We start from the raw sequence: 144,179 nt of genomic DNA on the forward strand, positions 1-144,179 counted from the left end.
CAGGATCACAAAGGCGGCGAGCCGCGCGAAGTTCGTGAGACGCGTGCACGCGCCCTTGACTTGTCCCGTGGCGAAACGCGAGATGAGCCGACGCCGCCGTCGCGACGATGACAGCTCTGGGCCTCGTCACACTTTCGCCGTTCGCTTCCTCGCGCGCTCCAGTGCTCAAGCGTCGGAAAGCGAAGGTCGCCCTGTTCTTTACACTGCCCCTGGCTTGTAGGACCGGGCAGTCTTTATTCAACTGAAATTTCGAATAAAAGATTATGCGCGGCTTCAAATGACAACGCCGCGAAGGCTGATTAAAGAGCGGAGCTAGTGGTCTCAGTTTTAGTTTGGCCATTGCCGAACCTTCCAGAACGAATACGAGGTAATGCGAGGCGAACATTCCAGAACGAACGCGAGGCTCGGCTTTTCCAGGATGGTAATCAGACGGTCCTCCTCTCCACATTCCCTGCTTCGCTCCCGCCTTTGCTCTCCTCCTTTCTACCCAGCGTCACCCTCTCCACGTCGCTTCCCTTTCTCTATGAGGCTGCTCAACTCTCTACACCCCTTTCAGCCACTTACCTTCACCCATGCTCTCCCTCTCGTCAGGCTTCGCTCTTGCAGCTGGGCTGTTAGAAAGTGCGGACGACGGATCCCCAGGGATATTACCTCGACCTTAAAGGGACACTAAAGAGATACGATGAACCGGTTTAGATCTGTAAATTGTGCTCTGAGAACTCTAATGTTGATTTCGTCATCATAGGCAGAGTGTCGAAACGGAACGAAAACCGAAAACGAAAAACGAAAAAAACGATATTTTTGACCGGAACGAAAACGTAACCGAAACGTTATTTATTATTTCGTTCCGGAGTGAAACCGAAATTTTTTCAATCGTTTTTCGGTTCACGAGAAAATTTCGCAATCCGGAACGACTGAGCTCATGCAATGTGAGCATATCTCAGGGTATAGTATTAGCGCGTACCTCAGACAGGAAATCCAAAGCAAAGATATGTTGAAATTGTGCGAACAACGAGAACAGTGGCAACCAGAGATGTTTATATTAACGCAAGTGGACTTTTGCGCGCCTGTCAAGCAGGCCAAAGTGGAGAGGGCATTGTCGGCGCTGAAGTTTGTTACAGCGAAAGCTGTTATGAGATCACAACAGCCGATTTTGGCTCCATAGTTGTCCGCGGCCGCCGGTGTACGTGACCGCTATCGCGTGGTATAAGAAAAAAATAAATGAGAAACAAATTTCTAGGATCCGGGCCCTCTGCGTGGCAGTCGGGTCTTCCACCATAGTGTCACGCTGGTGCTTATACCTCCATCGCAAAAATACTCTACACAGGCGTCATGTCGGCCAAGGAATCGCGTTAACATATGTAATATAGTGTGGCAGAAGAGTAAAATAACAACCAGTCATCACACAATGCTAATAGCGCAAAGAGTGTGTGGTCTAATGCTTCCCACCAGTGTTGCGGAGTTACCACTCCTGAATTGGAATGACTCCGGAATCATTCCACATTTTCGCGACCTCGGAACGGAATGGGGACAATGCTCGGAGGAATGGAATGGGAATGGAATTACGTCTTTTTCCGAAAATAGAGGACGTTTTCGTCCACGTGCTGTTTTTCAAGCTTCAAACGTTAGTAAGTCAGAGACTCGCAAGTTAACACTAAAGCAGTATTTTTAAAATGGCTTAGCTGATTACAAGCACGGTACATTTATAAGCAACGCGCCTACTACAAACGGAGGCATAAGTTAGTGTACAAACAAATGCATTATCCCAGCAGATACCGAAGGGAGAAACAAATTACCCCTGCGCGTTGGTTCCCATTGATACCCCCACCCGAAAGTGGCGAATATTCTATGCACAGCCTGATCTTTATTTCACGAGCAGTTTAGTACCTGACACACGTAAACAACCTTTGCGACAAGGAAGACATTGCATACCTGCGCACAGGCGAACACAGAAAGTTCTCCTCACCACATCCATGCTTGCGAGGCGCGCTTGACAAGCGTGAGTACGTACGGGCAGTGCGGCCCAGTGTTCCGCATTCGATTCAAAGACGCTTTTGTCAGCATCAAAATACGCTATGTCGTCATTTTAGCATTAACAGATTTAAGCTTAAACAATATTGAAACACCACCATTCGTTCAAACATGTTGACCACGCAAATACTATCGGTTGCGGGAGAACTGCCCCTATAGGAATTAGTAGGGTGGTTGTACTGCACGAGATATGTCACCAAGCTACTATTCCTTGACCTTGGCAACGTGTTTTGCGTACTTTTGCTGTTCTTAATGCATTTGATGACATAAGCTTTAGGGGGCGTTCATTCTTAACTCGATAAAATTATCAAGATGCCTTTCCTACGTTGAGGAATTACAGGAATGGAATCGGACTGCCAGGCCATTCCCTGAGTGCCAATGGGCTAAGTTTTTTTTTCATTCCGAGGAATTGAAAGGAATGGAATTGCGGCAAGTTCTAATTCCCCGGAATGGAATTGGAATCGAATGGAGGCGCCCATTCCGCAACACACCTTCCCACCCACTGCAAAGTGCTCAGCCATAATTCTTCATTATCAGCCACAGCACAAAGTGCAGATAATGCCTTACAGATGTGTAGTGGGTACCGCGATTCTCCGAAGAATGAAGAAAAATGGCATAGTGGGAACTTTGCTACTTCAGAAAAATTGCGACGATTTATTATGTAGTGGGTACGTTGCATGTTTACTTGTATTAGTGGCCCCAAGAGATAACAACGGGCTCTACAAAGTCCGCTCTTCTAGCTTTTGCTGTGACTTGCTGCGTGTTTCACGCAGGCCTGGCGACCTTTTTATCAGAACAGCGGTCTCGCACTTCAGGGAGTACACTCAATGACGTGCTGCTTCTGATTCTTGACTCAAAGAATTAAGCCAACTAAAAAAATCCATATTTGTCTTGTGAGAAAATAAATACTATGACTTTGAAATCAATACTGGTTTGTGCTAGTTGGTAGGAATACGTGGTACAGTTACTTCCGCTCCTCTGAAGAACGTGTTTTACCCTTGTCCCACTTTCTTAAAAGGAGGGCAAGCAACTACATCACAAGTCCAATGTTTGTTTTAATGATTGCCTCACCTTTTTTATACTTTCTTTTTTTATACAAAGAAAAAAAAAAACCGTTACGAACCGTTACGGAACGTTTTTTTTTTTTCGTTCCGGAACAGAAACGAAACGGAACTTTTTGCGGTGAAACGAAACTAAAACCGAAACGAAAAACATTTCGTTCCGACACCCTGATCATAGGTTTATTAATAGAGGAGAAAATCAAGTTCGAAGTTTCTGTTTTAATTGTCGCGCCGAAATCTCCCCGCGTGACGTCACAGATTTCAAAGTGTAGTTATCGTATTTTGGCGCCATTGGCTCAACAAAATTACCCCAAACTTGATACGTTAAGTCTATGGCCCCCTCAGAGGGCAATGTACTTTATTTTTACCGATTAGGAACTACGTAGTCCCTAGTAGGCGCCGTCAAAACATGTGACGTCACGGCGAATGGTGCGGAAACTTCAAGGTGGCGTCGCCACCCACATTTTGTTTTTGCGCGTTTTCTCGCTTACTAAGCGTCATCTCGCAGTAAGCGTGGTGCTTTTGGTATCGTGAAAGAGTACTTTACTAATATGAGAAAAATCGTTTTTGCTCTTTAGTGTCCCTTTAAACAGTTCCGCTGTTAATAAGAAAGTAATTATTACTGGAAGTTGAGTTGCCGGGGGCGGGGGGGGGGGGTGCAAAGCATGACAGTGCTTCAGGTGGATGTAGCCTGGACGACCCCAGAGAGAAGAAACGCGCACAAACACTAACAGATTTTTTTAAAAGCAAGAATGCGTACCAGGCCCGTAGCCAGGAATTTTTTTCGGGGGGGCGGGGGGGGGGGGCACTTGCTGAAAGTCTTGACTATTTGAGAAAAACGCCTATTTTCATTATTTATTTTCGGTAAAACACCATGTATCATAAAAATTCCGAAGGCGGGTGGGCCCCCCCTTCCCTGGCTACGGGCCTGGTACCAACTAAAGGTGAAGGAAAGAAGATGGCTTTTAAGGGCCCGTTTCTCTTTGTTAGACACAATATTAATGAGAACTAACAGACGATAATGCCAAGGAAAAGTATAAGAGATCTTATTTGTAATAATTGGGATATAAATGTGAAGAAAGTAAAGTGGACGAAAAGATAACCTTCGAATAACGCGTCCGATGCCTTCAGGTAGTATGCGAGGGATTATTGGTCAGCTGCCAGCTCGTATAAAGGTCACGTGCTACGTGACGCCAAAAGGCAGAAAAAGAGTGTTCCACACTTGCCGCCGTGGCTGCGATCGGCGCTGACTAACGCTCCTAGGTTTAAATGCACATATAAACCCTATATAAAGTGGACGTGGGGGATGACCGCCGCCGTAGCTCAGTGGTAGAGCATCGGACGCGTTATTCGAAGGTCGCAGGTTCGGACCCTGCCGGCGTCAAGTTATCTTTTCGTCCACTTTACTTTCTTCCCATTTATATCCCAATTATTACAAATAATATCTCCTATACTCTCCTTGGCATTATTGTTTGTTAGTTCTCGCTAATATTGCTACCAACTAAAGGTGAACTCTAATGGTTCGAGGTTGGCTGCACCCACTGTATAGCTGTAAATACAAAGAGAGAGAGAGAGAGAGAGAAAGACAATAAAATGAGAGAAAGGTAGGGTGGTCAACCAGAATTCTAGCATCCGGTTTGCTACCTTACACTAAGGGGAGGGGGAAAGAAAGATGGAAAGGAAAGCGGGGCGAAAAGCAGACGCGCCATAAAAAGAAAACAAACATAACTAAAAAGAAGAGGTAGAGCGGGAGCTCTATAGCCTATTCAATAGGACACTGGCACGCAAATAGTTCAGTAAGGCCTTAATTGATTGCTGGTGTGAAGGCAGGAAGGCGATGCGTTATAAATGAATTATGTGCGACGGAACTTTATCTCCGGTTAAGGTATATTGTTACTGCACTACAAAACACGCGGATATCCGGACTCGGCATCTTAACTGGATTACTTACGTTGTGATATCGTTGCGTATATCGTGTAAAACTATGCGCCGTCGGTACAGAGTATGCGCTGTATTCTTCTATAAGGCTCGCAGGTATACAAGTTCCTGTGCTCGGGTGCTCTTGCAATTCGACTCCATCGGAATGCGATCGCCGGGGCCAAAAAAGGAAACCGCTATCTCGTCATAAACACAGCCGTGCACGGTATACAGAGCGGCCATGTGACAGTGTTTTCCAGAACTAATACGTTTCTTGCGATGATTATACAGCGCAGAGTGCGCATGCGCTATAGAAGCAAGGCGCACGCCGGCTCGTCTGTAGCGATGCGCGACGTTTACATATATACATCACGGAGCGTACCTGCGGCGCAGAGAGATAAATGACGGGATTCCGCGCGGTAGGTGGAGACTGGAAAAGAAAAAAATAAAGATGGGCGAGAGCGCAGATGAGGCGGCGAACAACGCAATTACGGGTGTCGCTAGGCTAAGACGCTGATCGAGTGCTCTCCACGCCTTGAGCGGAGGATCAGAGAAAAACAAGGGAGCGCCGGAGAGAGCAGAGCGGGCCTCTGTTTCCGCAGGCATCCGGTCGACCGTAAAGCTGTCGGGAGATGACCTCAATACCTAAGGCACGACTCCGCTGCCAGGCTGACAAATGCAGCCGCCTACTATTTGCGAGAAACTTCCAGCATGCATGCGCACGCGTGACCACACACACACACACACACACCAGCAGCTGCAGCACTACTGCTGGTACTGGTGGTTCTGGCTGGCACAGTTCGTTCTGATCATTCAGCTGCTAAAGCTGGAGGGAACCGCCAAAGTTATGCTAAATACGAGCGACAAACGAGCCTGCAAAGACGGATTGTATCTTTAAACTACCTGAGTGCGGGATCTTTTTCGCCCTTTAACCTATGTTCCTTCACCAATGCAAACCAATGCGCATTAGCATTGGCGCAGCCAGAAGGAAAAAAGCGAGGTTGGGGGGTTCAAACCCATCCAGAATTTTTCAATCTTGCATTCGTATATATACACGCACACATACAAACACACGCACGAACAAACATGATGTATGGCTGAACCCCATCCCCTCCCCGGGTCCCTCCCCGGAAAAAAATTTTAAAAATTCTGGGTACGCCCCTACGCCTTGGTAATAATGACACCCCGAAAACTGGATAGCGGAGAGAAGTGCAATTTCGTGGAACTTCCAATATTCAAATTTTAGTCAATAATCCATTTTATATGCACCTACAGCGGTGGTACAGTGTTTACGGTGCTCTACTGCTGACCACAAAGACGCGGTTTCGATTCTGATTTCGAATGAGGCGAAATGTTAGAGATCCGTGTTCTTATATTCAGGTTAACGTTATATAAAGAACCCCGGGGGATCAAAAATTCTGGGGCCCTCCACTACGTCGCGTCTCATAATCATATCACAGTTTTTGTCCGTATGAATCCATTATCCTTAAGCCCCTTTCAACACAGAGGCGTTTGCGCTGATGTCGTAATGTATAACGTATTGGTATTATTCATTTTCAGTGGAAACACCGACTGTTTGTATATAAACTTTTCATCCGAAGTATTGATTTGCATTGTGCGTAAATTGAACAGAAAAGCAAGGCTTTTCGTGCAGCTAAGTGAACAACTTTCCGAGTTCTATTCTAGCAGAACCAGATTCCGTATACTATTCCAACTGAACGAGGTGCCTCCTTCTGATTGGTCATTCATTAGACTTCATCGTTGAAGTGAAGTCACCACGATTAGGACACGTGCCGCATAACGAACCAGGAAAGTCCTCACAACAGCGACCACTGCCTAAAAAAATCACAGCATATCCACGGGGTGAATGATGATGAGTGAGGCGAAGCTACGGAGGGAATCATCTGTAAACCGTGAAACTCTTCCGTGAAATGCGCCCAGTACATAATATAAAGAGTGTGAAACATCGTGTATATATTAAACATCAAACTTTTATTGTGCTGTTGGTTTACGTGGTCCCTTCATTGTCACTTGTGATCGGTGAAATGCAAGGAAGAAGTCCGCTCCCGAGCGAAAGAGCGCCAAGAGCGACCGCATTCCCCGCTCGCCCTGTGCGATTAAAGGCAAGGCTAGAGGGAAGACAGGACGCGCGTTCCACGACGCGAGGTCGGTAGCACACTATGGGTAGCATGCCCAACGAAAGCCAACGGAACGCGATCGTGCAAGTGCTCCGGCTTCGCATCGCCTCATGGTTCCATTTAGCGTCCCAAAACCAAACATATTGCTCAAGGTGTGCCTTGCGTTTTTCGTAGAAATAATTTCTTTATCATGTACATTAAGACGAAAAGTTGAAAGCTCACTAGAGTGTATCGCCCGCAAAGTATGTCTTTTAGTGTGATTTAACTCTCGTACGGCAGGGTCCTCGCGCCGTTGCCGGTCCACCTCGCCCGTTGACGATCGGGCGAGGTGGCTACATATAACTACTACACTTTAAGAAAAACATCTGGCGTTCTTTCGTTCTGCTTTTACAAAACATCTGGCGTCTTTCGTTGGTTTATTTCATCAATCAACGGCGTTTTGAACAAAATTTTTATTGTTTAATCACGCACAGGAGAAATCTCACCAGGCACTACCTTGGAGGTAAACAATGGCTGCTAATGGCAATGAGAGACAGAAGAAGTCGGCTTTTAGCTAACACTTACACTTCTACTTCTACTAACGTTTCCTACTGGAACATGCCAATGGCTGCTAATGGGGAATGAGAGACAGAAGAATTCGGCTTTTAGTTAACGCGCACGCTGCGAATTTTTTATTGTTCAACAACGCACAGGAGAAATCTCCCACCGGCACCACCTTGGAGGTCAAAGCGTAAGACTTGTTACTCACTACTACGACCACGACGAGGGACGAACGGGTGCCGCCTTAAGGAGCTTCGCCCCTAAAACGCCTGATACGCGATGATGTCACCTGGATGCATCGACTGCCCCTGAATTGCACAAACATGACCCTAGCTAACTGCGCAGTCAACCTATATACAGACAAACAGAAAGCAACGTGTACATACATGGTGGAGTTGATTCACGGTTGAAGAGTATACATGAAAATCAATTATTGGTCAAAAGAGAAACACAGAACGACAAGAGCAAAAGTCTCTGTGAGAGAACGGTAAAGATGTCAGGGCAAGAGCCTTCTTCGCTGTACTTAACCCGCCACGGTGGTCTAGTTGTCATGATGCTCGACTGCTGACCCGAAGGTCGCGGGATCGAATCCTGGCCACGGCGGCCGCATTTAGATGGAGGCGAAAATGCTTGAGGCTCGTGTACTTAGATTTAGGTGCATGCACGAACCCTAGGTGGTCGAAGTTTCCTGAGGCCTCCACTATATACGGCGACCCTCATTATGGTATCGTGGTTTTGGGACGTAAAAGCCCAGCAATTATTATTATTCTTCGCCGTCCTGTCATAACCTGTGCCCAACTCTGCAAGTATAAACCAACTAGCCCAGCAATACATGGTGCCTGTTGATTTTCACGCTATACCCTCTTCAAGCCTCTCTTCGTACACCATCGAAATCTGAATGACAAATCAAACCACGCTTTAAATGAGCAGTCTCGTTGAATAATTCCAGCTCAGCGGGTGCCAGTCTTCCCGCTCTCGCCCAGTGTTCCTTCCCCCCAAATCCTGAAGGCGCACTCATGCGCGTTCATGACGTGGCGCCTCGCGGCGCGACGGCCGCATTTGATCAGACGCTGGCGCGGCTTCGAGCTGCAATTAGATGCATTCACCTTATCATCGTAGTCGCCATTAGAGTTGGCCGCACGCGGCGCACCCGGAATCGCAATTAGATCGAATAGAACCGAGGCAATTGATGAAGCGAGATCCGAGGCTTCCAAACGCGTGAGCGCATGCGTGGGGAGGGCGGTCGCCCTTCGTGTGTGCAGAGCTTGGAGGATGGAATCCGCGTGCCCGGAGCGACGACGGTCGTTCGCCTGTGTATTACGCGACGAAATGAAACCAACCGCACAGAGCTCGGCCGATTAGACGCTGTCGTTGCAGGGTGGACACGAAATTTGAACAACCGACGTTCGCGCGAGCGGACCCGACATTTGCGTCGTAATTTTCTGACCCATTCTGCGTCGAACTTGCACGCTAAAGGTGAACGAAGAAGGAGTAAGAAAAGGAAGTCTTTTGTGTTGGTTCGGCACATTCAGTGAAGCCATAGCGCTGAAAACACGGGGACCAAGGAAGAGTGCACGTCCTGTCCTCTTTCTTGGTCCCTGTGTTTTCAGCGCTCCATTGAATCTATAGAAAAACGTTTAAAGGAAAGACAACAGAGAGAGAAGGCAGGGATTTTTGACCAGAACTTAATATGATTGCGCGACTCACTGCCACAATGTAACGCGGGGGCTAAGGGCACCACAAGCTATCTCATTGCAGCTTTTGCCCTGGCCCCCGCCACTGCTCCAATGTTCGCGATGGAAACAAATAAAGAAATGAAATGCATCTTGGTGTACGGCTGGCTGCCCTGCACGGGGGAGGGCGAGGAAACGTTCAAGAAACGGGGAGAAGTAAGCCTATATACAGAGTGTTTCAGCTAACTTGTGCCAAGTATTTTCTTTTTTTTTTTTGCGCACTTAAAGAAAGGCTGTAAAAAAAATTCGGCAGATCCCACGTACCCTGGGAATCGATGTTATGCGAAGCCTACGCGGGATTGTGACTGTGGCATAATTTTTCATGTTGAGCGAAACGTTACGGAATGACGCTAGAGAAATGTGGAAGTGGTATAAACACACTCACATGCTGAAGAGTCGCATATGTTTTATATAACCAGTTGTTTACAGTTGCGTAACGATGCCAACAGCAACATGGGTGTTGCCATCACGAGACGCGGTAAGCTGATATGTAGTGCTTATATTCTTCAATACTGCATAGCGCGAATCCGAACAGCACAAAGAAGAAACACAAATGCACAGGACAGGCGTTTCTCGCAACTAAGCTTCATTCAGCAAAGTTCCCCTGGATGTACGCACAGCCGAGTGGCACACGCAGGCGCACTGCACGTGCGGTACAGTCACAGTTGCAGTTGTTACAGTTGCGCTACAGTAGTTATGCCTATACTTGTCCGTTATGACGGAGAACTCACGCACGTTTCACTAACCTGTATGTGTAGAAGGGGTTCTTGACAGTTCTTGAAAGAGGTTATCATCACCGTGATCAGTGAGCACCAGTAGCTGGACCGGACTTGTCGAATCCGTTCATGATCGCGGCTACGAGGTGTATAAGTGTAGTGAAGTGCAAGGTACAGTGCAGATGGTGGAAATCCTAGATGCCTCTTACGATGAAATGATCTATGAGGCCTTCTGTCCTGCACGTGGCAGCGAGGTTTTTTGATGGCCTGTCCACATCCAAGCCGTCTTTCACGCAGTATAAGAACCAGGCCTTGTTGGGTCTTGATAAGTCAATGTTGAAGCCACCGGTAACGATGAGAGGCCTGGTTCTCTCGGCAGATTTATTGTAGGAAGCATTGAGCCCGGTTCTTGCGTAATCGACTTGGTCCACGTGAACGAGTACATGGTAGTTGAGCGTCTTCAAGGGTTGTTCTGTCTTCAGCTTCCTCACTTTCCATGTGTCCGCCACGGTGGTGTAGCGGTTACGGTGCTCGGCTGCTGACCCGAAGGTCACGGGTTCGATCCCGGCCGCGGCGGTCGCATTGCGATGAATGCGGAATGCTAGATGCCCGTGTGCTGTGCGATCTCGGTGCACGCTAAAGAATACCAGATGGTCAAAATTAAGGCGCCAGCAATTTTATTATCACCACTTTCCTTGCGTGTCAGTGTGTGTGTTCGCGTTTACTGTGTTCGTTGAGACTCTGTCTCACCTGTGGCACATACCCGCATAACTTAAACTCTTGTATGCGGGTATGTGCCACACGTGACTGAGAGAAAGGGTTTGATGACGTACGCGGCAGGTATTTTGCGTTAATCATGTCATGACCAGTGAATCGCGTTCACCAAACACTTATCCCCCGCTACGCCAACTTTGGTATAATAGAAGTTATGGAGACGACCAGGAGAGCGCCCAGACGTAGGCGGCTAGATAGATAGATAGATAGATAGATACGTAGATAGAAACGCTCAAAGTGCCTGAGGTTCGCTAAGAAATGCTTCGCATTTAAAAAATGAAACATGGCAGTTATCTTAGCACAGATGAAGTAATCCGACGTTTCTGAGAAAGCGCTACAACTTTTGTATTGAAGATTTTTCGTTAGAGTTACCATTTTAAAAGTTAAGTAATCTTTGTTAATTACCCAGCATGGCGGATCGGAAAAAATATGACGTGCGGCATACGGCTCAGAGAAATACTGGGCCAATTCGACACGCGTAGTGCATGTTTGTTTTTTAATACATCGCGCAGGTTAGCTGAAACATCCTGTAGAGGCACAGCAGTGCATTGTTCAAAAATTGTTTGCAAGAGCCGTTTTAACGATAGTCAATATCTACAGCGCCGTATCGTGGTATTATTGTACTGTAAGGCATAAAAGGTGACCAGGATCTGTAAACATACGTGCGTGATTTCACGTAAGAACTGTCATTGTAAGGTCGACCTATCAGCGTACTCAGTTCTCGTTAAAACTGTTAGAAAATATCATTTGCGAATTAAGAACGCTAGCCTCCCGAGTCCCGACGCGCAGTCTATACTAGAGCTTCTTGCAGCGTTCACACTCTATTCACTTCTTTCTGTTCAGACTCCCTGTGCATCGCTTTACCGAGTACGTCGTACCCTAATCCAAGCCATCGATCGATACAAAGGAAAATTGTATTAAGTAAGGTATCCATGTGGCATAGCCGAGGTACAGCCCGGCATTAAGTTAGCTGCGTTTTTGTGCATATCGTACCAAAGCCACAACGTTACATATAAGAGACGTCGTACTGTCGGTTGCAAAGCGTACAGGGATTTGCGAAACATCTTTGCAAACCGCACATGGATTAGAGTGGAGAGGCTGCAGACACCGTTTCCTCACTCCTATTCTTATGTCCTTTCCAGGACGAACTGAACTATAGAGATCCGGTGGTCGCATCGCGTCGTGTTGGGTCAACAAGCAGCCCTTGTCTGTTGTGTTCCGGCTGCCCGTTCTTTCGTTCTTCTTCCTGCGACCGAGGAGGATGAGCCTCCTGGGTGCCGCCTCTTGCAACGTACGAGACAGAGCCAAAGTCCCGCGCCCAAAGCTGCGACAGCGAACCGCGTGCACAATGCTGCGCGAGTATTTTTAACCGAAGCTAACTGATTCACTCTCTCGTCGAAGAGTGCCAAGACGCCACGCGTGAAATCAGCCTGGTTACGGCGCCAAAGGGGGCCCCTTCGAGGTGGGGGTGAAACAACAGCGCGAAGGAAGGACACGCACGCAAAGGAAAGATAGTAAAAAGAAATAAAGGAGAAACAGAACTGCTTCTCGAGCAGCGGAAGGGGGTGGGGTGCGCGAACCCAACTCGAGAATCGCGTAAATATGCAAATGCACAGACCGAGTGAGAAAGCAGTTGGCGCGTGCCGCGCTGGTTGGAGGGCTGACTGTCGGCGAGACCGCTCGTGCTTGTCTTCGGGAAATTTACGCCCGCCTCACCACCCTGCACCCCTACTTCCCGCCCCACCGGCCTTTTCGATAATTTAGGCCTACACCGCAGTGCAGTGCAGTGCTGCGGAGGCTGCAGTTGGCGACCGATCAGCGGCGATGGAGAAAGCAGCAGGGACAGAGAGCTCCCAGACGAAGTGAGGCGGCCACACAGATGTCGGGTGCACAAGCAAGATATATGCTTGCGAGATGGACTTTTTGCGTGTCAGACATACTATAACACTCCCCGCTACTTACTTTTCCTTTTTTTCTTCTTTGTGATCTTTTATTTCTTTCTTCCTTTTTTTCCTCTTCTTTTTTTTTTTTTTTTTTTTTTTTTGCGCGCCTGCATCTGAATAGGGCCGTATAACTCAGAATGGGGTCGTGTAATAGAGCTCCTTGTCAATTTAGAGAATTTTCGGTTTCCTGAATACTTGCACCTAAACCAGCGTTATTAGATTCCACCCAATGGAATACTTTGGGCCAGCGCATGCCTAGACTTGATATGCAGGCCCGGACTAGACGGGAGGTCTCGGGAGATATATTAATCCTGACGTGATCACGGTGGCGACCACGACAGAGCAATGGCCACACTTCTCTCTTGATTTGAACGGCGGCTGCTCTATAGACTCTCTTACTCTCGCGCCTGCATTTAGAGCAAGCACACATAACTCTTGACTCCTGTTGTCACCTGTAGTCGCGTCTAGCACAGCGACTGCGGGTTTGGTTACCTCACAGCTGATGACGAGCGAACACTGGCGGCAAACATGCGTTAAACACAGGCCGTACGCTATCGTGGTCGGTTGTTCCACCTGAGTGGTGTCAGCTAGCGCTGCGTTTTCGTGGTCCACTTTCGTAGCCAGAGAGGGGGAGGGGGTGTAGCGTTTTGGAGGATTCAAGCCCCCCCACTAAAATTTTTCAATTTTGCATAGTAGGCCGACCTCTCTGCCTTCTAATAAATTCGCTCTATCTTATCTGCATAGTAGTGGCAAACTGGGAAGGAAGCGGGGGTAGTGGAGCCCGACGAAGATTTCTGGCTACGCCCATGGTTCTAACGCGCAGTGTAACCAACAAGACCTCGTTTCAGTCTTGCTGCGTTCCACCTGACTCGAAGCGACTGGCTACAGATGGCTGCCCCCTATACAGGCGACGAAAATTCTGTTCTATAGCGTGATATAGTGAAATGCGCGGCCGTTAAACACCCAGCTTCGTCAAACAGGCGGCACAACGCTGCATGCTCTCAGCAAGACGGCGAAGATGCGAACGCTATATAAAGCTCGCGGCCCAACGGCGTTTGCTGCTGCTGCTGCCACAGCACCGTTTCACGCACGTCATTCAGAGAGCGGCCGCAGTTGGCACGGATAGTGCGATGAGCGGAGCGGGATGCTTGATCCGCATAGGAGCGGCAGTGGTTGCCGAAACAGTGACGTCAGCAGTCAGGCCAAGCAAAGTTGTTACAGCCAGGATTTCCTAACCAGCTTATCCCCTTCCTTTATTCCTGGCGCGATTGAATTTAGGCATGTAAAGGAGGAGGAGGAGGATAGGAATGGAGGTCAAATATACGCGCGTCCAGTTTGCTACCCTACACTGGGGGAAAGGAATTATGGGAAGAAAGGAAAGAAGAAGGAGGAAGATGCTACCAAGGTGCAATGTGTGTGCCGCCCGTTTCATGGCCGATCCCCCGCGGTGGGTTGCGCCAGGTTGCTAAGGAACAACCAACCAACCAACTGTTCATTACATGCCCACAATCGATCACTACCCCGGTCAATTTTAAAAGCAGTAGCAATATTGGCCCGCGTTGCTTTGCTGACCTGTGACGCTTATATATATATGGACATGGTCCGAGGATCTTCTCCTCTGGAGACGGTATATTGTCAAGTTGGTTCGACGCAGTGCGAAGAACACTGCGCTCGGTCACAAAGCGATCATAAAAACAGAGTATGCATTCTATCGTCACTGTTGCACGAGTCACATCTGGAAGTGTCTGAAATTCCTATGCGAAATGAGTATGCTTTCGTGAAAGCCACTCCTGACCACAGGAGACAAAGCAAACTTGCGTCACGGCGGGATAAGTGCTATGGAGATTGCATCATAATTCCTCGACAGATCGAGCTGGCGACAGTTCCAGACACTGGTGTCACTCAACCAAGTTTTCCACGTTGTGTCAGAAAACGAGTGAAGGCCCCTTGCAGCGTCTGTTCTCGACAAGGTGCATTGGAACTGTCTGGGCGTCCTCGTGGGCGGACCAGGCGGCATCATCAGCGAGGTCGTTACCAACGATGCCACAATGTCCCGGCAGCGATTGAAACATGCCGTCATCTCCCTTTGACACAGCTTGATGAAGCACTTCTCTTGTTTCCTTCACTAAATGTTCGTACGCCCTGCGGCGTAACGCTGATTACAGGATCGGAAAGGATGCCTTATAGAGTCGCACAAAATTAAATAAGTAAACCCCATCCTGCTTTGTGCGCAGTTGTCGCCGACATTATTTTATTTTTCCTGTTTGAGGAGCGTTGTTATAAGATATGTAAATGTCTGTACATACAAAACCCTGCTTCGTGCAGAAAGGGCAGCGATATAGCGTACTGAAACGGGCTGGTCGGTACATTGTTGAGCTTGACGAAAACAGCGCTAAATACGGAGCGATGACGGTAAGAGACAAATACGGCGCCACGATTGTCTTCTGTCGTCACCGACCCTTTTTTAGAGCTGTTTCATTGAAGCTCAGTAATATGCAGAAATATTTTGTGGCAAGTCGATCCTCCGTGCCGAAACCAACGGGTCACTTTGGAGGCAGTGCGGAACAGATCCATACACTACAAGAATTCCAGGATATCTTTTTCCTCGAGTGAAGGCGCTCATTATAGATACGCCTCTGGCGAATTCTGACAACTCGTATAAAATAGATGACGTCAGCGCCCACATGAGTGCATAGATGCAAAGGAATACAGGTTTTTCAGAAAATGCGGTTCTTCAAGGTGGCTCCCGATTGCGTCCCTGCTGCCATAGCTATACTCCGAAACATCTGTCCATGAGACCTGTCTCCTGCGACATATCACCAACATTATTATGCGACACAGCATAAAATCAACCTGAACCAACTATTCCGGTTTATTGCGCTGCTGACAAAAGCGCAGGTTGACAGCGAGTCAGCTGCAGCGCATATCCTGCCTCATAGAAGTAAGACATACAGACGAAAAACAAAGTATTGATCATATATCATCGTACTACATGTGCACGTTATTCGCGATTCCGTGCATACGTCTTATACGAAATCAGAATAGTCACATTTCGGCTAGCTAATCCGCTTATATGAAATGTCACGCAGCAGAGATCTTGCGCGATTACGAAACAATGACCATGTAGCAATAGGAGAAACTGAACCCGGGATTGTTGCATGGTGATGATATACGTTTATTGCCCAAGGACCAATGACGGCCAAAGAGCGCCAGCGGCTGCTAGACAGGACTTATGTCTCGATATTGAATTGATGAACGTTGGCTATAGTAAATACACAAGCCATAGCAGGTACACTGGCTTTAGCCAGCTGGAGCCACCAGACAACGCTCCAACACATCGCTGGATGGCGGCGCTATTGGAAACATTTGGGCTCTTTCCATTGAACTGGTATTGCTGTTGGCAAAGAAAAAAAACGAGGACAACGCTGCCCCTACGTTTGCTTTTCTTTGCAGCCTCGTCGCAAGGTGTGAAAAATCTGGCGCGGCCCCCCGCCCTGCTTTTTAGACGAAAGAGGCGCCAGAAGTACCGACCCCGACAGAGCTGACGAAGAACGATCCCCGTCAATGGCTCTCAACTTGGCTCCAGGTTCGACTCCAGTGGGGTATGCACAGCTGTCGCCGCGGACGCGCGCGCGACTACACGCACGCGCACCCACACAAACACCGGCGTCGTCGAAAGGGACGGTGAGCGCGGAGACTACTGGGTCGCGTCTTCAAAAATAACGAGGTGTCGAGAGACGCGCCGTCACCGGCGCGCACGTGTGTCGTTGTGTAACGGGGTCGCCAAGGGGAGAACGACTCATTCCGGCGTCTTTCGATCCATGTTTAGTGCGGCCAAAAGAACTCGGCATAATCGACACTGGAACTTGTATATACGTATACTATGTTAGACTGACTGAGCGAAGGACGATTTCTCTGCAGCAGTTATTTCGCAATAACCACGCCGATTTTCGACAGGCATACTTTTACGGGGATATGCGCTGCTGCATTGACCGCCTTTGTCAAAGTTTGGTTGTTGCACCAACTAGCAACGTTATGGAAAAAGAAAGACAGGAAAAAGGCATCATTTGTGCGGTTGGGTCTGTACTTATAGTCGCCTCTCTGCTTGATAAAGATAACCTGGTACCGAATTCTCTGAAACGTATTACGCTTTGTTAGGTGAGAAATTGTCTAACAGCGAACGTCGCTGGAGCAACGAAGCAGACCTGACTGACAAAGCTGACTAACGAAGCAGACCTTGCTCTGTCGAAGCCTTCTCGTCGAAACGTCGGCTCCCGTGACAGTCCTTGTCCGGTGATTTCTCATCACTTCACGCCTCCATCTTTCCTTGAAGTCCTGTCTTCTTTGGATTTCTTACGCTTTGTAAGAGAATATAAACCTGATGTTGCGCATATCATTAGCTAAGCATGTCCGCCAATGGCAGTGAGCACATGCGAACGAAGAGCTACGTGAGTACGACCCCTGATGAGCTCGCAGAGGTGGTGGGCATCGTTAGTCGTCTCACGACGCAAATGTCGAACCGAACTCCAGTACTTTCTAATGAGTAATGATTTCCCAATAAGTAAACTATAGGATTCATCGGCTTCAGCGACAAAACCATCGAGCACCTCCTCTGTCGTTGTTCTCGCAACGGCTTCCAGAGACAGTCTTCCTCACCACAGTCGGTCACTTTCTGAGCAGATGACGTTCCAGTACTCAACTACAGTCTACACAATAAAAAGCGGTGAAGGCTCAGCTCAAGTCTCTCTGGTCAAGAGACGTACTTGAATGACTGACACTACCACGTTATTCCTTTGTGTTTGTATACACGGTTTTCTGTTTCACTCTTTGTGCGGAGCTTTTCTTCTGTATTTTTCCGTCTCCCCTTGCCACTTCTCCAATGCAAGGTATAGCAAAGTGCTGCTTGCTACCTTGTTATCATCCAGTTAACCTCCACGAGCTTTGTATCTCATTTATCTTTCGCGCTATCTTTCTATATCTTCGGCTTTTTCATTCTTTTTCATGGTGACGGTTTGTTGAAGTCTTCGAGCGTTTCCTCATTTTTCTTTTTCTTTTTTTTACTTCACTATACGTATGGCGTATCATTTCAGACAGGCTGCAGAGCTTGTCTCGAGGACAGCTGGCCACCTGCTATACAAAATCGGGCTCAAGTTGCGCACAGGTAGCAATGGCGACTATTACGGCTGGCCTGTGCCAACACAGTAAGCGGGCAGGCGCTGCACGGCCGATGCTGCGACAGAGCCAAGTGTCCCACGTGGACTGACGAAGGGCGGCCCTGAGGGGCAACGCTTGCGCACCACAGGAACAGGCCCCTTGCTCTGTACACCCCCGGGGCGGGCCTAAAGACACGGGGCCAACGAGGTCGCGCGACGCGCTCCAAGCAGCCTGCCAGACGTGACAGCTCGGCCTGGCATCGCGCGACAGCTGCGGCGAACACCGTCCGCGCAAGAAGAAGACAGAGGTCCGGAGAAATTCGCGGTGAACCACCGGAACGGCACAGACGCCGGTTAAAACCGTGCAGCGAAGTGCAAGCTGCGAGTGGCAAATGTGTAGGTATAACAACGGCACTCGATTGAGCCGCGACACTTGGATCGCGACGTCGGATATCGTGCTTTGTTTAAGCGAGTTTTGCGTAGTGGATTGTGGCAGTTGTAATCGCTCTGCCCTCGGACGGACTAACGCCAGTGCTACTTATTTCAACGCTGCACGCTCTTTTTGCGGCAGCTTCTTATCGAGAATAGTCGAGCTCGGGGTTCGGCGGAGCGTTTTTTGGACGGCGTTCAGCGCCAAGAGAGGAAGTGGGAGAGAGAGACGGCTCGGCAGGCATATGCGAGGAGAAGAGGGGGCACACGCCAGCGCGATACTGTTACGCTTATTTCTGAAACTCGGCGGTGGTGCCAGCGGAAGGAGGAGCCACGCTGCGGACATAACGACGACGCTCGAAAGACACAAAGCCTCGCGTCTGTGTCTTCTTCTTCTTCGAGGGCCAGTGGTGGCACGGTGCCCTCTCCGACCGCCAGGGGAGGGGACCGATGTGTGCGCGGGGAATCGCGCAGGCAAGGCTGTCAGCGATGGAATGCAGCTTCTCTCTCGCTCGGAGGCACCTTTCCAGGGACGCAGGGGTATTATAGGGGTATGCCTCTCTGTCATGGCGCTGGTTGCCAATCTTAATTGGACTCAGAGCGAGTGTTCCTCTCTCCCATCGTGTGTCAACATCTGTCCCCTTCAAAGGTTGTCCCCAGTGTCCGTCACACGGACCCACTCGAGAAACCCACTTCTCTTCAAAACTGCGATCCAACTGGTTCCCACGTACGACTGCTCTCAGCCGGGACCAAGGAGGTTTTAAAGAAAAGTTGCTGGAGTGGAAGATCACGCAACGCTTTACCGGCAAAAGTGAAGCCAGCGCTTGCCCCCATTTTATCTCGGAAACATGCTCCAAAGGGTGGTGCCCGCTTAGAGATCAAGTGGTTTTGCTCACTTGATGTAAACGCTAGGTTAATTATAAAATAATAGATCGTTGTTCCCCACGAAAGTAACACATCGAAATGAGTATTGATGACTCGATCACCAATAAAATTTTCGGAGACCTTGAGGTTTCTTGAAGAAGCCAGCAACGCAAAGACACACATCCAGCAGTATCTGTTCAGAAAAACCTGCCATATTAAACTCGTAGGGCGTGGGAAAAAACGCTCCCTCTTGCTTCGCTGAAAGCTAACGTTTCATCTTGCCCCTTATGGGCTTCACCCTATGGGCAAAATTTCCACTCCAGCGATTATTTTTAAACCTCCTTGGCCGGGACTGTATTACTTACTTCTTTCTTTTCTTTTTCCTGGGTGATGTGCGGTGTGGTACAGTGTCATACTGTGGTGATTTGCTTCCAAGTATTCTTGCATTCTTTATTATTTTGTTTTTGGCTTTTTCGACACGACATCGGTCATTCCCTGTTCACAAAGGAAAAAAACGAGCGGAAAACACAGGACACAGCGAAAAGAAGTCGACAGGACATGCCGGCACTTACAACTTACCAGTTAAGGACTGCATTAACGTCAGATTGAAGAAGGGAGACGTCGTTAGGTCCAGTTATTTCACGAAAAATTACGCAATCATCTGCAAACAGATGAGGAGACAAAAGATGGCAAATCGTTAATATAGATTAGAAAAAAAAGTGGACCAAGGACGGAGCCTTGCGGTACTGCAGGACATTCTTTGGAATTAGTTCTATTAGCTGAGACAAATTGAGAGCGGTTAGCAACGAAACTTTCAAGCCAGGTTACAAGGCAGGGGTCAAGTTTAAGTAGTCGTAATTTAAAAATGAGCAGTTTGTGGCACACCTTGTCAAAAGCTTTAGAAAAATCTAGAAAAATGCATTCGACCAAAGACCTGTTGTCAAGAATGGTGTTTAGTTTATGTATGAAGAGCGTTGAGTTTCGCAGGAGTATGACTTGCGAAATCCATGCTGCGATTGTGTGAAAGATGAATGTGACTCTAAAAAGTTAGCTATAGGCGAGAAGCCAGAATGTGTTCTAATATTTTACAGGGTATACTAGTGAGCGAAATAGGTCTGTAGCTTAAAGGAGAATGCTTATTACCTGATTTATGGATTGGAACATACCTTCCCGACATTCCACTCCGATGGGAGAACACCGTCGTTAAGAGACTGTTGAAAAATTTTAGTTAGGAACATGGATGAATAGCAAACAGTGCTTTAGAGAAACTTGACATTTATCGGATCACTACCCGGTGCCGAGGATGGTTTTAGTGACTTGATAATGCTTGCGACACCATCGTAACTGATAATGACGGGAAACATTTCATCGTGGTCATATGGTTGAATAAGGGGGGAGTGGCATGAAGGGGTAAAGAAAAAAGCTGAGCAAACATCATTTAGTACGTTGGAACATTGGTCGGTCAGTACGGCGTCACCGCTAAGATCGTTAAGTGCTATTACATCGTTGTCTTGAGGATTAATCACGCGCCAAATTTTTTTAGGGTTAGTCTTTAGCATGGAAGGTAAGGTGTTGCCTAGGAAACGACCTGTGGCGACTTTTAAGGCTTGCGCGTATTCATCAGAGCTCTGTTTGTAAGCTGACCAAAGAGCCCTGCTATTACTGAGTTTAGCCGAGTTGAACTAAAAGGGGGGGCTGCCCCCCCCCCCCTCAACGTGCGCACGGCTATGCCAAAAGCCGTCTTGCACGCAAAGAAGCACTTGAAGAAGAAATAAAACAGCACCGTTCAAAAGCGGGGCAAATTAAGATGGCGGCTGCGAGAGAACGCGCTCATCCTCTCATGACAGCTGTCGCAAGGCGCCAATGTGAGGCCTTGTTCTTGAGCGGCCTTTTCGAAAGCGGCGGAAATCAGGAAAGAATGGATGATCTTCCCACGCCGTCCTGTTCCAAGCTCATCGCGTGCACTGAATGCGCCAAGCAGCACCGCTTAACTGGCTTCATTGTGTTTAGTCACGTCACCAGGTTGACTGAGCTGTTGAATTTATAGCACGCTAGAGACAGCCCCGGCCTCGAGGTTTTAGATCTCACCGCTGCACCTGCAGCGCTTCCTTTCGAGAGCACACGTATATACTTGCAAAATAGACGAGGCAGAGGCGATTTATTTAAAGCGTATTTTGGTTTCGCAGAATTTGTCACAATAACCAAACCGTCGCGGGGGAAGCTTCACTCGTGCCCAGTGGATGTACAGTGATCGAGTGCCCACGTTAATTAAGCTTCTGTCATTTCTCGCTTGGAATGAATATTCACAAGGAAACGCTCATAGGCGGTGCTCGCTCTTGCTACGTTTCTTGGCATATTCCGCCAACATTAATATTATTTTTTTATTCTACAGCTACCTACTGCTTTATTCATTTGGCGATCTTAGCATTGAAAGTCTGGTCTCAGTCTTCCTATCTCTTCATTTCGGATGAAGTATTCTTGAATGGCACCACCTGCAACGCTCGGAAAACTTGCAGTTACATACCTAATACAGCTCGCATGGAACAAACGCGATCAGGGTGAAAACAGTTGCGCGAAAGAGTTGCGTGAAGGTTACGTGTCTATATAGGGGCGCTGCTGCGCACTCTTACGGTGTAGATTTAACAAGCCGCTGGTTTTATCCGGTTCCGCCGAGGCGCCGCAGTCGAAGGCAGTGGAAGTTGCCGGCTACTTGCGGCTGCCTACCGAAAATGGGGGACCGAAATACCCGACGGGTGCCAAGCATCCTGCGAAAAGAGTCGTCCGTGGACCCCGCGCAGGCGGCACACCTGCCGCGATCGTGCGCCCACTTTTGGTGCCCACAGTCGGCGGGGGCGACGAGGGTGCGCCAAGCATGCATCGCAGCGCGTAGCACGCGCGCAGGTCCGTGACAGCGCGCCGCGCGTCCCCGTGGGATGTTCATTCGGTCGCGCGGCAGCTTTCTCGGCGTTCCAGCGCAGCGTGCCATTGTGAGAGCACGTCGAGTGGAGGCGACTCTCGCTACTTTCGTCTTCTGCCGCTTTTGTGTCGTCTCGTCTCTCTGCGTCGCGTGGGTGCCACGCGCCGGCCCGCGGCCCGCGCTCCGCGTAGGAGTGAGTGCGTGGTGACTTCGAAGGATGAGCAATAGTGCGATGCCAGCATCGCCACGAGTGGGGGTCGGGCTTGCCCACACCGCAGCTGTTCAGACGCAACCATCTACAGTCTCCGATGACGTATACGGCTCTGCGCGAGCACCAACTCATTAGAGGAGCGGGGCCACCCCCGCGCACGCCGCTTCGGCAGCCGCTGTCTGCGCCACATCCGTTGCCCTGTTGTCGGCGGAATTAATTCGCTCGGAATAATTGCATTCGATCGGGATCGAACCGCAAGGTGGCAGCACATGGATCGACGGGACGTGGGAAAGTATTTCTTGTGGTAGAGTTCGCTGTTTAGCATCCAATACTTAAAGGAGGATATCAAGCGTGTGCTGTTATGTAACGATTTCTTTCGGTAAATTCTGCTCCTTTCCTGTCATCTACCGCTCACGGCCGGCCGACACCGATGATGACGTAGACGGTATACCACTTGGGTCACTGACCAAGAGCAATAATATAAATACATTTTATCTTTATAGAGTGACGGAATTCGAGTAAAACATTGAGGACTTCAAGAAGATCGATGTAAAACAAAATTGACTATATATAAAATATATCTTGAACGCTCAGTGAAATTTTATCCTAGGTTAATTATTGGTGTTTCAAATATGTTTATTGGCTGCCTAACGAGTGCGTTTCCGAGTCTCATATATTTGCCCGAATAAGTTGGGCTTCCTCGAGGAAGAAAGATATCGAGAAACAGAGGTCTCGGAGGCCATCGACGTTGCTCAGTGTTTGAGACGTCGCACAGTGGGGAGCGCAACTGAAGCGGAAGTTGTTTTTCTCGGCTCCCGCTCACCTCCTGCCGACGACTCGCTGCTATCTTATTGGAGTAATAAAGAATATTTCATGCCTACGCATGCTTCCAAATATGGCGGTTTCTTTTTTTTTTACTTTTTGTTCTTTTCGTTGCTTTCTTCTGGGTGGTGCACGTCGAGGTGCTAAAAATCCCGAAAGTAAGAAAAATAGCAGTAGTTGTAATTGGGTGCTGCGTGAAGCAGAATGCCTTCCGACACGCCTGGCTTGGCCCTCCGTGCTCGCATAGAGGCCGGTCGGCAGTGGCGAGCCCCATGCGGTGGGCCGCCACACTGCACGGAGGCGGCCGCGGCACGTGGTAATCATAGAGCAGGCCCCTTATCGAGAGCTTATCGCGGCTAGCGCCGTGCCATTACGAATGTGAGAAGCGGCATTCACGCACCCGTCCAAGTGCGTGCGAAGAGCTGCTGCGCCAACGCCGTGGTTATTGCGCGCAACGAAACAACGTCGCGCTCATCCGGCGCCGCGATTCCGACCAGAACATCGACGAGCTGCTTTTTCACGCGTTCGGTGACCGCGACGTTCTCCCGGTGAGCAAGACGTCGAGGGTTCGATTCCCGGCCGCGGCGGGAACACGTCGATGACGGGGACTATTAAAATGCATAGCGTTCGTTTATACTTAGATTGAGAAGAACATCTTCAGGGCCTACAGTTGATTCATATTAACAGTACTTTTCCCTATTTGGGCTAGTAGCTAATACTGCTACTTAGATAGTTAGGTGCATGCCGCGTTAGAGAACCACAGCAGCTCAAAATTGATCCTCCACTGCCCACTGATTGAGTCCTCTTAACAACGTCACACATTTCTCAACGTATGAAACATCGACGCGATACCGACTGATAATATAATAATTTTTTAATTGTTGGGGTTTTACGACCCAAAACCACGATATGATTATGAGAGATGTCGTAGTGGAGGGCTCCGTCAATTTCGACGACCTGAGGTAACGTGCACCTAAATGTATGCACACGGGCCTTAAACATTTTTGCCTCCACCGAACATGCGGCCACCGCGGCCGGGATTCGATCCCTGCAGCGGACGCGATACCGACGGTTACCTACCAATGAGACCTTTTTATTATTATTATTATTAGGTTTCAGTCAATATAGACCAAATATTTTCTTTTTCCTTTTTTTTTTTTGATGAATGCAAATGCTCTGCACAATTTGACGTGCTCGTCGAATGAACGCTCTCTGCGCGCTGCGCCAAAATGAAGGAGACATCAGGCGCAGGGGTCGTGAACCAAGAACTATGCAAGCGGGAATTTCCGAGTCGAGCCCTCCACACGTATACATATAGAGTGCAACTGCGAGGGCCGCGGCAATACTGTTGTTCTGTTGGTGCACACAACTGCGTTATGCCTGAGTCATCTCGACCTTTCGCGCCGTAGACTATAGCTGCCTGACCAGATGTTATGCCCAATCGGCGTTGACGGCTGCTGCATGGCGCTGCAATCGAGCTTCGTGCCGTAGCAATCACGCTCAATTAGGAAACACGTGTGGTCCGATCGCATTTGCATGCACCGCGAAACCACCGCGTCGACAGCGCGCAGTTATTTTTCCTGGCGGCTGGCGCGGCACCTCGGACGTGGTGAATATACATATTCCTGCTATACACGGGTACGAGCGAGCCTGCTCCTAAAGTTCACGTTTACTCCGCGTGACGCCTGCGCGGTTAAAAGGATGTTGCTCTCCGTGCTCAGCCACGGACGCGCTGGCTAACACTTCCTATTGGCTAATCTGAGGCATGCACAAAATGCCGAAATGCAAAAATACCCATGTACGCTTACATTTAGGTGCACATTCAGGAACTCGAAGTGGCAAAAAATAATACGGAGGAACCCGGCCGCTAAATCATACCTCATAATCACATCGTGGGTTTGGCACAACGGAACTTAATTCAATTTTCTAATTTTACTTAAGCTCACTAATTCCGAAAAACACCGGTACACGACCTCCCTAGAGTCCAAGATAAATTTTAAATGTCTAACTTGACACTAACTTAGCATAAAGCCTATCTTCACGTATTTGCAGAGGTTCTCTGAATGCAAGGGTATAACTTTTTCGTCAGCAGGCGCTGTAAGCCAACAACAGAAATAGAATAAATGCGGGCTATTGCGGAAAATCAAGTATACCTCAGCCGGCGCAGGACCAGATAAGCTCTCTCACAAAAGCGCGATTCGTAATCACACCGTGCTGAGCCACGATGCTGACGGCAGCATGCAACAGCCGCATGCTGATGGCGGCGGAATGGAAAACAGGATTGCATCGCGACGTCCGTTGAATAACCAATAATAATATGTGGGTCTTTACGTGCCAAAACCACGATACGATTATGAGGCACGTCGTTGTGGAGGGCGCCGGAAATTTTGGCCATCTGGCGTTCTTTAACGTGCACTGACGTCGCGCATTACACGGGCCTCTAGCATCTCACCTCCATCGAAATGAGACCGCCGCGACCGGGATCGAACCCGTGACCTTCGGGTCAGCAGCCGAGCACCGTAACCGTTGTACCACCGCGACGGACCACTGAATAACCAAAGGTGATAAAAATTATGTGTAGCCCTCCGCTACATGCAGCGTCTATGGTTGCACCTTGTGTGGTATCGACAAGTTATAAGCTCGATCAGTCAATAAATTGGTCACTCAGTCAGTCCATCAAGCAAGAGCATTCCCTGTACACAAATGCCTACTGGTCGTTCAGCCACTTCCGTGGAAAGGCAAACTTTGTTTACCAACGGCTCGTCGTCCGAGTCGTCGACGCCGGTGGAACTAAAGAGAAACATGCATCGTGTGTGTGTATATATATATATATATAGAGAGAGAGGAACGAATTTAACGCCATCACGTGATCAACCATCCTGCGGAGTGTGGAATCATCTCATTGTGCTATTGTCTTTCGTGTAGGGAACCATGTGACCTCGAGAGACCTTCGTGAGTCGCTCGCTTGTTGGAGGTCTTGTTTAGATTCAATCGACGGTGCCGGGATCTTGATAAGTAACACCGGGACGAGTCGTCGAAAGTCAGCCTTCTCTCATCTACGATGGCGCAAAAAGAATGTCATCGTGCAGCACTCGAAACGTATCGTTGCCGACTATGAACGTTGTTTAGAGACGGCACGTCCTTGTGACAGCAAGCGCCGTGCCAATTGCAAAGTCTGCGCCCTGCCTGATCGCAGTTATCGCGATATCGCAGTGCTGTGAATTTGATAAAGTTCTACAATGTTTATTTGAAGCACTCCAACGTTTAAGCTCGCCACACGACAGTGTGAATGACATGGTGTTTCCGCGTGGTCACTGGTCATTCAGGAAGGAGGTGTCACCATTACTTTTGAAGTTTTTAAACGCTAAAGACCTCGCATGTGATTGGTGATGAGTGTCACTTATGTTGGGGCGTGGTGTCGTGATATGGGAGCCCGGCACAACACCGTACGTTAGATAGCTCATAGATCACCGGCATGTGCGTTGTTGCGTCGCGCTGCGTGCGCCGTCTTGGTAGCCTGCCCGCCCTTCGTTTTTTTTCTTTTCTTTTTTTTTTTGATGGACATATTTTCAACGTTACCTGAAAGGCGGAAACCTGCAAATCTCGCAAGGCTAGATCCGCCGGCAGCCTACAGCAGCCTCCTCCTTCTCCTCCTCAAAGCATTCAACATTACCCGATGAGACCACCGGGAGTTCAGGCGAACTAGTACGACCAAAATAAACAGTATACAATTTTCAAACATAGGAACGTCACCTGCTTCGAATTTAAAATAACAGTGACTAACAATCAGGGCATAAATCGAATACCAAATATGTGAGACCATAGCGATTATTATATGACACGCAGGATAACAAGCACTGCAACTTAATAGCTTTAGGGAGGTCATGTCTCACGAAATCCATCACGCGAAAAGAAAATGAGAAAGTTAACTAGCATATTCATTTACATGTTGAATTAGTTTGGATAAGGTAAGCGAGCATGATCAATTAGTTGAGAAACGTACCGAGTTCGACTGCGTAGTACAGTACGTTACCTAATGCAAGGATTATCTTTAATTCCAAGCGAAAAAGACTAGCCGACGCCAGAAAGCGGCGACAACTCTTCCATTTATTTTCAATTCCACACACACAAAGAAAACGTGCTTCCGTCTCGCTGAAAATATAGGCACTATAGAAGTCACATGTTTACATGACACGAATTACATAGAAATGTACTGTACCGGCCAGCCCATAACCTCTGCGTTCACCTAGAGATTATTATCTCTCTACTTCAAATCTGAAATGGAATTAACGATGTTATTTGCTTACAGACAAAATAATCTGTTAGTGTGAATGTCGACGAAGCTTGGAACGTGTCTGCACGTACGAACGACATTAAAGCTGGCTTACCCGCAGTAAAACTCATTGTGCGGAGAAGCCCGCTTTTCGCAGATAATCTACTTTTACGGGCGATTGCAAGTATTTATGCACGCATGTGGCCAAGTTAACATGGTAATGCCTGAAATAATTATTTACTAGCTAGATAAGCCTAAGTTCACTAGCTAAAATGAAGCGACAGATGTGTTGCTGGAAAGAGGCATTTGCACTACAACTTCGGGCACTGTTGGAGCTTGGTGGAACTAAATATATCTTAGGAAAATATCGTATAATCCTTACGGCTTAATACCAGGATAGCCGCCTACGTAAGCGTATCAAGTGCAGCAAATGTACATGCAGTGTGTTCCCTTTCTCTCGTGCTCGAACGTTCTGGAATCTAGCGAACGGCTTCGCACGGCACAGTCACGTCAGAACGGTGTTACAGTACATGTGTTTAAGTGGAGCGCCCCGGCTCATGGCAAACCTTTTCGACCGACGCCCCATTCTAGAACGTCTGTTTGTACGATCGAGCAGAAGAATTGAGAAAGATACGGCGCGAAAAAGATTTCGCGTTCACGTCTTTCCAAAAGCTGCGATATACGCGCTCTTTTGCATTGTACAAAGAAACCCTTCGCGTTCAAAGCAGAAAAGAGTAAAAAAAAAATGGAGAGAGAAGAATTATTTGAGGTCGCGGCATCAGGTCGGCATGCATGGGCGCTCGAATCCATATAGCGGCAAAAAGGTTGTTCACGTGAGGGGCGCGACAGACACTGTATAGAGACCCCGCTGGTTGCCTTTTTCCCCCTTTTTTTTTTTACGGGTTCTGCCGCTGGATCCTTAACCTTCCATCAAGCCACATTTCTCGCTTTATACACGCGCTACTCACGGTTTGGCTCACACGAGCCGCCCTGCCACTGACTCTTTTTTTTTTTCTATTACGTATACCATGCGAGTGGAGGATCGCTCCGAGTGGCGCACAGAATTCCACGGTCTGTTTGCGAACGCGCCTGGCAGAACGGAGGTGAAAAAGAAGAGAAAGAGTTGCAGACTGAGAAGGAAGAGAGCGGAGGCGATTCCCGGACCAAGGATCCTCGTTCGCTGGTTGAGTTCCTAGCGGAAAAGAAAAAAAAAATTGTGTGTGCGTAGCGGGTGTACTCGCCATATAGCATGGCAGCTAAGCAAACACTCGGGAGTCTGAAAGGGCACGAGAGACATAAATGGCGGCGGCTAGATGAAGAAAATAGAAGAAAACTTAGAAGGCAGAGGGACGGAGGGGGGTAGCGTCAATATCTCGATCTCAGTCACGCCTTTCGTGCGCACGCGCTGGCCCCGTAAGAATGCGGTGGTCCAATATGCGGGTAAACAGGCTGTTTCTTCACCGCCTCGCTGTGGTTCTTCTTCTTCTGTTCGACGCTTTGAGGGGTACGGCACACGGATCGGTATCGACCGAGTCCAAAGCGATGCTCCGCGTAACGGAGCTGCGTGAGGAGTGCATCGACTACGCTCAGCCGTATGGAGCAGCGCTCGTACACATACAGGCAACGTCCGTTACCTCGAAGGATGCGACTGAATATGAGACTCTGGAAACGTATCTTCTCTTGCTCTTCTTCGTATTATACTTATCTGCGAGACCAGGCGTTGAAGCGCTCGCGAACGCTCGAAACGATGAGCAAAATGACAAGCTGCGAATGGAGCCGCGCTCACGCGAGCAGCTCGGCGGCCAGGTTCGTTCAACGACGGCGTTGCACGGTAATGACGTTTCCGGTCCTCTAGCGCTTTTCCTGGTTCCCCTGGCGTCCGCCCTTGGTCGTGGGCCGTCACACACAAGCCCGCCCTCCGCAATATACAAACACGCGCGCACACGTCCATAAGGCCCGACAAGCCGTACTATATGCTCCTTTGGAGATACGCCTGCTCGTTTTTTCGAGCAGTAAACAAACAGGCGGCGGTGCAGAGAGGAGGTTCCGGCAACGACCTCTGTGAGTAGCCGCTGCGCTCGGCACGTTCAGATTCCTCGATAGACGACTGCGCTATAGTAAGCTGTTCCTCAGTCCATCGATGGGGGAAAGGGTGCGGGATCCTTTTTGCGGGTTCAGATGGATGAATGAAATCTTAAAACGAACAGGATGACAGGAGGACGTAGTGTGGGTCATAAGCGTGCGCACGGAGGTGGGGGGACGCCAGTTCTTCAACACACCTTTAGTCAGTCGTACCTTTCACGTCATTCTTTAATGCGCAGAGTTATGGCTACGCATGTTGCTGGGCTAGCTGGGCAGTGGCAGTACCACCTATGTATGTATACGAGGCGACAAGCTTCGCGTGTCGCCTGGTATACATACATTCAGACATAAATGCGCGCCCTTGCTTTGGCTTGCAATGATCCCCTGATTCCACTAACAAATGAACATTTTCATAGCACACGTGCGAAAGTGATAGCAAGTGTCACCCCTCCTTCCTCCTCCTCTTTTTGGCCCCTTGACCATTCCTTTTTTTTTCCTATTCTTTGACGCGTGTGAAAAGTTCGAAAAGTCCTATAGAAGAAGCGTTTCCTGGTTGCCAGCTCGCCACTTGGCCTTCTATATATATTGCATGTCTCAGTTTTCTTCATATATTATACGCGGGATGACAGTCCCTCGTCGTTTACGGAGTACCGCGAGCTTGTTTAACCTCTGTGACCACGTCAATGGAGGACCTTACAGCAATAAAAACTATAAAACAGGGGCTCAGCATTTTAGCCGCTACGCCAATCTCAAGCAGGCGGGTTCGATTAACGGCCACAGCGGCCGCATTTCGATGGCGACGAAAAAAAGCACTTGTGCAAATATATTCATTAAAGAGCCCCGAGTGGTCATAGTTAATCCCGATCTTACAATTATACGGTGTGTTTCGTAATCATGTGGTGATTTTAGTACGTAAAATCCCGTAATCTTAAAGGGGAGCGACGTTGGTCTAGTTGGTGATGCAGTTGATTGTTTTTGTTGTTGTCGATCTTGTTTTCATAGTTATCCATTTATGTAAGCATATGTTACCCTGTGTATTCCCCCCTGCAATAATGCCTTCGGGACGCTGCAGGTACTTTAAATAAATAAAATAAATAAATAATATTATACGACAAGAACAGAGTGAGAACTACACTACCAGAATTTCATTTGTTTATTACGTGTACAAGAGCATTGACTAATTCTGTTGACTGTCTTAGTTCTTTTGTTCCCCATCTCAGTGTCGCGTCCACGTCTAAGCTACCACGACGGTCACACACGTAATGGGAGCCGTCCACACCATATATAGGAACAAAAAAGCCGTATAATGTAGGCCTCTTGGGGCATGCCTGTTCTCACGCTCAATTTCTTTGCCTCTCTGTGCATAATGTGTGCGTTTATGTACCCGCCTATGTGAGAGCGCATACATTTTGTGTGTGTGTGTGGGGGGGGGGGGGGGGGGGGGGGTTCGCGCGCGCTTGGCTAGGATGCGGTTAATTCCCCGTTGGCGACGAGGCCTCATCTGAAATCCTGTCTTGCCTGGCAGGCACGCGGTGAGGATTGACTGCGAGGCGGCAGAAGAGAAGCGCCAAAAGGGGGCGCACGGCAGCGACACGCGAACGACGACGCACGGGCCCACACGCGGCGCGGAATTCCGGGTCCTGACGTCAGTGACAAAGAAGCCGGCGGCGGCGGCCTCTCCCCCGCGAAATCGCTGCAGCCGCAGTGGGACGGACCGTCATGAATATGCAACGCTGCCGCCGCTAGCAAGCAACCTGCGCACAGCAGCCGAAGAAGAATGCACACCCATACAGGGGCACGCACGAGCAGCATGCGAGAGGCTTTTAATTTAAAAATACCTAGTGGCGCACTCTAAGCCGCAGCCCGGACAAGCTTCCTCCGTACCCTCCCTGATAGATGTCATGGCCTCGCCGAAGTGCTGCGGTTGGCGCTTCTCGCAGCTGGTGCCTGTGTTTGTTTCACAAGCTCTCGGGTGCAGTTGAAAACAGGGGTACTATAGTTCACTGTGACGGGGGTACCAGCGAATACGCAAGGGCACGCACACGGGCAAAAGGCGTTAGCCACGGACGAACGCTGGTCTACCAACTATGTTTTATCGAACTTACACCGCCGCACAAAACATCCCACGCATGCGTATCCTCATTTCCTCCCATCACGCATGAATTTACTCACCTTGTACCTACTCGCTTATCTTTCCCATTTATACAATGCGAAAGGCTTCCAAGATTTCCCGCTCGTATCTAGCCTTTCCCCTCCCTAAGATAGTCACACGATCGAACAACGGCGTATTTTATCTGATACACTCGAAAAAAGCCACTAAAACGTGGATATAGGAAAAATTGAGTTTCAGAAAGTAGAGACAGTGACAACTTACGCTTAATATCGAAAAAAAAAAAAAACGCCTCCTCCCAAGTCCGTACAGAACGCGCAAAGTACCCTATAACAAACAAACCACTGAGCTATTCTTATCGATGCAAGTCACCGCTCTTCTAAAAATTCACCCTCTTTCTTGGTCAAAAACAGCCCCGCCACGGTGGCCTAGTGGTTATGGCGCTCAAGTGCCGACCCGAAGGTCGCGGGATCGACTCGCCGGCCGCGGCGGCTGCATTTTCGATGGAGGCGAAAATGTTTGAGGCCCGTGTACTTAGATTTGGGTGCACGTTAAAAAACCCCAGGTGGTCGAAATTTCCGGAGCCCTCCACTACGGCGTCCCTCGTAATCATATCGTGGTTCTGGGACGTTAAACCCCAGATATTATTATTATTGGTCAAAAACACAGATTATAGAATATATAGGTTGCTAGCGGCAGGCTACCGTTGATCGCTGCTGTGGCTGAATCTTCGTTTACTAAGCGTCTAAAATTGCGGTGTTCGGGACCAAATGAAAAAGAAGCTGGGGTTATCTGTACGTACACGTACGTATTTCAAACCGGTTCAAAAAAGGTTGCTGCCAAAAATGATATCAAATTTATGTGTTCTGCACATTGCAAACTTCCAAGTCTGTGTAGGAGGGCTTCGCAGCACGATACCCAAAGGAAAGCATGCGGTATCAAACATGTCAAGAAATAATGCGCGTGCGACACGTGTTGTGCACATTGTTCCGCCTATAGTCGTGATGCGCAATATATTGGACAATCTGGTCGATGCATTAATGTTCGTTTGCGGGACCATGACCCTCTGTTACTGGTGGTGACAAGCTTCCGCTACATTGTACCCGCCACGGTGGTCTAGTGGTTATGGTGCTCGACTGCTGGCCCCGAAGGTCGCGGGATTGAATCCCGGCCGCATATGCGTGTTAAAGAACCCCAGGTTGAGGCTGAGTGAACTTTATTTAGGTCCGGAGAAGACGCAGGGAAGACCCAGATGGTCGAAATTTCGAGAGCCCTCCACTACGGCGTTCCTCAGAATCATATCGTGGTTTTGGGACGTTAAACCCCACCAATTATCCGCTACATTGCAAGCAGTGCGGTTGCACTCGAAGTGTATCAGCTAAAGTGGTTGCTTGGGCGTGTTGGCACGACATATTGGAGGAAACAGCGCGAAAGACCAGGCAGAGAAAGACGTGGTTTTGTATGTGTCTGTTTTCCCTCCAAGAAGTGTATCAATTGTAGGTAAGGCTAAGGCGCAGCGTGGAAGAGAATTGATAGAGGAGTATACCACATTTGGAAACATGGCCCTGAAAAATGTGTAAGAGCTCCTTTTGTGTTTCTGACCAAGAAAGAGTGTGGATTTCTGGAGCAGTGGTGACTTACATCGATAAGAACAGCGCAATGGTTTATTAGGGTACTTCTGCGCGTGCCCTGTAGGGACTTGGGAGGAGGCGTTTTTTCGACATTAAACGCCAGTTGTCTCTGCCTCTCAGCTTTTCCTATTTTTAGTGGCTTTCTCCGAGTGTACCTAGACACCAACTTGCCCAACAAGCAGCTCTCTTGCATTTTATCTGCATTTCTTGTAACTGCTGCAATGAACCGCCAAAGTGCTTCCCGTCCTCGCTTAAAGGACCCCTGACACCGAATTTGGAAACTCGAGGTCCGTGTGTTGTTTGATAATCCTGCATGCGGGGGCACTTCTGGCCGATTATGAGTGACGAGCATTGTCTTTAAGATATTTTATTTGGTTTTAAAGTAAGCCTGAGTGCTCATCTGAATTTTGAGCTCCTATCATCATTACCACTAGTATGACGTAGACGTAGGCCCCTTGTGACGTTGCAGAGGTAAAGCAAGTATTGTCGACGTCACAGACAGAAATATGCGCGGTGCACTGTGGAAGCATAGAGCTGCGAAGCATGTTTGCTCTTTGCTCCTCCCACCTTCTCCTTCTTCGGTACGGATGTGCCTATGTATCGTCTATTAGCACACCTGCCGTCTGACCGATGTACACTTCTACACATGCCTACGGAATACAGTAAGCGACTCCCGCGGCAGTCGCATTTCGATGGAAGCAAAGTGATATATGCATGTGTGCTTTGATTTAGGTGCACGTTAAAAGACCCCAGGTGGTCGAAACTTCTGGCGTCCTCCACTACGGCGTCTCTCGTAATCATATCGCGGTTTTTGTTACGTATACGCCAGCAATTATTAACTAGCTCAACTTTCTGTCGTTCAAGGTTCGATACATCTTACATGCTTGCCGCCTTCGTCACCTCGCGCATGCGACACTCCGTATAGGACATAGCCTCTTTGTTCTTTTATCGCACTCTTATGAAAAGTCGATAAAGACATAATGAAGATCGCATCTTTCAGCATAGTGTATAGGTCATGCAAATAGGAACCAAAGTTTAACGACACCGTCATATCAGGTGAAATCCACAGGAACGTCGTAATCTGCGACATAACAAAGGCCGAAAAATCCTAGCGCAACCGACACGTTACAAAAGAGCGGTACAAATATACAATGTGTCGCTTTTGACGTATGACGTGTACCATGCGGGTCCCTTCTAATCGTTGGGATCGTATCTTATCAGTGAAATTGGAAGCAAGCGCATTAGTAAAACGCCTGTGTACGCTCCTGGCGATGCAGAGGGGGGAACCTCCGTTTGCCGAGCTGGGCCCCTGGGGTTGACCATAAATCGCGCGGCACAGCGCCTTCGGGGGCAGCAGCCAGCCCTTGGCCGTGATCCTTGCCACGAGAGTGTGGCGCACACGAACGCGGCGACCGGTTTCCCAAAGGTCATGTTTGATGGCGTTAACATTCTTCTGGCTTCATGGGTTCCTCTGCGCCGCGAAACGCATTCCTTCCGCGAAGACGCGCTGCTCGAGGAAAGGACGATGCTGCGACCACCGCGGTTCGTAGTCGCGTTTACGTACGCAGGTGGTCGCGCGTTTTCTTTCTTTTTCGTCGCGGACTAGCATGCCCTAGCCTACAACTATTATTTATATATATTCGGCAACTGAGAGTTCGAATGGACGTCGCCGTCACCATGTTAGAAACATGACGGATAGGGCTAATATAGCTGGTGTCTCTCCATGTTGCTTGTGCAACAACGCAAATTCAGCACCGTGGATGCGACAATGTGCGATTCCCGTCGTTTGACCTCGCTGCAGTAGTTGTGGTGGATGGTGGTTTGAAGATACATCATAAGAAAGCGCGGCAAAGAGTCGTTGGGGGGAGGGGAAAGGGGAGATAGAGGAAAGGAGAGGCCATCTACTCGAGAAATGAGTTCGCACAACACCGAGTGCCAGGCCGGGGTACTTCTCTCCGTCATTCAAAAAGCCAGTGGGTGCCCGGAGGCACTGGGAAACGAACCCAGTGCCTCCCACATAGAGATAGGAAGGGGGGGGGGGGGGGGGGGCTGGTGAAACAGGGCTGCGCTCGCACGCCCCTCCCCCCTACCGCCCACCCGGACTTGTCCATAGAAAAACAAAGTCCACTCCAGCTAACCGGGTGCATTTTGTTCCGAACACGCAGTGTACGGCCGGAATGGACCTTGCGTAATGGAACCATGCGTACATATTCCTCCAAATACTGATCGCGACGACGACTGATTAATTTTTGCGCCGCCATCAATGTACAATCCACACAGCACCACTCCCGCCCAACTACTATAGGCGATGCCGTCCGAGTAGTATACGCAACCTTTATCTGAACATTTATGTTGCCATTAACTGCGCAACCCGATGCAGGTGCATAATTGGCCACTAATCGAACTGGAGCGAGTGCCAAACGTCGCGATATTCTGCTTCCACGTGATCACTTTTTGTGTCATGTTCTTCCTGGTGTCATGATATATACACCTTATGGGGGACGAAACCGAAAGTTACTCGTTGAAAAGTTATAATAGTTTATTATTTAGGGTGCTCTGAGGCTATCCAGTATTTTCTTTCTATCGTGAACCAGGAGTTAATCGTGACTAGCACATTATTTAACGACAAGCAATATTCGAAAATGCCATTACTAGGTACCACCTTTAGAGCAACGTACGTGTACCAGACAAAACAGTGTTCCAACGGAACACCGCGCGAAAGGCTTTATCCTGCGCAAATAAGGCTGGTAGGCCTATGAGCGTCGACAGAGACGCCACATGCTCTCTATTCATCTATCCCTCTTCTCTCCTCTCTACGCCCCCTACTCAATTCTTCCTGTCTTTGAGTACCGCGCGCATGTAGTAACTATAACGATATTCCAAAGTGCTCGACAAACGCCAGCAACGGATTCCGTCGCCACTGACCTGGCCCATTGCGAGTCTCATCTCGCCCCTGTGCCGTCTCGGCTGGGAAGGAACCAGGAAGGGCTCTTAATGACTTCATCAAGGCAGCCGTCCTTACGCAATGCATGTGACCAAATGAAGGACAGCCGTCGCTTATCCCTGCTGCTCTCCCGCGGCAATCGCGCGTGCCGTAAATACCGTCATTTCGAACGCCAATATAAGGATGGAGGCGAATACGTTGTAGTCGTGCTTATAGGTGTTTCCATCTGATGGCCGCCTCGGGCTGTCCAAGCTCCTGACGAGCGGAGTTGTGCCCGAGCAGCACCCGACGAGCATGCGCTTAGTGACGCTGCCACAGATAATGCAGTGGCGACGCCAGTCGAGCTACAATGTTCCATATAGTTTAGCTGGGTGGACGCCGCCAACTTGATAACGCGCTGGGCTGTTGCAGCAATGCGAATGATTGGCGGATCGTTCGACAGCTACAGAACAATAAATACGGGCAAAACCATGCTTGATACAAATGAGGCACGACATGGTGGGGGACTCGGGAATAATGTTGACCGGATGGGGTTCTTTAACGTGCACCACTATGGCCTAGCTCATGGTGATACCGTGATCGTGGCACGTAGCTCCATAGTTGAATTTTTCAGTAGCGCGGACGCGCAAGAAAAAAAAAAACGCGAAGTAAGAAAAAAAGAACGTCGATCGCTTCCATCACGATTGGCGTGGATAGTGTGGAGTGCAACCCAAGTAAAGTTTGACAGACGACCACTGGTGAATGAAATTTACTTAAAAGTTACTTCCATCAAAACATACATTTTCTTTTAGTTCGAAGGTTTATCATGCGTGCGCCGAGCCCGCCCAGAAGGTCGTGGTACAGGTCTTGGTTGTGGGCGTGGCCCACTTGATCGCGACCACTGCAAGATCAACGCTGGGTGAATGTCGCAAACGCCCTTCTTCGCCTGGACTGGGTTCCATTTCACATTCAAGGCGGAAGGGCTGTTCGCATACATCCAACGCCCTCCAACACGGGTCATCGTGCAGCACCAGCCTCCTCAATAGATTCATATAGGCAAAGCATGTATGTACGAACTGCGTCTGTTGACGAGCATCGAAAAATAGTCATAAATAAGTATGACGCTTGCATAATTATTTAAAAAATCAGTTACAACCTTCAGAGCCGCAAGTGATGCTACGTGGGGAAAAAATGCGGGCAAAGCCTTGTCGCGCTCACTGCTGAATGAAACAAGGCGATCGAAGGCGACGTCGCAACCAGCGCATGAATGCCGCCTCCAAGCGACGAGAACAGCATGCCGCATGGGTGTAGCCGAACGACCGAGGGTGCTGCGGGTCTTTTGTCGGCGGGACCCTGTTCATTAGCGGCTAATCGAAGACCTGACCGCGTCGGGTCCTCGTGTCGCATGACGCAGCCGTCGGCTGGCGTTATTTTCGACGCATGTGCCGAGGAAAGGCCCGACCCGCGAGAGACGACGAGTCATGCGTGCCGCCGCCAGGGCCGAAAAGGGCGAGGAGGGGGTGAGGATCACCCTCTCCCGTCCAGGGACCTCCCCTTGTGCGCGAAAATGGACCTTCCCCCAACGCGCCTGCGCGCTGAGTTCCTTGGAAGGTCAATCGACGAGTTTGGCTAGTAGATTAAGCACGAGGCAGAAAGGCTGGAGGCTCGTCGTCGGCGCAGGATCGCCCTTCTTTCGCAGCAGCACTCTTCGAGCAGCAGCGACCACAGAGCGCAATGGGTGAAAACTCGAACAACAACACGCAGAGCATTGCCGACTACCTCGCGCAGCTGCTGAAGGACAAGAAGCAACTGGCAGCTTTTCCCAACGTTTTCATCCACTTGGAGAGACTGCTGGACGAAGGTGAGTTTGCGCCGTCGCTGGGCTGCTACAGCCGCTGTCTTGGTGCAGTCCGTCTTAGGCCTAAACATCGAGCACGGCGAAAACATCGGAGTGCTTCCACCTGCTCCTTCGCTCAGGAGACCTGAAGGTGCCGTCAACGAGTTCTTCGATTTCGTGTGGAGATGGTCTCTGCTGCTATGTGTGTGGTGGAATCCGTTCCGCCCCTTATCATTTCGGAGGCAATGTTTTTGGTTGACTCTGCGTATCGGTGCTGCTTCGTGGTCTTTGTGCCGGCGACGCGTAGTCGTGACCGTGTGTGGTTTCATTTTGCCTGGCTAAACGGCGACAGCGTCAAAATGAAGCGCATTCCGACGCTTGTAAGCCTACTGACAAGTGACGCCATGTTGGATTTCTCTCCTGCATCGCAGTGTGCCCGCCGGGCGCATCCTGGAATTTTTCGGATGCCTTTGTGGATTTTCGCCATTTCTCGGGATAATTAGGTAAGAGGGAAGTTGTGCGCTGCTTGCGAAGCCGTTGTTCAGCCCGGAAACATCTTCGATAGCACCAGTAACGCCGACATACCCAGCAGGTGAATGGTTGTGACGAAAGTCATCCGCGGTGCACCTGTTCAGTCGGGACTTGCGATTCCGTTCTTCCAAGCCACTCTAAATTCAGTGGCTCAGCGGTACCTCGTTTCCTAAAAATGGGGTGCAAGCTTCACTCCATTTTTTTGTCGAAATTTAGACTAGCTTTGGTCTGAAGTTTACTAGCTTCCATATCAAGTTTCCAACCTGCCGGCGTGTTAACGTCATGTCCGCTTTATGTCAAAGGTGCTTTCGTTTTGAAGCCGAACTGCGTGGAAATCATGTTGTCTGTCCGGCGGTGCTATTATCTATACCGACCTTCACACACCTCCTGTGTCATATCACCCGCCGCTCTGCGTCTAGGCGTCGGGTATCCCGATTAAAAGTTCCAAACATTCGGAAACGGAAGCCATTCTTTATTGTTTACCGCCAAGGTCGACGCGCACGCAGTGAAATGTGCAGCTGACATGCGCGCGCCTGCTTTTTCAAGCATGACCGAGTAGCGCTTGTTCGTCAGCTTGCATCGCAGGTGCAGCTTCGAATGCCTGCGCTCATCTCCGCTGCTGCGGACTGCTTGTTCATTGCGCCCGTTCTTTTTCCTTACGTAAATCAGCATGACGGGTTTCGCCGCCTCGCGATGGTTAACTCGACCGGCAATTTTAGCGCACGCGTTTTTTCCAAACCAGCTTGTCCACGTTGTCTTGGCGTACGCTTTAGCTGTGTAAATACCACAATGCTGTCAGATTAGTCTGTCAAAATAAAGACTGTGGCAGTTGATATAGCCCTATCATTGTTTCCTGTTGGATTGGTGTAACGGGATCAGAGCGATGACATCCTCGGTTGTGTGTGAACAGTTTATATGGAAGGAGCTGGCCACTAGCCTAAGCTGTAGATTTATCGGTCGCTTGTCTGCTTGCTTTATCACTTCTCGCGCGTCAGTTTGACGTCAGAGCCCTCAAGTCACGCGTATGCGCTGTACGCTTTGTAATACCTACGCAAGTCTAGCAGCCTGGCTTGAACCTGCGAGCAGTCGTGCTACGCCGGGAGGCTGTTCCCCAAATTGTTTTACCGTGCCTATCTGCCTTACCACACGTATAAAAGCCTGGCATGAAGCGATAGTGCTTTCGATTCTGCACATGCGAAGTCGCACGTGCTGCAAAAGTGCCTTCAGAACTTTTGTGCTTGTAATTTTTTAATGTTGGGACATGCTTGTCACCTCTGCGAAAATCTTGTCGGCGGGGTAGCAATGACTGCTAATCGGCGACCCGCCGACGTAGCCTAGCGGCTACGGCGTTGATCTGCTAAGCTCGAGGTCATGGGTTCGATTCCCGGCCACAATTCGGCGAAGGCTGAGCAGCAGAAACGCTCATGTAGATTTAGATACGCGGTGAACGTTCACGAACCGCAGGGGGTCAAAATTGATTGGGTTTCATGAAAGGACTTCTTTTTTTTTAATCTGGGTGTGTGCATTTATTTTCTTGAAAACGTGTTCACCGCTGGATTCCTGAGCGTACACAGTAGTTTAATCAAGGCACCTGTATTCAATGCAGAAATCAGCAAGGTCCGGTCATCCCTGTTTCAAATCAATGGCATGAAAAAAGAGCCCCTGGTACTTCCTGATGGGATAGGACCGCCTGTTAGTCGGTCTGAAAAAGTCTATGTACCTGTCAAGGAGCATCCAGATGTGAGTCATCACTTTTTATTCCAAATTCTGCTTTGGTATATGTAAATTTTGATAGTATTCGTTACATTCATTGCTTGTCAAAAGTAAAACTAGTGCTTCATTGTGTGTTTGTCAATAATTTGCGTTAGAGCAACAAACTTGCTTCACAGGTAATGCGTGGGAGCTGAAATAATTTGCAGCAAACTTTTCATGCAATTTCATGGTGTATTTGATGTTTACAGCAGGCATTGGTTATTTCAAGAAAATTAGTAAAATATAATTTGCAGTGTTATCACCTTTTGTATGTGTGCAGGCGCACATGAAATCTCGGTTAGTTGTTGAGCGAAGCATCAGTTCTGATTAGATAACATCGAGTGCCCTGTGAAGTGGGTGTACTCTTGTGCACAAGTGGCAGCTACTTGTGTTTGCAAGGTCACGTGTCCCAAAAGTGGTTACATATCTTTTCTGGCTTTGCCATTTAACTATGTATTGGATTTCCTATATTCATGTTTTCAAAGCCTGGTAGTTCGTTTCTCAACTGAAATTACAAAGTTTGAATACATTAGATGGGCTGTTGCCTCTATTAAGCTTTATGGAGTTTCAGATGTTGAGACGTCTGCTATAGAAGCCTGTGCTTGGCAGTAAATAGCTTTAGGATTGGAACTGCACGGATCCTGAGATAAAATTTGAGGCATCTTACTCTTCTACAATGCCCCCCCAAAAAGGCATTACTTTGAGAACAGGCACAAAAGAGTACAGGTGGTGATCAAAATTTAAAACTCCCACACCAGCTTACTGTGATTGCATTTGTGTGGGTGTAGGTGAAGTGTTGCATCTCAAGATAGTATTCTAAAAGACCCTAAGATTGATTTTGACAAGTTTCAGTAGCTTTTACATATCAACATGAACATGCATATTTAATGAAGTTCCAGTGGCATTTTCATATATATGTCCTTTGTGTAAATATGTATAAAGGGAGCTTCGGCCATCATTCCTCCTGTACGAATTGCATTATTACTGAAACTTGCCAAAATAGTTTTGAAAGACCGTTCGTAAGTCTAAACTGATTTAACGCTTCACTTTAGAGGCTTTGGATGGTCAGTATTAATTCAGAGCTGTTGTAGCCATCTGTGCAGCATTGAGACGTCAGATCGTATCCATTATTACTACAACTTAATTGTTCACTATGCTTCTTTACTGTTTAAATAGTGTTGCACAAACAGGTTGTAGAGCCTGACATCATTTGAATGCCTGTATTGCCTTGCAGTACAATTTTGTTGGGAGAATCTTGGGTCCCCGTGGTATGACAGCAAAGCAGCTTGAACAAGAGACTGGCTGCAAGATTATGGTTCGGGGCAAAGGCTCCATGCGGGACAAGAAAAAGGTAATTTGGCTGTCTTTGTGTGCTCGTACCTGGATAAAAGGGGGCCGGGTTTTTCTGAAAAGCAATATTTTCAGCACCAGTCAACCATCGTAGCATAGATTCACAAACTTGTGCCGAACACAAGACAGGGAAAAGCTTTCAGAGTGTGATACACTTTGCTATGTGCTTTCAGCAAACTTGTATATATTTTATATCTGTTTCTCCAAAACAGAAAGTCGGGGAAAATTTTAACTTGAGTGTGAGATTTTGTCACTTGTTGCTGAATACAGAAGCAAAATGTGGAAGGTAGCATTTGCTTATCACTGTTCAGACTACACACAAATTCTTTTCCAGCTTTATGACCTTTAAACATGCATTAGGTCACTTGGTCAAACATGAGGCAGCAAACAAGATCAAATGTGCAGTGTAACTTGTTAGAATGTGGACTTAGCAAGAGTCGAAGATTGCACACAGGACTCGTTTTTAGTATGAATCTGGCTAATTTGAATAATTTGAATGAAAATACATTTCGTATACGTCATCTATGCACATTTTTTACATGGCTTGATTTGTCAACAAAGTTAAAAAAGTGATAAACAGGTAGCCGTCAATTACTGTACATTCCTTATTGTGCTGTTGGGGATGGCTTTTGATTCATATTTGCCTTTGTGTCCAGATTTGTATTGAACTACGTGAAAAGTGGCAATGTGGAAAGATATGCAGGTGAAACATTCATAACCTTTAGCGTACAGTTCGGAGACCCGAAAGAACTGCTGCAGATATTCTTGCATGCAGCTCTGAAAAGCTGCTTCTCAGCTTTTTCTCCCAGCCTCCCTCATCATCTTGATGAAAAATGAAGGACCTGTTATTATTATTATTCTCAATACTCCGAAATCTTAGATGAAATGACATCTGAACACAAAAACATTCGAACACACTAAGTGTATTTAGATGCCTGGGAGGTTTGAACGCACAAACACATAGATACAAGCACAAATGCTTGAATACAAGACACCATTTGTTCGTATTACAACCTTAAAGCTTGTGTTATTAGACGCGAGTGTATTTTACAAGGTTGCTGTCTCTGATAGAGGTGCGCTCCTTTCGATTGGTGATTCTCAGCTTTGAAAATGCCCTTTGAACGTTGAAAATGCTCTTTTAAAATCGGGAGTTTATCTGATAAATCCGAATTGCCAAACTTCTACCGCCAAGTGTTTATCAGATTTTTTTGGATTTATCCGAAAACACTGAGCCCTAATTATAGTGTTGCTGTTCAAGTGTTCACACACATCATCCTCTTACAATGGCTGTACCACAGGTTTTATCACCTATTATTTACGCATACTAGTATTTAAGCTTGACTGGTTATCTTTGCATCTCACATCTGTCTTAAATCTTATCATTGATGTCAAACTGCCAAACATTAACTTTGGCTTCTTCCAGCAGCTAACCTCTTGTGTGGTGTTCTTTCATGCTTTCATGTACAGGGCTGAAGTGAGTACTCTGCATTCATCCCACTCCTAGGCTTTCCTTGCAACGTATTGCTCACTCAGTAACAATGCCTGCGGTTGCACATTTTGCATGGCTTAATCTGGGGGAAGGCTGGAAGTGCTGTTGCAGTTTGCTGTATAACATGGCTCTGGGTTCTCTTGCATTCAACTTTGATTACACTTTAAGAAACACCTGTGGACTGCATGCCTTCCACTTGCGCTGCATGTGCGTAACATGACTGATTGCAAGCGTGCTGCCTTTTTAACTGTTTCGCACAACTAACTTGCCAAGAACTTTATTATACACGGTGCTGGAGAATTGGCACTGCTTGTCATATTAACACACCCCGTTGAAGAACATTTTACTGCAATGAGCCGTTAAGTTTAGAAAAAACTGCATTTTTCTGTCGGCACATGTGTAACATAATGCCAGGCTAATTTCACCAGATTTGAATGTTCATGAGCAAACATGGGTACAAATATGACTAGGGATGGAGACAAACATCTGAAGATCGAAGCTGGCAGTGTGTGCCACAGCTGCTGAAGCGTGAAGCTGATGAGATGTCAGCGTGTACTGAAACTGTTGCAGAATTAAAGGTACAAAAAGTTGAACTGTTTCCCAAGTGAAGCCTGTGCAAAAGCAGCACAAATGCAAGAGCATCAAAGGTAACCTCAAGCTAACTGCTCATCGCAGTAAATGACGGCAATTAGTTGGTTCTTTTGGTGTGCTTTGAACACCTCTTTTGCATGGGATAATACAATGATTGTAATGTCTGTGAGTAGGGTTTTTACTGGATTGAGTACAACTTTACTAATTGCACTAAACAAACTATAGATTGAATACTTCTTCCATAGCAGCTAAATAATGGTGAATATTCAAATTGGTTTGTGGTAGTAGCCTAGCCTAATAGTAGTGTTTACCAGATATCTGTTGGGACCAAGAATATTGTCTCTGCAAGCACCCTGAGATTTTCTCACACACATTTTCCTTTTTTACATAACACATCAAGATGGTGTTCAATGACAATGAATGCATGGGTGCCTGCGATCAGTAATAAGGAATTTGCATCCCACTAAGCTTCCTAACACAGTAACAGCTGGGGAGTACTTCATGAGGTGCTGTACTTTAGCACCAGGCTCACGAAGTTCATGTGGAGGGTTTCAGGACATACCATCTTTGGGGTCCCTTTTACCCGAAAAATATTCAGTCATTGTAGTCCTAAATATGCATGCTTTTTGGTGGTGTTTCTGTGAAAGACTGGAATTTGGTGTAGGTGTGGTTCAGGATCCACTATAATAATGAGGAAATATCAGCAAGGGGTGCATTGTAGTTGTTGAAGCAGCATTGTAGAACACATCAAACAGGCAAGGACGGTCTAGCTGTAGTAACACAGTAGAACCTCACTCATGCGTTTTTGAAGAAAAAAAAAACACTAGAGGAAAAACGTTCTACCAGGAAAATGTACAACCTGGATTCGCCAAAATATTGCGCACTTTTGCTTGATTACAGTATTGCAAATGTTGGCACCAGGAGATTGTACAAAATAGGAACATATTGAAGAGGTTTTGCTATATATATTTGTCAGTTTAACTAATTCCTGTATCACTGGGTCAGCTTTGGTAAAAGTGAGCCAGGGGTAGCACCCTAGTATGCATAGGGAACCAACAGCTGTTGATGTTTGGTTCATTTTCGACACTGTTAATACTCCCCTAGGAGGACATGAACAGAGGCAAGCCGAACTGGGAGCACCTCAATGACGATCTTCACGTGCTCATCACTTGCGAGGACTCAAGCAACAGGGCAGAGGTCAAACTGCAGAAGGCAGTGGACGAAGTTCGCAAGCTACTTGTGCCAGTTGTGAGTTTAGTCCGTCTTTGCAGCAGCATGTGTTGTGTTGTGTGGCAAGTGCAGATTGGTGAATTGTGGGCCTTCCCTTTTGGCAGACCGAAGGTGAAGACGAATTGAAGAAGAGGCAGCTCATGGAACTTGCCATCATAAATGGCACCTACAGGGATAGCAGCACCAAAGGAGCGGGTGAGTGACTACTTGTAGAGGCTTGAAGAACTGTAGATAACGGTGTCTATGTTGACTCATGCTGTTGGCATCTTATTACATAATTTGCTTGCTTAAAACCAGTTGTTCAAATACTGGCACCACTATGCTTTTAATTTTGTCAACCTGCCTTTTTTATATAATTGCTGTTTAATCTGATTTAGAACTGTCTAAAACATATTGTGGTTATGATGGAAATAAAGAGGTTGTGTTTGATATTGGTAAGATATTGGTAGTGGTTCAATTAGTCATTGAAGTTTCGAATGTAGGTTCTTATTGTGAAACTTGTTGCAAATACCGTATTCACTCGAATGTAACGCGAGATTTTTTCCAGGTTTTTGCTACCTAAATTCGACACTCGCGTTATAATCGAATACCAAAACTAAGTTTTTTTCTTCCTGGACCCAATGAAAAGTCACCCCTCGCGGTATAATCGTGGTCGCGTTACAATAGAGTAAATACGGTACATGATCAGTAACATACGCAAGTTGTGAATACTCTGTGGTATTCGTTTAATGTTATCGTACTCTTCAATATGTAACCTGTATTACAACATAAATTTTTTGTATGCAATACGATGTAAAGTCTGTTGATGCAAATACTGTGGATTTTTGGCAACAGGGAACACTTGCTGTGGCAGCCGTACTAATAGTGGCCCTTGCTATCAAGTGGTGTGGAGTATTGCCTTTTATGCACATCACTTAATACTGGTTGTCATCAAATGGTCCCTGTTTTCAGTATCTATCTCATCACTGTAATTTCACATTTCAACCCAAATTAAAAATAGACACGGTTTTACACTCCCGTGACATTTTCACACATCAAAATTTGGTGCATCAACCTCCTGAATGCAGGTTGTGATCAGATGCCAACATTTTTCAGTGCACCTTATTGCCATTTATCGCCACGCATTCTTGCAATCGCTTGCAAGGTTTAACTCACAGGTGTTGGTTGTTTTCTCATTTCAAGCATAAAACCTGACTCTGCCTGTTTTCCCATTGGTATGTCATATTTAAATTTACATTGGGTTGGCACAAAGCTGGATAGAGGAAATTTCATACAACAGTACACCAGAGTACTTGGAGGTTAACAAGGATGAAACCATATAAAATCTGATATGTCAAGTCACTAATGGAACATACATCATGTAGCACCCAGGCCTGACATTAGACAACAAGACAGTTGCTAATTTAGTGTGTGTGCCTCTGTGTCTAGTGCTTGTCATGCATACATCGAAATACAGCTCAGCCAAAACGCTCTACTTGGTTCAGTTGTTCCGATCAGTTTGCATGAGCCTGGCTCACATCTGCATGCATGCAATGCTTGTAAAGCATCGCACTTCATTTATATAGTACCTGCATTTTACATTTCTCGCTGAGCAGAGCACATCCATGTTGCAATATTTTTAATGCCAGTGCAGCCATGTTTTGTGTTATGGTGTTATTGTAAGACGACTCCTTATTGTCGCAACCTTTAGTTGTGGCCTATCTACATCTCTAAACTGTATGTAGCTACGCTATCATGAGGTCCTCTTTTGGTAAGGCATTGACTGCCTAAGGTGGAGACACTTCATTGCCTGGTCTCAAATCCTTATTTGCCTAAATGTGCATGTTTCTGAAGATGTAAAACTTTCTATGACTAAATGCCACTGACTAGTTCAGGAAGGAAGGATGTGGGAAACTGACCTTGTAAATTCGTACATTCAGGCTCACTCAATCCAGATTACGCTAGAAGTTGAGACACTTTTTTACCTCGCTCTCATTTTCTAGCAATTGACAGTGTAGTCTCACTTTGTAAAGCGGAAGTGAAGTTTAGGTTTAGTGTGTTTATAGTGAAGCCCATGCCCACATTCGTACAAGCGTCCTGTTTGAAAAGGGACAGCATGCTTTAGCTTCAGCCTGTCTTGGTGTGTCTGACTGCTTGCATTTTCCTCCACCTGTCACATGCGGCTGCCATTTTTGTAGTGTGCCCTGTGTAACATGGAAGGTGCCTTTCTCACCCAGGTTTCACTTTTGAGAACAGCCCGTTTGCTAAAGCCTCATTCACTCTTGCAGGTAAATGCTCAGCAACCTCGGGTACGTTCTGTGCCTTACATTTGATTGTTTTTCTTTTGTCTTCTCTTCCTTGCACACAGCGCCCACAGCCATGGGACTGGCCTTGTCAGCTGCCGACGCACAACGGTTGATGGCAGCTGCCCCTCCACCACCTGTGGCACTGGCTTCTCCTCTGCGCGCCCCATCCACACCACTCGGAGCGCCCCTGATTTTATCCCCGCGTGGTCTGCCCGTGGGCCCCCCTAGTGCCCTGCTGAATGGCTCGGGCCCACCACCACCCCTCATAGCCCCAACAGAAGCGGGCCTGCTTTATGCGGCGTATCCCGACTATCACCAATATGCTGCGCTCACGTCCCCTCTGCTCACCGAGTATGCTCCCGACCACTCCCCAGCCGGTGGGTTGTTTGGACGATGAGTGTTCCCTCCCCCTCGTGCCTTCCTCTTTCTCTTTTCTGGTCCCAAACTTCCACTAGCTCGCATGCTGATGACAAGGCCAAGCCTTGCTCTCCTTTGTTCAGGTGCGTCCTAGCAGTGCCTTTTGCCTGCTGGTGCGTCGCCTTGAACAGTTGCAACATGCAGAAGGTCACTCAAATATGGTTTCAGTCCAACTCTGTTGAAACTTTGTTTATTGCTTCTGCTGTTTGTCTTATTTTACTATTGTCTTTTCGACATGTTTGAGTTTGTCAAAATTAAAAGTGAAAAACACAGTTGACTTCAGGATTCCAACAGTCATGTGGCGGTTCATTGTGTGTACAGGGCGCTACTTCATTGAATGACAAATTATGCTGTAGTGTAAACATTTTGTTCACATATGCCCCGATGCACATAAAATTGGCTTGTTCAGTGCTTGTTGGAAGATTTTTTTTTAGATGCCAGTCATAAATTGCAAAAGTACTCTTAGCATGACACACCACCTTCCAACAGGCTTTTTCCATACTGTGGCTGTCCGATAATTTAGCCTCACAGCTGCATTCAATGCAAGTGGTTTTTAACTATGGGATAGTTGCTTAGATGGCAGCATTTTTCTCCCAAGGTGCTTTTCCCTTTGAGCCTCATATCGGATAAGTGGCGAAATGCCACTCTAAATGCAATGTGGAAATACACCGAGGTGTGACATTTCCAGAAAGCCATTCCATATTTTGTCGGGCAAAGCCTTGTTCAGGTGTTCAGAGGCTTAAAGAAGTGCAGCTTTGCATGTGGTGTAGATTTCAGGGATGGACATTCCAGCATGCCTCTTTCTTAAGCTAATTTCACCACACATATGGGGGCATTTCAAAGACTCGTTTGATTCTCCCCTGCATCCAGCTTCAAACCAATGTCATTTGTGGAACTTTTGGTGTATGTGTGGGCAGCGTGTAAATATTGTTTTTACAGTGCAGGGACCAGGAACAACTGTTTCAGTTTCCTTTTGCTGCCTTTGCTCTTTTTTTCTTTGTCCTTCTTTATGAATGCATTGCTTTGCCTTCTGTTTTTGAACAGCTTCTGTATTCGAAATCATTGTGCAAGGTTTTCTGTCTTCCTCCTTGTTTATTGAGCATTTTTTTCACTCTACCTAGTGAGGAATTTCGTTTTCCTGTGCATGCATGGGTTTGTAGATACTATACATATGTGCGTGTTTCGTCAATGTACATACAATGAGATTCGCAATTTTGTTGCATAGACAAGCATTTATGTACATACATGTGCATGTGCTCAGGGGGTTTCAGACTTATATTTTGTTGTTTCTTTGTTCTCTAATTTATTCAGTTCCACTTCTTTTTCTTTGTTTTTGCTTTGCTTCTTATTGTTGTACCTGCGTTGCAGTGTCTGTCTGTGTATGCCTTTGAGAAAAGACGTTTGCCATTGAGTTTTTGCGCCCGATTGCTATACATGTTTCCACATGTAGTGGTTGCATAGGTTTGCTTACAAGTTGTTTCGATATACCTCAAGCTTGACGAAAAGCTTCCGTAATGTGTCGGCACTGCTCTTGGCAGAGGCTCGCTTAGTTTTGGCTCGCTCTCATTACTTGTGGCATTCCCTGTGTGCCGCGTGTGGTGTCCCTCAGGGGCTTTGGAAATTGGCAAATGGGAGAGGGTCTCAGCTGCATGGCCGGGGCTCGTTGGCCTCAAATGTGTGTGTCGTGCTGGTGCGTGCAGTTGTTCTAGTCAAGTTCAAAAACCCTTGAGCATACCCGGGTGGTGGTGAGACTCGCCTATATGCAGCTGGAACAGCTCTCTTGCAATTCTACACAGAAGGCACAACAAGCACGCACAGAGTTTGAGCGTAGCTAGCACACATGCAAGTCCACTGTTCTCTGCGTGTAGCAGTCGTAGCTAATGGTCTTTTTATTATTATTATTGCAGCACATAGATACATGTCTTGTAAAACAGAAACGTCTCTGGCCACTATTTCCCACTTAACATTTTCTGTCTGCTTCGTCACCCTCAAATGTTCAGATGCGCTTATCTCAACAAGCCGGTGTGTCTAGAACTATCTAGGCAGTGTTTGTTCTCTGAGGAATGGTTCCTGGGTGGCATGCTGTGTGGGATATGCATGACAAATTGATTTGGGGGCCACATACTGTGTGTGTTTTAACTCTGCCCGATTTCCTGACTGCCACTTCTTAGGTGCCGCAGCAAAACAACGCCGTCATTTGGCGATTCGCGAACACCCCTACCAGCGGATTGGGTCCCTATAATGAGGGCCTAACCCCAAGGTTGGTGAAATTGCTATCGTTTGCCTTTTTCCCCTCGCACCTTTTTTTTCTCTCAAGGCCAAACTTTTGCTACTGTTTCATTATAGCCGCACAACCTCTACTGTGCACACTATGTAGGTCCACATTTGAGAGAAATCAACAGCCTTTTACCTTGCATTCAACTGCAGCTGTACATTTAATTGCTGTCAGGCGCTGTCATCAAATTGCACATGCAGTCAATCGCAGCAAGTTTCAACATTTTTTGTTGAACCGTTGCTGGCTACTTCATCTTGGCCAAGTATAGTTTGTTGCCAACATCGTTCTTTGTGCTTTTGCATATTTTTTGTTTGGAATGATCATGGTTGTCTCTAGGAGTGAGCCTTGACGGTGAAGTGCCATTTTAGGAATTGTGGTGGCGACAGTAAACTTGACTCTTTTGTATGCCTGTTTTTTTTATAGATATATATACATATATCTATATATAAATATATATATGCTGTATACACACACATGCATAGCTTTGTCCCTGGCCCCTTCCCTTTTCAGTTCAAAATGGACATGCTAAAAGCACACACATTGCTCAACCTGCTGCTGCTCTTGACGTGTACTTGCTCAAGGCAACCTGTGAACTTTTCTTTTTCCAAACTGGTGTTGAGCAGTGTGTCCTTTTTGTTTTGATGGATGATTTGTACATATGGTTCGTTAAGATATTATTTATATTATATTATACATATTATATATATTTGAAGAATGGAATAAAATAGACTTCAAAGCCTGCATAGAAAGCTTGTTGACTTTTTTTTTTCTGCGCCCACTCATAAAAAAGAAAACCAATTCTTTTTTCAGACATCTCGTTTTCCCTATCTAGTTTGCGTGCACTGCTTTTACTGACTCTACAGTTGCAAGGGGCTCACAAAAGCATTTTCACTCTGATTGCCAGAGGCATAGCTTTGTGCAGGCGTGTCTTCTGCTGCACAGGAGAAATTGGGCACTAACTTGTGCTGTTGCATATGTTTCGCACCTCTGTCTGGCTTGTTGCAATAAGTACTAATGCACTAGCACTGGATCAACCACTCTTTTATGTGATAATCTTCTCTCAGAGGAAGCCACCTTTGCCCCTCTGTCTCACTTGCGGTGCTTCATTTTTTTAATACCTTTCACCCTCTCTCGCTTACGTGTGCCAATATTTGGGGGCCTGTAGATACAGCTGTGACAGTGCCCCTCAATCGTGTGTGCTTGCTTACATTGTGCGTCACGGTCACAGATGGTTTTGTTTTAGCATAGTAGTCTCTCACTAATTGTTCATTTAGACAGAATTCAGGTCTCTCATATTTTAAATGTTTGAAAGAAAAATGCCGCACTGCTTAGGTGTAACATTTAGCTATTTGCTATGTGGTCAGGCAGAACTGAAAATGTCTGTACTTTCAGTTCAGTTGGAGTACTGCACTCCTGAGGCATTTATATTTCTCATTGTTCTAGTATAAATCTCAAAAATGGTTAGGCAACTGCAAATGGATTTAACATGAAGAAAAACTTTGGCTAAGCCATATAGCACTGATCCACTGATTTGGGCAACTTTAGTAAACGCCAGCACACTTTCATTGTTCTTGGCACGCTTGGCATTCTGAAAGTTCTAATGTTATAGGTCAGCATCAGCTTGCAAAAGGTCATGTAGCATTTCTTAACCGTTCAGACAAGTTTGTAACAAGAGCTTGGTAGTAGTAATAAGCCCCACCCCATCTGCTGACCTGAGAACTGATGAACCTGTGTGCGTGTGGTTTGTTTCTTCGAAATTATTTAATTTATGCTGTACAAGAACTACTACTAACAGTCTTTTCTTTCCTTTTTTTTTTCTTCTCTCTCTTTCTCTGCCTTTTTTTTTTTTTTTCTGTTAACCCAGACTCCATCCACCACAATCTTCCGTCCGCCAAACGAAGACCACTAACCCCCCACCCACTGACACCCCTTGGAAAAGCTCGGCTGTGCTCGGACTAACGGCGGCTGCGGTGGTAAACCGACGTCCGACTACCTTCTGTTGATGACGCTTCTTGGCACGTTGTCTGTATTTTGCCCCTTCTGCCAGTTTGTTGGCTTTATTCTTACCATAATCTGACAAGTGTTGTAACCAGCGTTATAGGTGCAATTGTGCTGCCCGTGGCCAACACCCATGTGGACAGACATTACTTGTGATTACTCCTTGGCACGTAATTATGAATACACACAAAGTGCACTGGCAGCCTCACGTGTGTAATGGAACAGCTTTAATCTTGCTAGCCTGGCAAGGTTTGGTCACTAATAGCGTGCACAACCGACGGGTGCTTTTAAAGGATTGCCATGAGCATGGCTCAAGCATTGCTGTTGCAGTAGCACCAGTTTCTGTTATTGGCTGAAGCAGCCATTTTTTTGCAAGTATGAAGTCTAATGCACATTGTGTATTGCGACCTTCGTTTTGTACAAGGCACGCTGGAGCTACTGGCACAAATTTATATTAACGACAAGGTGTTTGATGCTATAAATGCCAGCGCAATGACATTTCTTTCAGGACTTGTGCTCCAAAACGAGGTACATTGAGTTCTATAAATTGTTAGGGTGGGGATTGGGTAGTGGTCAAACTTTTGAACTGTGAAGTCCTGGCTTCAAACCATCCACTTGAGCAGCTTTCATTTCTTAAGCATGCCTGAATAGACGGCTACTATACTGTCACGTCTTTTGGTTTGGGTAGCTGGTCTACACACCACAATACTCTGCTCTTTTTCCTGTTATGAGTGATGGACCATGTTACTTCTGGGTGACACATTGGCTGTCTCAAGAAAATTTTCACACAAGTTCAAATCTTCCACACACACACACACACAGTGCCTTAAGGTTTTTTTGACAGTTGTAGTCTGCTCATCAGTGTTGCACATGAAGTTTGGAGAGTACATCTATTCATCCCTAGAAGAGTACTGGAGGAAAAAGTGCGTTTTTGTGTGGGTGCTGTCTTGCTTCATCAGTGGGCGGAAGCAAAAGAAGTTTGTTCAGAATGTGTTTTCAGCCTAGGGATTTCTGTAGTTATGTTCTGTTTTTGGCTGCTTATTGCTTAAGACTTGAGCAAGGCAGAAAGGTAGGTGTGCCATCGTTGACCCGACATGTGAGAAGCATTCAAACTCTTGTGCAATAGCTCATTAACATCCACAATTCCTGAAGAATCTCAGTGCCTTAATGGTTGACTTCCACAGATTTTTTATCATGTTCGGCACTCCACTGTTTAGCACACCTGCCTTAAGGTTGGTCACAAGTTATTGTGTAGTTGTTCCATTTTGCAGGTATCTGCTGGAAAGCTAGGGATAAGATTGCAATGAAGTTGTTTTTTTTTTTTTCATTTTCAATGTGTGTGAACTTTGTTGCGTAATCATTTCTCTTAGTATCAGTGTTTTGTTAGGGGCACAGTCTACTCATGTTTTTCATTCTGAGCCAGGAAGGCCCCACCCCCAAATATGCTCCCCTTGGTGTGCACTGGTCCAAGCTGGTACCTATGCATTCTTCACCATTCTACTTAAGTTATTTCTGTACATAATGTGCTGATTTTAATTTTCACCTTTTGTTGTTTTTGTTGTTGTTCAACACCTCTCCTCCTGTGCACTTCTCTGGCAGCTGTTCTCATATCTGAGGTGGTGACAGAGTGCCAAGAGGCGAGTTTATCTGAACAGCTGTGACTCTGAGGTTGTGACCAGGATGTGAAGTGCTGCTGTCAGCTTCCTTAAAGCACAGCTTGATGGCACGGCAGCTGAGCTTTTGTTCCACTCGTGTCCCTTGCAGCTATGACTTTCTGCAGAGTTTCTTTTTGGCAGCAGTTGACGGAGTGAAGTTGTGCAGCTAGCGTGCCTATTTTCATTTGTGCTGCTCTCGAGAAAAAAAAAAGTTCTACCTCTTAAGTCAGCTTTGGGAATACCTTTACATGTTCCCTTCTGCTCCTTGTGCTATAAAAGCAGTGGAATAGCCTCTGGAACTGCTTTGAACATGCTGGCATTCTTGCCAGAGCTGCACGTAATAGGGGGCGTAACCTGTATCATCTGCAACTGTAGAGAGGGCAAAGTGCCTGTCGCACAGCATTCGTCAGTGGCACAGATCTCTGCATTTTGCAGTGCAAGTTCAAAAAAACAGCTTCGCTAAGTGGCACTGCTCCTTTCATTAAGGCCATTTATGCAAATGTACATTTATGTCCTCGTTATTACCCAGCAGAACTACTTAATTGTACATCTTTGTTTCATTTCTTGGTGGCACGGGCATTGTCCAAGTATGTTTGAAATTGTAGTTTTTTTTTTTTTCTTCGCGCACTTCTTGCCTGTTCAAACATTATTCTCCTAAACTTGTGCTGTGCAATGACTTTTTTTTTAAGTGCTGCCGTGAGATAAGAATCTCATTTTAAAACAGGTCTGGACAACTTATTTTCCATTCTTGACATGTGACAAAGAGGTTAAAATGTGCCAAGTTTCATAAGTGGACCACCTTACAGTGCATTCAGTTTGCACATGCAAAATCTCTGCAAGTGCCAAAATAGCCTCACCATTCTATCACATGCCTAAGTTTGGTGGTACCACCGTAGACCTCTTCCCCCCCCCCCCCCATTCTTTCTTTTTTTCCCCACATTCTTTCGTATTCTTTAAACAGGCACTGGTGGTGCCTTTTGGCTAAATACTGAGCATTTATTCATTTGACATTATTTTGCCAATACTGTGTACTTAATACAAACACAAGGCTGTGAGTGAGAGTGCCTGCAGTCCAGGCCCAGTTGCATTGTCCTCGCACTTGGGTTTTCATTCTGCACCCGTTATTTTTATTTTCCTCCGCTTTCTTGCGGCACTGAGCACAACAGCTTCAAGAACAAGCATCCATACCTATCTGAAGGTTTTGTATGTTTTCATAATTGTGTACTTAATTTCATTGTCTCATAGCAATAAAACAAGAATTCTCATTTTTTTTCCCCTCTTTTGTGGCTCTTGAAATTTATTGAACGCTGTACGACTGGGCACGTATTGGGTAAAACTGCCTCCTGGAGTCGCAAGTCGTGATTGTGACATGAAATATAGCCACATGTCCAGGTTGTTAAGAGCAAATCTAAAGATTATAGAGCTGAGGTACACCGAAGAACAAAAGTATACGGACCACTGGAGCATGTGTCGAAATTGAGACTAAAAATTTAATGCATTACAATAATTTCAATAAAGAATAAGTATGGAACAAGCGCTGAAACCGCATAATTGACTATGACTTGCTCTTACGAACAATGCAAAGCTTGCAACCTGAGGAGTGATGTCGTTGGCATTTCATATATAGAACCAGCTTGGCAACAGATTTCAGTGTTGCAGCACCTATATGAGTAGGCATTGCACAGACCCCTCGGCACTTGTAGTGGTACTTTAATAAAACAGCTTCACTGGACATACACATATGCAGGGCCGGGATGGCAAGTCTGTTTTCTTTATTGACTGATGGGCCTGAAGTTTCTAAAGCAGATGTGAAAAATATGCAAGATGTACCACGTTAAGGCAACGAATAATAAACTATTCCATGATGGGTTCGTGTGATATATGGAGGTTTGCCTGTACATTACCACCGAAGCGAGAAATGCTTTAAACGACGTGGAGAGCTCTTACCACCATAGCAAAACTGGCTGATGGCTAACCATCGCCAAAACATTAAGCAAATGGCTGCTGCCAATTTGCACTGTCAGTCATATGTAGACCATGTTTAACAGTTCAGTAGGCTAACCGATGGACCACGGTATATAGTCTGGTGTCTGGCACACACTGGAGTTAAAGGTAACGATTGGGTGAACCGCCTGGCTACAGGAATGACCGGCCTAGCCGCAGCCCATGCTGCTTGAACAGACACCTCTCCGACACGGAGAGACGCGCTCGACACACAGAGACTGGGGAGGTGAACCAAAGCCTGAGCTTACCCCAAACTCGACAGGTTACAGGCGATGGACTGGTACAGAACACAAACACCTATCCACACTTACATTGACCTCACAAAATATTTCCCAAAAAACACAGCGACAAACGTCAATAGTGTGACTCCACCTCGACACTTGAACACATAACCTACCAGTGCACGTAGTGTCCCACAGACTCGGTTTCACTGCCAGTTAAGGACAGACTCGTCAGTTGGGGACACTTGACAAGGCCTGGCGAGCCGCAATTGCCTGTGGGGCTCTGGACGAAGACTCCATGCACAGTAACCAAGCAGCCTTATTCTACTGAAGTTGTTACTTCCTCTAACAAACAAATTGTATCAAAAGTTTCAGTGCGTCAACAAGCTGGCCGGAGTTTGAAGTAGAAATAATGGTACGTTGGCCATACATGGCTGATTTACTGCTGTTTCTGCAGCCCACAATAATGAATAAATATTGTAAATAGAATATAAATATTTCATGTAAGAAATATTTATATTCTTAGAAATAAACTACCGTAGCAATATGCTACCAACCCAAACATTCCAATTTGTTGCGAATCGTACCACAAGTGAACTTTAGCAGTTCAAGACCAAACGACAAATACCCTCCTGGCCGATCCTCCAGATGTGTGGTGTTGGATTAAGGATTGGTTGGAGCAAGTTTGGCTGTGTAACTTGAGCCAAGCATAGGGACCAACATTTGCTAACATATTCCAGAGTTGCCATCATCCTATGCCTTTCAAGGCCCGAAATAAATTCTATGAAGTCACCAATCAATCTGAAATCATGAATAAAGATCCACACTTTCCATTTTCTTACATTAAATGATAGTTAAATGATTTTCTTACAATAAATGAATTGAGTTAAATGATAGGCACTTAATCCTTGCACATCGCATATACATTTATTTGTATGTGGTCATTTTTACTGTGGTACTAAAAAGTCCTTAGCTGTACTGGCTCCAGAATCATGTAGCCATTCTGGAAGGAGCTGGATATATCTATCAAAAGTGCACTAGTGTCTAACCTTGTAATGTGTCTAGGAAAGTTCTAAGCCATAATTTAGTCACTTACATTCAAAAGCATATATAGATAGAACAACTGTGTTTGTACTAAAGTTGCTATTTGGGCCTGTTAGTAGGTATAGCATTGTGCATAAGGGACACGGAGAGAAGAAGGAATGATGAAAACATGCAATGCACAATGTGTTTTCATTCTCCGTGTCCATTGTGTGCACCGTTCTGCTTATTAATGTGTATGCACCTTAATTTTTCATGTTATTCATTAGGTCATGAATGAATGTCGTACAAGAAGCATTAGGCTAACTATATGCTGAAGGAGTCATGTGCACATTGGTGAACCCCGTTCTTGCCATTCATGACCAGTGATGGCAAATAAATTGAACAGACATTATAACTTTGGGTGAATTCAACCCCCTCCCACACATTCCTTTTGTATTCTCTTAACTTTCAGTGTTGCATGTATCAAAAATGACCTCTTCTGTAGATACATTTTTGACATTCTGCAAACAGCACCAATGGAAAAACAATATTTTTTTTTTAATTTCTCGTAATGCTTACAGCCAATAAATAAATTGTGCACTCACTTCAGTCAGTGATACAATTCCTTTTATTCTAGAATGCCAAGCTATCACCTGCCAGTAGATAGTTATTTACTCCATAATTAATTGTGGCTCATCAAAATACGTAAAAAGCAACATCCTACCACCTTCCTGCACTCAAGTGTCCAGCGCCTTGTAATAAATTGGGGACTTGATGCAACGCGTTTTTAGCTCTATCAGACATAATTGTCATTTTTTCATGACGACACCACCCTGCCTCATGAGCCAACGGCGCAGTTCGCAGAGTGCGCAAACTGAAATAAGGTCAGTCAGTCACCGGAGCCTGTGTTGGTTGGTCACTCGCTCTTGTACTTTTACATGCCGGAACCCAAACGTCACATTGGCGACGAGGACGGGATTTGGGGATTGCAGTTTAAAGCCAGTGAGCACATGGCATGGACAGTCTAACCAGGACAGTGAAGAAGTCTGATGAAATGTCAAAGAGGAAGGACTCCACATCGGGTATCGTCTGGTTTTTTAGACGTAACAACATCGGACTACTACAGCAGGATAAAAAAGGAGGGTTTGTCGTAATGCCATCGAAACATTTTTTGTATAAGAAGGCAGTGGCTACAGTTAAAAAAGAACTTCAAACCTGTGTCAGTGAGAGCTGCAAAGATAAAGGCGAAGGAGGTTTCTATGAGCTGGGAGATGGAATGCCATAAAACTGGCTCCCTTGGTCAAGAAAAACAAAGGTAAAGGCTTGAACAGGATTTTTACAGCAAAGACACACAATGAGTGTATCCCTTTCCGGTATAACTGTATCGCACCTAGATGCGAATAACCCATTTAAAACAAGACTCGGAATGTGTTACCAAGCACCAGGCCCGTAGCCAGGGGGAGGGGGGCACTTGCTGAAGGCCTCAACTATTTGTGAAAAACTCCTATTTTTATTATTTATTTTCGGTAAAACACCCCCTCCGATATTTCGAGGGGGGGGGGGGGGGGGGGGCTGGCCCCTAGGGTCACCCCCCCACCCCCGCGGTTACGCCAGTGAGTCAAAGGATAACAAATTTCGAAAACGGCGAAGCGGGCGATACCCACCCAATGTCTTTATCCAGCCTAAAAGAATCCATGCACGCACAAAATACAAGGAAGTTTTGACATCCATTAAAATACGTGAAGTAGTGCCTTGTGTCCCAAGGCGTCCCTCACAACACGAAAAAGAAAAAAAGAAAGCTGTTAGTGATATGGAGTTGAGGTTACGTTCTCGACTCCCGGCACGTTTGTTGGAATGTGCTCGCGCTACACAAGAAGTACTACAAATAGGATGCAAGGGTTTGGAAAAAAGTACACCAATTCCTACGTAGATTTCAAAGTTGGGTCGTCTGTTAGATACCGCTGTCATGTGGAAAGTCTACGTAGGTCAAACTGTGCCCACGCTTGCGTGAGCATGAGTCAGGGGCGTAAGGAGAAATTTTTTCTCGCGGGGGGGGGGGGGGGGGGGGACCCGTCTATCTCCAAAACGGTGAGATAAGGATAATTTATCGAGGATAGGCTGCACGTGATGTCGAACACAAAGTAAAAAAAAAAAAAAAGAAATGTTGATTGTGGTTTGCTGCGCGCGCGCAGTGGTCTATATTTCTAGGATGCATTCAGTTATCTTTGTGGAATAAAGGTTAGCTGCAAGTCTGCGCGCGTCTTACCTTGCCTCGTGTTTCTTTGTGGTCGTACATTTGCGCAGTTAAAAAATATTTGCTGGTTGTCTTGGCAATGAAGCTCGCCTCCGGGGGGCATGAAAACGGATACTTATTTTATTCTAACGTATCCAACAACGAACCGATTTTAAAAAGAGAGATATTTAGGTAAAACGCTCCCTGAATGGCACCGGACAGCTTCCAGTAATCAAATTCGCAATGGGGCCTTGTGAAGGGCCCCGCATGCTAAGAACAAAATAAAACCGGTAGTATCAATATTTACCAGTAGTCCAGAACTGGCTGCCGTTAGCAGGTCACGTGTAGTGAAGGTTTCTTCATGGCGTTCTTCGGGCAGGGTACGCGACTCCATGACTCCTTTCGAACTGCGCGCCACTTTATTGAGCATTGCTAGCAAGCCCAGGCCCCCTTAAAGCGTACTAATCACGCCCTACCAGATTTCCTGTGACATAATATGTATTGTCTTTCTGTGCAGTAGTGTTAGTTTCATTACAACTTAAGTGTCTCAAAAAAGAACAGGTAATTTACATAATTTTGCTTTGGGTATCATCATCATCATTGTGGCCACCGAATCGGTCGTAAATGGCGGCGTTCATCAATTGTCAAACTACTATAGTCAAACTTCGCTCTGGTATCACAATCAGTTCTCAGCCACTCTTTGCTGAGGAAAGCGTTTTTCCCAAACACCGATGAACAAATAACCGGGATCGCTTAGGGTGCAGCTGTAAACGGAGGGCAACAAAGTCCTCAGCCGAGGAGTCCTCGGTAAAGTCTCCTCAGCCGCGGCCGGCTCTTTACTTTCACTTTACGTGTAGTTTTCTGTGCACTTCAAAAGTGCGCCGCTTACGGCTTAATCATGTCGGATGCATGGAAGGATATGCAAGAGTTCAAATCGCGGCAGACAAGCCTGCGTGAGCGTCTTCAGCGTCGCAAGAAAGAGCGCCAAGAGATAGTACAGGCCATCTCAACGGAGCCTGTTGTAAGTGCCGGCGAGGACAGTAGCGGAGCGTTGAGCGCTGCAATAAACCAACCCGTAGGATCCCCGCAACCAGGCCACCAGACAACCGCTGCCCAGGGCCCCAGCACCGACTCTCCAGCCCCTCCCGATGTAGACGAAGTGAGTTTCTCGATTCTGTGGATGTGTTTTTACGTTTGGGCTGCCTGGTTCACGCCCTCTGTTTTCGGTGGAGTTGCAGCAGAAATAGCTGGAACCGAGAATCTTGTTGCCTCAACATTTATACTTCTGAAAAACGTCCGTTTTTGAGCGGGGTAGTGCGTAAAAATACAGAGGCATGGATCACGGTCACGGCACTGTACTATTAATTTTACATTCTTTTCCCTTTTTTACATGCTGAATTCGGACAAATACTCCAAACAGTCGCGTGAAAAAAAAAAAAAAAAAAAGTCACTGCAACAGATTGTCAAGCAACGCACATTTCGCCAGCTCATATGTTCATATTTAACTGCATTTTAATGTTCTCACATAATATTTGCCAATGTCTTTCAAGGAAAAGAGGAACATGCTAACGGGGATCAAGTAACAATTGTTCAACCAATCAGTATCTCGTCAAATTTGTTTTAGCATTCCTATCAAAAGGTGTTGTAAATATCCATGTTCATTAGTTGGTTTCTTTCTTGTGGTGCACCTATACAGGTGGAACGCCGTTTGCTGCGTTGTCTTCTTGATGTGGCACTGGACTTGCCGGCAGACTCCCGCAGACTGCAGAGCATCGTGAGCCGTTCACTAGGCCGGGATGTTGATCACAGTGCCCTTGAGGACTTATTGCACAAGCTGGCTGCACAAGAACTAATTGCACTCGGTGAAGACGTTACGGCTGAAGGGACCCCCTTCCTCCAAGTGACCTCAACTGAGCACACCCGTTTACAAGCATTTGTTGATGCACAGGTGATTGACAGAAAGAGAGGTTTCTTAATGAGCACTAAGGAGGTTTGCCTGGCAGCACACTTATAGTTTGTTTCTCCAGATGGGCATGGTGAAGAACAAAGTGATTTGCAAAGTGTGCGACATATGCAGAACACACACTAAACACTCAACAAACTAAAGTACTTCAATGAGACTAGTGCCTATAAGGAAGTTCAAAGGTGTCTTCTTTACTAAGATGCACAGGCAGTGCTTGTCCGGGGGCTGATAGCATTTCTTAGCTGAAAAAATGACTGTCTGGTGAATGTTCATTTGTGGACAGTAAGGCTTTTAAGCTACTTGAAAAAGTAAATACATATGTCTAGAATAGTTTTTAATTTTGTCTATTTCTCATTTTTACCTACCAGCCATTTTCATACGAGCGGTTTATATTAGAGCTCTTACAGTGAACACTGATAAGGGCAGTTTCGCAGCCTCTTTCGTTCAGGTGAAGGATGCCAGTGTGTAGCAACATGCTGTGTATCAATGAGCAGCATAACCTGCATCGGAGTCGGAAACTTTTTTCTTATCGCTGTAACTATCGATGACTAAAATAAATGCTACATTGTGTACACACCACACAGATGAACAACACCTTTACCGATTTCATGTTGGTGGTCAGCTAGTAGTTTGTACGGCTGCAGTGGTAAAAAGCAGCGAACAGTGCGCCCTGCATGGGCACCCCAGAGCAAACGTAAGACCAATATATTGGTGATGTTTCACTTCTGAGATAAGAACAGTCAACAAATAATAGACCCCTAGTCCTTTTCTAAGGGTGTGAGGACTCACTTAGCAGCTTCGTCATTTGATGTATCAACTGCCCATGTTGGCTGTACAAGAGAGTTTTTATGTGTGCACTTGTGGTGGCATTTAATTGAACGCACCCTGACACAAACCTTGGACTTGTAAGTGGCACAGTACTGTCCTGGGTATCGTGTTCAGTTTAAAGGGGTCATGAACCACTTTTCCAAGTAATGATCTAATGACCTCAGTATCGCAGTTTACTGCATCCCGAATCGATTGCTGCAAAAATTTCTTGAATCCATCAAGAATGAGCGGAGTTACGGGGGTTTGGCGCACGCTCTCAGCGCTTTCTCTCTTTTCTCGTGCCGACGAGTGCACTGGAAGCTAGACAGGGAGGGATGGCACGGGGGAAAGAAGTTACGTCAGCGCGCGTGATGAAACGCGATCGCTCTCTCGCTGTGATTCGTGTGCGCGAGTGCGGCTACCGTGTACTGAGGAGTGCGGCGCCGGCAAGTGGCGGCACCCCGTGGCAAGAAGCGCATCTGATCCGAACGCCGCTCTCGATTTACGTTGGCTATCAGCCAATAAGCATGCTATGTCTCTTGCGACGTAAACTGGCAGATCTGCGACGTCAACGTGCAGACGAGAGTGAGAACCGGCCTCTGTTTGAAAAGAGGGTGCCTGGGGAAACGGCAACTTCGTGCTCCGCTTGTGGCCTTTACGCAGCGCGCACGGCTGTAATATTTGGCAGAGCAGTTCATAGCTGTGTCAGCTTTCCACAGAATGTGTTTTTTCAACAAGCCCAAGGGGTGCTTCATGACCCCTTTAACTTAAGGGGGTCAGAATGTGTCGTGGCATGCGACCCGCTGAAGGACACTTTGTGGAACCATTGCCCATGCACGTTTGCAGAAACCAACTCGTTTCCGTCCACTCTCCTGCTCCTTCCTTCTTGATGACAACAGGGGGATGGTGACGAGACGCGGGAGAAGCGAGGACAGAAGCGTTCTGCGCCCGACCCAATCGAGTCACTGCTGTCACTTCCATCTGCACGGGAGAAAGAGACCAAGCAGTTGGGCGAGGAGATCCTGGAACTTCTGAGCAAACCAACTGCCAAGGAGCGTTCTCTTGTTGAACGTTTCCGCTCTCAAGGGGGTGCACAGGTATGTCCAGCACCACAATTTCTTCATTTCACTCACAACGCTTGAGCACGCAGAGCAGTTCAGCATTAGGGAGGAGAATACAGTGCAGCCTAAAGATGTGCTAAAATTTGCAACTGAATGAGCTGATGCACTTTCCTTGGCAGTATGCCATCATTTCATGAACAAAGATGTGGCACAAAAAACAAGGTATGTGTGAATACTCTCACTTAAATTTTATTCGAAAGATGCAAATATGTGCACAGTCGAACATCAGTTTAATGAACATAGAAATAGAATATAATGTACTAACTATACATTGTTGTGGTGACATCAGCATGCAACAAATGTGTGCCTGTATGGAATGTTGACTTTAACGAAGGTATTTTTGTGTTGGATGTAACTTCATTTATCATAATGTTTGACTACCGACGACAAACAAAAAGAATATAATTCTGCAGGATTGTACCTGTCATCGCAGTGGCACACTCCTGGATGTTTATCAGAGCACTGCCCGAGAAATTGCAAAACACGAGCTCAGTTAACACGTGTGTGCAGTTGTTGCCTTGCGCTTAGGTACGGGGAGGCTGCCTTCTCACTGGCAAAGTTCCCACAATATCTGAGAGATGGCTCGTATGTATAATCTTAATGTTGTCTAGTAGGACATGACATCGGTCTTTCTATTCTTTACATTTTTAGCGTAGCTTGAATGTTGCTAACACATCACTGTTTAGGGGAGTTCCAAAAAAGACAGACTTTCAGCAGAAGATGGGCATGATTAAAAAACTTTGAGCGCGCAAAAGGACGTAGGACCAGAAGAAACACAAACCCTTCTGGTCCTATGTCCTTTTGCGCGCACAAAGTTTTTTAATCATGTGTTACCAACTAGCCCACCTAGCCATTTTGTTAGAAGATGGGCGCTTGAAGGGATGAGAAATTGTGACACGAAGCAATGTGTCGTATCCACTGCAAGATGAAGGCAGTGGTGTCCGGTTACTCTTGTCTTAAGTCAAATCACCTCGAATCTGTTTTCTAATGTCATCACTCCATCTGATTCTCTGATGCCCTCAACTACGGCAATTCTGCTAAGCTGATACAAGTTACTTGCTCTATGCATTGCTTGACATTACCAGCTACACCTCCTTTTAATGTCAATTATGATATCACTTTTCCATGTTTGCTCTCTAATCTATGCTGTTGGCAGCATGATATTTACAACATTTTGAAAAGATAGAGGAAAATTCATGAATTGAAATGTTTGCATCCACCTGAATTTAGCACAAAGTCACAAGGAAACCTAAATCCTGCTCTTTTGGTTGTAATATGCCACTCTCTGGCCTTATGGTTACCTCATTCGATAGAGCAGCTGCCTTAGAAAGGTGGTAGTGTGCTGCAGTAGGGTACGGATTTGGGCTGGTTGGTGCATGACTTCAAGTAGAAAACAGCGCTACGAGACGGGACAAAGAAAGGGCACAAACACGGCGCTGACTATCAACCAAATGTGCTTTTATTCCACCGGTCCGCATATTTATACTCCACCATGACTAAAGAAAGCATAACAAAACACCAGAAAAAACCGGTCAGCCTGCGCAAAGGCAAGAAAGAAATTTTTTAACTCGACAGAAATTTTATTTTATCTCCTTCGGAAGCAGTGAAATCGAGGGGAGGCTAACACATGCCTCGCCGCCTTTACAAATGTGATACGCTTCAGAAACGAGACGCGCACGTTCGTCATAGTACTTTGATAGGAAACTCTTATCTTTAAAAGATGGCTGGCAGCCGCATTCATTGCAATGAATGGACAGTTGACTGTCTTTTGCTTGTTTAGAGACCTTGTTCGCGTGCTCGCGCAAGCGGTCATTAGCACACCGGCCAGTTTGACCAACATAGTAACGCCCGCAGGAAAGAGGAATCTTGTACACAACAGAATCGCAACATTCAACAAACTTTTGCCGGTGCTTCTTACTACATCTTTCCGTCTTGGTTTCTCTGTTTACCTGCTGACACAGGCTACCAAGTTTATTTTTGGCAGAGAATAACAACCTTACCCCAGCCCTACCGACCACCTTTTTAAGATTATGTGCCACCTGGTGCACATACGGGATGACTGCAACTGGTTGCTGGGGGTGTGTCAGTGATTGCACAGCTGCTGAGACCCTGTTCTTAAAGCTAGAAAGCAGGCTTTCAGCGATGCTGGTCAATACACTTTCTGGGAAACCTGCCAGCTTCAAACGTGCTAATTGACAAGAAAAACTCTCCTCAACCTGGTGGTCACCTGTTCTCAGCGACATCTTACTAGCCCGCTATGACCGTAATCTTGACAGCAAGCTTAGACAGACTAGCGTGGTAAAGGTGATGCGGTACGTGGATGACTTTTTAGTATTTTATTGCACTAACCCTCTTGACGTACAGCCTGCTGCTGGAATTTTCGACGTATTCCTCACGGAATTAAGTCCACTTGAGTTGACCACTGAGCATCCCTTAGACAATAGGCTACGCTTCTTGGACTTGGAACTCTTGTTCTCAAACGACCATGTTTGTTGGGGTTATGCGCCTAGGTCGCAGAAGAGCCTTCTCCCTTTTTCGTCCGCGCACTCGAAGATTGTGAAGCGCGGCATTGCCAGGGCCTGCATGAAGGCGGCGCTTGAGAGGTCCTGTGACCACCAGGTTGAGGAGAGTTTTTCTTGTCAATTAGCACGTTTGAAGCTGGCAGGTTTCCCGGAAACTGTATTCACCAGCATCGCTGAAAGCCTGCTTTCTAGCTTTAAGAACAGGGTCTCAGCAGCTGTGCAATCACTGACACACCCCCAGCAACCAGTTGCAGTCATCCCGTATGTGCACCAGGTGGCACATAATCTTAAAAAGGTGGTCAGTAGGGCTGGGGTAAGGTTGTTATTCTCTGCCAAAAATAAACTTGGTAGCCTGTGTCAGCAGGTAAACAGAGAAACCAAGACGGAAAGATGTAGTAAGAAGCACCGGCAAAAGTTTGTTGAATGTTGCGATTCTGTTGTGTACAAGATTCCTCTTTCCTGCGGGCGTTACTATGTTGGTCAAACTGGCCGGTGTGCTAATGACCGCTTGCGCGAGCACGCGAACAAGGTCTCTAAACAAGCAAAAGACAGTCAACTGTCCATTCATTGCAATGAATGCGGCTGCCAGCCATCTTTTAAAGATACGAGTTTCCTATCAAAGTACTATGACGAACGTGCGCGTCTCGTTTCTGAAGCGTATCACATTTGTAAAGGCGGCGAGGCATGTGTTAGCCTCCCCTCGATTTCACTGCTTCCGAAGGAGATAAAATTTCTGTCGAGTTAAAAAATTTTTTCTTGCCTTTGCGCAGGCTGACCGGTTTTTTCTGGTGTTTTGTTATGCTTTCTTTAGTCATGGTGGAGTATAAATATGCGGACCGGTGGAATAAAAGCACATTTGGTTGATAGTCAGCGCCGTGTTTGTGCCCTTTCTTTGTCCCGTCTTGTAGCGCTGTTTTCTACTTGAAGGTAGTGTGCTGTTTTCAAACCCTGCACCAGTGCAAACTTTTCCTTATACAAAGCTTTCCTTCATTTCAGTGGAGTGCATGTTGTTTTCTACTAGTACACTGCCTTGCAGCCATCACCTTGTGCTGGAAATTAAAGGATGAGACAACTGAGAACCCTGCTGGGCTAACTGCAGTTTATCCACAATTTACAGAACTAGCAGGTTATGAAAAATGTAGATGGCAGTAACAATACTGGTAATGAGATCTTGTGACATTTTCTTCAACAGCTTATTTAATATTTCTGTGTTACGTGGGTGTTCCCATCACAGTAGTACTATAAAGTACTAGAAACTGCATGTTGTCATATTGTTTCCAACGCTTTACACTGGCAGAAAACTAGCTTATGGTTAGTTACTGAAGTAAGCCTGCATCCTTTGTTTATGCAGCAGAGCACACTGTGAACGGTAATCACGTATACAGATAAGCTGAAGCTTTCAAATTCTAAGGCAGTCCATGACTGACTTCTTGTCTTTTCTGACCAGGTGCAAGAGTTTTGTCCACATGGCACCAAACAGGAGTGCAGCCGCAGCTCCAGCACCGGGACGGCCTGTAGCAAGCTACACTTCAACAAGATCATCCAGAAGCACACTGATGAGTCCCTGGGAGACTGTTCCTTCCTCAACACATGCTTTCACATGGACAGCTGTAAATATGTGCACTATGAGGTAAACATTATGCCTTGGCCTGCTTCTGTTTGACACAGTGAAGCGCTCCACTGTGTCAGCTTGTGTTTTCGTTCATCACCAGCACCCGTCTTATCCTCATTAGAAAAATGCATGGTGTAAGAAGGATGAATGGTTACCAACAAGTCCAGTTCGTCGCTCCTTTAAGAGATCTTTTTTTCTTTACAAAACAGTTCCCACTTTCCGACAGTAGATCATTACTGTTGTTTAACGAAGCACGGAGAAGAAAAAAGACGTGTTACTGTATTTTCTTGTTACTAGAGATGTCCTTCACGCAGTAGCCACCACGCTCTGGAAACATAATGTTTGACATTTTCTGCTTTTGTTCTAATAAAAATGATGCAACATGTTTTTTCATAATATCATTCTGCAGTCCTTTGAGAACATTTTGGGGGACTTTGAACAAAATTGAGATTGGGTTTTTTTTATTATAGATTTTTGAATCGAGGAGCACTTTTCTCTTTTTGGTGTTTCGAGCATGAAAATTTACTACTTTGAAAATTATTAGAGATATACAAATGCAGAGGTTCATTATTCACATAAAGGCCTATTCATACTGCAAATATGAACAAGCTAAGATGTTCACAGAAGTAGCCATAGCGTCCCAAATTTGACTGATTTTCAAAAACGCAGCGTTTTTTGTGAATTTTTAAAAATACATAATTTGCTCACAATTCCATGAAATCATAAGAGCTATTTCCTCTTTACTTCTACTTCTGCCAAAAAGAAAGATATTTGTAATATATAGCTTCAGTAGGTGCCAGCATGATTGCGAATTTACAAAAACGCACTCTTCGTAAAATGGTCGTCGTCAACCGGCGACACTTGTCGAATTTTCCTGTGATGAAAAAATTTTTTATTTGAAAACGAACTGCGATTTCGTGTTGTGCAGTCATATGTGCACAACATACAAAATTATCAGGAAAATCGGAAACATCAAATATACACCCTTTTTTGATCTTTCGTGGAATCGACCTAGAGAGGATTCCTAAGCATATTCTTATGAGATAGCAACATGAAAGAGTTTCTTTTCGCTAGGTTGATGAAGCACTCGCGGGGTGGTGTTTCATAGTTGTCTTATCAAGGAATGAGGCAATGCAGAGGCCGAATTGTATTTATTTACATGATTTGGTGCAACCAATGTGGTTGTCGACAACACTTTACAGGTGAAAGGAAAAGACGCTACTTCCTCAACCTCACCTCCTCTTTCAACTTCTGTGGAGGCCCAACTGATGTGGACGGATGTGGGTGCGCCCCCTTCGAGTCCGGGGTTCCTAGTCTGCCCCGTAGACGTCAATGTATAAGAACATCTGAAATTTCGGACGGTGTCCGATTTTTTGGACTTTCTGCCCAAACTGCAGGTCCAAAACGGCATTAATTGAAGCCCCCACCTCTGCCACTTCTATCATCTCGTAGGTTAGAACCAGCGCTTTCGTTAGTCGGTCCATTTGCGGCCGTAGCACAGTCCGAAAGGCGGCTTTGTCGCAATGCCAGAGTGTGATGGGGTGAAGCATATTGAATATCTAAAGGGGTCATTGTAACGGCGCAGTGCAGCAATGTCTTTACGGATAAGCACCAGAAGTGCACGGAGGTGTGATGGCGGTAGGTGGCAAACGCACCAGTACAGCTTAATCGCTGACAACCCTTATGATAAGCATCTTCAGCTAACTGTTAAAAGTGCGGAGAGCTGTGCTTGTTGGTTGTACATGATTAGAAAAAACAGCGCGAAAACCACAGGACACACAGGAAGGTAAGCACTGTGTGCGTTCCCTTCCTGTGTGTCCTGTGGTTTTCGCGCTGTCTTTTCTAATCAGCTGACTGCTCAGTAGTGCATGTGGCCTAGTGCAGTGGTATACGTATAACCTGAATGCACTGCGCTGCCGTTCATGCTGCCTCTTTATGCGAGACCGCTAAGTGTGCTGCACAGATGCATTTCCTTCACGAACTTAAGCAGCTTGCCATCGCCGCGCCCGTGTGCAGTCAGGAACGGGGTGGGCATCATGAACACTTTCATGGCAAATGCTTGCGCACGGTACAGCAAGAGCCCCAGCAGTGATGGCGTCAGCAAATGTTCTGTATCGGCGAAGATTCGCCGATGCGTGTGCGCATCATTTACATGCACTCACGCACCAGGGAAAGCTGGATGAGTTGTCCGCTCTTCCGTCACCACAATCTTTGTGTTCCGCGTCATCGTTTCCAAGCGCCCCATACGAGAGAGCCATAATCTACTCCGCGCTTTGCTGGTATCAATGGCACTCATCACAAGGTGCAAATTTGCAATTGGCGGTTGGCACATAGTTAAGTGCGGTTCGCGGCAAGTATCGAATGCATTTACGAGAGCCTGGGCGCCCACCAAAATGCCTGATAAGTGTACTGGGAGGCATTAAAGCTATTACAGACGTGGCTGTGGCGAGTTGACTTCTTGAGTGGAATAAAAAAGCATGAATTCGTTTTTTCAGACGATTTCACGGTCCCTAGAGAGTCAGAAAAATCAGACGTTGACTGTATTTATCTTACGGAAGTTCAAATACTTCGAATAGTCAATTCCTGTGCGAGTCGAATCAAGTAGCAAATAACATTCGACAAATATTCAGAAGCACATTCCTAATAATTTTTACATTTCTATATATTCAAACAGAAGTTCCTGAGCTAAAGATTCTTCTTAACAGTGCAGGCTCAGTTTTGCAAGAGCCACTGGAACTAGGAAGCACAGTAGGTCATGTCCTTTCTCCTTCAAAATGTCAAGTGTGTAGCGTTTCTCTTTCTTAGTTGCTTCAGCACATTGGTGCAATTAACTATATTTGCATATTTGCAATCACCCTTGTTTTACCTGTACATGCCATGGTGTTTTCTTGTACCCCCTTCTCCTGGGAATTTGTGCCCATGATCTCTTTCACTAAGCAGAGTAGTACACAGATGGCTATGCTACATGCTGGCAGAATTCACTGCTTTTCAACTTCCATCCTCTAATGCGCGCATTCATAATCCCTTCATCAAACTCTTGTGTTACAAGTAGCGCTTTTCCAACTGGCCTCACTTGCACCTTCTTTAACGAATGTATGCTGTTTGTGTTATTGCCTAGTGTACCAACAAGTGAATGGTGGTGATGGTTCAGGTGGATAGCAGTTCAGTGCCAGTGAGCCGACCTCCGGCGCCAGCTCCGTCGGGCAGCTCTTCCCCGCCAGCACTGCTGCGGGGCACGGGACCGACTGTGCTGCATCCTCCTCAGTGGATTCAGTGCGACTTGCGCTACTTCGACATGAGCATTCTGGGAAAGTTCTCGGTGGTGATGGCAGACCCACCCTGGGACATCCACATGGAACTCCCCTATGGCACCATGTCCGATGATGAGATGCGGCAGCTCAATGTTCCCAGGTAGCTGAATGCATTCCAACATACCGTACAACATTCAGGTTAGCAGTACACTCAAACCTCATTATAATAAGGTCACGTCTGTCACGAAAATAACTTCGTTATATCCGAGAATTCGTTATAAACGTCTATTTGTAACACTCTCTCTGACAAGACTATTCTTCATTTGCTTCGTTATAACCGATAATTCGTTATATCCGTGTTCGTTATATCGAGGTTTAAGTGTATCGTGTGTACCCTTAGCAAATACTCGCTGGTTTGAGCTTTGGTGCATGGACATCGGCAGGGGGGGCTAAAGGGGCACTTGCCTCAGCCCCTAAATCCACATCAACACTTCCCCCCTCCCCCCACCACGCAAAGCAACATGGGTTTGCACCCCCAATACAAAATCCTGCTGACGTCCATGCTTTGGTGTAGGGAAATTTTGTGGTTCAGTATGGTAAAATGTCATTTCATTAATTGCATATTTTTGCACCAATGAGTGATAGCGTTCGTATACAGTACGTATTGCAAGTTTCTGGAATATTAAAATGGTCATGTTCAGCCTTATGAATATCCTGCATAGTTGTGGCAAACATTTATTAATGCAGGGGTGGAACAGCTGCGCCATTGTGCGCCAAACTTGTTTACCTGCGCTGAACCACCCCTGTTGCACCAAACTCATTTATCAGTGCCATACTGTGTGCCGCAGCACCCGAATTTAGCTGCAAGGTGCGACAGCCATCAAGCCCTGTGCCCGAGAAAAAAAAGAGGACAGAGGTTTCACAAGTGTTGGGACCAAGCGCCATCCCTCTTTGTTTTTCATTCTTCATGTGTGCCTTGCAGGCGCCACCTATGAAGAACTGTTCGCAAATGTGTCAAGTTTACACAACATTATTGCACGGCACTTGATATTCTGTTGCAGCAAAAATATTCTCATAATGTGTCGCTTTATGTGTTTTATAGTAATTAACCTGAATTAAATTGTAATTAAATATCTGTTTACCTTGAAAACATTCATGATCCATTTTTGCATAAGTGGAATCAAATCTCAGTCTACAAATACAGCGCAAATTTGTTTTCGGTTATGTTCATTCGAAGCAAAGAAAAATAATACTTTTGCCATTGATAACTGAAAGCGGCAGGTTGAACGACTTGTCGAACGTGATAGTGCCTTCAGGAAAGTGATAATATGCAACAGTACACTGCAAAATGAAGTTAAATAATGACACATTTATTGCACAGGAGGGTCAATTCATCAAAACCTCAATGTATCTTGCTCTTACTTAGCCACCGGTTGACACAAACAGCAAAAACAAGTGATGTACACAATTGTGTACAAAGCGTCTCAAAGGGTTAAGCTCATTACACTGAAGTGTCTTTTGTATAAAAAAAAATAGATTTATTGCGTGGAATGGTCTTTTCTGTCCAATATTGCATAGTACTGCAATAACAAAATGCCAGAATTATTTTGCAGTTCTGGAGAAGCTTAACGTAGAAGAAAACTTCCAGGATATGAGCATATTTCTCCAGGCATTGTACTACCTAACACTACTTCAGCTACTGGGAGACGACCTATATAAAACAGAACGAAAAAGACAACATGAACGTGTGTATAGCTGCCTATTTTTTAACCTGAATGTGCAAGCGTTGACCACCGAGCCGATAAGTGCCGTATGACGGAGTGCGGTGGGGAAATGAACGAGAATATGTGCATGCGCACAGTGAACAGTCCGGTCGACCAGGCTGTTATGTGAAACGGACTTAACCCCACTTGCTTTTTTGTCCTATTTTTTGTTTGCACTGGCAGATATCTTTTTTGCCTCAGGAAAGTGCTGCATGAACCACAGGAAAAAGAAAAACAGATGCTGAGACGCACATAGTATAATCAGCGGGTGTATATCGCATCCCATCCATCTCACGCATGACCACGTGGCCTTTTTTTTTTATAACTTGATGGCAGCGTTCAGAAAAGAAAAAAGGATGACGGTAACAGTGCTTAAAGGAAGCGGGGGTGGTGTCCGGTTCCCGTAACCGGGCACTCACTACCCTTGCTTGTCAATTGCGTAGACATTACCACACTTGTCAATTGCTTAGACGAGTGTATTAAGTTCGCTGATGGCTCGTACTTGTAGCTCACACATACTAAACCTTTCAACATTTCAAACTACAACTAACATGTTCAAACACAGTTTTTTCCCCTCGACAATTGAACAGTGGGATTTTTTACCTGGGGATGTTCGTGCATTGCCATTTCGTGACATTTTGTCTTTACTTGACGTGTGATGCAAGATCCCCACTCCTGCAATAGCCCCAGCGGGGCTGCAGCATGTATAAATAAATAAACAATAAAATATTAATATGACATTTCAAGGTTTTGAAACTGCACAGATAGGATGGCCTGTACTGGCATGAGTAGGCTTTGTGACATCAGTCGTATAATATATCAGAATTGGAAACAGGTTGGCTCTTGAGTGAGAGCTTGTCTTTTATACGGCTAATGTCAGCTTGTTGAACTGCTCTCGGGGCATGATTGGAATTCTGTTGTATTGTGATCTCAAGGACTAGGCACATTTCTGAACTCCGGGCTTTAGCGCAGCTCGTGAAGTGAACCAGGTGAATGTGTTCGGAGAACTCAGTTTTCACCAACGGAATGCAAGCCACACCACAAGAGTTCTGTGTAGCGCTTGAAAGTGGCCGGTTGAATGTATGATTGGTATGGTGCTCTTTTGCACAGAACGGCTTCCCTTGCAATACACGTCTGTATTTTGTACGCTCTCACAAGCTCTGTTCGGGGCATGTGTGCAGCCTGACCGACGACGGCCTGATCTTCCTGTGGGTGACAGGGAGAGCCATGGAGCTAGGCCGGGAATGCTTGAAGCTCTGGGGCTACGAACGCTGTGACGAGCTCATCTGGGTGAAGACCAACCAGCTGCAGCGCATCATCCGCACCGGCCGCACCGGCCACTGGCTCAATCACGGCAAGGAACACTGCCTTGTGGGAGTGAAGGGGAACCCAAAGGCAAGCTCCTTTCTTGCTCCTCACTGCGGACCCAGAATAATTTGTATTCTTTTAAGTCTGGGACACTAAAAAGCCAAAGAGAATCTGGGCTTGGTGGTATCTGTTGACGGCTAATAAAAAGAACAATGGCGCACTGAAAACAAAGATGAAAGGAGATGTGTCTGTGTTATCTACACCTACTTTCATCTTTATTTTCAGTGTGCCGTTTCTGTGTTAGCCATGAGCATTAAAGAGCATTAAAAAGTAATACTTCGTACTGTTGGACCTTGGCATTGTGAACATGTTCGTAACAAATATTTGTGTATAATGAGATAAATCAGCAGTTTTTCTTGATGATATCAATGCGTAATGGGTAGTATATGTTCATAACACGTATTAGATGAAGCGAGGCTATTTTCCTGTTTTTGCAGTTTCAGTATACAATCACTTGGCTGGCTGAGAGGAGTCACTGAAGTACAAGATGTTACAGGGATGTCCTGTTTCAAACTCCTGCTTGGAAATTAATAATATAATATCTATGGGGAAGATTAACAAAAATTTTTTGTTGTTGACAACAAACTTTTCTCCACTAAATAAGTGCACTGCTTATGAAAAAATTCTTTAGCAGCCTTACTACAATATTTAGTGGTTCTCTTTAGTGTTCCTTTGAATATAGTACATATATTCTTACCCGATAGTGCAGCAGTTGTTCGCACTGTGGGGAAATTTCTTTGTACCTTTTTGGCTTCTCCAACTTCAAAGCATGGTGGGATCAGTGTAGGCATGCTTTTGATATAGTGTTACTATTTCAAGTAGCAGCAAAACTGCAATATTATTACAAAAATTAGCACGGCATTCCTTTTAAACATGGCTCTAAAAACCTGAACATTACCTTGAGACAGGTGCTAAAATGATAACCGATGTTGGGAAATATCAATATGTGGAATAGTCATATCGGCTTCCCGCTACACATTTTCAGGTATTTAATTAAATGTGCAGGATGTCTTAGCTTATGTACAGAGTTTAAAAAATCTGGAGGTGTCCTAATCCATGACTTGGGTATCTGGCAGTGGCACTCGCATATCGCCGTTTGTGTACCCTGCTGTGTTCCTTGGGTTAAGTTTGCGTTTCGTGTGCTGCCAAAGCAAATCTCGGAGGCCATGTAGAAAGAAGTGGTTGAGATCTGCTCCACCAGGTGCTGCAACGATCCCAGCTTCTCACATGAAAAGCATCTGCTCTTTCAATTAACTAATTTAATTAATTTTTCACCAATTATCCTGAAAGTTCATTGTCCCGTATCTCACAGGACCAGCAAACAATGTTGTCGTCCAAAATTTGTGATGGAGAGATAACTACGCACTTGTAAGATGTAAACATGGTGCCACAAGAATTTTGCGAATGCTGTAATAAGGAAGTTACACGGTACAGAACAACCTGCTTCGCCTGGTTTCGGTTTGTCGCTTGGCCTTCCCACCCTTCTTGGCAATGAAGAAGGGTAGGCGTAGCCCTTTGTCATAACCATGCCCACTTCGGCAACGTAACATTACGTCAGCGATTACGTCATCGGTGCACAGCCAACGACCGAGCAGGGCCTCCTCTACGTGTTGCTCATTTCAGAGCAGTGCAGTGAGAGGGGTGCGAGGCCCTGGTGAAGTAAACCCTTCCCCTAGTGGTAAAGTCACGAGACGCCCCTTAACCTCGGGGGCTTTCATTCTAGTGATACCAGTTGTCCCGTAGTCTCAGCTCTACAAAAGGCAGAGGGCAGCACAGGAAAATTAAAAACTTGGAGGACGCTTGCGCTTCACCTTCAAGAGTAAAATGTGATAGTAGCACAATCAGACCCTGTTTGCATCGCCTTCTCAATCACTAGCCTGGCTTCTAGTGAGGCAGAACTATCGATGGTACTATCGATAATATCGATAGCTGAGTCACTATCGAATTATCGATGGTAAAAAATACTGTCGATAGTGCTATCGATAGTAAATTTGATGGTACTATTGATAGTACAAAATCAACAGTGCGAACTCATTGCAGAATAAACTTGGTTCCCTGCGCGCATAGTACATACAAGAGCCGGAGGAGCAGGCTGAAGGGCAAGACAGTTGACATGCTTGTGTTCTTCACCTGAGTTCTTTGTTGGCGCATGATTATAAAGTGAAACCGTTCAGCTGTAGCAGAAAGGAAGCTGTTACATGTGGAACTGCGTGGCTTCAAATTTATATTGCATTTTATGATTTCAAAATTAGAAAAAAAAATTGCAAGAACTAAGTTTGTTAATTCTAAGGTGTAACTGGTTGCTTTTGAGTGTGAATTTGTTGATGGACATATTCCGTCATTTTCAGTGCGGAAGCAATTTCTCTAGCCAAAAATTGCTCATAAATTAAAGCTGATAGTAGGCTATCGCAAATATTTTGGCAATATGGCCGGCCAGCAACAACGTCATTATTCACATCACTATCGATAGTATTGTCACGTGGTTGCGACGGTGAAGAATGCTGCAGCAAGACTGGGAAATACGGAGCACTTTATTTGGGCAATCTTGTGCCCAGAAAATCAAAACAAAAAATTCGGCAGACCCCACGCTGTGGGAATTGGTTTCATGCGAAGCAGTCAGCGAGTACTTCTATGCTGTATTTTATGACTTTGAGCCAAGAGTTACGAGGTGAATCTATGTGTTTTTGTAAGTGTAGTAGCTGTGTCCTCATCATGGGCCTACCAGGCATTTCAACAACACTGGCGTTTAAAGGGTAACTTATGGTGCGACGTAACGTCAGCCCTCACGTTAGAGTACATACGTCAGTATTATCAAAACTAAGTGCACCTTATGGTGCATTCATGCGAATATCATGCATAACTTTCGATAACGTATTCCTCCGGGTTCGAGCAGTGCTTCAGTATAGCTTGCTAAATCACAGGAATACAAATGTAATGTTTATTAGGCTTCTATAAAAGCGGAGCCAACACTGGAACCACAGGCGTTAATCTGATATCGCGCCTGTATCATAGGAGTACACATGTAGTGTTTATTGCTTTCTTGTAAAATTAGATAGCCAGCACCACGACCACATTTGGCGTTGCACCGACATTACGCCTGCATAGGCTGTTTTTCCAAACCAGTTTACCTATATACCTGGCGTGGCTCTATGGTATAATACCTGATTGCCATGTAGAATGCTTGGGTTCGATCCCTGCTGGGATCCTAATTTTTATTCTTTCTGTTCATTGGGTCAATGCTGCCAATGTTGGCTTTTTTTTAATGCTCTCACATTTAAATTACCAATGTCTGTTCTCGCTGTTCCTGGGTCGATATAAACTGTCAATCACCTGTGTCGCATACCCATACACCATGGCCTGTGGTAAACGGGTATGTGCTACACGTATGTGGAGGAAAGAGTTTGACGACATATGCGACAGGATTTTCACATTATTCATGTCATGAGCTGACAGTCACATTCGTCAAATCCTCTTACTCTCCCTTGCCAATTTTGGTCTACACCAAGTTAAGGAGGCGATCATGAGAGCACCCAGACGTAAGCGGCCAGATAGATAGACACGTAGAAAGAAACGCTCAAAGTGCCAGAGGTTCGCTAAGAAATGCTTCGCATTTAAATACAAGCAATACCCGCTGCACACTGATATCGGCGAGAACAGTCGTCGGCCGTCGAGTTATCTGATCATCGGTGGAATGCGTCGTGTTTTATACATCAGTAATCGAACCTTCCAGCGTTATCGCTGGTGCTTGGGTAATCTCTCGAATAAACTTGACTATTCGTGTCCGGCGCATGATCTTAACAGCATGATCTCAAACAATCGTGAAGCTTCTCAAACATTACGGTGTGGTCCTCGTCAAACGTTGCTAACAGTCTTTGTGGGTGAACCCGAATACATCAAAACAAAGCAATAAACATGCGTGGTAGTAATACCACTATTAATATTAATGATGGTACTACCAATTGCACTATCGATAGTTTGTCGATAGTAATACTATAGCTTGTTTACACTATCAATAGTTAAAAAAAAAACTATCGATGCTATCGATAGTCAGTTTATCGATAGTTCTGCATCACTACTGGCTTCGCTTCTCTGTGGATGGAGAAGCGAAGGCAGTTAAATTGGTTCTTTCAGACTATCCTAAAATGCCTATGCAAGTACAGCTGCGAAGGGCCCATTAGGACATAATTCGTCCTTTTGCAAGTTGGCGAGGGTACCCACTATGCATCCGTAACGCAACACATGCGCCTGCACACATTGTTGATGCAGTTGTCGATAATGATAATTAATTATGCCTATGTGCTTTGTAATTGGTGGGCCTTTAGACCAACCACTCATTGCGCCAGTCACATGTTTTGACGCCTGGTGTGATTCTACGCTTCTTCCACGCAATATTACATATGTTAATGACACTCCTCACACTACATAACATTCATATAGTGTTCTTTTCTCAAACAATTTCGAACATGGTCGTGGCTCTGTGGTAGAACACCTGCTTGCCACGCAGATGTCCTGGGTTCGATTCCCACTTGAACTGAAGATTTTTTGACTATTTCTTTATTTTGATCTATCTCGAGTTTTTGCTCACAGACAGCGCTGATTTTTTGCTCACACCCAACGATGCCGACACAGGTATTTCTGCGAAAACGAGCTCTTTAGCGCTATCACATTAAAATGCGGACTGTGCAGCCAAAACTGCATCACCGCAGGGCCAAGGCGCCGTTTTGTAGTGCAAAGAACCAATCGATGAAGTCAGTACTACGTAACGTTGCCCATGGGCAAAATTACATCACTGCATGAGCGGAAAGGACTGGGCAGGTGCATGAGAGGGGTGCATGAGAGGGGTGCAGGAGGAGAGGGGTGCAGGAATTGTTTTTCGATAAGGAGAGTCTGCAAGGCGCACAGTGCTGTGCCATTCGCAAAATGTGATCACCGCTGCCTTCTGCACAAATTAGCGAGCTTGTTTGAGAGGTATAAAAAAGAGTTGGAGCCTGTTTCTGGCCCTCTAGTAAACTTATGCTTCGATGTCATATGTATCCAATATGCATTGGAAACATTGATCGTGATGTCTTTCATAGCCACAGGCACAGCATTGTAGCTTTAAACCCTCTACATTGAAATTTAGAGCATTTTCATGAGGACAAAATTTAACAACACCCGTAAACTTAAATTTAGGTGCACGTTACTTCTTTCCCTACTGTGGGTAAAATAAGTGTTTTTTTGTAGGTTACACTAGAACTTTTTTGCTGGAGGACCTATTGCACATAATATTTGATGTAATACATAGAATTAATGAATGAATGAACTTTTCACGCATGCACGTTTCCTTAACGAGATACATGTTATGCAAGCAATACAAATCGCCAAATTCAAGATTGCAGGACAAAATTGAACAAAGTTTGTAATGAGGCGCTTCTATCTACTAAGAAAAAGATAGAACAAAATTTATGAGATATACAAAATCTACTGCCGTCTGATAGGCACCATCTCTGAAAAATTCAGATTTTTTTCGTTGAACAGGACTTCCCCAACAAAAATCTTACTATAAGCACTACGATTGGGCGTGACTTGCAGCAAAGCAGTTTCCCAATGCAAAGCATAGCGTTACATCGCATTTCTTGCAGTTTCTATAAGTTTCCATCCTGGCAGGCTGGTGCTGAAACATGAATTGAGACGACACAAAGCAGAAAGCAAAGCTGACCAATGTTCTGGGCTGGTTTGCATCGTCGTTGCTCTCAGAGACAAATTTCGATGAAAAGGCAGCATCCTCAGGATCGGTGCTGCTCATTAAATAAATAAAGTCAGCCGCAAACACCGGAATGCCGATATCCGCAATCTTTCAAAGTGTACGCGCCCACTGCATCTGGCAGCGGCCATTTTCGCTTTCCAGTGACGATCGTACGGCTTCGGAGCGTGTTCAAATATCAAGGCCACTCGAAAAGAAAAAAATTACAGCATATCCACGGGGTGAATGATGATGAGTGGGGTGAAGCTCCGGAGGGCATCATCGGTAAACCGTGAATACGAGTAATTCGCCCCACTAAAGTAAACACGTGAAAAATGTTAAACATCAAACTTTTATTGTTGTTTTCCGAGGTCCCTTCATTATCACCGCTTTGTGATTGGTGAAATGCAGGGAAAGCATTTCTTGTATGGGTGTTACCTTGAAGTTGGCAAACACTACATTGATGCAAGTCCCCCTGATGGTGGTTGGTTTCGGGTGGTCAAACGATATGCATCTGAGTCCATATCTGATTGCCATGTGTTGCATCAACCAGTGCTTATTTGCGTCTGCAACATCAACGTTGAAATCGCCGACGGGTAGAAACGGTCTGTTCCTGTTGTATTTATGCATTGCCTCGTCGATGAACGCTTGGCTGGAGAAGTTCCAGAGGGATGGCCTCGGGACTAAGGCCTCGCAGTCGGCGACTGTAGCGGTGGACAGGAGTATCCACTGCAGGAACGGGTTGCGGGATCGGACTGGCAGAACCTCTTTGTGAAGGGGTGGTGAGCATCAGGCGTTGAAGTCCGAAGAACCTGATTTTCGCTCGGGAATCGGGAATACGGTGCTCGGGAAGACCCGAGCGTTGTATTCCTCAGAGATATCGTGGTTGCTGCTCGAGCTTCCCACTTCATCGTCCTCAGTTATCTAGCTGGCCTTGAACACGTCCGAAGAACCGAAGACCCGAGCGTCGTCTTCCTCAGAGAAATCATGGTTGCTGCTTGAGCTTCCCACTTCATCGTCCTCAGTTATCTAGCTGGCCTTGAGTTGTGTTTTCATCATATACAAGTACCGCCATCTAGCAGACACTCCACGAACTAAACGAGAGGTGGCTACTACATACATCGGGGACGCACGACCCACGGCTTAAGGAGCTTCACCCCTAAAAAAAACTACATAAAGAGGAAAACTATAGTACTAGTACTCCGTCATGATGGATGGCGCAGTGTGTCTGTTAACGGTGCGGAATGTCTCGAAAGGGGCAATTCACGCTATCGATACCGGGCTATCGATGCCCTATGGGTGTGGTATGGAAGGAGTTAAACACCAGGTGGTCAAAATTAATCCGTATCCCCCACTATGGCGTGCCTCATCATCATGTTGTGGTTTGGCAGGTAAAGTCCCCAAGTTATTATTATTATTAGTAAAATTCGGTAAAGCTGGCATCTGTTCACTCTTATCACACTGATTATCATGCATTTGGATAGGACCACTGTGGTCCTCCACATCTGTAGACATAATCTGTGGGAACCATTTCACTGTTTCTTAAGTGTTTATGATATTTGAGAATATACATTTTTGAGCGCACAGGTTGTAGATGCTAAGACTTCTATAGGTATGGAAAAACTCAGCCCGAAGCTATGGCGTCCCTTCGAAAGAATGGGTTCATTTCTTCTCCTTCTATTTTCTGGCTGGCTGCATTTATTTATCATCCCTTCTACTCAGGTTATGTTGGTCAAACAGGGCTGTCCTTTCTTCTCTACTCAAACGAGTTGAACAGCTAGAACCATACAAGTGACAGCCATTTCAATGTGTTGCTGCAGGACATCAACAGGGGCCTTGACTGTGACGTGATAGTTGCTGAAGTTCGTGCGACGAGTCACAAACCCGATGAAATCTACGGCATCATTGAGCGCCTGTCTCCAGGCACACGCAAGATTGAACTCTTCGGACGACCACACAATGTGCAGCCCAACTGGATCACTCTGGGCAACCAAGTGGAGGGAGTCCGGCTAACAGATCCTGTGCTCATTAACGAGTTCCGCAAGCTTTATCCAGACGGTGACTGCATGAAGAAGCCACCGTAAGTATTTGTCCTTATATTTTTTCATGAGTGAACAAACATACACACTTTCTTGATATACTATACAATCACACACCAATAGAATGTCGAAAATTTTACGCTCGAAATGAGGCTGAGACAAAGAGAAAGAACACAATTTGTCCGTGTGTACTCTGTGTACACTCTATGACACGAGATCGTCAAATCCAACAACACGCAGTGGGGCATCAATACACTAAAGAAAGAAACCTTGTGTTTTGAATGGATAGTTGTCATGACAGTGACACCTTATTTTAGTGGACTTGCATAGATGAAATCTTAATTCCTTCTGCACTGAAAATGTTCTCTTGACAAATTGCCCACATTGGCATGAGGTGCAGTACTCGTGGGCAACTTTTGTCTCAACTCCTAGGAAATGCACACAGGTGCCACCTTAGTTGGAAAACTGTAGCTCAGTCAGGGATTTCTTGTGGTTAAGCAAGCAAAGTGGGATGTTGCAAATTGGGCAAGCAAGGTGGGCATTCCTCTTCACTACAGTGCCAACCCTTGCCTGATTTTGCTCAGACCATCAGAACACCCATTAACCCTTTGTGGTTCTGCCTATATTTTTGACGCGATCTTATAACAACTGGCTGTGGTATATTCATATAAGCTACAAAGAGATAGTATCGAACAAATTTCATCAAAATCAAGTGAGTAGTTTACTGAAAAAGAGTGTGACATATATGTCCTACTGACTCATGAGAGTGTTTTCAGAAAGTGGGAAAACACTGTCCCACTGTCTCATGAAGGCACCATCTCGAGATTGCATCAATGGGCATTTGGGATGAAATGGCCGAAGCAAGTGGCACAGCGTATCGCTTTTCAATATGTCCTGAGGAAAGTTGTGGGGATCTTATTCCAGCAGTAGAACACCACCTGCACCTGCGCCTCTTGTGAGCCGTCATAGCACTGTGGTCTGTTCCTGTAAAGCTCACTTCACCGCATACACCAATAATTTTTTGTCCATTTGCCTGACCTTGCTTTGGCTGTCGAAATTGTCGAGTATAGCTGTTGTCCCTGATTATGCGCCTCCTTTTCAAGATGTATATGATATCCAGAAAAATATTTCCACGCACCAATATCCGCAATTACGCTGAGGAATGAGCGTGGCAATATCGCAGGGGATTGTTTCAATGCATTTATCGGTCAAGTTATTCTGCAAATTTACAAAAACATGTGATTACTGGAGGCTAGAATCACCTCTCTGAAAAACCAGAAAAAGAGGAAATTATCCGGTATTTTGGTTGGTAGGTTCTTTCTATCTGAAGAAGAAAATTCAGAAGCTATCATGAAAAATTAAATTCAACGTCACTGTAACACTACTTCCACCCTTCAAAAGTGTGGTAAAAGATTTTTCCTCGAGAATACGAAGACTTAGGTAAGATATGAGTGACTTATCGTTGCGCTAATTGCAATGGGTGATGGAGAAAACTTTTCCTGCAGACGGAGAGGTGGGACGTATGTGTCCCGCTGTTGCACAAAGGGTTAATCAATTAACATGGAGGTTAATCAGTCAGTCGCCCAGCTCTCTGACAGAATTGAAAGCTACCATCTGTCACTTGTAGTGATGTAGCTGTCGGTTTTTTTGTGTCTTCCAGAGAACCCGTCAGCATGGGCGTGGATATGTGGCCACCGGATCCCCACATGAGCCGGCCAATGATGAATGCCATGGTTGGGTACGGTGACCCAATGGGTATGCCAGAACCCGGTCTTATGTACGAAGGAATTCCCCCTGTACCATATCATCACTATCCTCCACCACCGATTGTGACACCTATACCACGCCAATAAAAGATTTCTCGGTAGGCATACAGGACTGGTCCCTCTATTCAAAGTGAGTGAGCCTTTATTGCCAATACAGGGCTTTAGCTTCATTTTGGATGACCATATGAACATGGGAATGTTATTTGCGTAATTTAGCTGGCATCACAGTGAAACCTTACAGAGTGACACAGTGGCTAAAGGCATATATAGTATACAGTAGACTCTCATTAAATGGAACCTCAAGGTACCAAGAAAATGTGTTCCATTTAACAGGAGTTCCGTTTACTGAGAGATGACCAGTGGTGCAGAATACAAGTACGAAACCAATAATATCTGAGATAGTTGTTCCATTTAACCCCTTAAGTGCTTTATTTTTTTGAAAATTTCCCAATCAAAAGTGCCTATTTTTTTATTGCTGATTTCGAATCTGATTGCACTAAAAAATAGCTAGTCGATGTTAAAAAAATATTTGTACCACATACTTAGTCAAATCAAAACACGGAATAACGCAAGGGGGCCTGTTGCAGCTCCTGCACCAAAAGCGAGTTTCGTTTCTCAATTTCTTTCCCGTTTTCTCCTCGCTTCCGAGAGCAAACGAAGTACATTTGAAGAAACTGTTGAATATATTCCATAAGGTCATCTGGCAATGACAGGTTGAAAGTCTTGCCTGGAATGACCAAGAATGGAAAGCGAGGAGGCTTCACAGGAGGATTGCCCGCATCAAGCAGGATCCACTGGCGAGCACTCGCGATGTTCGCTTCTGAGCTGTTTTCATCATCACTGGAGGAGATGCTCAATTCACCACCTTCGCTGTCTTCACTTCCGGACACAAGATAAACATCTGTATCCCGAATGATCATCACTCGAAGAAGATGACGAAAACGAAAAGCCTCTTTTCGTGTTGACGAGCCAGTTATGCATAGGTGCCCGCCACCGCAAGCCATCTTTTCATACAAAAACCGCGCTCTTTCCGCAAGAGAAAAATAAATTGCCAAGTAAATGCTGCCATCTGGTGGATTACACGCAATCTAAGCTGTAGAAGAGCGCCTCTTGCCCTGAACGCTAGAGGGGAGTACCTATTCCGCTAGGACGAGCTCTGCTCGTCCAAAGCAGTTAAGGGGGTTAAGCAGCAGTTCCATTTAAGAGATTTCCATTTACTGAGAGTCTACTGTATGTATATAGTATATATCTAAAGGCATATATAATAGTTTTTCTGCTTCATAAATTAGATGTTTTGTCGTGTTAAACTTTTAAATGCCACATACATAAACAGATGTAAAAACTTTCTTATATATAACCCTTCAATGGAACAGAAAAAAATGTGCGGCACCACATTTTAGACAACATAAGTAGTATTTGAACTGTGTCCTTCCTGTCTATGCTTATTTTTTGTACCATAAACGTATATATTGCACAAGTCAGGTGCAGCAGTGCTGGCAGGAGACTTGTTTTCTATTTTGTACTTTATACAGCTGCACATATTTCGTTTCCCCTTACTTGGGCTCAATCACTCCAAGAAAATTCATGAAAAGTGTTGACTTTCTTTAAAGGCTGACATTGAAAGCCAATTAATCGCTCTTTTCCACGAATAAGGATCTTGTGCTATTCAAAATCTTTGCTTTACAACGGCATACCAACAAGTCCAAGCTGCCATGTTGGTTAAGTGCATTAGTTTTGGCTCATACAACTTGTAATAGGCTTGTATTGCCACCACAGTGCTATAAGCCCTAGCAGTCTACCACAGAATTTTCTTACACTTGCTCTATGTTAACATTAACTTGTAATAGGCTTGTATTGCCACCACAGTGCTATAAGCCCTATCAGTCTACCACAGAATTTTCTTACACTTGCTCTATGTTAACATTAACTTGTAATAGGTTTGTATTGCCACCATAGTGCTATAAGCCCTAGCAGTCTACCACAGAATTTTCTGGCACTTGCTTTATGTTAACATTAACTTGTAATAGGTTGGTATTGCCACCATAGTGCTATAAGCCCTAGCAGTCTACCACAGAATTTTCTTACACTTGCTCTATGTTAACATTAACTTGTAATGGGTTTGTATTGCCACCATAGTGCTATAAGCCCTAGCAGTCTACCACAGAATTTTCTTAAATTTGCTCTATGTTAACAGCTGTAAAGCCTCTGGGAGGGTTTTCCAAGTTTCTTTTTGAGATATGTAAAGGCCTTTCGTTCTCACTTTCACTGAAATCGAGCAGGCACATTTCTCAAATGTTCGGTTCAACAGGTCTGAAGTACTAGTTCAATGACTAACGAACATGCCATTAGATGGCAAAAGAAACACACTATGCGAGGGTTAGCAGTTTGTCTGAAAACTGTGATTTCTTTTTTTCTGAATGGCTATCATACAATAAGACAGAAGCCTTCAAATGATTATCATAAACTACTATGTGTCAGTTTGTTTCATATTCGCCATTCTTGAGATAAGAAGGTTTGAGGAAAGCTGTGCGGACTAGGTCAGAGCTGCAGACATTGGCAAAGTTTCGAGAGAGAAGACTTGAGTTTGTTTGCCCACATGACACGAGAGCTAATATAAGCAAGAGGGCAGCAACGATTGACTCGGTCATGCTGGATGGCATGAGAAGTGGAGTGAATAAAACAAGGAGCATTTCAACACGAACTTGGTTAAGGAGTGAGCCAACAATACAGCAGAATACAAGATGCTCATCAATAACAGCGGTGTATGTAGATTTAATGTCGTCAGCCTAATCACTCATCTATCTAAAGGGCAGAGGTCTCTCGCAGAAAGATCTCGAGGGAGTACTGGAACATTTCCGACTTGCTTTTATTTTTTGCATTAATAATGACCCAAATATTCTGAGTGCTTTTTGTTTTTAATGAGGCAATCGTCAGAGTGCCCCAAATAATTTGCTATTATACTTGTTTCCACAAATGACTTCTTGTTTGGAATGGTGCTTGGGCCTTGCAGAGTTACAGCACCCTGTGTTTCCTAACCTTTGCCTTTGTTAAAGGACCCCTGACATCAAAATTGACACCTCAAGGCGTCGGTGTTGTTTGATTCTCCTGTATACATGGTTACTTCGGACCAATTATTAGTTCCGGACGTTGCCTTTAGGATATTTTAGTTTGGTTTTTAAGCAAGCATGAGTGCTCATCTGAGTTGGCAGCACCTCGCAACATTGCCACTGGTATGACGTAGACCGAGACCCCGCGTGACGTTCCACGAGTAAAGCGAGTATAGTCAACGTCAGAAAAGATTTGCGGGGCGTGCACAATACCACGACTGGCACCCGTCGAGGACTATTATTCGTCAACCCTCTCACTCTATTGTCGGGCTGCTCTCAACGTAGTTCTGGCTGCTTTGGCGAGGAATGCTTTCTTTTTTCTTGGGGAAGGGGGGGGGGTGAGGGGGCACGTGCTTAACAATACCGAAGCACCCGCATTGTTTCATTCTTTACCGTGCACGGGGCCCCGATTTGAAAACTGTGCTTTCAACGGCACCAAAGCTTGAGTGCACATGATCTGAGGCACTCCCCCGCTGTAGGGCGCTAGTTTTTTATGGTATGATGCAAAATTGTTCTCAATTAACAATGCTAGCATTAATTATACGATGCGTTAGAGCATTTACGATTCAGTTTCAGGATTACCAGACACTGAGCTACAACTTATTGTAAAAAAAGTCACAAACAAAACTTTCACTGTCAGTGGTTTTAACCCTTTCGCTCCCGTTGACGAATATAGTCGTCATGAGATTTTGTACCAAAATGGCCAATGACGACTATACTTATCATCAACAAAAATTGGTCCCACATGGAACCAATGGCGACTACACTCGTCACAGCTGTGTTTCTCGACACTAGATGGCCACACTTGTCCATGTTGCGCCATTTGTGTCTCAGCTTTCATTTTATAGCCATCTCTCATTGTATTGCCATGCAATGGAGCCATCTTCCAGTTATCTTTTTTCATGCAATTAGTGAAATAAAGGAATCCCATTGAATTGAAAGAATGGTACCCTTTTATTCAGAAAAAAAAGCTCTACAAATTGAGTGGGAAAAAAAATTTGCAGTAAATTTGGTACAATTTTCTTCTTTCTTTGTGGTAGTGAAAGGGTTAAGAATCATTCTCTTGTGTTTTAGCACTCCTTCAATCCAATGTGTGCTTTTGTACAAATCCAATTTATGCCATTGAGCTTCTTATTTAAGAGGTGGCAGGGTAAGGGAAGGACTGGTAGATTGACATGTTTCTGAGGGCATATTGGCCTCTGAGTCTCTGAGGGCAAAACATTTGTGTTCAGTATCAGTGCTGAAGCCGCACTGACTGCCTGTATCCATGAGATGGTTTATGAGTGAGTGGTACATTGAGCTAGTTGACAGGTCCTATCTGGTGGCGAGAGCTATAGCACAAGGCTAAGGACGATAAGACGAGCACTGAAATGACGATGGACTTAGTGAGTGACAATAACAAGCACCAATCTGTGTCCCCCTCTGAAGGCAAATCGGTTTTATTGGAGGCAGTGGCGCACGAACCAAGTGATAGCATTATTTTTTAGTTTATTGTTTGTATGTTGTCTTTTTTTCGTTGCTTAGCATCATCTCTTCTTTTTTCACATGTTCCTATATTTTGTCGACTTATTTCCATGGTCTGGCATAATAAACTCTGTTGGAAGTTAGCGCTTGTCTTTGTCACAGAGTCCGTCGTCTTTAGCATAGGCATGCGCAGGGTTCCCCATCAGGGGGTGAAGTTTCATCACAGTGCCCCCTCCCCCACTAAGTCAAGTACATGGCAGATTTTGCCCCCCCCCCCCCCCCCTTCGGTGTGCACACCTATGGTCCTTAGCTTAGCGCTATAACTCTCTCCACCACAGTTTTTGAGAGCTCTGATGTGAGCCCTTGGCAACAAGGAACAGAGCAGGCAGCTGGGATGAGTGACTCTAGGCTTTCCTGTCAAATGGAGCATGCTCGCTTACGATTAACTCATGTTGCGCTCTGCCAGTGCATTCTTGTTGTTTATATTCTTCTTGTGTATCTAGCTGCACACTGGATTTGGGAGTGCACAGGTGGCAGCTGCATGCAACCCTTATGCACCTACTTCGGGCTATGGAGAACGAGGCCTTTTAATTCGTGTATGCGTGCATGTGCATGCAGAGGTTTTCTTGCTTGGCAGCACTTTTCATGACACAGATAGTGTACCTCCTTTGCTATTTGCCTGTTTGCTATTGTGTTTAGTATGAGGTTAATGTCGTTGCAAAGGAACATTTTAGTAGATGCAGTAGTGAACACTAGTACTCAGTAGCTGTAACATTGGCCTAAGGATTGCTCCTGTGTGAAGGCAGAATTAAATACCAGTCCAACTAATTCACACAACCCCAGTTGCTGCTGAAGTGATTTGTGGCAGAGGGCAAACCAACCATACTGAGATAATTTGCATGCATTGAAGTTATGCAGAGAGCCTTGAGTAATGTTTGCTCGGCATTATGGGATTACTGAAAAACAGTAGTAGTCAGGCATCATGCAGATTCCACTTTCGAAACTTCAAATTCACTTTACTGACAGTTGACGTCTCGAGAGTCACTAAGCAGGCATGTGGCAGGGCCACACTGTACTCGCCCCTACTAACAAGCAACGACTTTATTTAAAGGGGCCATGCAACACTTTTTCATAATGGTCAGAAAATGCTGCCGATCGGTAGTCGAGGCTCCTGAGAACACGTGAGCCAATCACTATAGCGCAGCATTGCGGCCTGGAGTTTACTATTAATTCTCAAAGTCGGCTAGAAATCGCTCCCTCTTCTTTCTATAAATGACGTCATATACCCAAATGACCGCGCCATATACCCAAATTCACGGCCATTGGCCAATTTCAGCATCGTGAGCTGCATAGTTACCGTGGCCGCCGCGTGCCCGCGCTCGCGATCACACTGAAAGTAAGCCGCGCGCTCGACGAAAACAAGACAAAGTGCTCAAAATCATGACGCGCGAGTGACGTAACTTCTTTCCTGCTTAGCTTCCAGCGCGCTCGTCGGGGTGGGAGAAGAGAGAAAGCAATGACAGCGTGCGACAAACCTCCAACTCCGCTGGTACTTGACGGATTCTCAAAATTTTTGCGGCGGTCAATTCGTGAGGCAGTAAACTCCTTTAATGAAACTATTCGATGGCTACTTGGAAAAGTGTTGCAGGGCCCCTTGAAATAGCGAATTGTTGGGCTAGTTTTTGTCAGTAAAGCGTCGTTTTTGTTATTATATTGTTGGGCTCAAGTCTTATTTCTCTAGCGACTCTAGCTGCTGTTAGAAAGTTCAGAGCCATGTACAGTAACTCCAGCCATTGTGTTGCACCGTTTTGTGCCAAGTATCGTACGACGGAGGGAAGTTGTGAAGAATGGCGGGACTGGGGATTGCACATGCGCGGTGCGCCACGCTTTGGCTGTGCTCCTGGACACCGCTACTGAGTGTCGTTTGGGTGTTTGCGGGGTAAAAAAATTGTAGCAATGATTCAGGGACCAGCTGTCCTTCCCTCTGATACTCTGATAGCTGATTTTTTTATGATAATGTAATAGAACATGAACATAATAGTGTGCACTGCTGGCATAGATGATACGTCGAGTAAGAAGGCAATGTTTAGGTTTACTGCACGAATTCTTAACATATTCAGAAGCGGGTGACGTTCCTTTGTGCGACGATCGCACAGTCGGCGTAGATATTGGGTATGTCATGCATGATGACAATAGAAGTTGCAGGTTATTATTGGAAGATGGGGCTGAGCCACCTTCCCCACCCCCTTCTGTTCCCGTTGACCAAGGGGACCCCCTGCTTCTGTAGCTCCCGAACGCACGCTTCAAAGCCCGCGCTCAAATTTTCATTATGTACCTGAGAGAGAGAGAGAAAAGACATTTATTTGGTCCGGAGGGAAGAGTATCCAACTCACGGCTAGTCCCATGTCGGGACGGGGAGGCCGAGTCTATCCGCCCTCTCACGGGCCTTCTGGACTGCCAGGAGCTGGACGTCGTATAGCTGGGGTCGTTAATAGCAGCGAGATTATTTTTTAACCCGTAGACAGAAATTACAGGGGTGAGCACTTTATGGAGCTACTGACGTGCAAGATTGGTAATTTATTGGTCGCGTGAGGTGGTGAATGGGTGGGGACTATGCAGGGCGTTTCCAGAAATGTGTCCTAAAATACGAAGAAATCAGGGAAATGCGATATTTCCTGGCTACCTTCATAATTACTGTAAGTATCTGCGCCGGCAGACATTGTACGATGATTAGGGACACTAATTACGGCATTAAATTTAGGAATTAAAGTAGTTAACCTTTTAAATGTCGGAGACGGGAGTTCGGATTAAATGGGAGAAATGAAGCCATTCTAGCGAAGAGCCCATTGCCGCTATGAGATTTCCAAATAGCGCGTGGCAGTAATTTCTGTGGGGTGATGAATTAAATTCGGTCAAATTTGCCGGCGAACACGAAGCGCCAAAGAACGCAACTGTCATACCCCTGCAGACGCCCAGAACGACGTCACTGTTTCCGACAGCAATTGCAGTGGCGTTAGTTTTTCTGCATTCCTTAGCCTATGTGCGCCATGAGTGCCATCGTGGCAAGCGCAGCCCGCGCACCCACGAAGCGAAGTAGATAAACGGAGGCGAAATTAGTCGGATTCCATCACTAAGCAAAAAATTACCAGCGGCCGCATTTTGGAAACCTCAAAGCAGGTATGGGATCTTCGCAGGACTCAAGTTCCCTGCACTAAAACTCTCTATTAGAAAGTTTTAGTGCCGGTGACCTCAATCCGCTTGAGTATACGCACGCTCTCGCGTTCCTCTGTACTTCCAGCCGCACCCGTGGAGAGTATACTAAGGAACGTCCCAGAGGACTTACGTACGTAAGCCGCTTTGGGTCCCCAGCGCTAAAGCTCTCAAATGGAGAGTTTATGCCCGGGCCGCCAAGGGGCTTGCGTAGGCAGTCCTTCGCGTTCCTTTGCTCTCCTTATGGGTGCGGCTGTCGAACAGAAGAAAGCGGGTAATGTACAACAGGACGCAAGAACGCACGGACGCAACGGCTAGGGGACCCCGGCACTAAAACTCTGCGTATACGTGGGTTTAACGTGCCAGCTGCGTATACGTATACGGTGTGACGTGCGTATACGCTGCTGATGGTCTGCCTCTAGGAATCGTCGCAAAGCCAAACCGTGCTTATCGACCCAGCGCACTCGAAGACACCTCCGCGCAACGTGGATGCAAAGCGCGGTTGTTTTTGGGGAACGTCAAACACGAGATATTGTCGTTATGTCAGTGCGCCCTGTGGCCGGGTGTATCTGTTGCCCTGTCGTCGGGTGACCCGCTTCGTGGCACCGCTGCACGGCGGTCGCTATCTACGCTGGCCATTGTCTGCGATAAGGTAGACGACCGAGCTAGTCTGTTGTTGCCCGTCGTCTGCGCAGCCGAAGAACTCCAATCAAAACGCCGCTCCTACAACTCGGAATTTCCGTGACGAAAAACGCGCATTGTTATTGATTGCAAAAATACAAGGAAAAAAAAGGAAAGCAGGTGTCTATACACCTGAACATCGGCCAACTCGCCTAGGTGACCTGCTGCGCACTTCTACGATGCTAAACTTACAATTTAAAACAAAATGACGAGTTGGGCTAGTTGATAGACGTTCAGGGGACCCCTATCGTCGTTAGGTCCGCACCGAAGACGCGGACAATGGCGCCGTAAGCGCTGTCCTGTCCACTTCCATTGTCCACGTCTTCGGTGCGCTTCGAATTAATATTAAAACACGAAGCCACAAATTAATTTCTGAGCTGTGCATTCCCACGTCATGTCCAACTTTACGGGGTGAAACGACTGAGTAGACGAAGAGGAGGCCTGATGACTCCAGCGGTTCACAAAGGTTTCCGCATTTCGGCTGAGATATTTATATACGTTGGGAATATGTACCGTTGTTTACACACCTTAAAAACGAGAAAAAGGTTGCTAGCATATTTTGGACTCTAAAACTATTTTACTGTGTCACACATATACAAGATATTAGGAAAGTAATGCACATATTATAACCACGCGTTTTTGCCAGCAGCGAGTTTATGCAATGCAATGTTGCGAACTGTCATGCAGCTGAACCGCGTGAACAAGCCCTAGTCGCACGTATTTTACGCTAAAATAATATATATATATATATATATATATATATATATATATATATACCCTACTGAAACGTTCCGTATACCATTCCAATAATTCCGTATGTTTCCGTAAGAATGTTACGGAAATATATGGAAAACGTATGGAAAACGTATGGATTCCGTATGGAAACATATGGAATTATTGGAATGGCATACGGAACGTTTCAGTAGGATATATATATATATATATAAAGAACCATCGATTTCTATTTTTTAGAACGATTTTTATGAATATTCGGAAAACCGGAAATAATAAGTTGCTGAGCACGCGGCGGTTTCATTAACGTGTGCAGGATAGGAAACACTGCTATGATTTCATAACGCAAAAAAACAAAAAGAAGTAGTAAAGGCCGGTTTCTTATAGCTGCTTTACTGATTAAGGGAACTGCTATAGCTGCTGGATCAGCGCGATAGCTGGCGGCCAGAATGAGCGAGCATCGTTGTCAGCCATCGATCTACTTCGCTTCGTGGGTGCGCGGGCTTGCCATGAAAGCACGCATTGCGCATGTACGTAGGTTAACGAATGCCGAAGAATAACACCGCCGCAATCGTTGTCAGAAACAGTGTCGCCATTTTGGGCGTCTGCAAGGTCATAGCAGTTGCCATATTTGGCGCTTCGGTTTCGCCGATCACTCCACAAAAATTACCAGCGGCCGCTTTCAGTAAATCTCGAAGCGGCAATGGACTTTTCCCAGGGAGTACTTGAATTCTCCCGTTTGACTGGACAGCCTGTCTCCTCTAATTAAAATGTTAATTACTTTACTTTCTGTAATTACCGCCGTGATTATTGTCTCTAGTCAAGATCTTAAGATGTATACGCCGCGACAGAAAAAGTAATTATGAATGTAGCGAGCAAATATCGCATTTTGGCGCGTAAAATCCCAGAATTTAATTTTAGCCCACCACAAAGTTTCCCCCCACGAGGTCAAAAAAAAAAAAAAAATCATGAGTTGTACAGCAGACCATAAGATCCGCTCTACAAATCATGATTCGCTGTAGTTCCCTCAGGTCATGTTTGATTCTCCAATGAAGACCGTATTCCTGCTCAATTTTGTTTACTGGGTCGTCAAAATACGGCTGTGATGAAAAATAAATAAATAAATAAGAACTGCATGGTTTTGTAGACGCATGTACCGCTGGTGTGTGCTTCAAATTTAGCCATCTTTCAGTGCTCTGTTGTTAGCAAGAACTAGTCCAGAGACCAACTCTGATGTCGAAAACCAAAATGGCAACGATTGACATTTGTCTCCCGCAAGCCGCCGACACTGATGCGAGCTTCCGCGCGGAGCGCTTTTATTTGGGTTTTGAGGGCCTCGTCGCTCAACCCTGATTTCTGTGTCGGTTTTATTGTACTCCGCTATGAATTCGCAGCGGAATATTCCGCCAACTGTGGCACTCCTGTGTGTCCCATTTACACTCGCAAGGATTTTCTATAACACATCAGCAATTACTGCGCGTCGGAAACTGTCGTGAAAGTGCCATGAGAGACACAAACATAGACAAACAGACAGACAGACAGACAGACAGACAGACAGACAGACAGACAGACAGACAGACAGACAGACAGACAGACAGACAGACAGACAGACAGACAGACAGACAGACAGACAGACAGATAGATAGATAGATAGATAGATAGATAGATAGATAGATAGATAGATAGATAGATAGATAGATAGATAGATAGATAGATAGATAGATAGATAGATAGATAGATAGATAGATAGATAGATAGATAGAAAGAAAAAGAAAGAAAGAAGTAATATGAAGTGCCTTTTCTCTTGAAAGAGACCGGTCTCCTCCGGTCGAATAAATGTTTTTTTTTTTTGTACGTGCGCCAACACTTCATATTACTTCTTATATATATATAATCACCGATCTAAGGAACACACACACACACACACACACACACACACACACACACACACACACACACACACACACACACACACACACACACACACACACACACACACACACACACACACACACATTGGAGGAATGATTAACTTTCATCAAGCAAACGAGGTGATATACGTTTATAGAATTGCGTATGCCGAGACCCAGCTGTAGGCTGCAGCGTATACAAAGATGCTACAGCTGTTTGTGTTAGTCGCTTGTAATGTAAGGCGGCGCGTAAACTGCAGTGTACGAGAGAGAGAAGACCAGGAGAAAAGGAGAGGGCGACACATATTCCACCTGGATACTCTGCCGTAGGGGACAGGGTAAGGGCTGAGCATAAATCGAAATCTGCAGTAGAGGTGGTTTCAAAATTTGTATGGCATGACACCTGAATAAGTAGCTAGAAAGAAAGAGGTGAAACAAGGGTTTCAAACCGTGGTGCTGATTGGATGTAGTGTTTTTCTTCGTATATTTGTGGTGGTACGCACCGGTATTTGAGCGAGTGACCTGAATCCCGACTATGCAGCCGAGCATAACCCAGTCGTCATTTCCTTTTTTTCTTTTTTTTCAACCGGCTCTTGTTTTCGCTGTTCCGACACCTGTTGTAAAAGCAGTTCAGTGCACCATTGAATGCAGCACTTTATTTTTCTTTTTTTTATAATTTGTAAAAGTGTGCGCGGTGTAAGCGGAACATATATGCGCACAGTAGAAGTCGTCTGCGACGGCGCTTTTCTAGCTGGTGTGTGCGCGTCGCTCTTGAGAGAGTTTTTTCCGGTCTGTCTGCGCGTTACTTTTATAGCAGCTGGCTGTATCTCTTGAGATGCGCAATAACCGCTTATCACTAGGCTTCAGCAGCAAGAGTGGGCGAAAAATAACAATAAAAGTCTGAGCACGCGCACGTGTTTGGGGGATTGCCCTGTCGACAATGGGTACATAGAAACGTCTGGATTCATTCCGACGTGCCGATATCGCCAAGTGGCTCGCCTTCGGGCGAAGATAAGGAGCGCGCCTAATCAGGCACGCGCCCCCCGTCCAAATAGGGCTGCGGCGAGGAGCTCATGAATGGCTGGGAACGTGCTGGGCGAACGCAATCCATTATTCGGGCTACAGCTGTTAAATACGCGCGTCGCGGCCTCGGCAGTTTAGAAGCGGCAGGCGACATATGTGCGTTGTTTTGCCGCAACATATGCCGCCACGGTGGGCGAGGGCTCCATTGCAGGACACCGTTGGTGGCTCCACCTGTCGCCGCAGCGCAAGTGAAGGGCGGACGGGCGCGCGCGCACGCACGCAGGCAGGTGCACGCGACCGCACTTTTGCCGGCGCGGAGGGGGAGAGCGCGGCCGACTGCGCCGCTGTTTCCGCTCGCCGGCGCACGCAGCGGGTCGCGTGAGGCGTTGACGTCAGCGCTGGCACGTGAGCGGCGGCGTGACGCGCCGCGTGACCGGCGCCGCAGCAGACCTCGGCGGCGGCAGAGCGCAGGTTGGCTATCGTGGCACACGGTAGAGCGGCGCGAGCAGCAGCGCAATGGACGCCGGCTGGGAGCAAGCGCTGCGGCTCAAAATGGAACAGCGGTGAGGAGTGTGCGCGCGTTTGCCGGCGGCCGCGTTCTGAGCTCGGTTGGCGATCGCGCAGGAGCCTGAACTTCTGTGCCCTGGAGCGGCGGCGGCCCCAGGATATGTTGGAGGACGCCGAGGAGCTCGGCCGCAAGAAGGCCGCCCGGGTGAGTGTGCCCAGCAGGAGGGCCTGGACGAGCCTCTGCGGGAGACGTGGTGCCCGGGATTGCAGTCCAAGCTGCGGACGCCCCCGCCCAGGAGCCCGCCGCTTGGACTGGGATCGAGGGCACCACCGCTTCGGCAGAGTGAGTGCTGCTGCTGCGACCAACAGCCGCGCCCTGCTGCTGGGCATATTCTCTTACTTTATCACTTCCTCCACTTGTTTACCGCCGCCCGGTCGCGCCAAGGACGCGCCGAAGGCCGTCGCACGTGACTCGGCCGCCGTCACGTGGCGGCTGCTCGCGCGAGAGAGCCATCGGCGACCGGCTCTCCTTGGCGCTTCTTCCGGGACGGTCAGACGAATCGATCCTGCGCCCACCGCGCCAAGGTCGCGCGCTCACGTGGCCGAAACTCGACACCCGCGGCTCGGAATGGGTGCGCCCCGAAAATAGGGGGCCGCCCCTCCGGGTCGCACGTGCATGCCGGCACCGCCCGGGCCGCCGGCGGTCCCGCTTCTAACTCTTTGGCTGCACGCAGGACCCCATGTCGCACCGGATCATCGAAAAGCGGCGCCGAGACCGCATGAACAACTGCCTGGCAGACCTGAGTCGCCTCATTCCAGCCGTCTACCTCAAGAAGGTAGCTGCCGCACTCGCGCGCGCACCCACGGGCTACCACCGGCCCACATGGAGCGCCCCCTCGCGCATTGGCCGCTCAGATGCTTGTCTCGCTTGTGTGTCGTCTCGCTCAGTGAAGTCCGGCAGCTGTGTGCTCTATGTCGCAGTGCGCGCGCCTCAGCACAGGTGCGGCGAGAGACCTTTTTTGCAGCGAGTGAATGCACTGCCCCCTAGGCCGGCACCAAACGTAAATGTCTGTGTCGTCACACGTTTCTTGTCCAAAATAAAGCATCTGCCCAGCTGCCCGCCAAAGCACCGAGAGAGCGCCGCATGTGGGCCGTCCTTAGCAGCGTGCCATCCTCGGGCCTTCACCCTCCCTGGTGTCCTCATTTGCAGGGCAGAGGCCGTATTGAGAAGACTGAGATCATCGAGATGGCCATCAAACACCTGCGGCACCTGCAGGCACACTCCTGCAAGGACCCCAGTAAGTAAATGTGCACACGTTGCTGTTATCCTTCCCTTCTGCAGTGCCGGCTTTCCCCCAACACAGCCACCTGTGAGGTAGTCCAGAGGGTGGACAGCGATCACCGGCTGCAATACCGGCTGGGATTCCAGGAGTGTCTCTCGGAAACGGCACGCTTTCTTGTGGATCTGGATGGCGCGGGAGACGACATGTGCCTGCGTCTGGTTACCCACCTGCAGAAGCACTTTGACAAGATCTCTGGAGCTGGTGAGCATCTCAACAGAAAGGCGGGGTATGCAAATCTCTGGCAGAGGCACAAGGCAATGACCATTCTTGCAATTGAGCAAATTCTGCCAAAGAATGATAGCCTTGATGCAAATAAAGATCACTAGTCATACTTGTAGTTATGCTATTTAGAATCGGCAAAAGTTTGTTCATACAAGAACACGTATACTTAATCCCGTCAACAGTTATTGCCATTATTTGTTTCTGTTCCCACATTGTTGTCCAATGTTTTTCAATGTCGTTTGTTACGTTGCACTGTCGACATAAAACCGTCATGCAAAGCAAATGTGAGTCAACTATGTAGTTGGTTAAAATTACAACTTTTTACAGTGCTGAAGTAAGAACATGACATGAAACACAGTTGAAAGGGTGGTTTTTAGTGACTTGCTCATTAACCTGCAGGGCCATGCTTTCCATCGGGCCTGATGCTTTCTGATGAGGACACTCCGACAGAACCCGAGCCTCTTCTTGAGCGGCTAAGAAACAACCCGGATCGCCAACCAAAGCAGGAACCGACAGCCCCACACCCAGACAACTCATGTTCGTCCTCGTCATCCTGCTCTTCTGTCAGTCAGTTGAGAGAAATGTTGCAGAATCCGGGTCTCAGTGTACAAGAGGTCATGCGGCGCTCAGACTACCTACTCCCAAAGCCTATGTCTGTGACCCCAGCCCCGAGTGAGGAGACCTACAAGTTCAAAAATGACATCAAGGACCGCTTCCACAAAGATGCCCAGTGGGGTACCGTTGAACGGAATTCAACCCCTGTTGAAGAGCAGCGGCGTCACTCCCATACCCAGGGACCACTGGCGCCTGCTCCGAGCCCTACTAGACTAACAGTATCGGCACCTCCTCCCGAGGTTCCCCCCGAGCCAGCCGGCAGCCCTGCGCCACCCGGTGTTGCTGCGTTTGCATTGCACCCACGGGGCGCATACTACATTCCCGTGACCCTCGACCCCACGCTCATTGGACCCGCCTTTGCGTGCATGGGCGATGACCCCAGCCCTCTGCACCCAGTCAGCATCTCGGTGCACTTTGGCAGGCAACGTGTTCTTGGACCACCCCCATGGTCACAGTGCCCCTGGCGCCTCCGCACGGGCGAGCCGAATGGTTATGCCTGATGGACACCTCTCACTTCTAGGTGATGCGTTGCGTACAGAGTGCACAGGCTAGGTTTTGACTTTTGAGGAGGAGCCCAAGTGCCCGGAGAGATGTCTAACAAAAGAGAGGGCGCTTCTTGGCAGGCCGAACACGTGTGATCACATTGAAGCATTAGCTCCACCATTGTTTCAAACTAGCCACGGGCTTCATGGCCCTGTTGCATTTGCATACAGACACACAGTCAACAATGTTGGTTGTACAGCTTTATAAATGTTTTTTTCAGTTTGGGGGCACAAGTTCATCACTGCACGCGGCAGCCACTGTCCTAGAGATCTCGACAGGGCAGGAAACATCCAGTCATTTCCTGCATACACCATCTTCTCACATTTTTTCTTCGGAGGCGTTTTGCCATCGAAGTTAGTCGCAAGGCATGCACCTCTTCTCTGCATTCCTTGTTGCCTTGATCAACACTGTGAGGCAAGCAGTCCCCGCACTCTGTACAAAATGCAGAAGCTAGTCCAGTTCATTAGCCCTGTGCCTTCCTGTTCCCATATTTTATTTTATTTTTGGTCCCTGGAGAGGAAACCAGTTTAACTTATTGCTCCCTATTTATGCTGTTGTTGAGTTTGCCGAGTTTATTGTTTGCGAGTGCATGTTCACCAATAAAGGCAGCCCTGTTGGATCTCGTCCTTTTCTATTTCACTTCCTTGCCCCCGCAATGTGTGGCCTTTCTGGTAATTACCATGTAGTATACAACCTCAAGCTTTGTCACCAGCTACTGGTGATTCTGAGAATTTGCCGGTTTATCACGTGTGCATGGAGAACTTGTTATTTTAGCTCTGTTGTACAGGACTTCAATTGTAAAGAATTTAGACTGTGCCTTGAGAGAGGAAGGCTTAGAAGACAGAGTTGTGGCCTTGGACACATTCCTTTAGCAAGGTGCTCCACACTGGAGAAGGAAATCGTGAGCAAGATATAATTTCTGGGTTTTATGTGCCAAAACCGGAATATGACAATGAGGTATGCTGTAGTGGGGGGGGGGCTCTGGATTAATTCCGACCTACTGGGATTCTTTAATGTGTACCTGAATTTAAGCACACAGATGTTCCTGCCTTTTGCCCCACAAAAATGCAGCTGCCATGGCCTGGAATCTGAACTGCATCCTTAAGCATTGCAGAGCAACTCCTTACCTGCAAGTTACCACAGCAGGTAGTTCAGTGTGCATGATGGGTGATGACGCTGGACGAAAAAAGCCGAGGCACATAATCAGCAGCTCTACTATTAGCCTAGATCTAGACAAGTATTTTTCCCCTCTAAAATAGAAAGTTGGGCTAGTTGGTACAAATGCATCCTTGAAGCAGCGCTGAAGGTAAAAACATGCTCGTCCTGTGTGTTTGTACCATCTTAGTCAAAGTCTAATAGTGCTGCTTCAAAGATGAATTTCTCCCCTCTTTTAATTAAGTCATCAAGTCCTTACCACTAATGCCTAAAAAAAGGTAACTGTGTTTGTTTGGCACTCATTTGCAAGTAATTTCCGATAGCCTTAAAAAAGATTTGAAATCTGCAGGCGCAGACAACGCAAGTGCTTTTCATACCATATGTTCACAGCTGTGGTGTAAATTGGTTATAGTACAGAAATATTGGATATAGGTGCTGGAAATAGCAAAAATGGCGTTCTTTAGAAACTTGTTAAGCAAGGCTTTTAAACACATTAACTGGCCCTTTGCGATCCGAAACCTTTACCCCCTTCCGTCCATTCCAGTCTGAAACTAAAAAAGCAAAACTCGAGGAAAAGAAGTTTACTTACTCTTTTAGAGATGATGCATAATGCAGTGAAAAAAGCGCGCATGGATCAACCGTGGAGGAGCTTGTCCAGTAGTGCCCGACAATGAATTGCTAGGGCCGTGTTGTGTTGTCGGGAGGGGCCCGACGACAGGCAGCAAAGGGTTAACATGTACTAACATTCAAAAGCACATTTAAGTACAGCATTTAGGTGTTAATTTTGCAGGCTTTGTGCAGGACATGCAATGGTCTGTATAAGCAAAGAACTGACACTGTCTGGCGAAGAGTGGGACAATTAAAATTCACCTGAAATGAGGTGTTTTGTCATACTATTGGAAATTAGCCAATTTCATATTCATTCAAATGAATTATTTTTTAGTTCTTTTTAATTTTTAGGACAGAAGGAGAACATCTTAGTGTCTTGAGAAAGCACATGGGATTTTTATTCAGTCAAATGGACACCATAGCAAAGTTTTACTGCTGAATTGCTAGTGTACTTAAAATACCAAAAAGTACATTATTGTTTGTTTTAGCAGTAATGAGGGCTGGTCATGAAAAATATGGCCACAACTAAATACATAACATGTAGAGCTTCACAAATTACTCTCTGCAGCTTCAATGTGACTGCAAAGGAGGGAATGTCCTTGCACATTCCTCTTAATGTAATTGGTGCGTATGTCTTGATTCTTTACCTTTCAGGAAGTAGATATTATCGGCTTTGTATTTGGCCTTGGGTACAAGCATGGTCATTTTTGGGGTTGCAAGTCATGCCTTGCCAGTTGTGTGGTTAAGTCTGTGAGAACAGTTGTATTGCACTAAAACTTTCACTCGTAATAAATTAAGACAGTGAAGCAATACATTAGGCTAGCTTGCTTAATGCATACTTGAAGTTCTGAAACAATGTCGACGAAGGAATATTATTTTTTTTTTCATGGAAAACTTATGCCGAGATGTCCCAATTTCAAGTGTAAAGTGGTTGCAGTAAAGATCTAGCTAGTGAACAAATTATTTCATTGTAACTGTGATAACCAGTAACTATAAGTTGTTTCATTTGAGCACCAGCTACCATATGGACAGTTTTCATTTATACGGAAACTGCCCATATTACCAGGTAAATTCATTCTGAAAAAGCAGGACTGGGCAGCTCCAGACAGGGTGGATATATGGAAAGACGCAATACATTAATCTGTCTTTGCTCAGCATTCTACCATGAGACTTGCAGATTCTAAACTGAGCACCTCTGCAAAATGAAGAAATGGGAAATCAAAGATTGTGTAATGTTCGCTGTATCCTTCTGTGGTTTGGCTAAACGCTCTACTGTTTTGGTGGCAACACGAGGTAGTTATGCTTTGTTGGTGAAAATCTTGCTTAACAACTAGCCGAAGTGTTCTGGCTTTCATGTCTTGCATTGCACATTTAGGAGGAATGCAGTCGGATGATTTCAGTTAGTCACACACGACATAAATAAAAAAGGGTGCTCAAGCAAAGCCATTACTTGCGGTTTGAGGACAGTACCTCTTGTAGAACCACTCAATGACCTTTTACAATAAATCTGTTATCACCCACCCTAAATCAACACAAACAAACTTTTAAGAGACCCACCGTCGTCAGTGGGCTTTTGCAAAGCTACATCCACCGACAGCACTCCATGATGATGCACACAGATCAAACCAGCCTCAAGCACATGAATATTGACCATCATGGTGGCTAATTCAGCACATACAATTGAATATTCAATTCAAAAATCCATTTGCACACCTTTCTGATGCTTTCCAACAAGTTCAGCAATATTTTAGAATAACTGTAGGGTAGTGCAAAGACAAAGAACACATGTATGTAATGAATGCAGTTTAATTCAGTCGTATGACAATATGAAACGCATGGAACAGCAAACCTAAAAAAAATTCAGAAACGGAAAAAGTGACAAAAGGAGCTGTATGCCGAGGACAGCTTTGGTTGTGATGCAGCAGGCACTTCTATTTTGCACTGGAAGCTGTACAAAAGTATATAGGCCTTGCTTACGTTTTCTTGCACAATCTGTGTTTAATTTTCTAGGACAGCAAGAATACTTAAACCAAGTCATACTACTATGCAATTACTACAGTGAGTCATGTCTTCAGAAAAAAAAAAATTAAACCAGATTCTCTGTACTCCAACCGAAACTATACATTTTTCATTGCTCTAATAGCAGCAAGATAACCGGCACCTCAGTTGGTGTACTTCAGAATGGCATGCGCCAGCAACTTGCTTGTATAAAACGCAAACAGAAACTTCAGTTTGCACACGAAGAGCAGTTTTTACAAGTTCAGTGTGAGGAGTTTTGCTGGTTAACTGCACTGATTCAACAAATACAAGCAGCTCATCCAGCATAGCTGTAAGACTTGTTTACAGTGTTAAAGACAAAATACAATATAAAATAGACATTTTTCAATATATTTTAGCACGACGAATAAGTTGCATAACTAAAGAAACCAACTACCCAAAGCTTTATGTCTTAACCTCCTGCATAATCATTTATCTACAGAATGGCATCTTCCAGCAGCTTTACCTGCATTAAAAGTGCACATGATGGAAAAACAGCACAACAAATGGGGTCGGAAAGCTGTAGAGAGCATGCTAACAATGAAGTTAAAAATAGGCAGTAATTTGACCACATTTGTGCTGAACAAGGATGCAAATCTATCTTTCATGAAACACATATTTCACGCTGGTCTCTGTGTGCAGTCACAAAATTAGGGCATTTAATATGCATTGCAAGGGTCTTTCATACATCAGCTCGCCATCAGTTAATGTGACCAACCGACAAGGAAATGAACTGTCTCTGTGGCTGAGCAATTCGAAGCTCTTGTCTTGTGCTCGCTTAAGGATGCATGCACTTTTTTTGGTAATTGCTTCTCTTCCATTTTTTAAAAAGCACACATTGTGTGTTCAAAGTTGTGTGTTCATAGAGTGTGTTCAATGCCTGTTTGCTGTCAGCATTTAGTCCTGTCCTTTTTTCTTGTCCCATTCGTTGCAATGTTCTTCCATTGAAGCCGTATCAGCAAGCTCAAGTTCAGACCCCATTTCAAATGCGCACTACAGTCTTGGATCCTTTCAGATGGCTGCTGCAGGTAACTAAGCAACTTCAGTAAAACAACACCAATCAATGCAAATTAATTTGCCAAGCCAATGCAAAAAGATTACCGAAGAAAGAAAAAAAACAAGTTGGCCTGCTTTTTTCGAAAGCCTTCAAGCAAGTAGCGCTATATCCGCTAATTTGGTGAAAGCCCCATTTAGTCCGAGTCGTTCCATTCTGTGTCCGTGGTGCTGGCCTCCTCAGACTCCACCTTAGGCGGTGGGATCATCTCAAGCACTCTGTCCAAAGGCGATGTGACTTCAGCAGGAGCTGATGGTTTGCTTGTGTGATCTGTATCGCCCGAGATACCCCTGCGTCGCAGCTGCAGCTTGCTCTTCAGGTCAGACATGAGGTCCCCACCAGGTGGTGCAACCTACAATAGAAAATTTCAGTTAAGCTAACCTAGCTGGTTGTTGTGATTTCTGAACCACCACCCCGACTTGGTGAGAAAACAGATCCTGTGGATAGCAGACACTGCTATGAATGTCTCAGTCAAATCTTGCAGTTGTGTGCAGCAAGAAGAGTTTACAAGCGTAGCACAAAGTTGTCATTTTCTCAGGTGCCCTCTTTTCATACAAAGGCCCGTTCCCATTCGCTTTGGAGCCGCCAGCACCCACTGTTTGACTTTGAACAGTGGGTAGCATGCTAGTGGCCAACAGCCGACATAAATCAAGTGCAACATTTGGATCAGATGTGCTTCTTGCCACGGGGTGCCACCATGTGCCAGTGCAGCGCTCCATAGTCTGCTAACGTTACACAGTGAGCCACACTCACGCACAAAAATAACATTGGGAGAGAGCGACCACATTTCATCACATGCGTTAAAAGGCGTGGCGTGCACTGACGTAACATCTTCCTCCCGTGCCATCCCTCCTTGCTTAGCTTCCAGCGTGCTTGTCAGTACGAGAGAAGAGAGAAAGTGCTTAATAGCCTCCAACATAACATGTTGGAAACTAACCTCTATAAAAAATTAGGGGTTCCTTATTGATGAAGTAACTTGGAATGCCTATGCATAATGCTGAATATTGATTCACTATCAGCTGAATTTCAGAAGAATTTTGGAGATCGTTGCAGCAAAAGATGCACATGTAACATCGAGCTAGTGTGGATCATACGTTCGTGGCAAAATGAAAACACATCAAGTGCCTCAATACACTAGCTTGCATGTGGAAAATTTTTACCTCGTCAATGGATGCAACTCAGGCATAATGATTACAGTATTGGAACTCTTTGCTAGAGTTTGAGTGTTTAAATGCCATTTTCATTTTCTTTTTTTTTTCTTTTTTTTTACGTTAGGACCCTCCCCCCCTTGCTATCACAGACAGATAACTCATCCACGCTTTTAGCTCATAATGAAACTCATGATGCTTGGGCATTAAAAAGACATGTTGGCATGTCACCATACTTCACTTGGAAAACAAGAACTTCTACAATGATTTGCTAATGGAGACTAAACAAGGAAACTTCCACAACTGCATCCAATCATGAGCACAAATTATGGACAGTGTCTTTTCGATACAACATGTGGTACAATAAAATGCAAAATATTTCCACTTTCTGAGTTGAAGAACATACAGCACACAAATATGTGGCACCTTCTTCACTAGGCATTCTTGTGCACTAGATGCCTACCTCAGTTTTTCATAAAAAGCATCCAAATATCACTCTTTAGTGCCAAATGATGAGAAGCTAAGTTTAAATATTTTAATCTCACAAACATGTGCTTTCAAATGCAATTTAGGTATTTTTTCTCTAGGTAAAAGAGAAAAGAATTTCTGGCAATAAATTAAGAATGCTCAAGTGCATGTTTTGACAAGCACACTGTCGAAACCCATCTGCTTCAAAGTCGCCCTACTAGCAAACTTACAAGTGAGCACTTCTGACAGCTGAGCTGAAATCCCTAACGCGAAGAAACAAATATTCTTTTATCATGCGGCAAATTTTTCAATTATTTTTTTTTCCAGAACTTACAGCTATCTGTGTGCTTCTGTGCAAAATTATGTTTAACTTATTATTGCACAGCCCCATAGATATACCTATGTTTTAGTTTGGCTCATAAACCAAATGTAATGCGAGAAGACTTTACAAGTGTGAATAGTCAGCCACATATTACTGATAACTGGTCAGTGGTATAATTTCCAAGCAGTTTTGGAATGAGGTCGATTAAAGGGACACTAAAGGCAAATATTAAGTCGACGTTGATTGTTGAAGCAGCGGTCCAGAAACCTCGTAGCGCTACTTTTACGCCAAGGAAGCGCTTACTTTGAAATAAAATCATGTTTTAGTGGTCCGCATCGTGTCAGTGAACTTCAAATCACCCGCCTGAAATCAGAATTTCATACGTCACTGCTGCCGTGCCCAACGTTGCCTGCCTTTACTGCGTGGCCGCCGACACTAGTAGCAGCAGAGCGAAAGCAGCGGGACCCACAGCAGCAACAACAGCCATCGAAGTCATCGAAGCTTGCCGCAATCGCCGCAATGGATGTGGATGGAAAACTTGACAACGAGCTGACTCTCGGACTCGGGAAATACTGATGGAACGGCGCTGGGGTAAAGACTTGCTCGGATGGGCACATTGAAAGCCTTGACCAAGTTGTGGTTGGTCTTGTAATCCTCAGTACGAAAGTGCAGCGAGCACACACGCAGAGTTTTTGACTGTTTAGCACACCTGCGCAATGGCATGACACTAAGCCACTTCGAGCATAAGGGTTCATTCCGCGGCACCCAGTGAAAAGACACATCGGTTTCTTTGCTGCAGCACTGGCGTTGTGCACCATTCGGGCATCCGGCAATATCACATGCATGCGGCATTTTGTCGAACTTTCTGTCAGAGCGACTTTCACGAGCGCGCAAAACACACGCGGCAGTACGCGATCCCGAAACTACCACTGAGACGCGACTACGTGAGCGAAGCAGGGCGCCGGGTGAAGCGCAGTTCAGCGAAAACGGAACCTTTGAACCACGTGCGCCATTCCCCATGGCAACGCCACATAGGTTCTTCTTTCCATGAATCAAACGGAAACGAACAAACAGCATTTTATTACGTCTTTTGATGCCCGGAAGGTTCTTTTTTTATTGCTGCTAGTTTGATTACTAGTGATTTATTGTAGGCAGACTCTCATACGTCATCAGGATCACTTCGAAAATGTCCCACTTGTGGCGCTCATCATGTGATGCATTTAGCTTAATTTCTCGGTAAGTAGGGCACTGCTGTTGATAATATTGCCGTTTTAGAAGTTGTCATACATCGAGCTTTCACTTTGACATAAATTGTTATTTGCCTTTAATGTCCCTTTAACTGTACGCTACGTTGCCTGCATATACTAGTACAGGCTGAAGATCTGAATATATTAGGCTCTGTTCCAAAGTTGAAGATTCTCAGCTTTTTTAGGTACTGCAGTCCATAAACTTTTGTGATAAACTGTATAAATAACATTATTGAGAGGCTCTGCAATGTGAGCCATTTTGTTCCCTTTTACATGATGCTTTCGAAACAAAAGGCGGTATGCGAAAATACAGAACCATAGACCTGAATGGTGACGTGAAAGAAGATGAAGGGCAACGGTGGCATACTGATGGCATACACACTGTACACGTACGGGCGCAAGTAATGGGACAATTACAGCAAATTATTACAAGCAATAAGGTAGATATCTAAAACAGTGTAACGACAACACTTCATCATTACAACAGTTCTTGCCAATATCATAGAATAATATGTTGGATTATATTGAAGGTACTTCTGTGTCAGGTGAGACTTTGTGATGATGAGGCTTTACTGTAATACCCTTTGGTGCGAGTGGGGTCTGCTCAATAGGTTGCATAATACGATCGAAACTGCACATTTTTAACAACCCCTTGGAAATGCATATATGAAACCACGGTTCACCTCCACATTTATTATACTGCATGCTGTGCCGCACTGCACCCCTGCAAGAGTGCTTCTCCTAACAGACTGTCTCGGCAAATGCTGTCAAACAGCGCAGTAAACGGCAGTGCAAGCCATGATGAAAAAAAAATGATCAAGGTGCATGTCTGAAGATATGGATGGCACACACAGTAGGGATCTTATTTGCACTCCATAATGATGAATTTGCTTTAGTAAGCTTCACTGCAATACAGCCGTGTAATGCAGTGAAGAAAACCAACACTGCAGTGCAATGAAGCATGCTACCTGCGAACGTTTATTTGAAATAAGACTGCCACTCTGCTTCGAGAATGCAAAATGCCGCCCGATCTGGTACACATATGAATAAGAAGTTAACTGTAATGCCTTAGAGAAACAAATCAGTAAATTCGCTTCCTACCACTGCTCACAATCTCAAGAGACTGCCCGAGACAATTCCACGCAGAATCTCCTTTGGGAGTTGTATAGACAACTGCGATGTGCTAGCATAGAATTTTATTATGGAAAACTCTATATAGCTGTGGCCTTCCTCAGAACATTCTTGTCGGGTGGCATTGGCATGGCATCTTTTATATTCTAACATTCATCAGCATCTGGCATGGCCCCACGAAAGGCACATCCTGTAACCACCAAAACGAGTGTTTGGCATTAAATTTTTTGCAGTCAGAATTTTCCTGATGCATAGAATGCTCCATGTCGGCTTTACATGTTGTCCTAGGGTGAAACCTTAGGCTCAAAACCCAGCACTGCCAAGGAAATTTATTTTATTTTATACATTTATTTCTCTTAGCGATCCATCTTACATGACAGAGGGACGAATGGATGTACACACACAGTTTTCTTGTTGAGTTGGCATAGAAATGCTTGCGCATGTAAGAGATTGTGCCGGCCAGTGTGCAAAGAATGTTCCACCTACTAAGAGTATTTCATCATGGCCTGAATAACCTGTATATGCAGAAACATTGAAGTGTTCATGCTGTCAGAAGCACAAATCCAAATCGCAACATCATACGCTACTGGCATTTTCTCTGGCACACACAAGAGTATTTTTAGTGGCAACGAAAGAAAGTTCACAGGTGTGGAGCACTTGTGCATGCATGTGTTTGACTTCAAAGGAGTTTTCTTCTTCACAAATAGGTTCTTTATTGTATTCATTGGAAAATTGAAAATATAGGTAAAGTAATATATGGCTGAAGGTTCCAAAATAAAAGAATGCACTGGGACCCTTGATTTGTGCAAGGACCTCGATGAAATCTGTGCAATATGTGCAAGCTGTTTCTTAATATGTACTCTCAGTATTGTTTTTTAAAATTGTAACAAGTAAAGCAAAGTAATGGATTGCAGGGAACAATCGAATTATATGATTTTCTTATGATTATCCTGTTGCAAAAAGAAAAAGATCATAGCTTGGATTATTAACTTGTTTTGACAAGTTCATGTGGCAACAATTTCGTAGACACTCTTCACAGCTCTGGATAAATTGTATATTATTCAAATTGTCCAATCTATGCAGTCTTGTCAATTCGCTAGACAGATTAGTCTGTGCTAATGAACACTGATAGTATGCAAGTGAGCACAGTAGGTAGTTGAAGTCATCTGACTCGGTAAGATGCTCTGTTAGACTGCACTGCCTCTGGAATTGGTCCATATTTTCGTCAAAAATTGGACATCAGGCATTGTCATACTCTGTTACAGAATGCGGGTGGAAGATGTGGGGGTGCTTGTTAAGTCGTTCTCGCCGCCCACGCGTCACTGCTAGCCTAATTAGAGCTGTGCGAATAGCAAAATTTTGGGTGCGAAGCGAATTCTAATATTGAAGTGTGAGTGCAAATCGAATAGAATATTTTTCGAATATTTCTCGAATTTTTCGAGAATGTTTTTCAAATACTTCGAAGCGAAATTGCAGAAAAAAGAGTTAGAGGATTCCTAAGCATATCCTTATGAGATAGCAACATGAAAGTGTTTCTTTTCGCTAGGTTGATGAAGCACTGACAGGGTGGTGTTTCATAGTTGTCTTATCAAGAATGAGGCAATGTAGAGGCCGAATTGTATTTATGTACATGATTTGGTGCAACCGAAGTGTTGCCGACAACACATTACACGTGATAGGCAAAGATGCCATTTCCTCAGCCTCTCCTCCTCTCTCAACTTCTGTGGAATCCCAACTAAAGTGGCAGACAAGGGTGTGCTCCCTTCAAGTCCGGAGTTCCAAATCTGCCTCATAGACGTCGATATATAAGAACATCTGAAATTTTGGATGCTAAAAAGCTTCAGCTTCCAATTTTTCGGACTTCCTGCCCAAATTTCAGGTCCAAAACAGCATTAATTGAGCCCCCACCTCTGCCACATCTTTGATCTCCATGTTGGAACCAGCATTTTCTTGACTTAATACATTTGCGACCGTAGCAGAGCTTGAAAGGCAGCTTTGCCGCAATACCGGGGTGTGATGATGCGAAGCATATTGAAAATCTAGGGACCACTTCCAATCGGACGTTGAATGCGTCTTGGCAAAGTTCGACTGCAACGGAGCTTGAAAGGCAGCTTTGCCGCAATACGAGCGTGTAATGAGGTGAAGCATATTAAAAATTTGAAGGAGTCACTTTCAATTGGACGTTGATTGTATTTGTTTTTGGGAAGCTCGAATAGTTCGAATAGTAAAGTTCCAGTGCGAATCGAAAAGCAAACACTATTCGAACAATATTCGAAATTTCAAATATTCGCACACCCCTAGTAGTTAGCTCTGCTGCCGCTGAGAGACAGCTGACAGCCTGGCAGGAGTGAGGTTATGCAGGGCCATGAGGAGGAGAGCTCATTTTCTTTTTGGGGCTTGGTATGGTCGGTGATGGTCGGCTCTCAGGGAGGTCTGTGGGTACGAAACCGTGGCTCATTCCCGTGGACTCCCGTGGTGAGTCGGACGTCGGTGACGCCCCATTCGCGGTACATTGTATGTGTTATGTTGTTTGCGTGTGTTATGCTCTCTGTGTGTTTTATTGGCATTATATCGAGTTATTTGGCAAGGTACTTCAGTTATTTGTTAGACTGAGCTGGTGAGCTTGCCATTATGTAAAAGCTGTTAATAAATGCCACGTGTTTGTAGTAGAACGGTGTATACTGTGGCCATTTGTTCAGAGAGTGGCTCTTTCTCGAGACCCCATAAAGACCACTAGGAGGACACTGTCTTAAAAATATTATAAAAAAGTGTGCGCTGTGACGGTCAAGAATTGTGACCCTTACATAAGAGTACCTAAACTAGTAGTAAATAGTAGATTATATATTTAGTACAACTCTCAACACTGCTAAGTACATGCTTCTGAATCAAACAAAAGGAGAATGGGAAAGGCAACTTGGTGCCATATTAATGCAGGCCACTACAATGTAAACAAAGCACATAGGGAGTTGCTCCACCTGCTTGCGTTGTTGCTGTGGACGACGTGCACTCTTGAGGCCTGCCTTGCCGCCGGCCTGCCGAATGGACTCCAGCAGGCTGGCGCGGGCACTGCCATCTTCCGTGACGGGAAGCGACAACTCTGCACGTGTCTCTGCATTGCTCGACCTGCAAGGTGTCAATCAGATTAGTGCCATCACCTACTCGCTACTGTGTTCAGTTTCTCATAAGCAGTTGCGATTCTATCATTCGGGTATAAGAAACTACGAGGCAGCAAAACTTTAAGGATAGGCTAGTTGCCTTTCACTCAAGATAATGAATGGTGCAAACAAATGGACAATAAAGACATTTGCACATGAACACTGCATCAGTCCTGTTTGTATTTTTCTTGTCTAGTCTTCATATTCCAAGGCTTCCGAAGTAAAAAATTATGCAAGCAATCACAGTCATTATTAAACAGACACAGTTTAGTCTAATAAAGTATTCTTTTAATCACAATTTTTGTCAATTTCACAGAAAAAGGTTGATTTTCACAACAGAGAACTAAGGTAAAAGTTCCATTTTCTAGAAGTGTGCAAGTACCTTTAACTTTCGAAGAACAAATTGAATGCTGTTTTATTTGACTCCAACTGAACAGTCACCACTTGTATATCACAATACGTATTTAATATTTTGTGTCGTCAACTGTGCAGGGTCACATATGCGAGTCAAGCACAAATGTTTGCCATTCACAATGGGCATAATGCACTACAGCATGACGAGTTGCTCATACAGACTCTGCAGGTTAAACACAATCATCTTCAATAAAATGCTTGAGAAACGACAGTGTGCAGTGGGTATTTCGGAACTATATAAACGCAGCATTGTACTTTCTTCACTAACAGAGTTGTACTACCCTGTATTTGCCCCTGCCTTACGTAAAGCCTTTGTACATTTAAGGCTGTGCAACAAATGAAATGAATCTGTGTCTTATCACCACATTAAATCACCATGCCTTTCGCTGCAACATACTTTACCCAGAGCAGCTTCATCTGCCACAATCCTTCAAAAGAGAGGAAAAAACTCTTTTTTTTTTTCACTCTGCCATCACCATCACTGCAGCAGGTGCCATGCAGATGCTTCTGCTGAATATGAAACCAACATCTGGCAATGTTATCCATTAATTGTGTCAAGCAACCGTGAAAACCATCAGGCTTTGTGGACTTATGGGACTGGACATGTGACAAAAGGTACCACTGAAAATAGTGGACCATGACCAATATTGTCGACTGCATAGTTTACTGCTGGGTTTTATCCTGTGATAAAAAGGGTGTACTACCTCCAGTGCTTTTTACAAACAATAAACTTGGGACATAACTATCATGTCTAATTCCATTTTTTAAAAGTGAAATAGATGTGTCACTGATGCACTTATCACCGTACTTCATTAGACAATGCACTTATCACCACATTGCCTAATAAAGTATGGTTCTAGAATGCATGCTTCCAGTGTCACTCTGGTGCTTTTCAACATTTTTCTCTATGGCTCTCAACAAAGCACCAGCTTTTAAACTCGGATGAAATTTATCACTCGGTATTTTAATACAAAGATTTTATAGTTCTTTGAAACAAACTAGCTGTCACCAAATTTGCTACTTTTTCTTTTTGTGCTTGCTGAAACATCATTGTATTGAAACTGTGACACAAAACTACTTTGTTTATACAAGGGTGAAAATTCATGCATTTCAGTGGGAGCAAGAAACAGTAACAAAAATGCCTGCTACATCACTAACTTCGTTATATTAAGGCTCAAATATGTCAGCTCAACTTCACAATCTGTCCTTTGTCAAACGGCAGTCCGTGTGTTCTTTTTAAATGTGTATTCGCTAACATAAAATTCATGACAGACAGATTTCATGGTATTGCTGAATTTCCATGCAGGCTAACAAGGATTTTCGAGTCCACAGAACGCATCGCCGCCAGAACAGCATTAGAGAGTGCTTCAACTGCGTTTGGCATGTTGAAACGGAGACCCTGCTGCTGTGGTCTAGTGGTTATGGGGTTCAACTGCTGACCTGAAGGTCACTGGGATCAAATCCCGGTCATGGCAGCTGAATTTCACTGAAGGTGAAATGCTAGAGGCCCATGTACATAGAATTAGGTGCACGTTAAAGAACACCAGATTGTCAAAATTTCCGGAGCCCTCCACTATGGCATCCCTCATAACCATATTGTCGTTTTGGGACGTAAAACCCCAAATATTATATTATTTCATTGAAACGGTGTAAGAGCTGATTTAATGAAAAACCTACATCCTGTAGACTTGTGAAACTGACGGTGCATTTTCTGTGCCTGACTAGCATCACACATACAAGTGTAAAACAAGCATCGCTGGTTAATTCTTAATCCATGCACCTGCGCCTAATAGTGCATCGTAGAGTCCAACACTCGCCTGGTACTTGATTCTAGAGCACTCGCAGCATCTTGACGAGGTGCAGCCTCCTCAGACTGCACCTCTGGCACCTCATCTGGCTCCAGGGGGGGTGGACAGTCCACTACAGGCTCAGAAGTGGCATCCAGCAGGTGGTAAGTCACCAGAATCCACTTCAGGGAGAGGTGGTGGAACATCCCCAAAGCCATCAGCTGGCACTTCAGGCAGTTCTGGAAGCCATGACGGTGCAATAGATGGTCCCAAGTCTTCCGAGTAGGACAGGTCGTCAGCTATGCCTGCATAAGTGCCACCAAAAGAGCTGAGCAAATAATGACTACCAAACAAAATCAAATTGTTTCAAAGCAACACACAAGCTACGAGATGGCATAATGGGATTTAACAGTGACGACCTTTCTTTTAACAGTGACCACATGTTTGCATGTGTGTGTACACACATATGCATCAAATAATGTGAAAAAAATTCTGGCAGATCCCACGCATTGTGGGAATCGATTTCATGCGAAGCAGTCAGTGAGTATCCGCCTATGCCGCATTTTTTTTTTTTGCTTTGAGCCACATGTTACGAGGTGGATCGACATCTTTGTGTAAATTGAGTAGTTGTGGAAGTATCGTGGGCTTACCAGGCACGCCGACTACATGGACACCTAAAAAGTAGCTTATAGTCCAATGTAACGTTGACACCTGTATAAGAGCACGGACGTCAGTTTTATCGAAACAAAGTGCACGCTGCAGTGCGATGATGTTCATATCGTAAGTAGTGGTCGTTGCCGTATTCCTCTGGGGTCAACTATACAGCTTGCCGAGTCAGGAGTACATATGTAATGTTTATTACATCGCTGTGAAAGTGGATAGCCAACAGTGCAAGCACAACTGGCATTGCCCCGACATGACACCTGTATGGTGTCTTTTTTCCTAAGCAGTTTCAAGCACTGGCATGGCTCTGTGGTAGCATACTCGACTCCCATGCCCTTGGGCTTGATTACAGCTCAAACTGAGTATTTTATTCTTTGCGTCTATTGGGAATGTTTGCTCACCGACAACGCCACAGATGCCGGCAATGAATTTTCTATGACATGGGATCCTTAAGGTTATCGCGTAAAGATTTCCAAAGTCTATGCTCACTATTCCTGGATTTATATAGACTGTGAATCGTGTGGCGAATACCCGCATTTAACAGGCTGTGGCACGCAGGTATACGCCACACGTGACTGAGAGAAAGGGTTTCACGACGTAAAGTAACAGGCATCTCATGTTATTCATGTCATAACCTGTTAATTGTATTCACCATACATTCATGTCCTCGGATGTGTAGGCGGTTAGATATAGAAATGATCAAAGTGCCTTTGGTTTGCAAAGAAATGCTTTGGATTTAAAATTCTGGGATCACCCTGGCTATGCCAATCCTGTATGGAGCTGAAAAACCTGCGTGGTCATCCTGTTCTGTGGTTGACAGGCTGGCTACCAGCAACATGTATTCTTTTGTTAATGTTCTTACTGGACCTTGTATTACAGGTCACTGGATGTTAAGAGGAGTCTATGCCATGCAGAGTAAAAATTGTAGGTCTACTGATGGCATAGTAATGGCACCAAAGAGCCTTGTAAACCCATGAGAGGCAGTATGAAGGATTTGCAATGTGTTATGGCTCATGGTAAAGCATGCTAAAGTTCAATGCGCCAAGCATTTAACTTTTATTTCACGCTTTTCAACTTCTAACACTTTGTTGAAATACTGCAAATGTGACAGTTCTGCATGATTTCCAGGACAGTGACCTGCTGTTGCCCAAATTGCCTGCGAAGTGCTAATCTTAGAGACAATGGCTCTTCCATGCTGCACTCATCGGTGCTTGCTGTCAAGAATGTCTTGTTTTTTAGCTGAAAAACAGAGTTGGCTCCGTAGCACAAAATTTTCCAAGTCGAAGTTGTGGCTGAAATCAATGGATACCAAACATTCACAATTGCTTCCTTGTATTTTCGGGTTGCCCCCCTCCCCCGCAATAATGTCCTCGTGGCGCTGCAGGTACTTGTATAAATAAATAAAAAGTTACATTTGAACACCACGGCAACAATGTGCACACCAAACTCTGGAAAAGCCTGAAAAGCTGTTGGTGGTGTCATGCGCGTACACCACCTAGAGTGCATTCACTCGTAGCTTAAGCTTGCCCATTTGGAACTGTGACAGACATCCCCAACACCCTCACCTGGCAAATGAGGAAGGGCCGCAGGCGCGTCCATTTGTGGTACCTGACCCATGCCTGGGCTGTACAGGAAGGCCTCCTGCGGTGCACCACGCTGTCCCGTACCACTCATAGAAGCTGGAGCTGCCCCAAGAAGCCCTGGTCCTGCCGGTGCCTCTTCTGTTCGAGCTGCTGTTCGCTTGGCTTCACCGAGCGGGTCATGTTGTACATACCTCGTGTACCTGGAAACATAGGCACGGCATTCAGCTTCTTCCTGCATGGCTTTAGAACTGCGGCCATACTGCAATCAACAGTAACTCAATCAATAAGCTCATAATAAAAGAAAATTGCAATAATTTATCATTTCCCACGCTTGCATTCTTGGTTGTGTAGTGGCTACAGTGTAGGCAGAAGAGCTCCTGTCCGATTGCCTAATTTTCAACATTCACAGTGATTGTTAGCCATATTACCATTGCGTAAGTTGACATAATCATTGCTGTGTTCCCAATATTTCATTAGCCCTTTGGTGTCCTTTACCTTTACCCACCTTCCGTCCATTCCAGTCCGAAACTAAAAAAAGCAAAGCTCAAGTAGAAGTAGTTTACTTATTGTTTTAAAAGATGGGGCATAATGCAGTGAGCAAACACATGCATGGATCAACAACGAAAGAGCTTGTCCAGCACTGCATGACAACAGACTGCTGCGCCCAAGTTGTGTTGTCGGGTGGGGACCAAAAACGGAATGCAAATGGTTAATTACAATTTTGTTAATTACTCATAGGAGGTACACAAGACAATGTAAAGCCACAGTGCTCATATTATCTCCGTGCAGAGCAACATGTAAATGGCAAATGCTATACTGAACGTTCCTTACGGGTTATCCCCCGTGTTGAACAAAAGCAAGCTTCCGATGCTCTCTGTGCTTTCTGGCAACCTGCCAAGGCCTTCCTCATTCTGCCAGGCAGGCTTTGTGGCAGTCGAGTTAGCCTTGGCAGGTGGACGAACATTGAAGAACTGTAATTTCTCTTTGAGAAGTCGCTCATCAGGGGCCAAGTGTTGACTTCGCACACGAAAGTGACTTGGCTGGAACGGTACAGCTGGCAGAGAGGCCTGCAGCTCTTGAGCAGGTTCTGGATCACTAGCAGGATACTTGTAACTGGAGAAAACCTGCAGGAACATGAGCAGTAATGAAGCACAGTGCAACAGCAACAGAGGCATAGCCGGGATTTAATTAGGGAGGGGTGTCCACTGTACAGGACCTCTATATGTAAGTGCGTGTGCATGCATGTGTACATTATAAACATAAGCACAAACAATAAAAATTACGAGAGGTGTTGGACCCCTCCCAACCTCAACTCTAAAACAGCAAGATGGACCATGACGGTGTATAACACAGCATGTGGATGATGGGAAAGAAGGACAGAGAAGGGGAAAGAGTGCAGCCTTCTTTCCTCTACTCTATCCTTTTCTCCCATTATTCGCATGCTGTGCTGTCGTGAGCCACAACCAACTCGTGCATGCTACTACTGTAGTAAGCAAGATGATGCTCAAGGTTAAGGTGTTCCGTGGTTAACTATATATATATATATATATATATATATATATATATATATATATATATATATATATATATATATATATATATATATATATATATATATATATATATATATATATATATATATAAATTTGTTTGAATGTCTCTGTGCAACATGAGGCTTTCGAAGAGGCGCGCGAAAGTTGTACTACTGTTTCAACAGCCATGCCTGGGCTAGAAAAAGATGAAATTTTGACGTGTCCCACATGCTTTGCTTGAAGACTATGCATGATACTTTTTCTTTATTAGGACATTGTCGCCTCTCCCCTGCTCTATGCTCAATACTACACACATTGCCGTTACTGGCCTCAAATTCAACGAGGTGTCACGCGCATATTGCCCAACTCAGTGGAGACGGGACGGTACAGAACATGCAACCACCTATGACTTACCTTTGTCGCTTTGCTGCTGCCACGTATGGCAGAAATTTTGGCCTTCGCCAACTCCGCACGATTCTGAATGCTCTGGAGGCGGCCTTTATACTCATTCAATCGTTCCTGCAGACCGTCCAGAATTGTGTTGGCGACTCTACTGAGGTGATCGAGACTATCCGCCACTTGTAGAATGCACTCATCGTGACGAAGGTCCGGCGGTATTAAACGTGCTTCGTACGGCTGAAACTTCATACTGTAAAACACGCCGGGACGACAGCCGAAACTTCGATCAGAGAGCGGAAACCCTGCTGACGTACGGGCAGCCCCAGCACCACGCTTACAAGAGCGGCGGCTATTTTGATGCTCTGCATGAAAGCTGAAAACACCTACTAGCAACTGGCCGCACTACACTGCCGAACTATGTTTGACGCACGCAAAGCGGGGAAACAATACATCACATCCTGATCACATGCTGATCGTCCTCCCGAGAACACGCACCTCACAAACCTCCCCGCCCTCCCATGTAAGACCACGTGACGTGTTCATACTGTTCATGTTCATACCTTCATACTGAGTCGACAAGTTATCTCAATTCTAGTTATCTTTGCCGTTTTATAACGTTATCTACTGAAGCAAAAATTGAGCGTAATTATTCATTCAGTAAAAACAGTAGTGATAAACTTTTTAATACGAAACTGTCGCAACAACGGACCCATGTTTGATGCTGATTGCGCGAAAGTAGTTGATTCGTCGTGCGCGAGTTCATTTGACTCGTGAACTCGGTGGCGCGACTGACCGTCGCGGCTTTATGATGTGCGAATTATGATTCTGCCAAGAAAGTGATGGGGCCTCTCTTCGCGCTTCACTATGACCGAAGGTACGAGCTATCCACAACCAGAGCTCCTTAAACGCCTGCGCGAGCTCCAGGAGAACACAGCGGAGAAAGACAAGCTCATCGATGCCGATTGTCTGAGGATACAGGAGCTGCAGAGCAGAGTGCGCTTACTTCAACAGGAAAAAGCAGCGTTGTTATGCGACATAAACGATATTTGTGCACAACTTGGATTCCCAGACCTGGAGGCGCTCGAAAATGAAAGGTGACTAATATTTATTGCAATCGTTGTATCTCGACAGTCGTGCCGACGCCAACTACGGTCGCAATAGCATCAACATTTTGATGTACGTAATACTCGTACTGCGTTTGCAAATCGTGTAGAAGAGCGACGCGGAAATGCATGCCGATGTAGAAAACATTACATGTGGTACAGGAAATTACTGTTTACCTAACGTACACCGTAGGCCTAACAGTTTCGTTTACGATTATAGGTTGCATAAATTACAGGTTGTGTAGCGTTGAAATGGCTTCTAGTAGACGTTCCGTCCAGGGTAGTTATTTATAACCCGCGAAGACAAAAATTGTGGCTATGATGCCTAATTTGCCATCACCATGCGTGAAAGGAACAATCTCTTAATTGAATCTTGAATGGAAGACTTGTGAAGCCGTCTCTCCTAATCGCATTACGTTGTGTTATTGCATTGCTGTGCGCTGAACGTGGGAAATACCACGTTTGGAAACACGATCGTGTGGTGAATGGACATTTTTGGTGGAGGCCCGCACGACTGTATATGCTTTGTCCACCAGTTCCAGTCGACATGAGAAAGGAATGCGATGCGCGACGGCGGAGCAGCTGCACGGCGATGGTGACATCTGATATGTGCAGAGTAGGTGGAGAAGCGTATCATGTCACGCTGCCGAGCTGACGCGAGCGCATTGACGTAGTGTGTGAAACCTTTCTCGAGACCTGGCCGGTGTGTGCTTGCGTGCACCGTTAAACCAAGACCGACTGAACGCTAGGCGTTTTTCGGGAGGTAGTTTGCGTGACGCCGCTGCCACCAAGGAGACCGCAGTTGACGGTATGCAGCTGTCCGAGAGCAGGTGCATGTTGCGATGGCGGCGAGGAGGAGTGGCCGGCGGCACGCGACAGCTGTCCGGCGGGCGCGCTTCAAGGCTCGACCCGGAGAGGGCGGAGGAGAGGGAAGCGCTTTCATTTATCCGACTGGCCGCGCCGCACGCGTTTTCCTCAAAGCGTCGCCGCCGCTCCGAACAAGACGTCAAATTGAGGGGCGCCGCGCGATAACGGCTCGTCGAATAACGGGTCTGGTGCGCGTGTGGGTGGCCGTGGTGTTTTCGGCCGCGGCGCCCGGTGGAGCTCGGCACGGAGAATGCAGCCCGCTGCCCGACGCTTTGTCCGCGCGTCGTTGTTGCCTGGGTGGACGGGCGCCCCCCGCGGTGGTCCGTAGCCGGGAGCTGCCAGGCGTAGCCGCGGGCGCACCGCCTCGGGCGTCGCGGAGCGCAGAGGGCGCTGCGGACGCCAAGGACGCGGACCTCGAACGACGACGGCGGCTGGTGGTGGTGGTGCAGCGGCGACAGCGGGAGCTGCGGTGGGCGGCCGTCATGTTCGGCGTCGGCGAGCCCCCGCTCGTCTGTCAGGAGGCAGTGTTCACGCGGGACCGCGGTCCACGGGCGTTCCTGCACCCGTTCAGCCCGTACGGCCGCGCCGTGCTTCGCGTCACCCAGCACAGGTAGGCTGGCCGCCTGACCCAGATCGCGGTCGCCATTGCGCGCTCCCAGTCGGGAGGAAACGGCCGTCGGCCAGCTCGGCGGTTAGTGGTGGTGGCGCGTGGCGGGTGCGCGGGGTGCCCGTGCGCGCCATGTGGCCGCCCTCGCAATGTGGATGCCCCCCGCGAGCCGCTGCGACGAGCTGCTGTTGCTGTGGCGCTGCCTGGCCCTCCAGGCGGGCCTGGCGGGGCCCGGCTCGGCACTGCGGGTCTGCCGCGACCGGCCGTCCTTCCGACGATATCCCGCGGTCGACCGGTGAGGATAGGGTGCAGCTCGGCCCGCCGCCTGTACGGACAGGGCGCACAGTCGAAAAGGGAACGTGTCGCATATTAACTGGTCCGAGATAAAACGAAACTGCCCATCTCGGCCGACGCTTCGTGTGCGAGCGGTGAAGGAGAAAAAAAAAAATGTTGCCTTCCTTGTACGCGCACGTCTGCTGAGTTGATATCTGTCGCACTGTTTACGTCTACTCGGCCAAGTGCAGTTTACCGTTCACATCGATCGTTGCCGAGTGAAAAGGTCTGCGTTGGCAGTTCTGCAACTGCGAAACCTGTCGGGGCACTCGAGGCAGTGTAGAACTGCACGCATGGTTGCTCTTGTCTGTGACCATTGAGTGCATTTCAAGTGCCCTCATTCATGTATTCTCTGTTTACGTGTTTAAAGTGTACCCACGGCAGTTTCGTTTTATATCGCGTTATTGAACGTGTTAGCGGATCGTGTCGGAGATTTTCCACTGCACTGAGACAGCTGCTGGTTTAACGAAACCGTCAGCTATGGGCACTTTTGCGTGTACTACACTGTCATTTACAGTTTAGTTGCAAATGGGAAGTTCATAAGCGCAGAGAAACTTCGGCTAGTTGGGGCAAAGTCGTACTCTGAAAACACAGCCGTCAGGGGACGAGGACGTGTTGTGAAAGTGCTGTTTTAGTATTCGTCCCGCTAGCATTGTTTTCCTAGTATAATAAACACCACGAATTTCTGTTCGAAACAACTTGGCCCTCGTGGACCAGGAGGCAGCATGACTCGCAGTGATGTGGCATCCGCGTGGCTATGTACCTTAATTTTAAAATTCATTGTGATTACACACTCCCATGTCCATAACTGCCTGTATTGTTGCTCCCTTGGTAATGTATGTGCAATGTGATATATAAAAATGAGCATTGAAAGTGATACTTGGGTACTGTTACTAAAGTGCAACTATGCCCACAAATACATCCCAAACATCTACAGTGCTGACGGAATGCAGCATTACATCAAAACTCAGTTTAACAACTGGCACATTGTGTGGCTACGAATCTGGCCATTAACTGTGATAGCTCTGATATAAGTGTATGAGCCAACGTTACAGTGATATTTCACATACCGAACACAGTGGAAATGAAATTCTGTGCACTACTTTGCCCTAAACTGATGTGGTTCACTTTGTTATCACTTTGCACCTAGCTTGCATGTTTTGCTTAACTGCACTGCAAGAGTATCATTATTGCATTCAGAGAATTATTGCTTTTTGATGCCAATTTGGGCCTCTATTGCACAAGCAGTAATTTATGTATTTGACCAAGTGATCTCGTTTTAGTGTATAAATTTTAATGACAGCATTTTAAGGTGTGCATGATGAATTTTGCATATCGTTCAAGCCCACATTTCCCTCTTACTTTTTTTTATTTCGTAGGTACCTTTGTTTAATTAGCACAACATAGTAAAATGTCTATTATTTAAATATTTTGCAGCTTAAATGGCATTAAGCACCAGAACTTTACTGGACTGGCAAACCTCTTTTATGAGAAGGGCAAGTCAAACTGCGTATACGAGTATTTTTTTTTCTTGTCGACTGATTCTGTTGGCAACTGCTTTCTTGTTTGTTGTAGTGCTGTGTTTCGTGTCACTAATTATTTCCATGATTTAGGCTAGTTTTCGTGATCTTGTAAAATGTGGGCCCGTTCAGAGATTATGATTTGAAAATATGAGTAGCCGTAAAATGCCCATTCTATCATTATTCATATTCACTATGTAGTCATATAAGTGTTGACAATCTGTCCACTCCATTTGATTGAGGAACTCGTACATGCTTTGAAGCATAATGTGTGTTCCACTGTATCACTTGCTGTAAATGGCCTGTTATTTGCATCACTATTGCTTCGTTCAGTTACCTGAACAATCCATGCCCACGTTTGGTGAAACTCGGCTCTCAAGTTCATTTGCAAGAATTATGGCAAGTCAGTATCCTAGACTTGCTAGCACCTTAGGCCATCACCTTAGGTTTGGCGATCAAGTACTCAGTCTTGAGAGGCCAAAGTTACGGCTAATGAATCTCGTTGGATGAGCACGCTTGTGATAGCTGTTGTCATGTAAGTCATGTGAATGTTACTTCAGTATATTGAGTGAGTTTTTGGTTTTGCTTTGGTGATCCATATTTGGTTTAGCAAAGCAAGGTAGGTCTATTCGACATTCATTAATAAGTCGTTTTTAGTAGTATTCTCATCTAAGTTGGTGCTTGGAGTGGGTATGGAGGGGGTTGTCTTGTCTTACCCCTTTTCATCGGTTGTTTTGGGGTATGCAGCGATGGCGTAGAAGTAGAGCATCAGACTTACCTTCAAAAGCGCTGTGCTTGAATCCCAGTGCCGCAGAATACCCCACCAGATTTTTTTTTTTAAATCCACGTCTCGATGGAATTGCATAAACAGGCCAGGGGTGCGGCCTCATCCCTGTGACCACCGCAGGTAATGCACTTCCTCACCAGAAATAGGATTGGCCACCCTGGTGCAGTACTTGACCACTATCTCCTATATGAATACACCAATTTTGTACTCTTAACAAAATTTATCCGTAGTTGGCAGTATTTTTCTGAATGTTGCACTGCAGTGTAGACATTTCTACTGTTTGGGTGTTGATGCTGCATTGTTATGTCTTTACTGTACTAATAGGCATGCGCAGGGGGTTTCATCACAGCACACCTTTTGGTTGAGTCCAAAAGACAACATGCTTCAGAATGGATGAAAGAATGAAAATGAGTGAGATGACATGCTTCTCACAATGGCCTGCCTTTGCTCCCTGGCTTTCCGGGAGTAAAAATGAAAAGTAAACAGTTCTTGGAATTCAACATTGGGGGCCTTTGGCCGCCATTATCGACAAAAACCTGCGCGGCCACGACCCTGCTCTTTAAACAATAAGAGACAGGTCCGACTGAGTAAAAGTATGGGGCAGACTTTGTGCCCCCCCTTATGTGATTAGGTGTGCATGCAGGGTTCCCCTCCACATGCACACGCCTATGACTGTACTGCTCAAATGCATAGCAAGTGTTATCCAGCTTTGTTGCTCGGGGCTGCTTCTTTTCGCTGCCTTGAAATTCTCTGCGTTTTTACTGGCAGTTGCATGTCACTGCTTTTTGGAACAGTAGACTTTTCAATTAACGCTGCAGCCAGCCGCCTGAGCTGCGGCCAGGTCCCCCCCAGAAGCAGGCTCGGCCTGAGGATGGGGTGGATGGGGCTGACCAGGGGAGTCTCCCCAACCGTGGCAGCACACCGCCCCGCAAAGCACCACCGCTGCGTCGCCTGGACGATGAGGCTCTCAAGCGGTCACGGCTGCACTCCCAACAGTGAGTGCAGTTTTGCCTTTGGGGGGGGGGGGCGAGGCGAGGGAAGAGCACTTTCTTTTCCTTTTTTGTTTTGAACACATTGGCTCACTTTCAGCGTGATCACAAGCACACTCTGGTGTAATTCTGTGGTGCGTAATTCCAGCACTAAAGAATGCAACGTGGGTACGTGGTGGTGGCTGCGATAACTATACAGCACATGAATACGTTAGCCAGTGATCGTGTCGTACCTATGATGTAGTCAGGCTCATCTATCACAGAATTTGCCTAATAAAGAGTGAGTGATTTCTAGCTTTCTTTGAAATGTAATTGTAAATTCCTTGCTGTGTGCAGTGGTGTAAGATTTGGCTCAAATGTTCACAGGAGCCTTGACTATCGATTGGCAGTGTTTTCTGAACATGCTCAAAAAGTGTTGTGGGGTTTCTTTAATGTGCACCTTAATCTAAAGATACACAGGCATTTTTGCATTTCGCGCCCATCAAAATGCTGCTGCTGGAGTCAGGCATCAAATCCATGCCCTCGTGCCTAGCAGTGCCATTCTATAGCTGTTAAACTGCCATAGCAGGTAATCTGTCGGGCTATGTTGCCCCCAGAAGCATAGGAGTCTGCGTATGATGGTACAAATCAAGAGGCCAAAACAGCACCCCCCCCCCCACTTTCCCCAGTCTTTTTCTGTGAGGTACACGGATGGAGTGTGTAAAGATCGTTAACACTTGTGTTGTGATGAAGGCCCCATAGAGTACATATGTGTTACTATCCTAGTATCTCTTGGATGTGGAGTTTTCCTCAAAACTGAATCTGCCCTCGTATTACTGTCAACAATGTAGTGACGGTTGCTGTAGATAGTTAATGACTTCAGCACTTGCATAATCTCCCTTTGGAAGTTGTTTACACAACAGATTAAGTAGACGTGGAACGCAAGCATATTTGTGTGTAGTCCTTATTGTCATTTTGTCTTCTCTATTTTTCGAAATAATGTCCTATGCACGCCCATCTCTTTGTTGCCCTTTTCCTCTCTTTTGATTTGTGGCAAATGTAAAGATTCCCAGTTTTTTATAGCTGCTTCCAGTACATAATGAAGAACCTTGTCAGTGTGCAGCCTGACTGTTTCAGCAGGTTATGCTTAGACGCACTTTACCCCTCCCACCCTCCCTCCATTCTGTGTGCAGGTATGAGTTGTCGCAGGACCTTCTGGACAAGCAAGTGGAAATGTTGGAGCGCAAGTACGGGGGCGTGCGGGCACGCACAGCAGCACTGACCATCCAGCGGGCCTTCCGCAGCCACTGCATGCAGAAGCGCTTCCTGGACTTGGCCAGTGCATCCAAGGGTGAGCGTCGGCTCTCGCGGCGCATCCATGCACTGGACCTGCTCGCCCCTTCCGGTGCCAGTCCCCCCTCCTCGGAGGGTGCCCTGCCGTGGCCCGCCCACCATCGCACGCCCACTAAAGGAGCCTTGGCAGAAGCTGCTGCGGCGGCTGCGGCTGCCAGCAGGCGGGTGCCCCCGCAAGTGCCCCGACGGTCTTCCTCCATTCCTGGCACCACCACCACAACTTCCTCCAGCTCAAAGGAAAGCTCTGGAAGCTGGAAGCACAGTGTGGTGAGTCTAGGAGTAAGGTTACTTATTGTTTCCTTCTGTTATGGTACTGCATGCTCTGCTCCAGGCCCGTAGCCAGGAATTTTTTTTTGGGGGGGGGGGGGGGGGGGGGGGGAGGGGGGGCTACTTGCTGAAAGCCTTCACTACTTGAGAAAAAACGCCTATTTTCATGATTTATTTTCGATAAAACACCATGTGTCATCAAAATTTCAGGGGGGGGGGGGGCCTGCCCCCCCCCCTGGCTACGGGCCTGCTCTGCTCAATTAAGTACCTGAAAGGTTGATTTTCTTTTTTGTTTGTTCTGGTGCCATCAATGATGCACTTAGCTCTATTGATCTACCAATCAGCTTAAGCATCAGCCGTTTTGGAGTGTCGACCTGTGATCTGTGCAGCATATGTCACTTTTGCAGTACTTCAATCCCAGCAGCGGTGGCCACATTTCGATGGAAGTGAAATGCTAGAGGCCCGTGTGCCTAGATTTAGGTACATGTTAAAGAACAGCAGATGGTCAAAATTTCCTGACCCCGTCACTACGGCATCCCTCATAATCGTATTGTGGTTTTGGGATGTAAAACCGTAGCAATTATTACTATTATTGCAATACTTCAAAAGGGCACATTCGGGCAAATGGGATGGAGTTTGCGAAATCGTCGCCATGGAGCTCCTAACGCATGCAAGAATCGACCGCACATGACGTGCTCCCAAGCTCCTAAGCCCTGCCCAAGTACGAATGTGAAGCTGAGTTAGCCACAACGTCTCCATCGGTGCCTTCAGTGGGAGAGAAGTGTTCAAGTGTTGCAGTGCTACATGCCTTCTAGAAAGTAACAATTAGGCTCAGCCTCCTGAGCTTTAATGGATTTTACAGGATTCTCAAGCAGGCCTTTGAATTGAATTGACCATGACTTCTCTCTGGGCCATGATGTGCTATTCTCATGTATACTTATTACCTGCTTCTTGTATTGTCATCCTTGACTGCCTGCTTTGTTTTGTTTGTGTCCTCCTTTTTTGGCCACTTTTCTTGCCTTGAAGTTCAGTGCTGCTCACGCACGCTCTCTCTTGGAGAGGGGGGGGGGAGGCAATGTGATGCTCTTGAATAACATGACGACTGAAGAAGCCTACAAATTATTAAGATGTTATTAAGCAGCTGCATTGTCTCTGCTGGATGCCCTGCGGTCAAACTGGATATGTGCTTCCCTTCTTTGATTCACAATGCCAGGCTCCAGCAACCCAAGCAGCAACGGCTACAGCCCCAGCCAATGGTAGTGGCCAGCCTACACTGCCTTCAGCGCGGCCAGAGGACAAGCGGCTCAGCAACATTTCTGAAAACAGCGAGGACAGTGTGGACTGCCCTGCCTACTCGTGTTCACCACCAGCCTCTGACGTGCTTCTGCTCTACCCACACCAGGGTCCGGGTAGTCCTAAGGACTCCCTAGGCTCCAAGGTCTGTTGCATGATTTATCTCTAAAGCTCTGACATTTCTGTGGTCCAAGTCAGTGTCGCACTCCAGAAAAAATAAGTGTGCGCATGCTCTCTAAATGCATGCGTCGTGAAGCAACCTTCTAAAAATTCATGGGCGCAGCTCATGCTCTATATGTTAACAGTATTTAGTTACTAGTATGCTTGTAAAGAAACAATACTAAGCTCGTGCTTCCCTTATTTGGTCACCACCATGAAACAAAGCCAAATGCAATTGTCATAGGCAGATCAGATTAGCTACAGGTTACATGTTTCGAACTGTCCTTACAAGCATGAATGGTACATTTTTAGCACTGGTGCTGTTTATGTGCCGAGATGGCACATGGTGCACCTATGCACTTTGCATGTTGTTTCAACGTGGGTTCTTTTTTGTGAAAGTTTGTATACACCATTTCTGAAGGATTCGCTAAATCAAGCGGCAACTGCAGAATCGTTGCACTAAATTAAGAAACCCTGAAATGAAAGGGGTGGGCTATGCAGACATTGATTTAGCCACTTGAAGTAGCCACATATTCCAGCTGTGACACCCGCGTCAATCTATCACTCAATGGGACTTTACTCTCATGAACAGTAAAAGTGTGTATACAAGGATTATGTGGACCGGTAGCCTGAAGTGGCTAGCGGCCAGCTCAATACAATGTGCAACAAAATACGCACAGGTCAGATAAGAGAGAAAAAAAGAACATATATATACACACATATATATATATATGTGTACGCATTTACTCTTATAATACATAGATACATATTTTTAAACATACAGTGAACATCAACTCAAACCATTTCTCCCAACATGCACGCAGGTTTACAGGTTTTGAATAGACAGAAAAAATTACCTGCATGCTAGGCCGAAAGTGCGGGCAATTTTTATTTCAAGGAGAATCGTGCTCTAAATTGTGGAACATGACTACCTTCTAGTTGCAAATTCAATTCGTCTCATGCTGTTTTGTACTCACTCGCAGGGTAGCGAGGCGCAGCGTAAGCGCCAGTACCGGGTGGGGCTGAACTTGTTTAATAAGCGGCCTGATAAAGGAATCCGCTATCTGACGGAGCGCGGTTTCCTGGATCCGTGCCCTCGAGCAGTAGCCAGGTTCCTCATCTCGCGCAAGGGCCTGAGCAAGATGCGCATCGGCGAGTACCTGGGTGACCTGCAAGGTCCATTCAACGCCCGTGTGCTGGAGTGCTTCGTTGAAGAGCTGGACTTTGCTGGAATGCAGGCAAGTGCTTTGGCAACCACCTCCCATCTAATGCGGAGCTTCTAAAGTTTGCAGGGGGAAGTTAAATGGACACTAAAGTGAGACAACGAATCAGTTTAGACTGTTATATAATTCTTTAAAAACTCTATTGCCATTAATTTCACCATCACAGGTTTATTTATAGAAGACAAAATGATGGTCGAAGTCTCATTTATATTTCGCGGTGGAATCTCTGCACGTGAACGTCAGCATGACATCGCGGTATGTCAGCATGATGTCGCAGATTTACGTAGGATTTCCAAGGGGATGTTGCAACTTTTCGAATCAACGAATACTTTGATGTATTATCTGGGCTCGATGTGTGTGGCATGTGGGTGCAATATTATGTCCTCATTTCGGCTAAGTTTGTGTGCTTGGAAGGACAGTATTGCTTTCATGACGTCATCTGTTTGTACAAGTATTAAGTTTCTTTAACTTAAGGCAGGTGAATTAGTTGCCTATACCGACCATTGCGGCAGGTGGACTTGGCCCTCCGGCGATTCCAGAGCCACTTCCTGTTACCAGGGGAGGCCCAGAAGATTGAGCGGCTAGTGGAAGTGTTCAGCCATCGGTATGCACGCTGCAACCCGGACGTCGTGGCCAAACTGGCCAGTCCCGATACCCTCTTTGTGCTGGCCTTCTCGGTGGTGCTACTAAACACAGACCTGCACACGCCCTCGGTGAAAGCTGACAAGCGCATGAAGCTGGAAGACTATGTCCGTAACCTGCGAGGGGTGGATGAAGGCCGGGACCTCGACCGGGACATGCTTGCAGGCATCTACGAACGCATCAAGGCACACCCATTTCGGCCTGGTTCCGATCATGTCAGCCAAGTGCTCAAGGTGCAGCAGTCCATTGTTGGAAAGCGACCGGTGGGTTGTGTTTGCTTGCTGGAGTTTTTTTCCTTTGTATTGTCTGTTGTGCCACATACACTCACATACTGTACAGTCCATTCAAATCAGAGTAACTCCACTCGAGTACCTGCTTTCTGTGCTGTCGCCTGCTTAGCTGTTTTCGTTAAATATGATGATAAACCAGGCAGTGACAAGATGAAACTCTTCATCATTAATAGTACTTGCCACCACGGTGGTACGATGGGTTAATATGTGCGGCTGCTGACCAGAAGGACGTGGGTTCGGTCCCACTTGCAGCGGTCACGTTTAGATGGAGGTTAAATGAGAGAGGTTCGTGAGCTTAGATTCAGGTGCACTTTAAAGAACCCCAGGTGGTTGAAATTTCTGGAGCATTCCATTAGAGCATGCCTCACAATCATATCGTGGTTTTGACACTTAAAGCCCCAGCAAGTTTTATTATTACTATTTGCTTGCTCAGTTGGGGTTGAAGTGCTGAGCTAGAGGGTGCAGGTTTGATTCTTGGCCACAGTGGCCACATATATTGAAGGTGGCGAAATGCAAAGAGCACCCGTATGTTTAGATTTAGGTGCACATTAAGAAACCCAGACTGTTGAAATTGATCCAATGTCTCCCACTACAGCTTGCCTTGTGATATATTGTGGTTTCAGCACGTGAAACCCAATAGCTATTATTATTATGGCTAATCCAAAAGAAAAGAGATATGCAGAGTTTCCTATCCAGCATCATTTGTCATTCTGCAGGCTGCTACCAGATGAATACCAGTGTGTTTAAGACAGGCAATAGGGTGTTCGTGTGTGACGACAGCAGCAAGCTAAAGGTGTAGTGACTTATGCATTGTATTCTGCCCATGAATCAGTGCATCACTGTGCACTCGGGGGTAAATTTAAGAATTTAGTTGATTTATGGCAGACCTGAAAAGGGGGAAAGAAACTGTGGCTAGTTTATCACATAAAGGTTCAGCACTAGAATTTAATGCCACAGCCTGTGTCGATGGCCTTTAAACAATTGTCATGTCTTTGCATTTATCTAAACAGGTAGGGACCACTGTGCCATGGGCTTTGGGTGTGTACCATAATCTAAATCTTGTGTGTTGTGTGTTCTTATTGTAAACTAGCATTTTCAGTGTCGCACATTCTCTTGAAGGGACAAATGCAGAATAGAGCTCGTGGGGCCTGAAGAGCCGCTCTAGGAGCACACGGACACAGTCACGCTGTCGAGCAAACGAACACGTGGACACGTGTACTGCTTTTATATAACGGCGAGCTCGCCGGCCAAATCTCTAAATACAGTAAAACCTCGGTGATATGAATCTCGAGGGGTCACCAAAAATATCAGTATCATGTGAAATTCGTATCACCAGAAAACGTGAAAAATTAGTATGCGACAGAAGAAAGCTGGGATACGTGCGAGAGACGTCCGTCCATGAATGCTGCCAAATCCCAAAGGAGAGTGAGAGCTCTTCCTCATGCACCCACGTAACATCGCTCCCCGCCAGGCGGTGCCACTGGTGCCGCCGCACGACCACAGCACCATCTCTCACTTGGCGGCAATGCTAACTACAAAGTGTGGATGCCATGGGGTGAAAATGACTTTACAGGAGGTTAGCTCCCCCACATCCCCCCAATTTTAAATCAAAGCATATCCTGAAAAAAGCTTAAAACAGCTATACAAGCTCTACGAAAAGAAGGCAGCACATGTGGCGTAAATGTCCCTATGGAATGTTCGCGCGCCACGACACCACCGCTGGTTCACACCACTGAACAGGCGGCTTGTCCGCAGGCTCGACGATGTGGCCCCGAGCCTGGATGCCACAAAGGCAACGTGGCAGTCAGCGCGGAAAAGTGTTGCTCGCACCGACACGTGCTCTGGTCGAGGGCTGCGAGCAGGATTCATGAGGGCCTCGGTTTGAAGGCATCTGCGTAGGTTACAGGCATCTCCATTGCCTGAGATGCCTCGTCCACTTTCTTAGCTAGCGGCGAAGATGATGTGCAGAAGGCAGCCAGTCGCAGGTGACATCGCTCCTGCTGCATACACTCAAAACACTCTCGACGGAACGGTGCAGTAGGACAAAAGTAGGGGTGCTATATACACATCGCCGCATATGATGTTCTGTACAGCTGGCAAAGATATCGGTGGTGACTGAGACTCCAAGTTCAAGTGAACAAAGGTCGATTTTCTTAGTTCGTGCCACGCAAGCTAGAATGAGTAAAGCTAAATGCAACACCTCACTGCCATGATCCACCTGGTTGTGTCCCACGTGTGACAGGCAGCTCCGCGGAGCCTTAGGCCTAACAAGTCGCTTGACAGCAACCGGCATCCAACCAGCAACCAGAATAGGTGCTGAAGAGGCAGCCCTGAGGAGACATCAGCCCTACTCTGCTCGCTGCGTTGAGCAGCTTATCGAGTGATTGGCACTCACCTGTTCGTGTTGGAGCGCCGCGGTGCCGAGCCATAATACCAGGCAGCATGACACCCGTGGCCCATGGCCACCCAGCTCCTTGAGCCACACAAGATAGAAGAAGCTATCTACAGAAAACTCGGACCACCTACGAGGCTTCCATACTCACTTGCTTCGGGCTTGCCTACAATCCATGTGCTCTAAGCCTCGCTCTCGTACCAACAAGTTAGCAACTCAACGAGCTTCTTTAAAAAAACAACTTGCGAACAAAAAGAAACTCTTGGAATGCCAACAAGTTTCAACACACCCCAGCAACCGATCTCCTCGCTCTTAAGAAAGCACTCTGCCGACGCCAGTGAATAAAAATTCCTCCTAGGCCTACACTAATTCGGCTCTAACAAAGGTTGCTCCGAATCACAAAGACTGTCGTCCGATGTTCCAAGCGTTCCACGCTGGGCAAGCCATGTGGGTCCGTGGGGCCTGAAGAGTCGCTGTCGGAACAGACAGACACAGTAGACGCTGTATTGCAACGATGAAGTTTGCGATGAAGAAACTGCTTTTACATAATGGCGGGCTCGCCCTTATGTAACACATACACAGCATAACACGTACAATGTACAAGTGCTGCGTTTCCCACGTTCGACTCGCCATAGGAGCTCGTGGGACCGAGCCGTGGAATCGCCCCCATGGATCCTGCGCGAGAGCTGTTCATCCACGTACACTAACAAACCCCAACAGAAAGTAAGAGCTCTTCCCTATGCGCCCGCGTAACCTCGCTCCCTGCAGGCGGCACTGCTGTCGCCACTACTAGAGTTACTGTATATGCTACCTTTAGGTAGCAGAGTTGCGCATCTGTCTTCCAACGCCGCTAGCAACCATGCATTGCGGAGAAGCTGCCGCTTGGGCCAATTTTTTTATTTCTCGACGCCGCCACTGCAGCGAACTGAATTAACATTAGCCATCGACAGCCAACGTTTGTCGCCGGTCTTTGACACGCCAGACAGGTTAATCAGCGACACAGTAGGCATGTCGCCTGCAAAAACGAAGTGCAACTTCACCGCATAGCTGTGGTTGCTAGCCGGACCTATGCGCTACTCTGCTACCTAAAGGTAGCATATACAGTGACTCTAGCCACTAAGTGATCACAGCGCCATCTCTTGCTCGGCGGCGAAGCTAGCTACGACGCATGGGCGCCATGAGGTGAAACGGACTTTACAAGGGGTGGTAGCACCCCCACAAGCTAAGCTCGAGGATGTGGATTCAATGGGGGCAAAATACAAAAAACACCCGTGTACTTAGATTTAGGTGAAAGTTTAGAACCCCCAGGTGGTCAGCATTAATGCTTCCCCGCTACAACATGCCTCATAATCTTACTATGGTTATGGCATAGCAGAGTGTCATGGCACGTACATTTGCAGACGGAACAAATTGTCATATGCCTACTCGTATTAGCTGTGACTATATTCAAGCTACAGGAATCTGTCAGTGCTTCTACTGATGCATGCTCTGGTATGGCTGCGCTTGCAGAACTTGGCTCTTGCTCATCGTCGTCTGGTGTGCTACTGCCGTCTCTACGAGGTCTACGATGTCCACAAGAAAGAACGCCCCGGTGTGCATCAGCGTGAAGTGTTTCTCTTCAATGACCTCCTGCTGGTGAGTGTGGCTGGCATGCATTTTTAAGAGATATGCAGTGCTGTCTCGCCTTCTGCTAAGAAACAGTTGTAGCTATACAGTGCTGTTCTATATGTTGTTACTTGCCTCACGTATGTGGTTGTGGGAAAAAAGGTTCGGTAACCATGGGCTTTGTCGCTACCAAAGGTAACTGATCATCATTACTTTAGCAAACATTAAGAAGTTGTTTAATTGAACCTAGTGTTCAAAGCATGTCCACTCAATGTAAGTCAAATACTACTAGGTGAAAATGCTCACTGTACTTTCAAGGTGCAGCATGACTAGTTCCAGCTTAGTCTCTGCTGCAGCCTTTAATGAATGGTTTAGATGAAACATCTTTTCCTAAAAGCATATTGTAGGCCAATCATATGAGCACAAAATATATTTACTGTTTAATACTGTAAATTGCTCAATAGGGAGCTCTAGAACTGGCACACCAGAACCAAGCCTTTAACTACTAGCATGCACCTTTCTATTGTGCAAGCTTCGAACATGAAATTACTTCCTTGGGTTTGGGTTTGCATTTGGATGCCCCTAAGCTTTGTGTAAAATAACATGCTGGCATCCATCAAAGTGGCAGCTCTTGCCTAGCACCAAATCTGACTTGATTTCTCAGGAACAGCAAACATTCGTGGCAAAAGAATGCTGGTAAATGTTATCACTTTCACTCATCCCGTGTAGGTGAGGATGATTGAAAGATAAATTGCCACTGTTTTCTTGATTGTTGATTGATAGCTCGTGCACCTAAAGCAAGATGTTCTCAGATGGTATAACAGAATTCGGGTCACCTTGGCTGATAAGGCCTAACAGAGATAAATTTCGACACCACCTCAACACGCATTTTCAGAATTCACTCTTTCGCTTTTCACATCTAGTTTGGTATTTATGTATTTAACTATCAGTGCTTTATTATTTCATTTTATTAGTGGTTTTCATTATGTTTGACTACTAACATGCACTTCATATTTAATGTATAATCTTGAGCAATGCTTTTTGTCTTTATGAGTTGTGTAACTCCATGGCTTTTTAGAATTTGTATTTATTTTTTGTAGCCTGTTGTTGTATACAGTCACTATCTCGCATGTTTCGTATTCTGTATTTAGTTTCCATTGCATTTTCTTTATCGTTGTAACTGTTCTACATTATATAATCATCGACATTTTTTTATTATTATTTAAGTTGTGTATAGCCATGTACATAATAGTTTGGTGTTCCCCTTACACAATGCCTCGTTGGGCCTGTGAGGTATTTTGAATAAATAAATATAACTTAGCATGTTTTTCTGCTGTTTCATTATAAGTTTCATTGTTGCTGCAAGGGAAGGGCAAGGCAATAAGATTAAACTACATCCGCCACCCGAGGTCAAATGGTTGAATTTCATGCAGCTGTTTGTGAATACATCTTCTAAATTACGCACTGTGTGACAGAGCGGCCACCAAAGCATCTTTCTAGCAGTGGCAAGGTTAGCTAGCCATGGCTTCCAAGATGCACCACCAGATCTCGGAGGCCATGAGCTGGCAACTGCAGTATTGACTAAAGGCACGAGGGGCACATGTGTTAGTGTTGTCGCACACTTTTCGAAGCATGATTCCGTATTTCACATGTGCCTTGCATCAGCACCTGACTTTGGGTTTTCGTTGTTGCTATGTAGCAAGTAACAAGCCTCAGTGGCCGCAGAAATAGTGCATTGTACTAAATGCAATGCCTTCATGCTTATAAAAAATTGCATATTTCAAGAAATTACTATGACAAATTACATATTTTGTTTGTGGTCTGGTTCAGCATGTTTAACTTAGCTTTGTTTCAGCACTAACCGCCTATGTGTAGCTTGAACTGTGTGTGCAGAATGTGATGGTCTCTGCCCAGGTGACTAAAATATTCAGCAAGAAGAAAAACAGTGTCCAGTATGCCTTCCGACAGTCACTGCCCCTGTGTGGCATGAACGTGGCCCTTTTCGAGGCACCCTGTGAGTACAACCTTCAGCGTGGCCTTGCGCACTTGGCATCTCCTCCCATTTCACCTGTCGTGTATGTGTCGTGGACTGCAAGTGGCAAGGCGTTGCTCCAAGACACGTAGTAGTAAGGCTTCAGTGTTTTGGTTAGCTGTGCTTTAACCCCTTTGCCTGCAGATTACCCACACGGTATCAGCCTGACTCAGCGAGTGGATGACAGGGCGTTGATGACCCTGAATGCTCGTAATGAACACGACCGGTGCAAGTTTGTTGACGACCTGAGGGAGTCCATTCTTGAGGCAAGCAGCTTTCTGTTTGCAGCGATTTCGCAGGGCTGGTTGTTGGTCTCCGCATGCCACCTGGTCTTCGGTATAAGATTCCTGCTTGCATGTTTCCATAACCCAAAAAGCGCCACAGCAAAACTTCCGGTTGCCATCACATGTGGGAGTGTCTTACTATTGCCAAAATTTGGATGAAAGGGAAAGGTTCTGCCTAGAGTTGCATAGGCATCGCTATTTTGCCAGTGTCCGTGGTTGGCCCGTATCACTGGTGGGCCAGTAACCTACGCCGTGCCGCTTCGTGGTTCTCACTATTTTGCCTGCATTATTACTGCCAAAACCAGGGTCGACAGCAACGTGCAGCTTTACCAGTGACCTGCAAGGGACGGCAACCGGAAGTTTCGCAGCTGCGCTCTTTAGGGTACGGAAGTGCTCGAGGGGCAGACATCTTGCGCCCTTCCCCTCTCATATGTGCAACGGAAATGCCTGGTTTCGTACTCTAGATTTCATTTTATTATCTAACGAGCACCACCTAACATTCTGCTTCGTTAAGGTGCCAGTGACAAGCAAAGGCATTGTGGTGGACATCATAACCATTGATATGTGCAGATGGATGAGATGGAGAGCCTGCGTATTGAAGGAGAACTGGAGAAGCAGCAGGCATTGCGCAGCCCTTGGGACCAGCGAGACTCTGGTCTGGCCGACATGGAAGCAACTGGGGAGGGCAACGGTGGAGGCAGCACCTTACTGGCCCAGAGTCCCTGCCTCAAGCGGTCGGCTCTCTCCAACTCGCTGCTTGACCTGCATGACCAGCGTGAGTGTCATCACCATGAAAGAGCACTCTGCAATATGAGGCATGCTCATCGGCAGCACTGGTAAATGAGCAAACAAAAAAAACTACAGTCAACTGCCGATTTTTTGGCCACCCGATTTTCCGGACATACTCGAAAATTCGGATGCTTTCACGGCACCGTCACCAGCCCCATAGATGTCAATGTATAAGAACGTCCGATATTTCAGACGCTGAAACTCTTTGGCGTCTGATTTTTCGGACTTTCTGCCCAAATTGCGAGTCTGAAATTCATTAATTGAAGTCCCCACCTCTGCCGCATCTGTCGTCTAGGTTCGAACCAGCGCTTCTGCAAGTCGATCCGTTTGCGACAGTAGCAGAGTCCGAAAGTCAGCTTCGCCACAATGCTGGAGTGTTATGGGGTGAAGCAGACCAGAAATTCAAAGGGGCCATTATCACGGCGCCGAGCGGCGATGTCTTTACGTATAAGCAGCGGAAATGCACGGAGGCATGATGGCAGAAGGTGGCAAATGCACCAGTATGGCTTAATCGCTGACAACACTTACAATAAGCATCTCCAGTTAACTGCTCGGTAGTGCATGTGGTCTAGCGCAGTTGCATGCGTACTGCACGCGTTTAATAGGTGAGAACCCAAACACACTGCGCCGTTCATGCTGCCTCTTTGTGCGAGACCACTAAGTGCGCTGCACAGATGCGTTCCCTTCGCGAAGGAAACCAGCTTACCATTGCTGTACCCATGTGCGGTCCGGAACGGAGTGGGCATCCCAAACCCTTTCATGACAAATGCGTGCGTACGGTACAGCAACAGTACAGTGAAGGCGTCAGCTTAATTGGCGATGTGCTGTGCAAAACTGGAAACGGTCGGCTTCACAGGGCAGCAAATGGTGTGTATCAGCGGAGATTCCACGATGTGTGTGTGCATCGTTTATGTGTGCACACGCATCGGGGAAAGCCGGACGAGTCTTCTGCCACAGTCTTTGTGTTCCACGTCATTTCCAAATGCTCCATGCGAGAGAGCTGTAATCTATTCTGCGCTTTGCTGGTATGAGCGGCATTCATCACGAGACGTAAATTTGCAAGTGGCACTTGGCACGTGCGGGGTTTGCAGCAGTTACCAGATGTATTTGCGAGAGCCTGGGCGCGCACCAAAATGCCTGATAAGTGTACTGGGAGGCATTAAAGCTATTTCGGACGTGGCTGTGGCGATTTGACCACTTGAGCGGAATAGAAAAGCATGAATTCATTTTTTCGGACGATTTTGCAGTCCCTAGGGAGTCCGAAAAATCGGACGTTGACTGTACTTAATGCATTCATTACGGTGCAAGCACACATTGTGTATCTGCTACGTGTTGTCATTTTTCTTGGACGGCAAATCTTAACGGATCGCTTGACTGCTTGTGCAGCCGCAACTTCGAACATCAGTAGATTTGTCTTCCATGGCCATGGAAAGCTATCCAGTTATTTAGATGGATATAGGAAAGAGCTTTCCTTTATTCTTTACCTTGAATGCTGTTTTTCACTGGGAAAGGCTCTGTGTCCTAGTTTGCAAATCCTGTCTCTCATTGTGTATTGAAATTTGGTAAATTCACTGTAGCAATACTTCATCACTATTCACATAATGTTAGGACAGGTTCTGTACTTTAACCATTTTGACAAGAACACATGGGTGCCATAGATTAAAGCTTTGAAATCTGTATGTCACGCCATCTGTAGTCGCGGAGCCTCAAGGAATTTAGATCTGCCATACAGTCAAGCTTTCCCTGGTTCCAGGTGCTTGAACACGCTCTCCGCAAGTGCCTCTTAAGTGTTCTTTAAAATCTTGCAGAGACAGCGGCACGGCCAGTTCGACGAGGCAGCGCGGGTTCTCTGGACAGCGGCATGGTGAGCTGGCAGCAGACAGAGCGGCTGGCAACGGGCCCCGCCTCCAGTCCATCTCCTTCCAGTCCTCGGCGGCCAGTTCGGTGAGCCAGGAGTCCTCGCCCCACACGGTCCAGCATCCGGATGGAGCAGCAGCAGCGGCAGCCACCAGCATGGGCGACGGGGCCCGGCATGGCTTCCTGGGGAACCTGTTTGGCAAGCGTGGTCGCCACACGGCCGCGACCACCACCACCACCACACCCCAAGCGGCAGCTGCGGCGACCTCGGAAGTGCCCGCAACGACGGAACCACCAGGATAGGTGGCGGGTTACCCATCTTGCCCGCCTTATCTCCCAGTGTACATACGCGATAGGCCATTTTATTTTGCAAATTGACTATCTGCCTCTCCTTTATGTACAGCAGAAGATTCGCATTTTAATATATAGTATATATTACAGACCTCTCCCGCTCCCCTCTTCTTTCTTGTCCCTTTTGTAAGAGAACTTCCCTGCTCTTAAAGCATTCCCCCTCCGACCTCGAAATAAAGGCCCCACTCCTCTTGCTCACTCTGCACAAGCGTGGTGCAGTAGGCCTGCTCTGGGTGTTGTTAGTAAAACCTCATGGCCACAGTCAAGGCCTTTCCATGAAAGGAGAGAGAGTGGTGGGCTTGTGCAAAGGAGTTTTCTTCCCCCACCACATTTAGTGAAATGGTGCCCCTCATTGCGCCTGTGCCTGTGTGGAGGAATGTGGGGCATGCCGGTGCTGTAACTGCATCTTGGCATGTGTACATAAAAGGACAAAAAAACGAAGTATGTACTATGCAGTCGACTGCAGGTCTCTTTCGTGGTAATTCAAAGCTGCACTTTTTTTTTTTTCTGAGCACAGAAGCAGTCGAACAAATTGTGTGAACTGACAACAGCATCGAGATAATGCTGCATGCTTCAAGGAAGCGGCATATCCACAAATGTTAGTGGCACAGATCTGGCACTTTGATTCCTACTGTTTACTGAGGTCTTACCGGTGCGAATGCAGCAGCTGCGAAATTGAGCGTGTGAGCTTGTATAGAGACTGTGGGTGAACACACTTTGTTCAGTTCACCCCTTTTACTTCTAGATATCTCAATCATGTGATGCTGGAAACTTGCCCTCATGGCATACAACAAAATACTTTTATGTGTGCTGCTACATGCAGGAAGTCAATGTCTAGTGAGTGTTCAGAATATCATAAATGTGCAAATATTGATACTTCATCCCACCATATGCTACAGAGAGTATGTCAATACTGTGCGACGGTATAGTATATGGAGTCTGCAGGATATTGCTTCCAGTCAGTGCATGCAAACAGTCCATTTTGGGCTAAATGTTTGTAAGTGTTTCGCATCTTGATATGTGTGCACATAAAGAAGCTCACCAATGCATATTTTGATGTAGTGATTACACTTTTGCATGATGTGCAGCCCTTGAAGTTGCACATGTTTAATGTGGCAAATTTAGTGTATTTAATGATTTAAAGTATGAGCCTGATGCATTCTAATGCTTAGTTCACATAAAATTATTCACTAGAGTGCATTTTTGCAGTGCACTGAACTATGACACTGTGGATTATAACACTGAGGTTCTTCTGAATCTTATGGATATTCCATAACTTCAGAATGAGCAAGATGCTACATTCTAATGGAAATGGTGTAACAGCTCTATTTTAGTATATTGGATAGACAGTGATCACATTTGTTTGGAAAACTGAGAGGTGGTTCTAAGCCTAAGGGGAAAGCCTGGATAAATGTACCCATATTTTGTATTGTAAGTGAAGCACTGTTCCAGAAGTATGTGTGCATGATTAATTGCAGGGTTTCCTTCTAATATAGGGGTCCCAATCTGAAGTTTACTTCTAGAACCAGTGTGATTCTCTCTCCTAGCAAAGAGCAGAGAATGATTCATTGTCAACACACACGTCGAACTTGTGGCACACACACCCAGTTTGCCAGACTGGCCACATGGGGTCATTACTGTGTTAAGAACTGCCACAGCAGCATAAAAAATGCCTATAATCTCACGACAGGTATCTCTACACCATTTCAAATTACAATGGCTGTGAGACTATCAACTCCCTGTTAAAGGGAGTTCATAATGTGATTCGCTTTTGATTCGCATAATTTCGCTTTTGTCAAAGACTTAAAGGGACTGAGAAGTTACAACTAATTTTTTGAAGTGTGATGGAAAGCTTACCAGTCAAGGAGAAAGATATCAAAAAGGCAGGGAGGTTAACCAGGGCTGAGCCCAATAGGCTGCCCATTCTCTGTGTCCAGTTATGCACAAATGCAGAAAGCGTCGTGGAACACTTAGAACTAGTCAATCTTCAAGAGGATGTAGTCGTACGCTGCAAAAAAATTTAAAAATGCAGAAAACAGTGATCTGTGAGCGCTCTAGCAATTATGCGCTAACATTGGCAGAAAGTGGTAGGGTACGCCAGTAGTGCTGTTCACTGGTGCCCGTTTATGGTAAAATTAGCCAATGGCCTTGTGTACCATGCAGGGAGGCAACAGTACTCTGCTCGCATACAAAAGCACTCAAATGTGTCGCCACGCAATGAGCAATACCACAGCTTCTTGCATGTCGGCATGAACTTTTTACCACGTACGAAATATGTACAGTATAAAGTGTGAATGCTTTTACAATGTCACAACTAATTTTAAGCATGAGGTACGGTGGCACAAAATAGACTACGTACAGTGTTTTGAATGCCTCCGTCACACAGCACCAGGGCTTTCTCGTAGAATGGTGTGACATACTGATTTTCTTGCGACTTCGTGGTGAATTAAAATTCCAATTCCTTCTTAAATTGTGAACAGCATGATTGATTATATCACCAATTCATGGTATATTTGTTTCGTGAACACGCCACGTGTTCCGGGTGATTGTCAGCCCCTTTCATATTTGATGCCCTGAAATCGTGGCACTGGTCTGTTGATATTTTACTGCCATGAAAATTCACAGATACAGAATTATTTAGGGTATCTTCAATGCCCAGTCAAGCTACCGCATAATTTAATTTTTCACTTGCCAAATGTGCAGATGTAGTGTCCATAATTGCAATAAAATACCTATATGGTTTTATATTCTGGTAGTGTACTAATGCTCACAGTTAAAGGGACCGACAACTGATTTTTCTCGACCCAGCTTTTTACGGCGCGACAGGAAGCTTACCCTTCGTAGCGTTTGTAGCTGCAGTGGTTTATCCTAAAAGCACGTATAGTTATTTTATAAGCAGTATTTTTCGATCTGAAAGGCTCCAAACACGCATGAAGGCTTGCTCCAGCAACGCTGAGAATTGATAGCAATGCCGCTAGCACTTGTGTAAGCTGTTGTTCTGCTTTCGCAGGATTTACTGTATCTATGCTTAACCACCTTTATTTTGAGCTTTCCAGCCATTTTCGAAAATAGCAAGCTGTTACAATCAGATGATGTGGCTTTATACACCTTCTCGGTATTTGTACAGCGTTGTGCGCGCCTGCGACCAAGGTTGCCTGCGCCTGTGTCATGGATGGCTTTTTGCGGCATGGGATCATTGCGCCAAGCGAAGGCAGCGCCACTTTGTTGCATACAACTAACGCAGGCCTATATGTACATTTTTTGTGGAGTAATATCTTTTAATATAAAGAAATGAACAATATTTCAGTACTAACAGAAAAGTCATCGAACACATACACCAATCCATGGTCACGTGACCGGCTCCATCGGACCGTGCATGATTTTGCCGCCAAAGGCGCCAAAGGTCATTTTTCGCAACTTTCAATGAAGAAATAAAAATATAAATCCGCCTCTCATTAGATAAACAGGGTTGGTTTGAGTCAATGCGACGGACAATCTTTCCATCAGTGCAGTCATCTTATTTCATGTTCTGGGCAATTGTCGGTCCCTTTAATGTTCTTTCAAATAAGTGCCACATTGCGTAGCTACACAGCAAAGTAACATGAGGGTTCTAGTTATAAAAGTAAGTTACAGCTTGCACGCCACCTTACTTCTAGCACTAAGTCTGGCAGAGGCCACATCACATGACAATACTATCTGACAGAAATATCGAAGTGGTAATAAATACCAAATTATCTTGCTCACAACTCTCTGCACTCTACGTCAAGAAGTCTAATGGAGACCATGTGGTGTTACAGTAATAGACAAACATCGAAATCAGCTTCTTGCATTGCAAACAGCAACTAACCCTGGGAGGAAGGTGCTTTTTCACACCGAAATTGCGAAAAGAAATTGATTTTTCAAGAAAGTCGCAGTTTCGCCGCAACGGCGAAGCAATGAATAAGATAGCAACAAATTGGAATGTAACGCGAAGAACAGAAAGCAGCTCGAAATTTCCATCGTGTTGGCCAAGCGCAAAGGATGCACGAAAAGAACACACACAGGACGAGTACGCGAATTATCAAGTGTCACGACTCGACACTTAAAGCACGCTGCTCAAGCATGCAGAAGGACGCATGAAACGAACGCACTGGTATACACAGGACCAGCGCGAACTAACAGCTGTAACAGTTGTTACTCCTTTCTGTTTTAACAGCGCGCTCCTTTCGCAAACGCGGCCTCTGCAGCGAGCGAAGTGACCTTTGTACGCTCTGTAACTTTGGGGCGTATGTCGCGGTGGAAGCACAAGACATACAAAACACTTTACTCACAAGGTACGCGCGCGCGCCGGCGACCACGCCCTGGCGCCGGCGCCTCTTGCGTGGCAGGAAGCGCGCGCACACTTTGCTACGAGCGGAGCGACGACCTTTAAAGCACACCCCTCGCGCACTTCGTGCCATCTCGCTGGTGACCAAAAAAGCAAGCTGAAGTAAATGGTGTATATAACTAGCTCGCCGTTAGCATACTGAAAGACTTATTCTTCGTGGCCTAGTCGTCTAATGCCGTGCGCTGCAGAGCAAGAGGTCGCCTGTTCAATTCCACATGTCTGAAAGTATGTTTCTGAATTGTTTTTCTTTGTGGCTTTTATGTATATATACATCAATATACACATACGGGACATGACGGCGACGCCGACGGCAAAAACCAGCCGAGAGTGTCTATATAATTTCTATCGCAATAAAAAGTTAATTTTGGATTTTATCACTGCTGGTGAATAACTTCACCAATTTTCATGTATCCTAGAGAGCGGCGACGGCGTTACGAAGGAGGAGGGGACGTGGAACGAACGAACAAGGAGCGGGGGGAGAAGAGAAAAGGGACAATGGTGGGGGGCAGCAGCCCGGCGCGTGTGCGTGGTGTGAGGAGGGGGAGCGGTTGCGTGGCCGACGTAGAAGCCTTTGCCCCCCTTGGGCCGCTTGACATGCGTGCTCCGCTACATACGGGAGCCCGCGTCCGCATCAAGAGCGCGTTACCGCTGTTTGTTTCCGTCGGGAAAATAGTTGCTTCGTTTTAGAGCGCAGATATCGCGCGTTCAACCTCAATTCCTCCGCGAGTAACAATTAATGCTTTGAGACGCGATTGAGCTTTCGCCTTTGCCACCACACCAACATGGCGGACTTACAAGCTTGAAAGACTTTTTCAGGATGGTTGCCGCGGCTGTTCTCCCGACCACGAACCGAAAGTTCATTTCACGCGTGATGCCCTCGGTTTAGCTCGCGAGTGCGATCTCTTCTACGCCTGATCTCAGTGTTGCCTAGGGCAAGCTTCTCGCGATGGCATGCCAAGTTGCAACGCGCACGCTAGGCCTAACAAGCGCTAGCTGCCATGTCGGCTGCCGCGGACTACAGAAGTTGCGGTTTGGTGCCGAGTCAATGAAACGTTTTGCAGTTGTTGTGTTTAGAAGGGGTGACTTACATATTTAACGAAAACGCGGGCATGCATGTGAAACACTGGGGTGGTGGTTTGTGGTCGCCACCGTTTTCGACATCGCGCACGCACGGTGTGTTACTGCTGTGACTTCCCGTGACGGCGCATTTTTTCTGCGTTCGTTATGTCGCCACCGCAGGTCCGCAGACGTAACTGTTTAACATTTTCAAATGCAAGCAGATGCAAACTTACGTCCGAGTCACATGCCTCGATAGTCGGAATTGTGCGCCTGCCTGTTGGTCATGTTTTGCACAAGTGCAACCTTTCAAAAATGTTGTTTTGGTTATAGTACGGTACCGCTTATAGAGCGGATATTTGTGACTCCGTCGACTTATGTTATAAGCGGTCTATGCTGTATTCTCGTTGGGATGCCTTGTTAGTATAGCCGTCTTTTCGATATTTGAAGTTTAAGGCGCGAATAAGACACGGACGAAGATAAGGAACACACACACGGAGCGCCACTTCCAACATAAATTTATTTCGAAAGAGCACAGAACATATTTATACACCACGCACGCCGCCATCGTGCCTCAATGCACAGTCGCATTCAAGTAGCGTAACTCTTTTGGCGATAATGAAATGGAGGCAACGCTGACGCATAGATCACCTGATTCGATTATTTTCTTAGCCTCAATAATTAGTCGTACTGATTTATCAGGACTTCGGCCGACTACCGCGCAGGCGCTAAAGTCCGGAACGCAATGACAATCACGGCAGTGTATCGCGAGGTGGCTCTCTCTGCCATTTCTGACGTTATTATTATGCTGTCTTAGCCTGTCATTCAGGCATTGTTCGGTCTGGCCAACGTAACTTCTACCACACGACAAGGGGATCTCG

The 144,179-nt window shown here is 46.1% G+C and overlaps 5 protein-coding genes across 12 annotated transcripts; 4 read left to right on the forward strand and 1 right to left on the reverse strand.

The window, feature by feature from the left end:
- The first annotated feature begins 36,873 nt into the window (after positions 1-36,873).
- Positions 36,874-99,069, forward strand: LOC119396898 (hairy/enhancer-of-split related with YRPW motif-like protein). 5 transcript variants are annotated; one of them, XM_049417272.1, is made up of 7 exons: positions 36,874-36,877; positions 95,716-95,783; positions 95,845-96,070; positions 96,462-96,563; positions 96,938-97,025; positions 97,092-97,271; positions 97,692-99,069. In XM_049417272.1, exons 2-7 carry the CDS (start codon positions 95,737-95,739, stop codon positions 98,405-98,407), a joined length of 1,359 nt encoding a protein of 452 aa, XP_049273229.1. In that variant the 5' UTR covers positions 36,874-36,877; positions 95,716-95,736; the 3' UTR covers positions 98,408-99,069. The 5 variants fall into 5 exon arrangements, with proteins under 5 accessions (XP_049273229.1, XP_037520192.1, XP_049273230.1 ...); XM_037664264.2 differs by lacking the exon at positions 36,874-36,877 and having other exon boundaries at positions 95,627-95,783; XM_037664265.2 differs by lacking the exon at positions 36,874-36,877 and having other exon boundaries at positions 95,628-95,783; positions 95,845-95,932.
- On the forward strand, positions 37,868-54,957 carry LOC119396897 (protein held out wings). Of its 3 annotated transcripts, XM_037664262.2 has the most exons (9): positions 37,869-38,129; positions 40,243-40,376; positions 41,623-41,739; positions 44,923-45,066; positions 45,153-45,243; positions 47,265-47,315; positions 47,396-47,710; positions 49,922-50,010; positions 51,890-54,957. In XM_037664262.2, exons 1-8 carry the CDS (start codon positions 38,003-38,005, stop codon positions 49,990-49,992), a joined length of 1,050 nt encoding a protein of 349 aa, XP_037520190.1. In that variant the 5' UTR covers positions 37,869-38,002; the 3' UTR covers positions 49,993-50,010; positions 51,890-54,957. The 3 variants fall into 3 exon arrangements, with proteins under 3 accessions (XP_037520188.1, XP_037520190.1, XP_049273232.1); XM_037664260.2 differs by lacking the exon at positions 51,890-54,957 and having other exon boundaries at positions 37,868-38,129; positions 49,922-50,774; XM_049417275.1 differs by lacking the exon at positions 47,265-47,315.
- On the forward strand, positions 59,782-83,200 carry LOC119396896 (N6-adenosine-methyltransferase subunit METTL3). The gene is made up of 8 exons (XM_037664259.2): positions 59,782-60,318; positions 60,856-61,107; positions 62,829-63,026; positions 67,020-67,202; positions 70,336-70,595; positions 73,380-73,593; positions 81,109-81,368; positions 82,988-83,200. Exons 1-8 carry the CDS (start codon positions 60,058-60,060, stop codon positions 83,178-83,180), a joined length of 1,821 nt encoding a protein of 606 aa, XP_037520187.1. The 5' UTR covers positions 59,782-60,057; the 3' UTR covers positions 83,181-83,200.
- A 4,321-nt stretch (positions 99,070-103,390) lies between the features above and the next one.
- Positions 103,391-117,685, reverse strand: LOC119396899 (WASH complex subunit 1-like). The gene is given in 7 exon segments (XM_037664266.2): positions 103,391-103,657; positions 110,597-110,744; positions 113,008-113,123; positions 113,125-113,282; positions 115,206-115,423; positions 116,055-116,347; positions 117,170-117,685. Coding segments are annotated over 7 exon segments (1,383 nt in total). The 5' UTR covers positions 117,404-117,685; the 3' UTR covers positions 103,391-103,441.
- Positions 117,686-117,886: 201 nt separating this feature from the next.
- On the forward strand, positions 117,887-138,925 carry LOC119396900 (IQ motif and SEC7 domain-containing protein 1). Of its 2 annotated transcripts, none has more exons than XM_037664268.2 (12): positions 117,887-118,248; positions 123,190-123,366; positions 124,533-124,959; positions 126,173-126,397; positions 127,395-127,649; positions 128,147-128,539; positions 132,468-132,593; positions 134,478-134,577; positions 134,740-134,861; positions 135,450-135,654; positions 137,477-137,532; positions 137,580-138,925. In XM_037664268.2, the coding sequence occupies exons 1-12, from the start codon at positions 118,019-118,021 to the stop codon at positions 137,826-137,828; spliced, it is 2,565 nt and encodes an 854-aa protein (XP_037520196.1). In that variant the 5' UTR covers positions 117,887-118,018; the 3' UTR covers positions 137,829-138,925. The 2 variants fall into 2 exon arrangements, with proteins under 2 accessions (XP_037520196.1, XP_037520195.1); XM_037664267.2 differs by lacking the exon at positions 117,887-118,248 and adding an exon at positions 119,085-119,734.
- The last annotated feature ends 5,254 nt before the right edge of the window (positions 138,926-144,179 follow it).

The sequence above is a fragment of the Rhipicephalus sanguineus genome, chromosome 6 (genome assembly GCF_013339695.2).
Source record: "Rhipicephalus sanguineus isolate Rsan-2018 chromosome 6, BIME_Rsan_1.4, whole genome shotgun sequence".
In the NCBI taxonomy this organism is placed as follows: domain Eukaryota; kingdom Metazoa; phylum Arthropoda; class Arachnida; order Ixodida; family Ixodidae; genus Rhipicephalus; species Rhipicephalus sanguineus.

Excerpts from the sequence above, each read along its gene's own strand:
- LOC119396898 (XM_049417272.1), top strand. The coding sequence starts at position 95,737 with ATGGACGCCGGCTGGGAGCAAGCGCTGCGGCTCAAAATGGAACAGCG. Across the intron at positions 95,784-95,844 it reads CGGCTCAAAATGGAACAGCG|GAGCCTGAACTTCTGTGCCC; the intron begins GTGAGGAGTGTG and ends GCGATCGCGCAG. Across the intron at positions 96,564-96,937 it reads CAGCCGTCTACCTCAAGAAG|GGCAGAGGCCGTATTGAGAA; the intron begins GTAGCTGCCGCA and ends CCTCATTTGCAG.
- LOC119396897 (XM_037664260.2), top strand. The coding sequence starts at position 38,003 with ATGGGTGAAAACTCGAACAACAACACGCAGAGCATTGCCGACTACCTC. Across the intron at positions 40,377-41,622 it reads CTGTCAAGGAGCATCCAGAT|TACAATTTTGTTGGGAGAAT; the intron begins GTGAGTCATCAC and ends ATTGCCTTGCAG. Across the intron at positions 47,316-47,395 it reads AGCCTCATTCACTCTTGCAG|CGCCCACAGCCATGGGACTG; the intron begins GTAAATGCTCAG and ends CCTTGCACACAG.
- LOC119396896 (XM_037664259.2), top strand. The coding sequence starts at position 60,058 with ATGTCGGATGCATGGAAGGATATGCAAGAGTTCAAATCGCGGCAGACA. Across the intron at positions 63,027-67,019 it reads GCTCTCAAGGGGGTGCACAG|GTGCAAGAGTTTTGTCCACA; the intron begins GTATGTCCAGCA and ends TTTTCTGACCAG. Across the intron at positions 81,369-82,987 it reads GACTGCATGAAGAAGCCACC|AGAACCCGTCAGCATGGGCG; the intron begins GTAAGTATTTGT and ends TGTGTCTTCCAG.
- LOC119396900 (XM_037664267.2), top strand. The coding sequence starts at position 119,100 with ATGGCGGCGAGGAGGAGTGGCCGGCGGCACGCGACAGCTGTCCGGCGG. Across the intron at positions 134,578-134,739 it reads GGCCCTTTTCGAGGCACCCT|ATTACCCACACGGTATCAGC; the intron begins GTGAGTACAACC and ends CTTTGCCTGCAG. Across the intron at positions 137,533-137,579 it reads GTTCTCTGGACAGCGGCATG|TCCATCTCCTTCCAGTCCTC; the intron begins GTGAGCTGGCAG and ends CCCCGCCTCCAG.